Source organism: Phaseolus vulgaris, chromosome 2 (assembly GCF_051622355.1).
Source record: "Phaseolus vulgaris cultivar YP4 chromosome 2, ASM5162235v1, whole genome shotgun sequence".
Taxonomy (NCBI): domain Eukaryota; kingdom Viridiplantae; phylum Streptophyta; class Magnoliopsida; order Fabales; family Fabaceae; genus Phaseolus; species Phaseolus vulgaris.
The window spans coordinates 48095201-48237535 of NC_143499.1; the positions used below are offsets into that span (position 1 = coordinate 48095201).

A 142335-nucleotide genomic window follows, 5' to 3' on the forward strand; every position below is an offset into this window, starting at 1 on the left:
GGTGAGGAGGTCGGGGAGGGAAAAGATGAGGTAGGTGTGTGCCATGCGGGTGATGTTAGGGTCCTGGTGCAAGGGTAGAAGGATGTTTGACATGTTGAGCCAGAGTAGCGATATTGGGATGGAGCAGAGTAGCAGAAACATTACGCAGCGGTGGAGGGTCAACGACAGCACGTTCATGCGTTTTGCCCCGAAGGCTTGGGAGCATAGCGGTTCCATCCCAAGTGCTAGACCCGACAGCACCGAATAACCTGTGATGTTCGCAAAGGCCATTCCTAAGGACCCCGCCGCCAGTTCCATTTCTCCTAGGTGTCCCAGGAACAACATCGATATCATCGAACGCGCGTAGAATATGAGTCCCGTCATCGCTATGGGAAACGCTAGTTCCATCAGCGCTTTCACTTCTCTCCTTATGCTCCAACACTGCTTTTCTTTTTCCGCTGCTGCTCCTCCCTCCATCATCGTGTAATCTCCTCCCTCTGCTTTTGATCCCATACTAACTTGCACTTCACAGTTCCTCACTCTCTGCTACTCTCTGCTATCTCCTATCTGGGATTTCACTCCCACAGAGTTACTGTGAATGAGAGTGTGTGAGCAGATACATAGATTGATAGATGCACCAAACCAATAATTACCCCGTTTGAATGAGAAGCCCAGGAAGGTGAGTCTTGTATAAATAGACATTTCAAGTGTTTTACCTCCTCCCAAAATTTTTACATCTCTTTCTTTTCTTATAATTAATAATAATAATAAGACGAGGGTTGATGTCAACATACATGCTTATGCTTCTGCAACAGTCATTCATGACGCACCTCTCTTCTTTCTCCTTATAACCTAAAATCTTACAATTTTTCAATCTCTTTGGTAAAAAATGTATATTTATATTACGTGTACTCAGGTTTGATGCCATATAAGAATTGTGGAGATGAAAATTACTCAAATACGTGGGAATGTCAGTGTATTCTGAGGGGAACAATTTCCAATAACGGAATACCTATTTGCTTTTGTGATATTGTGATTATGCTACTTTCTTGGCCTTCTTAGGTAACTGCGATCTCAAATTACAAAAACTTCTATAATTCATTACTTCTAGCTTCTGCTGCAATGCAATTACTTCAATTAATCCAAGAATTCTTCAAAAAGCATTAAAGCACTGCATTACTGACAAAGGTGTCATGCATCATTAAAGCATAATGCATGTACGGCTTATATATTGCTCTACCAAAACCATTTGACTTTGCTCCACTAATTATATTCTTAATGTATCCATCGCACCTAAGAATGTTATTGACTTTCATTAATAATTTCAATTGCTAACAATAAATATAATTAATTCACAAACTCTGCTTTCCTGCAATATACTATTATACTAAAGTAAAGAAACTATTTTCTCCAAACTCCATTATAAGAAAAAGAATAAAACTTAAATACAAACAAATTGTAATTATTTTACTTCTTATTGATTAACAGTTTTTTTAATTGTAATTTAGAGAGTAAAAAAATCATGTTTATAAAGAGTAAAAAGCATATGACCAAACATTGATTAGTGTTTGACCAGTAAGAACATTCTCTACTGAGACAAACTTACCACAAAAGTAGTCAGCCTTATTATGCTCTCTACTGTTAATGTGTTCATATTAAATTATATCTCAGCTGTTTCAAGATTTTATTCAATGTTTTTATGTTTATAATAAGGCGTATAATATTTACTTATTTCTTTTTAAAAACTGGCAGTGGTAATTAAATAAACTATCTATCTCCCTCCCTCGCAATTAGTCCACTCTTAATTAGACGTATGGTTTATTTAATATATATTTGTTTAAAATTAATTATGATAAAGCGTGGTTCTTTGTTTAATGATGATGTTAAATTTGATTTTGAGGTCAAAAGTTGATTCGAGGAGGCACTAAAAGTTAGAAGTTTAGTCGGTAATAAGATATTGGTTGACTGCTTCAGAAATTGTATTTGTTTCATTTGATAAAGGAAAGGGCCACACGTGGAGTTTCAGACCAAAGACTTTAATTTTCATGGCATCTGCAACTCAAGTACTTGTTGGGTCCTGAACGTGAAGCAGTTCAAATGGGCTTTCAATGGAGGTAGCAAAAGGGTTTTAAAGTGGAAACAATTAGAAAAAGGTTTAGCTGAGAGAAGTTTAGTGTAATGTTCTAGCAATCACAGGAAATTTTACACTAATTATGTATACAGAATTCTTTTATGGATGACCATAGAAGTTGTTGTTATATATGAACTCAAAATACAAATCATATTTGCAAAGAGTGGTTTTTGATTTGAAAATGATTTTGACATGGTGGAGTTAGTTAATTATGTAATTTTGGGTGATGGATGGATATAGTATAGGGAAAGAGGAGTATAAAAGAAAGGTAGATGAAAGAAGAAAGAAGCAGAAGGGAAATGATATGAGTATGTGGTGGATTGGACATAATGGATCACATGGGTGCGTGCGAAATTGCCGGAGGCTGCACAGCACTCAGCTCCCATTTTCACAAACAGATGGTTGGAGGGAAACATCCCTCATAACAATAGGCCATACAGTACTATTTAGCATTTACTACTTTCTACTTTGCAGCATTCTCTTTCTATCTATCTCTGTCTTGTTGAGTTGTTGGTATTAAGTGTTGTTGTCCCATCCAAATGTGCATGTTTTGCCTCTGTCCCTTGTGAGTGTTGTGTTGTGTTGTATTGTGTGTGTGTGAAAATATATAGAGGAGAAGAGATGAGAGTGTGGTGGTAAAAAAGTGTGTTAAATGTCCAAGAGATGAGAATATGCAGTCCCCATCTGACAGCTCTGAGAGTCTCACATTTGGGAGGCAGTGGCACCACTTCTTCTTTTTGTTTTCTGTGATTGGGGGTAGCAGCCTTCATAATGCAGTGTTGTTGTGTTCTGCTTCATTACTTTCTTCTCTCACTGCCCCAAAATCCCTTTAGACCATATAATGCCACGTAAAATATTCAACATCTTCAATTCAAACATTCTTGCATGTCTCTCTTCTCCTTCTTTCTTTCTTTCTTTCTTTTGCATGACATGATGTCAACCCACCTTTGCTTTCACATTCCCACAACTTTCCCACAATGCCTACATATGTTATCTGCAATTCCCACCACTTTCATCTGCAAATCTACATATACCTCATAACAGTAATTCTACAAACCTATACTTACATATATATATATTCACTCACCTCCCTTTACTTTATATAAGTTTTATCCAATTTCATGTGTTATATATACACACAGACAAAGGAAATCTTTTACTAATTACTGTTACATTGAAATCTTTTATATTGTATTGAAAATGGGATTTTCTTTATTGATTTTTCCACTGCACTTTGTTTGACACATTACTGTACTACTGATGTTTGAAACACTGATTTTTAAAAATATTAAATGGTGAATAGTTAAAATGTAAATTCATTTTAATCACTCACTTTAGTGTTCGAGAGAAGAAAAGTTATAAAGATGTAAGAAAGAAAAATAAAATAAAAAATCTCTTTTTTTATTTAATAGGGTAAAAGCAATGAAAAGACAAAAGGTACGTATTAGTTAATAGAGTTATATAAGAGACAAATATACTAGTGACTATATTAAGAGTAATTTTAGAAGTAGACATGTTTTTTTTTTTTATGTTCTCTAAAAAATAAAGAAATATATAGTGGTTTATTCAAATAAATAATTTCATAGACATTTTTGCATAAATAAAATATGTAATTTTGGTATGAAGTGCATGCTGACAATTTAATTCATGCAACAATATATTCCTCTTAAATTATTTTAAAGTTATTAAATTGTTTGAAAATTAGAAATATAGAATATTATTTAAAAAATTACTTCAATTCGTAATTTTTTCACATCCAAAAAATTAAGTTGTGTAAAACAAATATAATTTAATGGAATGGTTAAAAAAAAAAGAAATTGTTAGTGTGAATTATATTGATGTGACAGTGGTGTAGGTTTGCATCAGGTGGGAAGTGAGTTTTGATGGTTGGTTTAAAGGGAACATGGTGGTTGATTGGGGTGGGACCTTGCTTCTCAATTCAGCATCTTTCTTGGGGCACCACCAAATTGACATGGATCAACCACATCACATGATCAATTCTAAAACATCTCACCTTCTATGAATGCCTTTAATTTATTCTATGGAAGGAAATAATCAAATATATTTCTACAACATATAAATTATCTTAGTAAAGATCATCTATATATTTATTTTGATTAATTATAATATAATTAAAAATTCATTAGTAGCAATTTAATTATTTTTTTCATTGCTAGTGTGAAAATATAATTTTACAACATATATATTACATCCAATTTTCTAGAGTACATTGTGTGGCAGCTTCAGTTTTATAATTATGATAGCATATTCTATATAAGTTTTTTTATGATGAATTTAGTATACCTCTATTTTTATAAATGTTTTTATATTTATCATTTTACACCAAAAAATGCTTAGAATTGGAGGATAGTTGTTCACGATAGACTATATTTATAGCATTTGTAAATCACTCTTAGATCATATTTAATTTTATGAAAATAGCATCACAATTGGACATAAATAATATTTTTTTATATAATAAATTGTCGTCTATAAACTTTTTTTTAATGTTTATTATAGATTTTTATATTGGTTTTGGAATCAACATAAAAAAAATTATCATTTTGTATGTTACCTAAAATAAAATTTAGTGTTATAAAATGATTATAAAAATAATTTTTTTTATTATCATTTATAGACTTAACTTTCATGCAAAGGAACATTTCTAATGTAAAAAATAATCGGGTGGTTATTGTGTTTATGTTTCTTAGAGAATAGAAAATCTCAAATTCCATTCTCTTTCAAAAAAAATCTCATATTCCTTTTTCGTTGAACTTTACAATTTTTAAGGTTACAGAAGTATGAATGTTGAATTCGTGTGACATTATGCTAAAATAAAGCACTAATTTAAAATTTTACCAAATTCAAGATTAGCCAGTCATCTAGTCTAAATTCAAACTTGAACTTAGGATTCTTTTTTAGTAAACTTTTTCATCACTATTGCATTTTGCAAAAATTCAAAGAGTATATGAAAATCACTACGATTTTTGGTCCAATGAACAAAACAAAAAAAGTTAAGACAAAATCAAATATCTAACGATAATGAAGTTGAAGCCACACCACATATGTATTCAGTTTTTGGTTAAATAAAACAAATATGTTCTCTGCCTAAAGAAGGCCACACACAACTCAGATTATACTTCAGCACAAATTTGAATATGAGCTTAACGCGCTTTCAACGCATTATTTCCACGCTGGAAACTTTACTAATTCCTTACATACACCTTTGAATTTTAACTTCTTTTTTTTGTTAAGAAAGAGTCTATAAATTTGATCTGTTTTGAAACTTTAATTTCTCAACTTCGATTTCTTGGGGGTTGGGGGCATGTGGAATGCAATTTTTATATTTCATATATCGAAACAAAACAGAATTAAATATCTATTTCTAGTACACTTGGCACCACCCCCATAAATAGTAAATAGCAAAAAACAGAAGCTTTGCTCACCAGATTCCCCTTTTTCCTCCCATCACAAAGTTTAAACTTTAGCCAAAAAGGTAAACATTATATGAATTCAACACAACAAAGACTACATATACAATCGTAGCTTGATTTCTCCCAGTTATTATATATTTGAAAAAAAATCAATTTTTTTTTTAATTTTATTTGTATCCAACAAATTTTAGTTATCTATATGGATAAACAGTGGTTTTAATAGTTACTAAATCTGGTTCTAATAGTTTTATTCTTTTCTTCAAATATTTTTTTTTTTGGTGTTCGATTTAAATAGATCTTTAACGTTTAAGTAAATACTCTGTTAATGTTAAAAAGTGTATATTGTAAAACTGATCAAAATGTATCTTACATCTTTTTATATTATAGGTATTCATCTTCCTCTTTACATTAAAAAAAAAATATGAAAAGAAGGGTGGAGATCTAGAGAAATTGTCTAAGCAGCAGGGTTTATAGAGCCAGCTGCTTGCTACATACTCACAGCTCATCTTGGGATTCAGGAAAAGGAATATCTCATAATTCTCATCAACATGGGAAATCTATGCCTGAAATAAACCTTCCTTAATTACTGCTTCATCACCAAACCTTGCAATTAACTAATATAAGATCTATGTACTTTTTCATTCAACATTACTTGCATCATCTTTTCTCTCTGAATAAGGCTGATTTTCATTCCTCACTTTGGAAGTTTTGCTATCCAAGAAGATTGCATCTTGCCAAAACTATGAAACAAAAGAGTAGCACTTGGAATTAGAGACCCACACGCTTGTCATAACCCACGTGGGGGCGCTTTGCTGCACATGCTCATTAGACATTGTTTGCATCACTCACAAGATTCATCATTTTTCTCAACTTTCTAGACTACCCAAATCAATAAGTTCTTTCCTCACTAAGTTCTTTGCTCGTTTCATGATCGAAATCTCAAACACAAACGAAAAAAATATGATTAAATTATAATATATTGGTCATGTTTAGATCTGACTTCAATTCTATGGAATCAATGAATAGAATAGACAATATTTCTTACTTATACGTTTAATTTGTCCATGAAAACCTTAGATTTTACCTTATATTTCATGTTTTTGGCTTCTAATAATTGACCCCCTACTGTGTATGTATAGTGTAGAGTACTTTTCATATACAGTACCATTTATGATCAAACCAACTGTATATTAATGTGAGTGCCCTTTTCCATTTCATCCTATCAGCATTTCCCAGCTTGATCACTGATTTTGATAATTTTGACTGTGACCTGATTAGTTAGAGGTGTTAATTAGTGATTGATTTATACCTTGCCCCGGAGAAAAAGTCAGAAGCAAACAAAACCGTGGATTCCATGTAGCAATGTATGGTGGTTTTTGCTTAAAAGAGATTTAGGTGTTGTACAAAATCCAATGCTACAGGGTTAAGCATATATTCCATAAACTTTATTAGATAATTATCTCTTAATTAAGTTTTGTGGTTAAGAGAATTTGATCCCCACCCTACAAACTAACTGGTGGTCTTGCAACTTGCAAATCAATGTTTTTCTGGGACCAAATTATCCATGATGTAGAAATATGCAGTAAAGTTTATAGTTGTTCAAAGCTGAGCAGGTCCTTTTAAATTAATATTTATAGTGGTGGTGGCGTCAAATGATAGAAAGAGTGAAGCAATCAGCATCCATTACAACAATGGAGCATTGCAAACATTATCTCTAATGTTGTCCTTTAGTGTTGTCAAACTAGATATATTAATGCAGGAACTAGGGAGCATTTTCACAAGGGGTGTATAGAAATTCAACCGCAATACAATATGGGAAATGATTATAGCTAGATATGGTTGGATTCTTGGGGGTTAATTTTTTTTGCATTGTTCTGTGCTAGACACATTAGCTGATATGGATTGCATGTTTGAATATGGAAATCAATCGTAAGAGTCATTAAAAAATCATTATTGCTGAATACCATGAGACCATAAAAAACTCATAATCACTTCCTCCACCAAAATAAAGACACAGACCAAAAATCAGCTTCCAATGCACAAATTAATCACTTTCGTTAGTGATTCTTGCTTGTCATTTAAAAGCTCTGACATGTTCCTGCAGAATCCCATTAATGCCGGAACTGAATATATATTGTCCATTTTCACGTCCATTTTCATTTCACAATGATAAGGTTAGAAAAGCTATCTAAATGTTTTAAACCGTGACACAATTACACAGATTCATCAATCTGCTATATCAGATTGAGTTATTACGAGATTCAGACATCCCTCTTAAATAATTTGTCTGTATTAGACACATGTACTGCAACACCATATTTATAAAACACTCGTAAATCACGTATCAGTTCCCGTATCAATATTTATGTTACATATTAAAATTTGGATGGCTGCAGAATTCTATATTTCTATTGATGAAAACTACATAATGATTAATAATTAGTGTTGAGACTATAGCTTGAAAAAGAGTTGTGAATTGAAAAGTAATATTGTGGTGGCATGATGCTCTCACCAAGTTGTTTATCTGCAGTCCCCACTTGCATTAACTACAAGTATGGCCAACATGCCCTGAAATCAACAATTGTATAACGTGATCCACTTCAATTTGAAAATCAAATTAGCACTTAACACAAGCTAAACCAATGGTGCAATATATAATATCAAGTATCACATATTCACAATACATGGTATAATAATACATGAAGCTCACTTTTCTTTCATATGTAACCTCCACTCATGAAATGTCTACAATGCTCAAGCTGGGTGCTTCATTTTCTTCTTTCTAATTTACTCATTAAACTGCTGTTATAAATATTCAAAAGATATAATAATATACAACTGTATCTATCTTTAAACTTGAACCATTTTTTTATTATAGAACAACTTTTCGAACCATCAATGCTGTTAAATTTGCTAGAAGCCCGAAACCCTGAAATCTGCCACAGATCGCTCTGTTGTTCAGATCTCGTTTTTTAGCAAGATTCTTGTTGAAGAGCAAGTGTGAATTTGAAGTTTATATTTATTAGATTTGACAAATTGGACAGTGTATAAATTAAAAAATTACAAATTTAGTACTTTAGATTTTGTTAGTCTAGTGTAATATTAAATTCATCTGTGTAATTTATTCAAAACTCATTAGTACAAATCATTCAGTATTTCACCTGCTTTGTATTTCCAACGTTAATAACTCTAGCTTATTTATTAGCATGTTTATTTTTTAAACCTCTATTTTTTATATTTAGGAAATTCAAATAAATATATATATATATATATATATATATATGTGTGTGTGTGTATATTCTAGATTGTGATTTTAGAATGTGTCTAAATTCAGAAAAAATATTCTAGAATACATAATACAGAATATATTTATTAATTTTAAAAAAAAAATATTTATTATTTTGTTATTATTGTAGGCAGAGATATAATCGCTAAACATATATCGATGACGTCAGGGATAGGGAACATGCCAAATTTGAAATAAATTAACTGTTAAAATCTTAAATAAACACACTTAAATTTGTAATGATTTTTGTATCTCTCCCTCATTCAAGATCAAATCACCTTTGAAATAAAGAAAAATATATGAAATTTGAACACATTGCCAAATGGCCCAAATCCAATCCACCAGCCCAGTACTGTACTAAAAAATGAGGATCCAATTCAGACTGCTTCTTCCTACACCTTTATACATTCTTTAGCCGGCTGCTTCTTCCTGCACCTCCATACCTTCTTGTACCACCCCCATAAATTTTTCTTATTCCAAAAATACCCTTTTCAATATTTCGGATTATATAATCTGGAAGTCATTTTTTAGATTCAAAATTAGCTTCCGGATTATGTAATCTGGAAGTCTTTTGTGATTAGCTTCCGGATTACATAATCCAGAAGTCTTTTCTATACATAAGATTAGCTTCCGGATTATGTAATCCGGAAGTCTTTTTTTTCGATGTGTTATTAGCTTTCGGATTACATAATCCGGAAGTCTTTTCTAAATATGAAATTGACTTCCGAATTATGTAATCTGGAATTTATCCGGATTACATAATCCATAGGCTTATTATTTCAAATCCAAGGGGGTGAAAAAAAAGGATAAAATGGTATTTTCATATTTAGTATGGGGTGGCACAAGAAGGTATGGAGGTGTAGGAAGAAAGAGTCTCTTTAGCCACCTCCATACTAAATACTAAAATATTTTTTTATTCTTCTCTAAAAAATATATTAACCTTTAAAATCTCAAGTTCTTTATATTTTGGATTTCATAATGCAAAAGATTCTTCTGACAAAACTGTCCGCTGAATTTATAGAATCCAGAATTTTATTTTTTTTAATTACATAATTCAAAAATTAATTTTAAATTTGAAAATAGTTTTTTTAAAAAATGGTTTTCTGGATTACATAATATAAAAAAAATATTTTGGATTTGAGAGTAATTATGTAATCCGAATATATTATGGATTATTAGAAATTAATCTTATATTAAAAAATATTTTCAGATTATGTAATTCAGAAATTAAATATAAATTTTTTTAAAAAAACTTTTGAATTATATAATTCATAAGCTGATTATGAATATAAAAAAAAACTTTAATATTACATGAATTCTGAAATATAAACTACACTTTAATTATTTTCTTTTACAAAAGAACGTCTTTAAAATACAAAAATTTATGGAAATGACAAAAAACTGGAGGTGCAAATGAAGAAAAACTGGAAGTGTAGGAAGAAGCATACTCCAATTCACAACAAAATATTCCCCTTAGCCCAACTCACCAATAATTAGCCTCCAACATGTTTTAATATTTTCGTGAAATAAAAACCATAATTGCTATACGTTTAAACCCAACTTCTACCAAAAGATTTCTAAAAGAGATAAATAATATTAAAGCTAAAATTTATTTGCACACAAACTAATTTATATAAATTCTTAAAAGGTGATTTATGATGCACCTGGTATTAATTCCAAAAGCTTTAGATATGTACCTTAGACCTTGAAGAAATTTTTTAGCCATTGTTAAAAGAGATTCCATGGGCATTTATTTTGAGATCTTTTGTTTTCGTTTCAAAGAAAAATAAAATAAAATTGAAAAGGCGTTTGGTTGAATACTATAAAATAATTTATTTCTAATTTTAAAGTTTTTTTTTTTTCACATTGCACAGGAATATGACAACAAGACTCATCCTAAATAAAGTTAAATAATTGTAGACATAGATATGAAACACTGGTGATGGAGAACGTAAGAGAGTTTTAAAATTGAAACAAATAAAAACCAAACAAAATTTCCAAAATTTAACAAATAAAAATGAAAACTATTAATATAAAAAAAGCATAATTATAATTTGTCTTCCAATACACATATAATAAAATATTAAAGGAAATTATTACAACAAATAATTTTATCATAGAACATCATCAGACATAGTTAGATCAAACGAACGTGTTGCCTTGTCTCTCCACTTTCGGCACAAAATTGGTGGTATTATTCTGTTACTTTTTTTTATTGTTCTTTTCTTGTTTAAACACAATATTTCTTTTGCTTTATATTTTCTTTCACGGATTGGTTTTATTAATTTTTCCAAAATAGAAAAATACGCATATATTTATTTAATGCTAATATTTGTAATTTTTGCATTTAGAGATGATAGGCTGTGGACAAACTACTTCGAAAAATAAAATATTTTATCCAATTAGTTTCTATATAAATTAATTTTAACCTGTAAATGAATGAATATTTCTTTATCAACACAATTTAAATTTTGAGTTACATAGGTTACGAGTCGTTATCATTTATAAGAATTAATTCAAATTTAATCATAATATTTCTTTTTTTAACTTAAGTAAACAAATAGATATTATAATCTAAAATATAAGTAAATTTTAATTAATTTTTTGTTGTTATTAAATATTTATAATAGAATTTTCTTAATTTATATTAATATTTTTTATTGACATGACGTGAATCACATTAAAATAGGACAAAGTATTTTAATTTAAAATAAATTTTATAACAGATGGAAAGTAAGCACTAATACTGATGGGAATAGAATATAAGGTATTTTAGCTTTTTCGTACCACCAAACTGCCACCTACGTCCCTGTCTCATTGTTATGCCATCAAAATAATAACAATAAATTCATATCTTCACTTAAAAGAAAAAGTACAAAAATTATATATCTCTTTAAATAAATTTTGATAATAAATTATTATTAGTGTTCATAAGTTGTGATAAATCCATGAATAATAGACATAAATGCTAAAAGAATATATGTTTGAATTTAGAAAAAAAGAATGAAAGAGATAGAATATTTGGTTTGGCATGGTGGACTCAAATGATTTGGTTACACTTCCAATCAAAACCTGATCGCACCCAACATGCCTACAATAAAGCCTAACCATAGATAACTACTAAACAACACCAATCTTTTCAATTACTATTCATTTTTTCCTCTCTTGTCTCCACGTTTCATCAATAATAAATAATAATAATAATTATTATTATTATTATTTATGGTATTTTAAAAAGAATTAATATTATTTATATTAATATAACAATATAACATTTCCCTATAAACAGAACTTAGAATCAATCAAATAAACTTCTTTCGGAACCAAGAAAGTCCATAACTCTAATGTGAAATGCTACATTAATGTGGATGAGAGTCTTAGCCACACCTCAAAAGGAATGAGGCTGAATTATTGTGATTGGAGGAAAATGTGGTAACACGTGCCATTTAGGAATTAGTGAGGTGTGCTGTTTGGATGGTTAAGGGGATAACATGTATGGTGACATGACAAGGAGGGGTGACACATAAGCAATAGGGGTGACTTTTGTGAAGATTTAAGTAATATTATATAACTTTTTAATTTTTTTTTTAGTTTCTTATTTTAAGAAAACAAAGATAACATAGCCTCAAACATTTTTATACCAAATTTTACATATAAAATAAAATAACATCAACTTTCAATCACTCTTTGCACTCCATTTTTTCTCTTTTAAATTTCAAATTTTATATGTATGTTTGTATATTACATTTCTATCATCCTAAAGATTGAGTAAAAGAGGAAAATATAGATAAACTGTCACATATGTGTTTTCACTAATAATAACATAATAAGAATGAAATGCCTGAATTATTCGAATGTTTATTGGTTAAATTAATTCACTTTATAGTATAATGATGATAATAATAATATTTTTATTTATATAAATTACATTCTTTAATTTAAGTTTATTGTTTGTAAATTGATGAATAAAGTATCCTATACATTTACTTAATTAATTATTGTTATAATTTTTATAAAAAACTTACATGAATTATTGTTATAATTTAATAATAAATATATTTATTAATAAAACTTTACTTTTATTTGAATAATAGAAAAAATAAACACATCACAGATATCGATTTTATTTAGTGTCTAAAAATCTATTACTTTAAATATATATTATAATTTTATATGAGATTTATAAATTTATCATATATAAATTTACTTTTACATAATTTATGTGCACATTGCATTAAATTTTTTGTTATTTGAAATGTATGTACAAACAATACCACAATCATAAAATATGAACATCCCCTCTATCAAAGGTAATTATTGTATCTTACTTGTCTTTTGTGAATTTACTAAAATTAATCAATTATAATAGTACATGAGGGATGAGACCAATACATGTGTCCCTTATTTATGAAACTATCAAGCTACAAATATTGCAAAACTATTTAGGTAACATAATCAACTATTGCTTCAACCTTAGTATTATTAAAAAGCAAACGATGAATCAAAATTAATAAGTTGTTACAATATTACATAACATTTCCATTGAAATGCATCATATGCTCGAGTTAAAAAAATTTAAGAACCAACAATAAACCTTTAAATATACACATGTAAAGAAAGAAAAATGATGCTTAAAAGAAACACACCTTCAATGCTCTCTCACATGTTTATTCTGATACATTTATCTTGTGGACCTAATATATCTCATATTCAAATCTCTTTATCCATTGGGATTTTATTTATTTTATATTTTGATCTCTATCTTTTAGAACTAGTCCTTAAAATATGTATCTTATATATTCTAACATCTTTAACTTTTTCCCACCTAATTTATCTCATATTCTAATATTTTCATTTATCTTGTATTTTTTTTCTTAATTGACTGTTATTATTTTAATTAATCATTAAAAATATTTGGAGGGTCAATCTCTATAAGAAAAATTTGAGAGACACAACTTTCCTTCGGTCCATGTAAGGTTCGCTATATGAATGTAAGTCACAATAATGATGTTCACATTCACATGCAAAGTGGACATTAGGAGAAAGTAAAAAATAACAAATATATATTGAATGAGATAATTTTTAATTGAAAATTTAGAAATGATGAATGTAAATTAACACATAACAGCATTATAGTTTGAAATTTTAATGCCAGTAAACTGGATAAAGAAGAGAACAAGATAAAAAAAAGTTAAAAGTTAAAAATTAATTAAACATAAATATAAATATGATTTTATTTGTTATTGTTTTTTTATTTATCATTAAAAAAAACATAATCAATTGCGAATAGAAAAACACTTAAAAACACGTTTTTTAACAGCATAAGGGATTGTGTGGTCTATGTAATGAATTATACATTATTTACACATTTGTTAGGACACATGGACAAAAGTCTCTCATTGCCTTCTTTCTTTGGCATATTTACTTATTGATACCACCATTCATCTCCCTTTTTCTATGCAAATTGGAACCACCCTTTTCCATACTTTCAAGCATACCAAAAGTAAACATAAACCTACCCTTATATTACTCTTTGAAGCTTAGGGTGATTTCTAATTAGTGAAAACAAAAATCTTTGGATTAATAACAGTGTCTAAGGAGATTTTGTCCCTCTTTGTTCCTCTTTGTCCTTATTTAAAAATTATAAAAATTTAACTTTTAAAAACTACTTATATTATTAATCAATGAACTAGATTCCAAAGTTTGTTTATAAAAAAAGTAAAGCTTTACACCAAATCTGTAGGATTGGGGCCAAATTTGGTATTTTCACTCAACCCTAATGAAATTAATTTATTTGTTGGTTTATTTAACCATTATATTATCTAATCTAATCTTGTATTTGAAGCTGAGAGACAGATCTAGAATAATTTTTGTGTTGTTTTTTATTTTTTACTGTGTTTAATAGTATTTGATGTATATGTATGTGTAGCTGTTGTGTGTGTCTGTCTGATTTCATTTCACCTCTCTTTCCTAACCCCCCAAGGCCACGCTAGTGTCACTTTCCCACAATGTGCACCAATAACAACAATCTCTCACTTCCCCACTAAAATCTAATCTGGGTTTCATTCTTCAGAGGACAAAGTTTCCGACTTTGCGGGATTCGGCTTGTTCCACTGCTGTCATGGGCAAGGTCGCGGTGGGAGCTGCAGTTGTCTGCGCCGCCGCCGTTTGCGCCGCGGCGGCGCTGGTGGTGCGCCACCGCATGATTAGTTCCCGCAAGTGGAGTCGCGCCATAGCGATATTGAAGGAGTTCGAGGAAAAGAGTGGGACCCCACTTGCAAAGCTTAGACAAGTGGCTGATGCCATGGATGTCGAGATGCACGCAGGTCTCGCATCTGAAGGTGGTAGCAAGCTTAACATGTTGATCAGTTTCGTCGATAATCTCCCTACTGGGTTCGTAGATTTATCCTTTCTCTTTTCCTTTTTCCCATCTGTTAGCACTTTGATACTGATATTAATAAAATATGTATTTTTGTCTCTTTCTCTAATTTTTTTTTTTTCAAAATAAAGTTTTTAATAGAAAGAGTTTGAGGCACTTGAGGATCAGGATGTCCCGGATTTGTTGACTGTCTATTTGTCTTGCTCTCTGGAACATTGATCTTGTTGTTTTATTTGACTTTTTAAATGGATTTTTGGTTAATCAATCTATTTCCTTTTCCCTTTTTTTTATGTTTTTTTTATCTGCTTGTTGTTTATTTTACGTTCTGAATTCTGATATGGTGAACTGGCAAATTTGGATCAGTGGTGTATTAGTTCATTCATTATATACCTTTTTGCCCCTTTTTTAACCTTTTTTTTTATGTAATTCAGTAGGTGTTATATGCATTATCTCCGTTATGATCGTATTTTGGTATTATTGGAATGTTAAGAGAAAATATTAGAGCTTTTTTGTTTATTGTAAATCCGGGGTTTTGAAACTCGAACGTGATTTGTCATAATGGTTCAGAATGATACTGCTTTTTAGCAGTTCAGAATTTACGCGATTAAATTGGAGGAGCTTACCAAGATATCATTCATGGTAGTAAGATAAACCATTAACAATTGGATAGCACTTACTAAGTACTATCCAATTGTTAATGGTTTATTACTAAACCATTTGATTGTTTATATTCCGGTTTGAAGAATCTGCATTCATGATGCTGAGAGAGAAATATGAACCAGTTATTCTTAAAGATTTCTTCTGAGTTGATTCATTGTCCACTATATCCATTATTTACAGGGATGAGGAAGGACTCTATTATGCACTGGACCTTGGTGGCACAAACTTCCGCGTCCTTCGTGTACATCTGGGTGGGAAAGACAAAGGTGTTATTGGCCAGGAGTTTGCAGAAGTTTCAATTCCTCCACAATTGATGACTGGTACTTCAGAGGTAAGTGTGTTATGGGAAAATCTATTAGAGTATTAAGCCTTGCTACACTTTGATACATGCTCATTATGTTGTTACAGGCATTATTTGATTTTATAGCATCAGCTCTTGCCAAGTTTGTTGCTGCAGAACCAGAAGGTTTTCATCCTCCCCCTGGCAGACAAAGAGAACTGGGTTTTACATTCTCATTCCCAGTGAGGCAAACATCAATTTCATCTGGGACTCTAATTAAGTGGACTAAAGGTTTTAATATTGAAGATACGGTAATTCTTGTTGCCTTCATTGTATTCAAGTAGTACAATATTTACCTCATGATAGTGAACTCTTTTAATAGATTTCTTGTTGTTTCTCTGATATTCTCTGACTGAGCATGGTAATCTGACAGTCTCTCCTTCATGGTTTGTTTGTAGGTTGGTGAAGATGTGGTAGGAGAACTAACCAAGTCCATGGAAAAAATTGGGCTGGATATGCGAATTGCTGCTCTAGTCAGTCTCACTCTTCTCTCTTTAGTATTATTTTTATGGCTAGGATTTGAGCATGACGATTTCCAGTTTGTGTCTGATGGAGTTTTTGAGTTATAAAATTTTATTATGTCAGTTTTTATTTATTTCAAGTCATTCTTGGTGGTTTGATATATTAAACTGGAAATGAAACTTAACTTGCTGATTTGATCTAGGTTAATGATACCATTGGAACATTAGCTGGAGGCAGATTCTACAATCAGGATGTAATTGCTGCTGTGATTCTTGGTACTGGGACAAATGCAGCATATGTAGAACGTGCACATGCTATTCCAAAATGGCACGGCCTTATACCAAAATCAGGAGATATGGTAAGTAGGTTATGAATGTGTGAGATTTAATTTCTTGTGAAAGAGTTGTCTTTACCTGTTTACTATCTGGTGCCAAAGCATGCTCTGATTATTTCTAAATGTTATAGGTTATAAACATGGAGTGGGGCAATTTCCGATCATCATATCTTTCCCTTACAGAATATGATCTAGCTCTTGATGCTGAGAGTTTAAACCCTGGAGAACAGGTAACAATCTTCTACAGTGTCCATTTTTATAATTAACTAGTGCATCTCTAACATTATTCCACTATTATTCACAGATTTTTGAGAAATTGATTTCGGGCATGTATTTGGGGGAGATTGTTAGGAGAGCTTTGCTGAAGATGGCCGAAGAAGCTGACTTTTTTGGAGATACTGTTCCACCCAAATTGAAAGTTCCTTTCATACTTAGGTATGATAATTTATACCAGCAATCGTAGTTGTTAATAGTGCACTGGTGTAGCAGTGGCCACAGGCTGCTATTTTAGACTCAAGCATTTTTGTGTTGTGGGAGTCATGGCTGTGAATATGGATTGCGGTCTCTCTCTATTTTTGGGTCACTGGTTCTATTTTTGGGTCTGTGTGTGTGTATTTCAGTCTTATTTCGAGAGATAGAGAGAGACCCACTATGTTGCTGTCACGAGAAGTTCAGAATGAGATCAATCAGCAATGCTAGCAAAGTGCACCTTTGTTTCTGTCAAATCAACCATACTAGTCAGTTCTGGTGTTGTTTCCAACTTTCCAGTGAACCCTTATCTTGTTCTTTCCTTCTGCTCTGTACTCTCCTATGGAGCTCCCTGTGTTCTGTCTAACAGACCAACATAGGTCCTTCATTTCACTTCTCTGTCCCTTCTTTCCTCTGGTCTTCTTAGTGCTGTTTGTGTAACATGATAGGATATGGAATGATAGGATAAGAGTGTGTGAATTACTTATTAAGCACTTACTGAATGATTTGCTTATGTCTAAGTTATTTTGATAACCAAAGGGAAAAAAATAAGGTTAAATTGTTTTCATATTAGTAAGTTATTTTGAAGAGCTTATTGAAATAAACCAAAAATAGCTTATGGACAGACCATAAACCATTTTCATCTGCTCTTCCAAACACTTACATAAGTGCTTATGTCATAAGACAAATAGAAAGAAGTTGTAAATAAGCTTTTTCAAAAACACCATGATCTGAATCCAATAAGCTCTTGTCCTATCCTGTCTTTGGTAGACACAGAATAACAATTAAATAGTATTATCATCTCTTTGGTAACACAAAATAACAATTAAACAGTATTATCATCTCTTTGGTAGACACAGAATAACAATTAAATAGTATTAGCACCAAATAGTGGCATGTGATAGAAGTCATAATAAATGACAAAATTACCCTTGTGATACAATTGCATATCATTTTTTAGAAGTTAACTTTGATAGTTTTATGTAATATTTAAATTATAAAAAACATACGAGCAACAAAAAAATTACATACTTTTAATTAAGTTATTTCTCTCTATACATATATAGTTTTAATAAGGAGGCATTGAATTGTAAAACTATTATTTTTAAATCATGTATTGAATTTGAAGTTATAAATAAATTATGTAAAGTAGCAAAATAATTTTAACTAAAAGAGTATAACACGTAATGTAAATATTTTATACCCTTGGAAATTTCATTCCCATTTTAAAATGACAAGGGGAATATGGATGTGATGATAACTTGATTCGTGAACTGCCACTGATTAAAGGAGCACAAGTGATGCAGTGAGAGAGTGCAAAGAAAACACAGTAAGGGGACAAGTGTGCGGAGCGAACTTAAGTGGAAAATATTTTAATCTTATCCTGTTAGCTTCCAACATAGCATTCATCACAAGATAAACTTCAACTGTTGAAAAAAATGGGATAGGATAAGGTGATAAGGTTGTCTTATCATATCTAAGTGTCTCACAAAACAAATGGATTAAGATAGGATGTACTTTGCTTATTTTATCATATCTTCCTTACCATGGTCACCACCTATCCCTTACTGTTAATTAGTTTCGTCTCCATCACTGTTCTGTCTCTTTTTTTTTGTTCTTTGACTTGTGTGCTTAGCTTAAAACTACAATTTTTTACAACTTAATTATTGGTATATATTTTTTAATGTTCAAGTATATGACTAGTATAAATTATATAACTTATATTTATAACCTTCAAAATTGTGGTCATTCCATTATGTGCTATCCAGCCATTTCGGTTATAGGGTCTGGCTGGCTGCTTCGCCCCACTATCTGGAATGGATTACTGCCACCAAGCAGTCACTTTTTTTTTTGTCTTGGATGATACCTGTCAATATTGGTCCATGTTTATTTGGAGTATTTTTTTTACTGCATATCTACATGCCAATAATGATTCTGATGCTTAGCCTAGTTGTTTAATTGCATGAATTACACAGAAACCTGAGCAAATTAAGATGCATGCTCTGTTTAGACTTTTTGTGTGGACCACTTTTGATAAAGTGTTGTTCCCCCACTTTTCTACTTAAACCTCATTTCTCAAGATTGCTTTATAGTTGTTCTGTTGTTAATCTATGGCCAAGGTCACTCCATTAACTAACCTGTGCATCAATTCTTTTTGGAACTTGTAAATGAAGTCAAGAATGCTGCCATACAAGATTGCGTTGTCATTGCCTCTTTTGGGGTTTGCTTGGTAGTTGGTAGGAGATATGGGGATAAGAGAAAAGGTGAAAGTGGTGGGGAAAGATTTAGTACTGTTTCTTTATGCCGTGTAAATGGGGATAAGAGAATATTAAAACACTTTCATTTATTCTGTTAAAAGCGTGGATGTAGATGAAAATATCTTTTACTGATAAATGATAATATTGTTCACTATGTATAAGCTTAAGATAGAAGAACCAGTAAGAATTTTTTTGTGGCATTATTGGCATTACCCTTTTCATCCAAAAGTGTGACGAAAGATTTTGCTGAGTGGAGTGGAAATGATAGTCTGTTCATTTTCAACTGTTTCTCTGTGTGCTCATACCAATCAATCTTCATAAACTGTATTCACTTCTCATATTCGCTTTCATTCCCTTGAGTACACTGCTTAGACTACCTGTTTCCCCTTGTTGAATTGCAACATATATTCACTTTTGGAGTTTTGACATCATTTTAATCAGGACACCTGACATGTCAGCCATGCACCACGACACAACTTCTGATCTGAAAGTGGTTGGAAACAAATTAAAGGATATATTAGAGGTATGCAAGCTCTTCTGCTCACGTTGAAATACTGCTATATGTCTCACATCATTCTATAAATTGTTTTTCTTGGATGTGAGGGGCCAGAACTTAGAATGATGATAAGATAAACTAAACTACCTATTCGTTGTGACCTGTCTTTCAAAATAAAAAGCATTCTGAATATGTTTAAGGGCTATAAAAGTTGGTGCTTCTAATACCCCTCATTTTGTCAGATCTCGAACACATCTCTAAAAATGAGGAAGATTGTTGTGGCACTATGTGACATTGTTGCTACTCGCGGGGCCCGCCTTGCTGCCGCTGGTATTTTGGGCATCCTCAAGAAACTAGGAAGAGACACAGTTAAGGTTGGGGAGAAGCAAAAGTCGGTGATTGCATTGGATGGAGGATTGTTTGAACACTATGCTAAATTCAGAGAATGCCTGGAGAGTACACTGAAGGAATTGCTGGGAGAGGAGGCTGCTGAGACCATTGTCATTGAGCATGCTAATGATGGCTCAGGCATTGGTGCAGCCCTTCTGGCAGCTTCTCACTCCCAGTATTTGGGAGTGGAGGAGTCTTAAATTATTGCCAAGGGAATGTAATACTAGTTTCATTTTTTGCCTAGGTAAAATAGATCAACACATTGAAGAAATGATGCCTTGGAGATCATATCCATAGGAGGGCTTTCTCTTCTTACTGGGGCATTCATTATTTTGGTTCCGGGTTTGTTTCTCCTTCGTTAAGGAATAATATCAAAGATATAAACTTAATCTTGAGTGACTAGTCTCACCTTTTGCGGAATGTAGCCAACGAGAATAAATCAGGACTTCATGCATTCACAAGCCTAAATGCTTTTTTATTCAAAGCATTCTGAGTTATCAGTGAAGACTCAGGAGTTGTTGCTGTTGCTGTTACTATTGTTATACTATTTTATCATCATCTTGTATGAAACACGCGAGGTATTACAATTTTATTATCAGTGATTTACCTTCCTTGGATTTGTTTTTCTCTTTTTCTTGTTCATGAGAAAAGTAAACATGTTTCTATCAGGCCATTTATGAAAATACATAAATATCAGACTTCAAACTTAGTTTTGAAAAATTATACAAAGTATGCTAAGTATATCAATTTAGTATATACAATGGTTGACACGACACTGGCTGGTTGTCTATCATATCTATAAATTAATTTTCCTGGTGTCTCTGAAATTAGATCAATTTTTAGGAAATTGTTTTGCACCCTTGTAATTTGAAGCTGCAACACATATGTATTGAAATTCTAATTTTACCTTTTGAAGATTATATTTTGGATTTTTACAATTTGGAATATATCATTTATGATTTTTTAATCTTTTTTATTCTTTGTAAGTTACTTAATAAAAAATATATTTTTTAGACAAATATAATTTCTTTTAACACAAAAACATTAAAAGTAACAATATTCACATAAATAAAAAAAAAGTGAGAATATCATGTATTGATTATTAGAATTTGTTGTAGGATATATTTTTCAATTTTAAAATGTAAAACCTAAATACACAAGAAAACTATATAAAAACTATGCTGGTATTGCCTGTCCCATACAACATGTGCACGTTTAATATAAACGCTCCGCTTGAAATGTCATTGATTAATTGCAATGCAGTCTAGGTTTTGTTCCATAGAGTACCTTTTACACTTTTGTAAATGGTATTAGGTCCAATAGGGAGTAAAAATATTTTTTTATCCTTTTTCTTGCCACCCCATCTAGATACATATTTAAAGAAAAAATACTTTTGATTATATAATCTAAAAACTAAAAAAAACTTTTGAATCATGTAATGTAATCTCAAAGTTAATTATAAATTTGAAAAAAAACATATAAAAATTAAAAAAAACTTTGGAATCATGTAATTCCGAAGTTAATTATAAATTTGAAAAAATACTTCTAAATTATAGAATATTAGAAAATGACAATTTTAGAAATATGAAAATTTATGGAGGAGGTGAGAGAAGAACATGTAGGCAGAATAATTTCAATTTTGGAAGGGTGTGTGATTATTTTTTTAACTAATGAATTGACACAGGGCTGGTGAAAATTGTTTCTTAAATGCTTTATTGACAGGAAATAAGTAAGCACCCCCATTATTATTTCATTTTTTACAGAAATAGATACAACTACTACAGTTTTAAATCCGCCTCATGTAACACATTTTGCGGACAAGTGAAGTGAGTATAAGTGTTTCAACTCATTCAAACCAAAAACTCTTTCTTGAAGAAATATGACTCGCCAAAACACATTAGTTTCATATCGGTAACTGTACCACCTTATTGTGAAATCAAAGACAAATACTAAATCCCAATAACAAATTCTCAAGTTAAAAAATCATTCCTGTCGAATCTCATTTCACAACCAAAGACAGTGGATTTAGAAAACACAATCAAAATAGAAGAAAAATGAGAACCACAGGAAGAGTGCATACGAATGTGGAATAAGGAAAAGCAAAAGCAAAAACCTAACATCAACCTCATTTTCTTCATAGCCATTGTTTTTCTATGCCATCCACTTGGAAAACTCGAATAAAGCGAAATGCCATTGCTGGCACCCCAATTTGGTATCAGCCTCCTTCTATGCATTCTGCAATTTACACTTCCATGCCATGATGTGAAACATTAATGGAAAATAGAATAAGTTGTTCATAAGTAACTGATACAGCAGGTAGGAAACATTTTCATTAGCTCAAGACATAAACCCCAACATTGTTCACACCAAACTTTATTATGCCATAGAGTTGTGTTCTGAGATTTCAGGCATTGGAGGGAGGAAGAGAAGCGTTGTTGAGTCGCTCGAGGACCAAAATAAGAGCCTGAGTACCCAAAAGACCTTCACCATGAGCCTTAAGCGACAAATAAAGCTGTTGAGCCAGAGCCAAACCAGGCAAAGCAATGCCCATATTCTCACACTCCTTCAGACAAATCCCCAAATCTTTAACAAAGTGGTTCACGAAAAACCCCGCTTCAAAATCCCTCTTCAAGATCCTCTTTCCGTACAATTCCAGCGACTTCGAACCGGCGGCGCCGCTGGAAATCGCCTCCAGGTACAACCCCACATCCAACCCCGCCTTGTGCGCGTACACCATGCCCTCCACCAGCCCTACCATCGTCGACGCTATCGTCACCTGATTCGCCAATTTCGCGAATTGCCCCTTCCCACTCCCCCCCATGTAGTTCACTTTCCCCAGCACTGAAAACAAGGGTTCCAGATTCTTCACCGTTGATTCCTCCCCGCCAGCGAAGATCGCTAGGGTTCCGTTCTTCGCGCCGCGGTCGCCGCCGGACACAGGGGCGTCCACGGAGTGGCAGCCTTTAGCCGCGGCTGCCGCCGCGATTTCGGCGGCGAGGGAGGGCTCCGAGGTGGTCATGTCAACGAGGACACCGCCTGGGCGGAGGGCGGCGAGCGCGCCGGAGGTTGGGTGGAGGAGGACGGAGCGGACGTCGGAGGGGTAGCCGACGATGGAGAATACGACGTCGGAGCGGGCGGCGACGGCGTGGGGGGAAGAAGCGAAGTGGGCCCCGAGGTCGACGAGAGGTTGGGCCTTGGAAGCAGTGCGGTTGAAGACGGTGAGGGTGTAGCCGGCCCGGATGAGGTGGGCGCACATGGAGTGGCCCATGACGCCCGTGCCGATCCAGCCCACACGCGTGTTCGATGGGCTTACGGGCGCGGCGGCCATGAAGTGTCGGACGGTGAAAGAGTGGTGGTGGTGGATACGACGGTGGAGGAAGCGGAGATTTAGCTGCAGAGAGGGGAGTGGCATGTCTTTTGTTTTGCTTGCCACATATATATCGGTAATATTTTCGGGTCCGATTATCCTGTTGAGTAACTTGTGTTGTTAACCTTAGGAATTTTTTTTATTTTTATTTCTTTTTTCAATTAAAGGAGAACTTGGCTTTAGTTTGAGTTTGACTCATCACGTGAAGTATTATTTGTAATTAAAGTCGAATATTCTTGTTTTATTTTTTATTTTCAATGTGTATTGGTAAGTTCGTATAATCGATACTCTGACTTGTTACTTGATCCGATTTCGATCTAAATTGATCGACATAACTAACAATGAAGTTGGTTAATAATCGAACGTTTATTAATCTACTTTTATTAGGTTCATTAGCAACAATAAATCCACAATGATTATATCAATAAATACTACGAATCTAAAAAAATCAAGCATGTAATTATCTAATACTAAATACTGAATACCAAGTGTCAAAGTGAACTTGAATGTCAAAGTGTCTTTTATCGATATCATTCGAGATCAAAATTAACTAAAAGAAAGAGTGAAAAAATAAAAACGTATAAGTCTAACTGAAAAGAATGAGTAAGATGCAGAGGGTTAGAATCATTATGTTAGTTTAATCCCATTTGGAAACGCAATGTTTTTAATATATGTTAATAGTTTTATTGTTATGGATGTAATGTGAAATAAATTAATATTAAATTTTTTAATTGAATTATAGATATATGGAAATTTGATTTCAGATTAGATTATAGAACTTCTTCGCTTTATATATGTAATCGATATAGATGTGATTGTTTAATAAGGGAAATTTTATTTTATTATATTTCTTTATCGAACCAAATAGATAAATTTATATTTAAAATTATAATTTAACAAATTCCTTAACTTTGAATTTATTATTCACTTCTAAGAGAAAAAACAAAAAAATGTTAGTTCGTGGATAACTTTAGAAATGTGATTATATGTAAAAGTACAATGAGTTAAAATTAATTGCTATAGTTTTTATTAATGATGATATTATTATTCATTGGCTATCTTTATCATTGACTTCACTACTTGCTTTGAAGTTTATTGTTAATAAGTTCAATTCTTTTGTGTGATGGAGATGGTGAATTATAAAACACCTACCTCCTCTTTTCATATATACTTTGTGTTATTTCATTAGTGTTTAATATTTTATTTATTTAGAATAAGACGTGACAAATAATAAAATTATAATAAATCATTAAAGTAGATAAAACGTTAAACATAAAGTAAAAGTTTAAATTTTGTTGTGACAGTCTTCTCTTTATTTGTGCACATTTTCTTTTTCAATGGAAGAACATTATAATGGAAGAACATTATAATGAAATTTCAATCCATACATTAAGATAAAAAAAGACGTGTATCATTTTCTCTATTTATTGCCACAACAATATTAAATTAGGATTATTTTCCTTCTACCTCATAACAATTAATTGGCAAAACATATGATAAAAACGCTTGTTTCAGATTTTTTTTTTAAAGTTAAAAATTTAAATATGATGATAATATTAGTTGATAAATTAATACAAAACATAAAAAAAATACTTATTTCCTCGTCTTCCCTCCTTGCCTAAAAACAAACCGAGTATGAGAGTGGATGGAGTGAAAATGGAAGTATTTTTTAATTATTCACTTAAATAAAGAGATTTGTGTTAATTGTATGTAAAATTATTGTTTTTATCAAATACCTTTGTGTATATGTTATTATAATATACAAAATTAAATATTACATAAATTTATTTAACAATTTTAAAAATATTTAATTATACCATTAATAACAACATATAATTATAAATAATAAAATAAAATTATAACAATAAAAAATATATAATTATATAAAATTAAAAAATATAGAAAATAATAAATATTATTTTCATTATTTTTAATAAATTGTAATACATTTATTGCAATTTAACACAATTTTTTTTATTAAAAAATATCAATAATTATGGATATTATATATTAGAAAAATTAAATTAACTCAAAAAAAAAAATCATAATATTTAAATATTTTTTAATAACAAAAATAAATTTGTAAACTTATATTTTACATATTTAAATAATTTCTAAATTTTCTTATAACTATCACTTCGCTCCCAAATTTCAATAAATCATTATCACAAATCTATTATATAATCTCTCAATTTAAATAACTTTCCATATCCTTTTTAGTTTTTACAAATTCACTTCTCTACTCCCTTTTCAATCCAAACACAACATCAAAATAACTTCTGAAATAAACACAAGAAATAGTTGGATTCTCTTATCTCCTTATTGTACATACCTAAAAACAACACAATATAAATAATCTCAATTTAACATATGATATAATTTTAAAAATATAAATAAATATTAATTCTATGATGTTTAAAAAAAATAAAATGTAAATATAAAAATAATTTATGTAAAATTTAACTCGATTTTTTTATTACAATAGTTATACAACAAGTTTTGTTAATTTTCTGTTCATACACAATAAATTATTAAAAGAAATAATTTTATCAATTATGAGAATAATTCGATGTTATTGTAACATATATTACTAGTTATATAGCAATAAGAATTTTAAACTGATCATAATTTACACACGAATAAAAAATAATACTAAATAACACGTTATTATGATTAAAAAACTTTTTTTTTTTACCTACCATCATGTATAAAACTTCCATAATTAACTTTAAATTCAAACATTTGTTTATAAATATATAAAGAGGACATATTATCTTAGTGTATATATCTATGTCTTATTTATTTTTATAATCATTACTGCTATTTTTTTTATAAACTTATTATTTGTATCTTGTAAATCACTCATATATTTTAATAACATAAGATACCATAAGTTATTTATCAGTTGTTCTGTAATCACTATTTTATTTTTGAAGAATCATTAAAAAATATACAACAATATATATATTATTAAAAAATCCAACCTCCAACTATTAGAATACACCATTGCATGCATCAGGTACTAAAATAATTCGTATAGCAGAGAATAAAACGATGTCGTTTAACTGTCCATCAGAAATCGGCGCTTGTATGTAGTCTCTGTCTGCCCTAATTTCCTAATGCACGTCAATGTAAAGGAAACAAAGATAAGGCATTTTCATTTTGAAAACTTCACTGAAATTTTTCTTTAATTCACATGGTTGTTCCTTCCTCAATCCATTCTATCAACAATTGAGATTCTTCTCTGGGTTTTCACTTTGAAGACTTCATAGTTATTCTAGTGCTACCTCAATGTACACTAGCATCTCCAAAGCCCAGGCATTTCCTTTCGCCGCTAAATTCTCTTCGCAACCCAAATGCTTCACTTCACCCCACGCTTTAATGTCCCTATCTTTACCGCTTGCTTATCATCAAAACCCCATCTTAAAGATCCCGACTTCACATAACTTTGGAACCTCGGAAATGGGGAAGTTAGCAAATCCATATGGGTTGATGCTTCAAATTGCTAGAAGATATTATAGGGCAAGAAGTGGCGAAAAACAACTTCCTTGGTTAGAAGTGGCTAATGAGGTTCAGGGAGAAGGTAAGGTGGTGGAGAAAGCAAAGATGACTAGGATTAGAGGCTCTATTCAGGAGGGTTCAGCAAAGAAGATGAGTAGTAAGTCCTCTTGGGAACAATCCATTGAAAGGTTGGATAAAAGTCATAAAACAACAGTTCCCGAAATTAAGCCGAGATCAGCAGCAGCTGCAACATTTTCCAGGAAGGGTGGTGCATCAGCTGCTGCTAGTAAGGAAATGAAGAGGGGATTGGTTGAGAAGGCTGGAGAGCACAGGAGTGATTATGGTAAGAGGTATGTGAAGTATGATGATAATGACGAGGAAGAAGTTGATGATGAAATGGGGGAGGAGATTGATGATCCAAGGTGGGATAACATAAAGAATAGGTTCAAAGGGACGGTGGGGGCTAAAGTTGGAATGGAGAGACCCGAGTTTCGAAGATGGAATAAGCAGGAGGACTGGGGTAGAAAGACATGGAAAGAGGCCACTGAATCCACTGTTCCTAAGATTGTTGGTGAAGGGATCTATGGGGTTGGTCCAGTTTTGGCTGCATTGTCAGCTGATCGAAGGGAATTCTATGCATTATATGTTCAAGAAGGATTGGATTTGAGTAGCAATAATAGGAAGAAGAAGGACAAGAAAGGGTTTGAGAGAGTTCTAAAGATTGCTGAGAAGCTTGATTTGAGTGTAAAAGAAGCATCAAAACATGATCTGAATATGGTGGTTGATAACCGTCCTCATCAGGGTTTGGTTTTAGATGCTTCACCACTAGAGATGGTGAAAATAAAGGAATTGGACCCTGTTTCTGTAGATGAAGGGAAGGGTTCCCTTTGGATAGCCTTGGATGAGGTAACTGATCCACAGAATTTAGGGGCAATAATTAGGTCTTCATACTTTTTTGGAGCTTCTGGGATAGTATTATGTGCCAAGAATTCAGCCCCATTGAGTGGTGTTGTGAGCAAAGCAAGCGCAGGCTCTCTTGAGTTAATGGAACTTAGATATTGCAAGAATATGATGCAATTCTTGGTATCTTCAGCTGAAAATGGTTGGCGAGTTCTTGGGGGCTCTGTGTCCTCCAAAGCTATTTCTCTGGATGAGGTTGTGCCTGGTCCGCCAACTATTCTTGTTTTGGGCAGCGAGGGCACTGGTTTGAGACCACTGGTGGAGAGATCATGCACTCATTTAGTTAGGATTCCTGGGAACATTCCTCATGACCCAAATACTAGTGAATTGGATGGTGAAAGTAATGGTTTGAATGCTCAGAGCTCTGGTAAAGAGTTTCTATCATTTTTGGCCGTGGAAAGCTTAAATGTTAGTGTTGCAGCAGGTGTGCTTGTTCACCACTTAATTGGGAAAAATTTAGTGGATTCATTGCCAGAGGACAATAAACAGATTGATGTGTCTGAGTGAGACTGCATTGCCTCAATTTATTTAGTTCTATCTCACCTAGTGTTTCCCCATGGAGCACAGCTTTTATTTCTTTGAATGCATTGTAGTTTCTCCTTCTTCATAATTTGATTATGTATTCATATTACAATCATCTAAGAAAGTTGGTCTGTCCGGCCGTGGAGTCGGTCCACAATTTTGACTACAATATAACTTTAAGGCTAAATATATTTTACATCATTATTCAAATGAAAGAGAATTGATCAATTAAATTAAAAGTTGAGGCTTCTTTTTGCTTACCACATTGAACTTGTATTAGTTTATAGTTGTGTTATTTTTAACTTGAATTGTGTTGTTTTAAGTTTCAGATGTGATTTTTCATTATAACTCAAATAGGCTGTTTCTTTTCCTGTATTTTGCTCATTGCCTCCATATAACATGAAGTCGGTGGCCTGCTTATTGTCTTTACTTTAGCTGAATCTCTATGACTCCACGACAGGCGACAACATCTAACGGGTGCTAATTATTTTTACCTGTTCAGTTTTCTTTCGGGTTCTAGTTGAAGATCTGAATGACTTTTGGTTTATACATGTTATTACTTTCTGCATTCGATGTTATTGTCATATTGTTTGCAAAATGTATCTTACCCATTCTTACAGAGTAAAGTTTCAGGCTCAACAACACCCACTGTTAGGCTCCTGAGATCTTTTCAAACTGAAATTATCAAGAACAAATATAGAGAGTAGGAAAGATATAGTTTTTCTGTGATAAAATCAGTAGAGGACTGTCCTCAAGAGCAATCCCCTTCTGCACCAAACACCACTTCTCAAGGTTCAACTCAACAGATGTCTGACTAACTTCTATTGCAGCTCTTTGTCTTGAATAGACCCTTGGGCTTTAGTTACAGACTGGGCCCTAACACCCACCTTTAATTCTTCACTGCTTCTAGTGGTTTCTGAGCTCAATCCATCCAGCATGACAGCCATGTGGCATCAAGATCTTTTTTTGGCATATTTTAGGACTGTGGGAAAGGGGTAGTTAATTTTGCATAGTTAGAATATTGTTAGGTAAAGGGAGTTAGTGATATAAATAAATAGGAAGATTGGAGGGAAAGGAATTGATTCATATTTGTTATCATTTGTAAATTGAGTACTACCCCTTTGGAAAAGGAGAGTAATAGTTGTGAAGTGGAAACCTTTGAAAGAGTGTTCTCTCTCCTGTGTTCTGTTCTGTTGAAATCAATCTATCTTTTCTTTTCTCTATTTTTACAGTTCCAGGTTGTGAACAGTCTCATTGATGAACTAGGTTCTGAATATGGTGATTGATAACTGTTGCCATGCAGTTGCAGTTCCAGCAGATCGAGCTTTATGATATACACTAGGCCTTGCATTATAAGGTTCTGCACGTGATGGTTTATCCTGAATTCTCTAAAGAAAATACTTTTTTTTTTTGTATTTATACACAGTGTATTTTAATCTTCCCTTGTATGATTGGAAACATTTTCTTTGTTATTAAATTTGATAAATTAATCACCGATTCTTAATATTAAGTATAATCTGAAGATGGAACTTAGCTTCATTTTAGATATTTGTATTTTGGCAACCAATAATTAATTTATTCATTTCATACTTCACTCACTTGCAAGGTTTGTATTACCAGAAACACTATGGAAAGACATTATATAACATATAGGACTAATATCAGAATATAACTGGAGCATTACCAATTTTCATTCCTGACCCTTATCATGCAAACATCTTCTGCATGTCTTGAGCAGGACAAGACATGCCTTAGTTTACACTAATAAATGTTAGAATATACAAAAGTGTCTTATCATATTCTATCACATTTTAAATTATCTTTTTGGTTTAATTTCTCTATTCCTCAATTTTATGAATATATAAAAAGTATTCAGACATTATGATATATTTCTAGGAATATTAATTCAGTGAGTATTTTCTTTCATGTCTTTTCTTTCCTCCACATATGTGGAGCAGTCTGCAGTGTCATCCTCTTTGTCCAACTGTTTACAATTTCATTCTTTTTTAAAAAAATGAAATTAATTTGTTTTCTACAACTTTATCCTGAAAATATTTTACTTTCTGACTTTTTGCTCAATTGTTATGTACCTTGATTTCTGAAAGTTCAGATCTCCTTTTTTGTCTCCATTGTTGTACTCCCTTGCCTTTGTTCAAATATGTGCTAGCTTTGGACCTCATGTTGACTTGAGTGTGTCTCCTTCAATAATATGTTTTTTTTTTTGTCTTTATTTTTACCCTAACTATGTCCCATGGAGTTTTGTCAGTGTCCCTACTCTTTACTTCTTCGGCTGACCCTAGTTTTTTACTGACTTTGTTTGTCTTCCAATATTTTATATCTTATTTAGTATTTGGATCTCTCTTTTGAATGCTTTGTGTTGTTTGTTTGCTGGCTTAGTCAGCATCCTTTCATTACAGAAAGGGTAATCTGGAAAGTAGAACTACATTTCAAATGATCTTTTCAAAATAGATGTTTGAAAGGGGAGTGTTGCTTGAGCTTCTATTGGGTGCATGAGGAAGTGGCTGTCCTTAATTTGTGATTGCTATGTCCTCGTTTGATTGTTTGGTAGCTGCACTTGTCTTCACACACCCTTGTTATTTGGAGGTTGCACTTGGTTTGCTATGACCCTGTACTTGTTTGCCTGCTGCTGCACACTTAATTCACCTCATCCCTCTTCTTGTTTGACACACATGTTTAGTTTGTTGTGTCCCTCTAGTTGTTAGGTGGTTGTTCAGAATTTTTGTTTAGGTTGTTCTTTCCCTGACATTTTTATGTTTAGGACTTGTTTGTTTTCCATTAAAAGAGGAGAATTTTTATAATGAGCTTGAAAATGTCTTTAGACAGATGATCCTCCAGGATTTTTTTCTTTCTTTATATACAATAACTCATTACATACCACTTCATCTTATCATGATCTGTTCCTATGATTAGCTCAGATTAAGTTTGATATTAACAAGGATTACATGTTTTATGAATACATCAACACATTGTGGTACATCTCAATTAATAGCAACTAGCAAGAATTCAACAACCATAGAGTACTGTCATCTAATTATAGATCACCGCACAATAAACAATTGTTAACTTCAATTGAGGAAAAACATATTGTTCAGATAGGATCAGAGTTGATCAAAACCATAAGGAAATTTTATCTTTCTGTCTCTCTCTCTTCCTGGTATATATGCAGGCCCACAAAAAACTATGGGGATAAGAGGATAGAGTAGGGACAAGAGAACAGAGCTCCCTGTGCAAGAGCCTCATCATTCAAAAATATATGGACACAGCAACAACACAGTGAAAAATCACTCTCCTAGATGACCCTTAAGATAAGGAGATGTTTTTGTTTCTTTCCTTAGAATTCATTTGGTCCTTATGTTTTCATAGTTTTTATTATCGTACATCAGCATTGCAATTTTAAGAGTTCAATGAATATCAGTTTGTTCCTTGATACATATTATTTTTGGAAGTTGAAGTGAATGTGCTCTTAACTTGTCACAATCCCAACAGAAAGTAGCAAAGAGACATCATTTCTTCTAAATACATGGAGGTCACATGATTTTTGAGTTAGCCCAAACTCGTTGTACGGCCAATTATTTTTCCAACTTGTATATTTAATGTGAACTCCCTTCATCCATTAGAATTCAAAGTTTGCTTTACTCATCTTCTTTTGAAGGACTGAACCACAAATGAACATAATGATAAATTATCAAATACTCATTTTTCTCTTTTCTTTTTCACATTCCAATCACTATTTTCGGATAAGATTAATCCTGTTTCACTATTTGCTAATTTTTCATTGGAAGTAGTTCTTCAAATAGATCACTTGAAGAGATTAATGTTTATTTTCTGAATATAAATAATTAAGGATAGCAAAGAAGTAATTGTGCTTTGCAAATCATACCATAGATAATGTTGTGAACAAAATTGCAATGGGCCAGTTGATGAGTGGGATTCCATCAGAACATCGAAAGCAATAGCTGGCAATGCCATGTGAATAAGGTGGGGACACTTACACATGCATACCAAATCCCATCTCTTTCTTCTTCATTATTCTTCTTCACTTCTTACTTCACTTTTTTACAAAATTCTTACATATAACATTATATACACAAGTCACAATTCCATTCAATGTTGTTTTCTTTTAATTATTACCCTGCAACCTTCTACTTGCTTCTCTGTTCAATCTTGAATAGAAGAGCATGCATGTTTCACGGATTTCTCACATGGGACACTATTGTTTACTTCTCTATTTGATATTAAACTTCATTCACCACATTATCAAATTGTCTTATTGAAGGAACCAAGAGGAAACTGCGACCATTTTTTAAAACTTGAGGAACATCAACATCTGAACACAGTACATGTTAATGCTTACCAGAAATATACCTTATAAAATATTGATCTTTTCATGTAAGTGTAATAATGACCAAAAAGTGATAGGAGAAGGCATGTACTGTGAAGTGATTAAGTGACAAAGAAAAAAAAGGTTGTGTTGTGTGTACTAAAAGCGACAGATGAAAAAATATTCGGATCCTAAGAAAGGCACCTTCCTTCATTCTCTCTTTCTTTTTTGGCTTATAAATGAAAGCACATCAATCTTTGCAAGCTGCCATTCTTCTCTGAACCTTTCAGTAACCACCAATCCAACGGTGTGTTCCTCTTTCCCCTCACAGTTTAACACTCAAAGCAACAAAAATTCAAATTAAAAAAAAAAATCATTTTCTTTATACAGATCAGCACAAACATATATAAAACAAAGTAGTGTTTTTTTAATCAAAGAATATTCTTATTAAATGCTCTGTCAGATGGGTTTGGTGGAGATAACTATGAGTTTAAATTTAAATTTATTTTTATGCTATTTACTACTTGGATTCATTCTAAAAACTTCATTTGATGCTTATATATTTTTAGGATGTGAGGTTTTTTCTCCTCAAAATACATTGTGATAATACCTTAAATTAACATAGTGTTTTCATGGTAAAATTATATCATTTTTTTTTTCTGAAAAAAACATGACTTTAAATTAAAATTTTAAAAGTATATATAGATTTCCAACTTGAAGGTTGGACCTAATTTACTTGTTTTTAATTTAGAGTTTGTGGTTTCTTTTAAAAATCAAAATCAAATAAACACAAACTAATTTCAATTGGTGTTTTTTTTTTTTCAAATCCAAACTCAAATTGAACTGACCCGTAGCATTTCAAGTTTTCTATTTGGTATTTTGTTTTAAAAAGTTATTTATTTTTATAATTTAACACTTTTTATTAAAAAAAATTACTAGTTAGATATCATTTTTCTATTTCTAAAAACATAGTGCATTTTTTTTAAAATTCAATCCTTCCTATTTAAAAGTTTTGTTTTTTAGGGTGAAATCGAGAAAGCGAAAATATTCAAAGAATTGAAAAAAGGTTGAAAAGCGGTATACAAAGCAACATAATTAGATGAAAAGGGAATATTTTTAAGAAAAGTAGAATACGATTTTTTAAACTAAATTAAATTGTAATGTTTTTTTTTTAATTATACATTCTACCATTCCTTATTAAATCCTAAAAAAATATATTTTTATACATATATAATTTTTTTTCTTGTTTCTTTTATAAATAATGATTAAATCAATAAATGTGATATTTATAAGATATTAAATATATTCCAACAAAAGATAAAGAAGAAAATATAGCAACAATGGTGCTAAAAATACCAGGTTGTATTGAATAAAGATGATGATGAAATTTTGAATTTAAAAAATCCTTAATTACGCAATAAGTGTTTAAATTGAATTGGAGCTTTCTATGAGAGAGTTACCATAACTCTGTTCTCAGCTTCTGTTTCTCTGTGCGTTCATGTCCGTTTGAGGTAGAGAGAGACACTGTGAACGTTTCCGTTCAGACACAGACAGAACAAAAAGTGTTCAGAGAGAGAGAAAGAGAAGAGAGCGCAACAATGTCTTCCTTGGATTTGTTACTGTTTTCTCTGAGTAGGGTCTTTTGTAGTCCCATCGCAGTTTTCTTTCAGATCCAGGTTTTTTTCACTTCTTTTACTTTTTGATCCATCTCTGTCTAAAACTCTTGATTTTGGGGGTAACCAATTTCGTCCCAATTATTGTTCAACTAATTCAGCATTAGTCTCTTGTTTTTGGTTAGATATTGTTTCTTCCTAGCATTTCTTGGCTTGCAGGTTTTTGTGTGGCACCAATATGAACTTGTTGCTCTTTATTCAGTATCTCTATGCCAGGGTTTTTCAGCTTGGTTATGATTGTTTTTGGCTACAGGAGAGAATTATACTTTTTTTATGTTTTATCTGTTTGTGGTTACAATTTGGGGAGGGGAAAGTGGGTATGTCTGGATGATGTGCTTCCCAATGGTAGTTGGCGAAACTTGAGATAAAGCTCTTGTGCGGGTAATGATGCTTTTGATTTAACGAATTGGGGGAATTGGCTAGTTCTTGAATTAAATTGAAGTTTCTTTCTGCTCTGGATTGTTGTTGAAACCAATTGCCGCCTCAGGAAGAAGATTGAAGATTTGGTTTTGGCTTGAGAAAGTAACCTAGTTTAGCCTGGTAGGATTTAGATGGAATTCAGCTATACTTCCGGTATTTGTATTTTATCCGTGGAATCTTTTTCACAGATTTTATTCTCGCCCCGAAATTTTGACAGTTGAGGTATCAACTTGTGTCATTTTTATAGATTTAACATCCAGAATCCCTTTAGTTGGGATCTCTAGTATAGACTTTAAATTAACATTTAGAAACAGAAGAAAGATTATAGAGAATTGAGATAGAAAGTTATACATTGTTGAATGGGATTTTCCCTTGAACTGCATTTCAAGCTCAGGTTGTGAAATTGCATGTTTGTTGAATGAAATGGAAATAATAAAGGAGGTAGTGGAACCTTAAGTGTCGGAATACGGGCTATGTGTATTTGTGACAGTCTTAAGTATGGCAATATAACTCTTGCATTTCAATATTGCATGATAATTATTTTATGTTTCCTTAAAAAGAAAAGTCACTTTGTTTTCTCCTCCTTTTTAATTTTATGTTTGCTTGCAGGGGTGTCTAATTTGCTTAACACTTGCTCTTGGGTGGGCCTGTGCTGCTTATGTGAGGTAGTCATTGATATAAAGCAAGTAGGAAACACTTTACTGGCATTTCAATGAGAAATTTACAGCTTTCCCCCCTTCACAGGAACAGAGAGATCAAACAAATGAAGGATTGTATGAAGAATGGCAATAGCTTTGCTTTCCTTTCTCATGACATTAACGAACTTGAGCACTCCTATCAGCTCAATCTTCCAAGAGTAACCGTGATTATGCCGCTAAAAGGGTTTGGAGAACATAATCTCCATAACTGGAGGAGTCAGGTGATAACTTACATGACACATGCCCCTATAATTTATTTGAGGTTTCCTAGTTTTTGGTTTCTGTGCAGTGCCTTTTTGGTTCTTTCACAAGTAATAGTAATTAATACCCTATAACTAGGAAAGTTGAAATATAATTCGATCTTGTATGATTTATGTATTTCACACACTTTCTCTTGCATTTTCCTAAATTTGTAATTTAAATGGTATGGTCTATTGTCATTGTCGGCATACTATTACTTATTCATTTTTGTTGCATAGTATATAATAATTGGTTGTAATTTTGAATATCTTTTCAGTAATGCTTGAAGTTTGTTTGTGAACAACTGTTGTCCACTTCTTTTTAATATATGATTCTGTTCTTTTTAAACACAGATAACATGTCTTTATGGTGGCCCTATAGAATTTCTTTTTGTGGTAGAAAGTACAGAGGATCCTGCTTACCATGCTGTATCACGACTAATAGCAGAATTTGAGGTATAAATAAGCTCACAAGTTTTTCTCTCTCATGTTTTTCTTTTCATTTCCACTTTCATGTCTGTCATTATTTGTGTTTGAATTTTGTGTTCGTACACTCCTTAGTCCTTGCAATTAGTTTCTTTGCCCTGTTGGAGCTAGTTGTTTTCTGTTTTGGGCTGTATCCGTAACTGTAGTCTGTGTCTCATTAACGCTAAATTTGATGCCTATTTGATGTATGCAGGATCATGTTGAAGCTAAGGTTGTTGTAGCTGGTTTGTCAACAACTTGTAGTCAAAAAATTCACAATCAATTGGTAAGGAGTTTTGTTGACATATATTTTGATAGTTTTTTCAAATACAAAGTGTTGCCTTGGGGCCATGCTATATTCAGAACTTAATCTTATATTCCTTGTATTTTTTGGAAGTCAATCTAAATCTATGTTGAAAATGATGAGCTTAGATGTTAGAAAGCATTTTATCTGTATATAACACTAACTAGGCAAATACATATGTGAAAGACCCGTGTTAACTTATAGAGATCCCACATTGAAATTTGGTTCATTTGCATCCTTGTTGACTTTCTAGATTGTCCTTGCTAGATGTATTTTACCAATTACACAAGTATTGTGTGGTATTAACACCTGGGCAGGTTGGCGTGGAGACAATGCATAAAGATAGCAAGTATGTATTGTTTTTGGATGATGATGTTAGATTACATCCTGGATCAATTGGAGCACTTACTCGTGAGATGGAGAAGAACCCTGAGGTCTTACTTAAATTTGTATATTGTTGTTCTTTTCTAAGGGATTAATTATAATTATTATGTTTTCACTTCCCTGAATTAATTTATTATGATCTTAACTGCTTTGATGCTTTGCAGATATTTATTCAAACGGGATACCCTCTTGATCTGCCATCTGGAAGCCTGGGGAGTTACTGCATCTATGAATACCATATGGTACACAACTTCCTCTGGATTTATATCTCCAATCTCTGCAGCACGTGTCCGTGGTGTATAAGATTGTGTTTTCTGTTATTTTCCATTTGTTATAAAATGCACAAGACCTACAGATGAAACTTAGCGGATTGAATTTTACTCAAGTTTCAGGATTTATTTGATAACTTTTAATTTGGATTTTTCATAAATCCTAATATTTGACAAGATTTAGTTATAATAATTCCACTCTTTTGCTCCTAATGTTCTTTTATTTTATTTCACAGCCTTGTTCAATGGGCTTTGCCACTGGTGGGAAAACATTCTTTTTGTGGGGAGGGTGCATGATGGCAAGTAGCTTTTACCATTCTTTTTTTACTCAGTTCATGCTTTGAAGAAACGTATGTATTATTTAGTTTTTTTTTCCAGATGCATGCTGATGACTTTAGGCAAGATCGCTATGGTGTAGTCTCAGGACTTAAAGATGGTGGATATTCTGATGATATGACTCTTGCAGCCATATCCGGTTAATCTTTGGTTCTCTTATCTTTTTGTTTATGTACACTTTGTGATTGTATACATCTACTTTTTCTGTATCAGTCATTGAAAATAATGATTACTTGAAGATTGATCCATGAAGAAGCTAATTCCTTGTAGTGAGATTTGACAATCCTTTGAGCATTTTCTTGTACTTGTTTATGCACAACTTGCAGAAAAATGAGATTGAGTGATAGTAGTTTTCTTTTGGGTAATGTTCTTTTCATTAAACTCATTATTGTGCTAGAGACTGCTCCACACACATACATATATGACATCATTTTTTCAGGCAATGCAATAGGCTCCTACTCATTCAATTAGGATAGACTGATGAGCTTTTTTAGTATACACTTAATGTTTTTTCCCTATCATTTCATTCCTATTTATTGAGTTAGTTCATTGTTATTGAATTTATATAGGTAAGTTGGAAAATAATGAGAAAAGAGAACATGTTTGTGTGTATTTCATTTATAGGTGTTAATGTTTCTAACCACTAATACTCATATTTATACTAATAATATAGGCCAAAATAGTACCTTTGTGAATTTTGTTGCTACCCTACATAATAAGTCTACTGAACAAGGAGTCTTCTAAAAGAAGAAGAATCTTAATATTCTAACCATTATTACAATGTATCGTACAGGTGCTCACAAAAGGCTCATTACTTCTCCTCCTGTTGCCGTCTTTCCTCATCCCCTAGCAAGTGATCTTAATTTTGGAAGGTTTGTGATTATTTCTCATCTTAAATAAAGTTTCTTTGCATATTTTGATGATTTACTTTCTTTTTAACGTGTGTAGATATTGGAATTACTTGAGGAAGCAAACATTCGTTTTGGAGTCCTATACAACAAATGTTAACTGGATAATGAATCGTGCATTGTTTACTACTCACTGTTATTTATCATGGGGATTTGTAGCACCATATGTTATGGCGATGATTCATGTTGCCGCAGCCTTAAGATTTTACAATAAAGAGTTCTTTCCTGAAGAAATTACCTACAATTCTGGTGGTGAGCACACTACTTTTCCTTTCTAGGTATGTTGTTAGTGTGTGGATTCATGGATAAAAATTGGCAGAATTCTGATGCTGAATCAGGATTATTGTTCAACTTATCTGCAGTTTTTGAAACTCTATTCATGACCATTTGTGTGGGATTTTTCTGTGTTATATGGACTTTGTAAATACTTGTTATTATATAAGAACGTTATTGGACTTTTATTTATGTTATGGGTCATTACCTTCTGTGGTATATTATATAAACTGTTAAATATGGTTTGGATTATCTTTTTTAATAACGCAACAGAATGACATATGAAATTCAATCCAGCCATAACATTCTATACCCATTGTTATATGTTGCATTTCCACTGGTGACATTTCTGTATTTGCCATGAATAGATTAAGTTTATAGGAAAACAAAAATGGGTGCACTGCATTATTGTGAGATGAACTTTCCCATGAAACTTTACATTTTCAGTTCTTGCATTTTTATAAGTACCTTCTTCCCAGGTTTGTTATTGGTGACCATCTTAGCCATATGCACTCTTGTTGAACTTCTTTCAATGTGGAACTTGACACGGATAGAAGTCCAGCTGTGCAACATGTTGTCCCCAGAGGCACCACAACTCTCCCTCGCATCCTATAATTGGTGTCTTGTAAGTATTTTTCGTTTTGCCTGTTTTTTATGTGGACAGATTTGACAGGTATTGTTTATCATAGATGTCTTGTACATTTTTGCTGTAAAGTTGAGTTTTTCTGTGTAAATCTTTGTCTATAAGCCTTGTATTCCACTTTTATAGTTAATGATGATAATTCAAGGGGAGGAGAACAATGTAGTATTTTATGACTCCTCATATTCTAAAATTTGATAGAACAACAAACATAATTTTGAGTCGAATCAAATACTGCAAGCACAAAGAATTGAAGTGGGTCAGCCACTGGCATAAACACGTTGAACTATAGTATAAAATAGAGGAAGTAATGCATTGACTCGTGAGTATATATTGAAAAAATTTATATTTGGGGATGATTATGAATGTAGTATTATGATACACAAAGGGTGTGAAATATCAAACAAGCCTGCTACGATCTGGTAAAGCTAGAAAGTAACTTCTTTTGAACAGGTGTTCATCGCAATGCTGGTGGATAACTTTCTATATCCCGTATCTGCCTTCCGCTCTCATCTTTCTCAATCTATCAATTGGTCTGGTATTCGGTACTATTTGAAAGATGGGAAAATTAGCAAGGTAAGTTGGTTGATGTTTTATGTGATCTCTGATTTCCTTTTAAGACTAGGTGCAGGGGTCTCTTGATTTTACATGTAAGACAAGATGACACTGTTTTCTTAATCAGAATATATTATCTTTTTGGTATGTTCTGCAGATTGAAAGAACTCAAAGAAGCAAGGATATGGGTCCAGTATTTACAGATTTGGGAGGAAAACATTTATACGGAAAGAAAGGGATGCCTACTAGAGGATCATTCCTCAGTTCATTGTCGAGAAGTTTGGCACAATGGCATCAACCCAAGAAATTTGATAACTAGGAACAAGCTTCTCTTCTCTCTCTCCTTGCCTCACTCGGGAAGCATAGGTGTTGGTAGATCACATTGGTCTTAATTATTGTTTGGTGCATTCATGATTGATTGTTTTAGTATGGTAGGAATTCCAGTTCCATTTTTTCATTGCCCATTCAATCCATATGATTTTTTTATAGCCCAGGCCTTTCCCCTTAGGGTTGATTTTGTAATTGTAACTGTTCAGTGATTGATTTATGTAATACAGTGATCAAGAATTGCCCAATTTATATAGGTATTCACATCCACATCCAGACAATGGATGAGAAAAACAGCTTACTTTTAATTCCTATGTAAGTGTGTAATTCTTTTTATTGATTCATTAATTTAAATATTATTTTTACTGTGGAATGATCACATGAAGTGTTTCAAAATTAGTAAATAACTCAACAAGACAAGAGTAGGAGAAAATTAAATTAAAAGATTTAAATCTCTTTTTACATATATAAATTTGAATTTAGTCTTTAAATAAATACATTTTTAACATGATTTTTTAGTCTTCTAATATATAAATAATTTAATTTAGTTCATTGAGATCCCATTGTTAAAAGTTTATAAGGTGACTAATAATATATTTTTGGACAATTTTAGAAATATTTCAAAACTTAAATTATTGAATAATATTTTAAGATAAGATTTATAATTTTAAACCTCCAAAATAGTAAAAAAAAAAATATCAACAATTAATTATAAATTATATTTTAAAACTAAACACAGCACTATTTATGTCAACAAATCTTTCATGCCAACTTTGAAAACAAAAAACAATTAGTTTCAAATCATACGATTAAAATTTTAAAACTATGAAATAACTTTTAAATGAATTGGACTAAAACTTAAGAGACTACTAAACAGATGAAGTAGTTACAAAATTTAAAAAGTAATTCTTCATATTATTATTTTAATTCTATGTCATTACTGCATACATTATTATCTAGTAATGATTGTAACGCCTAACAATAATATTTTCTAATATTTAAAACTAAAAAAAGTATTTTTTTTAAATTTGAAAGAATAAAAAATAAACTGAATTAAAAGAATCTCAAAAACATTTTGCAAAGTTGAAATGTAAGAAAAAGAAGAAGCTAGAAACTGTCTAATTTTCCTAAAAAACAGACAATGCATCTCTTCAATTTTAAAAAAATCAATAGTAATTATCTGTACAGAAAATTACTAGTAAAATATTATATTTAATTATATGATTTTGTAATTTGAATCTTCTAACTTCAATTTGTTGTATTTTACTCCACTGATATGGAAACAAGATTTTTTTTTTTGAATCAGTAACATGCAAAAGAAAAGAAGAAAGAAAAAAATTGCAGGGGTGAAATTTTTAGAAAAATTCTCAAGAGACAGTATTAAAAAAATTATATATAAATTATTATAGGATATAATATATGTGACTTAAAATTATTAATAAAATTATATACTAATTATTATATGATATAATTAATTAATTGAATAGATATAATTAGGTTTTAGAGAAAATGAGATCAATTTTTTTTATATATATTACACTCCTTCAGAGATTTCATCCAATTTGAAATTAAACTCTTTATTCTTGTGAGACAGAGAATGAACATGCTACGAAAAAAGTTTTGGATTCAACACTGGGAGTAATCTGTAATGTTATTGCACATTTTTTCAATAAGGTAAACATGAGAGGTACCATTAAATTTTCCTAAACATATAGTTAGATAAAATTTTATTAGTTTTTAATATTTGAAAGATAGAATAAGAAAAGTGATATTTTGTGAAGAGAAAAAAGCATGAACTACATGATGAAGAAGGTGAGGCAGATTGTAGCAACAAAGCAGTGTAACCAAACATGGCCTTCACTCAAACCCTAACTCTACCCATCTTTTCCACTCCTAATCCTATCCTTCACTCCTCAACTTCCTCCATGCGCTCTTCCTTCCGCTCTCTCACGCTCTTTCTTTCGCATCACCTGCCCCGCCCCTTCCTATTCTCACCACGGCCGCGTCAGTTCCGGCGACTCGCCGTGACGGCGCCGGAGCAAGAAGCTCTGCGGTCGGCGGAGTCGGAGTCGAGGCGGCTGCGGGGCCCGGAGGTGGAGGTGGGGGAGCTGAGCGCCATGCCGGAGGAGTGGCGCAGGGCGAGAGTGGCGTGGCTGTGCAAGGAGCTGCCCGCGCACAAGGCGGGGATGCTGGTGAAAATACTAAACGCTCAGAAGAAGTGGATGACGCAGGAAGACGCCACCTACCTCATCGTCCACTGCTTGCGCATTCGCGAGAACGAAACCGCCTTCAAGGTAAGTCTTCTTCTTCTTCTTCTTCTTCTTCTCTCATGACCATGACTTCTGAGTTGATTTGTAATCTCATGACCATGGATGTTTGGAAAAATATCTGTCTTCAACTAATCACCTTTTATTTTCATTTATTTCTCTTATCTATTTCCACTCTAGCAACTTTTTTCCATCTGACCTGTTTTTCTCCACTCTTGGTAAAGCGCCTAAATGAATGAATTCCAGTATTTAGAGAGGAATTAGTCGTTGGCTTCTGACAGGAGATACTTCGGGTTCAAAATATAAATAAATAACTTGTGTTATTACTCAGGTTTCTGAAAGTTTTTGTGTACAAACTAATGTCGCTTCACCTGTGAGAATTTTAAGGTAGTATTAGTGGTCGGTTTTGAGATGGAATTGTAAATTAAGTTGTAGGGATTGATGATAACCATAGACTTTAAACAAGATGATACTTAAGGGTGAGTGTAATTTATATGTACTGTGAGTGTGAAACATTTGTACATTGACATCCAATAGGAGTTCACGTTGTTGTTATATTATATCAATGAGCATATAAATACCGATTTGCTATTTTACGTTTGCATCAAATGGTTTTAGTGAGGATGGAGAAAGGGAAGGCAGTATTGAGAGAATAGGGTAAATTATTCGGTGTTGAAAATGTTGTTTTAGCAATTTATGAAATTGACGCCTAGATGTAATTCCATTAAGTGCTTTGAACTGGGTGTTGGCCATAATTTATCATATACTTGGAGAATGTTTTTGTGGATATTGGTTGATTATCAGTAGATGGTGGTGTGCCTAGATTTCTGATGCTTGATTCGCAGAGGCATAAGCATGAGAAGCCATTGTGTTCGAGTTGACTTTGCAAATTTGAACCTTGGAATATTGTTTTATCAAATTAAATCTGTCTTTCCTTCATGTGAATTGGTTGTTTATTCTTTGTTTCTTTTACTTCTTGGAATTGGTATTTGGCTATAAATATTATTTGCTTTATTACTTGCCCAGAACAATTTACAAATTCTCATCATAAGCTGTTATGTTTGTTCACAAGTTTGATTACTTTCTTTCCCTCATAAAGGTATACAAGTGGATGATGCAACGAAATTGGTATCGATTTGATTTTGCTCTTGCTACCAAGCTAGCAGATTATATGGGTAAAGAGCGGAAGTTTTCAAAGTGTCGTGAAGTATTTGATGATATTATCAATCAAGGCCGTGTTCCTAGTGAGTCAACATTCCATATATTGGTCGTTGCATATCTCAGTGCTCCTGTTCAAGGCTGTTTAGATGAAGCATGTGGCATTTATAATCGTATGATTCAGTTGGGTGGTTACCAACCCCGTCTTAGCTTACATAATTCCCTCTTCAAAGCTCTCGTAAGCAATCAAGGGAACTTGTCCAAGCATTACCTTAAGCAAGCTGAGTATATATATCATCATTTGGTTACAACTAGACTTGATGTGCAGAAAGATATTTACGCGGGCCTAATTTGGCTGCATAGCTATCAGGATTCCATAGATAAAGAAAGGATAGCAGAATTGACGGAAGCAATGCTATGTGCTGGATATGAGGAGGATAGAGAGGTGCTACTATCAATCTTGAGGATCTGTGCAAGGGAAGGGGAGGTGGAGGAAGCAGAGAAAACTTGGGTCAAACTTCTCATGTTTGAAAGTGATCCCCCAGCTTTGGCTTTTGTGTATAAAATGGAAGTATACTCAAAGGTTGGCATGCCTATGAAGTCATTGGAAATATTTAGGGAAATGCAGTCAAAACTGGGTAAAGCAGATGTTGCAGCATATAATAAAATAATGGAGATATTATGCAAAGCACAAGAATCAGAATTGGCAGAATCAATAATGGCAGATTTTGTCAAGGGTGGTCTGAAGCCCCTTACAGCATCATACGTGTATTTACTAAACATGTACTACAATTTGGAGTTATATGATAAATTAGAAGAGGCATTCTCCCAGTGTCTGGAGAAATGTCGTTCTAATTGTACTATATACAGTATATATCTGGATTATTTGGTGAAAACAGGTAATATTGACAAGGCTGAGGATATATTTAACCGAATGAACAGTGATACGATTATTGGTGTTAATGCCCGTTCATGTAACACCATCCTAAGTGGATACCTGTCATCAGGAAATCACTTAAAGGCTGAGAAGATCTACGACTTTATGTGTCTAAAAAAGTATGAAATTGAATCCCCATTAATGGAAAAGCTTGATTATATTCTTAGCTTGAAAAGGAAAGTTGTTAAAAGACCAATAAACCTGAAGTTGAGCAAAGAGCAGAGAGAAATCTTGATTGGGTTGCTTTTAGGTGGTTTGCAGATTGATTCTGATGATCAAAGGAGGAATCACATTATTCGCTTTGATTTTGATGGCAATTCAAACAGTCATTATGCCCTCAAGAGTCATATATATCGTCAGTTTTATGAGTGGCTGCATCCTACTTGTAAGTCAAGTGATGACAGTGAGAATGCACCAGATAAGTTTTGTACCATTGCAAGCTCTCATTTTGGCTTTTATGCAGATCAGTTTTGGGCAAAAGGTGAACCTACGATTCCAAAACTAGTCCATAGGTGGTTGTCACCATGTGTTCTTGCATACTGGTATATGTTTGGTGGTCATCGAAATTCATCAGGGGATATTTTGCTGAAAATAAAGGGAAGCCGGGAAGGTGTAGAGAACATTGTCAAAAAGTTTAAAGCCATGTCCATGGATTGTAAAGTCAAGAGGAAAGGAAGGGTATTTTGGATTGGTATTTTAGGAAGCAATTCAACTTGGTTCTGGAAATTGGTTGAGCCATATATGATAGAAGATAGAGATTTTCCTGAAGCACTTGATGAAACAGAGAAAGAGGATGCAATGGAAGCTGAAGACATTAACATGAATAGTGATTCAGGTGAATAAAAAAAGATGATACAACATTAATGGTCGTGGTTTGGCGAAAGTTTGAGGAGCTTTCCTGGTCAGACTGTTAACTCGAACTCGTATGATCTCTGTACTTCAACCAATTTATTTATTTTTTTACTGAAAAGTCAGGATTGCTATGGTTGCAAAATGAAGGCTTTCGGGAATATTTTGGTATTCATCCTTTGTAATATTGTAGGAGTATATTATGATGCATAGAAAATTACAGAGTAGTGACTTCGCCGAAATATCTGCCAAAGGAATTGAAAATTGTCACTCGTCGTATTAATTTTATTTAGCATGGTTGTGGCTGTACTAGGAATGTACATAATTCTTCTCAATATTGTTAATAATAACTACAAGTGATGATTAATGATGTCGCTCTGTTTTTTTTTTCCTGTTATGTGTAATATTAGTTGAATTTGTTTTAAGCTTAAAAATAAAGTGCTTTCAAAAAGTGATTATTAACAAGTGGTTCTTATAAAAACAACAGTTATTTGTGTCCATCGACGTGTATATCTTTACAAACTAATTTGATGTGTGTCTCTGTTAAGTTGTAGTGATAGATTCTGTGCAATCATTTTGAATTTGACGTGATTTTGTTCTCATACATGTAGGTGTATTGGACGTTCTTTCAAACACCCACAATAAATGAGCATGTTCTTTTACAGCTAAAAGCTGAAGAATATGGTGTGATGGATGACAACACTGGAGAGTTAAGGGTTAAAAGACTTGGAGTGATCTGAGAGTCCACATGATTTTAGCCTTGTATATTGGAGTCTAATGTTTTGTTTCTATATCAGATTGATAATTAGCAAGTTAAGGAAATGAGAATTTGTATGATTTTATGTTTTATTTATGATTCATTTATTATATCCTAATTTCACTAAGAAGTAATATTTTTTTACCCAATAAAGACTTAAATAAAAAAAAAGGATGAATATTCAAAAAAAACTATTTAAGTGCATTTAATTTTACTACTTATGTTGATTTATATTAAAAGTTTCACTGACAAAGAAAGTTAGATACATAGAAAGAAAAAAAAAATTAGCGATATATCAGTGCTCCTCAATCTTTTATAAAATACTTACTAGTTCTTTTTATAGAATATATTCCACCGAAAGTCATTTCACCTTAACACCAGGGATTAGGACTTTTTGGCCAATACATGGTGCCACTTTTCAAAATTTCAAAATTTACATACAATTTTGGGGGAGTGTGATTGTGTTGCTCTTCAGTTAAAATTGAATGTTTATTTCAATTTCAATAATATACATAATAAGGTCTCATCGAAGTAAGACAATAATTAAAATACAACATAAGCAACTGTGTAAATCTTGTCAATATCTAAACTAGTTTAATGATTATAAACTGTCACAAATATTTGTCTAAAATAAAGACATTATCAATTGATAAAACTGAGTTAATTTGATGATTGAGGGAATTGCTGAAAAAGTCATCAAGAACAGAATAAAGCAAGGAGAAAAGGAATCCACCGCAACAAAGAGTTTCCCCATTGCCTTTTTCTCCATTAACATGGCTTCCAAGAGAGAGAAAGCAGTGATGGGGTGTTGCTTCCGTGGCTCCATGGCTATACCACCACCCATGGAAACCTCCATACCTGCAACTGCAAGTGTTGGAGAATACTCAGGACTCAAACAAGAAGTTCTCATACAAGTACCAGCGTGTAAAGTTCATCTGATGGATGAAGGAGAAGCTCTTGAACTGGCTCAAGGGCACTTCATGATCGTCAAAAACTTCGAAGAGAATGTGTCTCTGGCTACAGTCATAAAAGTGGGACATGATCTTCAGTGGCCTTTGACAAAAGATGAGCCAGTAGTTAAGCTGGATGCTCTCCATTACTTGTTTTCCTTGGTGGTGAAAGATGGTGAGCCTCTTAGCTATGGTGTGACCTTTTCAGAAACTACTTTGGGAAGTTTGAGTTTGCTGGACTCGTTTCTGAAGGACCACTCTTGCTTTTCTGGCTTGAATTTGAACAATAAGAACAATCTAGATTGGAGGGAGTTTGCTCCAAAGGTTGATAATTACAATCATTTTCTGGCCAAGGTAATTGCAGGAGGGACTGGTCAGATTGTGAAGGGAATCTTCATCTGTAGCAATGCTTACACCAATAAGGTTCTGTTCTCTTGTTGACTTACTAGAGTGTTATTCGATGCTTTCCCTTTGCTTTTAACTTTTTATTTTATGATGCTTGACCCTTGTAATTTCTTGAGGCTAGAAAATTGTGTGACTGTGACTGAAACACTGATAATGTTGAACAGAATAAAATGTTAAACTATTCTCTTTATTCATATACTTTGTCTTCATTGTAAGTTTTAAGCCCAGAAAATCAAGTTTTGAACTTTCCCTGTAAATGCAGTGAAAGGTTAAATTGTTACAAAAATTCCTGGTGGTGTAAAGCCACTGCAGAAAGTTTTCCATGTTACACATTCTTTGGAAGTTTTACACCTCTTGTTATAAATTTTTGTAGCAGTTATATATTATCAGAATGTTTTTATCAGTAACACCATTAAAGAGTGTTGAGAACAGAAAGAATAAAAAGTACCATTTAGGTGTGATTTTTGAGACTAAAACTTATAATTTTCTCTTATAGGAACTGAAATTAATTATAAACATCAGGTGAATGGTTTGTCTAAAGAAAAAAAAAGGAAAGACTATCAAAATGCTATTTGTACCACTAAATATCTATAACTTGCCGGGTGGAAAATCACCAGGTCCAGAAAGGAGGAGAGACGATCCTAAATAGTTCTGCAGATGAGAAAAATGGTGTTGTGGTCAGGGAAAGCATGAACAACAAGACTATCAGTGCCTCAAAGAAGAACAAGATTAATAAAAACCTCAAACGGTATGCAGGGAATGACATTGGACACAAATCTCTATGTTTAGTGCACATGTGAATGAGTTACATTAATTGTCTTTTGTATTTGAATTATAGTGTGAGAAAGCTGTCCAAGATGACAGAAAAGTTAAGCAAATCTCTGCTTAATGGTGTTGGTATAGTCAGTGGATCCGTGATGGCTCCTGTTCTTAAATCCCAACCAGGAAAGGCATTCCTAAAGATGCTTCCTGGGGAGGTTCTGTTGGCTTCCCTTGATGCAGTGAGTGAGTAAAACCATGTGAAACACTTCATAACACTACTTTTCTTTCAAATAAGCACCACCAACATGACTTCTTTAATTTATGACACTCCTAATGCTGCAGACAAGGTTCTAGATGCAGCTGAAGCTGCTGAAAAACAAACTCTTTCTGCCACTTCCAAAGCTGCATCCAGAGCGGTTTCTAACAGGTAAAGGACTTTGCACAGAACAGTGAACAGTTTAGCAGATATTTATAGTTGAATCTCATTCCCATGTAGCCAAAACAAGGGTCAAGAAGAATATTTTTTTTCAATGGAATTCTTAGTTGTTAATTACTAATTTGCACTGTGTATTACTCCCTTCAATTTATAAAACTACTGATATTTTAGTCTTTTTTTAAATAAAAACTTATTGATGTGTAAGTAATATGCATATGCTTTTTGTTTGAAGTTGAATTTGATAGATGGGATTTGGGCAACAGGTTTGGGGAAAGTGCAGGGGAGGCTACAGAACATGTATTTGCAACTGCTGGACATGCTGCCAACACTGCTTGGAATGTCTTTAAGATACGAAAAGCTTTTACTCCAGCTTCTTCAGCAACCAATGGAGTACTAAAAAATGCTGCCAAGATTCCAACTTTCAAATAAAAAATCGAATTAAGTTGCTTTCTTCTTGCTTCTCAAAGGTGTGATGAGGATACACACCATGTGGTGGAACAATTAGTACCTATTTTAATCACTTCAAGTTTTCACATTTTAATTGGTAACCCCTTTTAGAAGGAGTATCAAGATTTCACCAAAAAAGGAGTACCACTAAACAGAAGAAGTCAAATAAAAAATGTTATAATTACTGTAGATAGCAGTATTATCTGTTTCTAAAAAAGTTTAACTTTTTACAGTGATTAATTTATGATTATGATTATGATGTGAGTTCTTTCTTACATTCTTTGATATTTTGCATAGGAAAAGAAATGATATGGACTGACCTAGGTTACAAATTTGTTTTTCTGATTTCTATCCTCTCTAATTTAGCTTCATTTACTTTCTTTCATCCTCTTCCCCTCTCTTTAAGTTGTTGACAAACAGATCTTAAAATTATAAATTTAAATTTTCAATCTTTCAAAATATTTTCATTGTAGGACATCTGTTGCAAAAATTATATTCATGATCATAAATTTAATACTTGAATTTTATAAAAAAAGAAATATTGGTCCATAGTAGCTAGATATAAAATTGAAGACACAATATCTTAAATAGAGTTCTTCATCGTAATAATATAAAAAAATAATTTTCTATCTAAAAACATTTTCTTTTACCAAAGTTATTATATGATTTTTCTTTTAACTTTTACTTCAACAAAAGAGTATTATAAAATCAACCTTTTGATTAGTATTTTAGTTAATGAATATATATATATATTAATGTACGTTTATACTGTGGTCTTAAATTTTATATTATAATAAAAATAAATAAAACAACTTAAAGTTTATAAATAACTTTTGCCATAAATATGAGATTTAATAACTAGCTCACTTAATAAATTAAGTTATTGGTTAAGTTGTATTTCTTTCTAGATCTCTGGAAATTATTGGGCTTTTCACATTTTGAAATAAACAATTTTTGGGGACTCTTTCTTCCTACACCTCTATACCTTCTTGTGTCACCTCATATTAAATGTGAAAATACCGTTTTATCCTCTTTTTTTGTCCACTCCCTCATACTTGAAATAAGCCTATGAATTATGTAATCCGGAAGTCAATCTCATTTAGAAAAGACTTCCGAATTATATAATCCGGAAGGTAATCACACATCTAAAAAAAGGCTTACAAATTACATAATTCAAAAGTTAATCATATGTATAGAAAAGACTTTCGGATTATATAATCCGAAAGCTAATCATAAAAGCTTTCAGATTACATAATTCAGAAATTAATTTTATGTATAGAAAAGACTTCTGGATTATGTAATCCAGAAGCTAATCACAAAAGACTTCCAGATTACATAATCAAGAAGTTAATTTTGGATCTAGAAGCAACCATTTTTTTGGATGGAAAAAGAAAAAACCGGAACTGAACCACACTTTACTCCTTCCCATTGTGAAAAAGATTTATTTGATACCATATAAAGTGAAAACATATATTTGATAACATATTATAATAATATTTTAAATTGAAATAATTAAAATATTATTTTGCTGGTTTATAAATATATGTTTGTTGCAAATTATTTTATTAGTTTGTAAAATATATGTTTGTTAGTATTTATGGTGTTAACCCTTTCTATATATTTGGATTGATGCGAAAACAAATAGGAGGAGAAGAAATTTGTGGGATCCCAAAAGTAAGTGCCCATTTACCATCTAAGAAATTAAAGAACACGTTTTTGTTTTATTTGAACAGAAGAAAGAGAAAGAGAAAGAAAAATAGAGGTATGGAAGCAGAAGAAGAAGGTGCAAAGCTTAGCATTTACAAGGCGGCGAGAAGAATCAAGAGAAGAGACAACAGTTTATACAACGCTCTGAGATCCATCTACCAAGACTCCATTTTTGTCTCTGAAATCTCTCTGCTATGGCCTCAGCTCCCTCTCCTCGCCAACCTCCGCTGCGGCCTCTGGTATTCTCGCGCCTTCCACTCCACCTGTTATTTCAAATCCACCGACGGCCACACCAACAACTGCTCCTTCAGCACCGCTCGCCTCAACCTTCACGTCGCCCAACTCGCCGGTACTCTTTTTTATCATTCGCAATTGTCAAAGACGTAACCTTTCTGCCTTAATTCTCATCATTTTTCATCTGGGTAGGTAGGACAGAAGGGAGGCTGCATTATCGTTGATTCCACTCGAAGAGGAAAGCGCTTCCCTGATAGCATGTCCAAAACTATACCCATTTGGACCTGCGTTTTCAATCGGGCCATCAGGGACTTTCGTGTGAGAATTTTTTCATTTCATCACTCAAATACATTTTTGGTTATTCATCTTGTTTTTGGGTTGCACTTTGGTTCTTGGTTTAATACGATTCGCTTTGAGTATTTCTGATAGACTAAATTGGTTCTTACGTCAGTTAATGGTGTTAAATTTATGGCTGTCTTTGCAAAATGTCCATTCAAGCTGACCTAGTTAGTTTAGTAAACTGACAAAGGAACTAACTTGATCTTCTGCCTGCCTTTTCATTCATTGCTGAGATATTATTGGTAAAATTACACTTTGGTTGTTTCAGTTTGGTCCTTATGTTAAAAATGTTTCACCTTTGGCCTTAGAGTGTGTGATAGACCAAACGGTCCTCTATGTGTTTATTGGACCTATCATTTCCTCCGTCAATCTTTTGCTTTAACAGTTCTGTGTTTTGATTGATGTGGTAAATGTTCACATGTTGTTTGTCATGTATCACCAAGTTGATCACGTTAATGTGGTAAACTGACTGAAGAACCAATCTATTATATTCCAACAAAAACAATTGAATTCAAGGGATCAAACTGAAACCAAGGGACGAGGGACTGTAGAGTACTTTAGCGAATATTATTGCTTATGATAATGTTCCAGTTATGTGATTGATTGCGTTGTCTTCATAAAATAGGACTCTAATGGTTGTCATGAAAGTGTTCATCAATGGGATTGCTCCTTGCACCTTCCCCTGTGGGTTTCCCAAACAGAAAGAGCTTCCATTGAGAAGCGGTTAGAGGAATGGACTCTGTTACTGAAAGCAAGTGGGGCTGATATTGCTTCCCTTGCTGCCTGCTTGAAGAAACCCTTGCGCCCTCTCTGGATTTCGCAGAAAACTGTCATCTGGTTAAATGAAGTGCCTCACCATGAATCTTGGGATTTCACACCCATCATTCTTGTGTCGGCATCTTCATCAGTTGGTATGAGCCAGCATGGTACTACCTCCGAGTTCAGCTGGAATTACATACCCGGTGCTGGAGATGATGAAGAAAGCTGGGCCAGGGGTTTATCGCCTGGCCTTTTCTGGAAACACGTTTATGATCTTATAAACTCAGGTCCTGATGTGTGTAACCAGAAGGTTGCAGATATGGTTGAAAAGAGCCGAGTAAACCGTGCTTATAGAGGAGAAAGTGCACCACAGATTACAGTTAAACCCCTTAAGTCAGACTCTCCTGCACAGGAAGAACCATTTGTGACTTATGATGCTTCAATTGTTAAAACTGATACCGAGTCTTCCGAAGATCCTGGATTATCTTTGTTGGGATCAACTAATTTGGCAGTTGGCACATCTCGAATTGGTATGCTTTAGTTAATTAATTAAGGTCCACTTTTAATCCTCTGGTGCATTTCTTTTGATGATGACCGGTCCTGTTGAGTTTATGATCACAATTTTTAAAAGCAAAGGTCTGTAAAATGTTTATATGGCTGAATGTTCAGTGTCCATGTATGGTGCAGCTGCAGACGCTGCCAATGTAGATGATTGCATACTGAATTGTGATCAGGAGTCCATCTCTGTCTGTCTTCCCAGTGCTGAATCATATATGCATCTTCCAATAATGGTTAGTACGTAGTTGAAGGAATTTTTTTTCTTTGTTTTTATTTTTGTGGAACCCTACTTATTTTGATCTTTTATGGTCAGACTTCAAAGTTTGATCGATTTTCTTTATTGACCAATCTTCCTAAAGCGGTGAGCTTTGCAAAGTTCAATCTCAGCCAGGGAAAAAGACTTCTAGTTTGTTGTAATAATGGTAATGGCTCTGAAGTACCCTCTGTCTACTTTATGTATTTTATTAATTAGACTAAGATTTGTTTGAAACCAAATGACATGTATTCATTTCTTGTTTGGTTTCTATGATTTTTAAAACAGTTCAATTGTCATTGATATAGCATTGTCTCAAGTTGATTTTTGTTTCTTTTTGCAGTACTACTAGATAAATGAATACCTGCACTCCCATTTCACTCTTCCACTGATTTGTTTTGCTTACTGATCACCCTCAATTCTGTATCCTTGTAGTCAAGCCTCACCCCTTTCACTCCTAAATATTACCAACTCTCGTTAGAAAAAACAAGTTTTACCATTGTCACATCTTCATCTAGGATTCTTGGTATCTTGAATCTTCATTATTCAAAATTCCTTTAAGGCCTATCATTACAACACTCATAGTATCTCATACTTAAGAAAATGTGGGAATCTGAATTCATGCTTTTACAAACTTTCATAAATTACCACGTGTATCCTTTATATCTTTCAATTTTATACCTATTACCAAACATACAAATCTTGAACACCCGTGTACCTTTATACTTGTGTATCTAAGTTATTTTCCTGTGAACCAAGTTCCTTCATATGTACTTGTCAAGTATTTGGTGTATGTTCAGAGTTACATTCACAGCCCTTTGAACTTGTATTACTGTATCCATTTTTTTTCTGTATAACTTCTATCATTTTGAATCTCTAAGGTGCCTTTCCTTAATCCTTCTAAATCATCCTGGTAGACCTGTGGAAAAGCAAAATATGAAGTGCTGTACCAAACAAATAATATATCAAATTTCTTTGCTTTTCAGGGGAAGATATCAGTGTATGTGTTTGCTTAGCAATCTTAATGTCATTATTTGATGAAAAAGGTACGTATCTATATATCTTTCACATTGTTAGAATAAACCTTAAACCCTAAACACATATGTCACTTACTATAGAATCAACGCATCAACATTGTTGTTGCATATTCATCATATCCTTTTTCAAGGATACTTGTTATACTTCATGTAAAATTTATGTTTCTAAAGACTAGAGAGAGAGAGAGAGAGAGAGAGAGAGAGAGTTAAAATCAAAGTCAGTGATCTCACCATAATTGTACACCTACAATAGCCTTTCCATTTTTTTGACATTTATCTCAAGATAAAAGTATTCATGTAGTTAGAAACGCAATAGGCTTCTAACTTTGAACGCATATAACACATCTTTACTTGTCTGTGCTGCTATTGCATGCCCATATCACTGTGTGTGAATCACTTAAATTGGTTGTAGGATGAGTAAGTTGGCATGAAGGTCTAAGCAATGGATGATAAGAGAGTAGATTTAATATGAGTTAGATCTATGTTTGCAAATCCAGGTCTAGTTAATAGCTCAAAATAAGTTTTCTGGGTTTAATATGAATTTTGATGATTTATAATGAATGTATCACTATTAATCATTCGTCCCTGTGTTTACATTTCTTTTTTTAAGGTACGTTTGATGATGGGAAATCCTTCGATGCTGCTCAAGTCACCAAATGGGATATGAGGCGACGGCTTGTATATTTATGCAAGTTTGCAACAGATGCTCGACCATCCAGAGGAAATTTGAGACAAGTTTTCAACTTTCTGATTGGTGGAAAATGCGTTCATGATTTGGACTCGGGAAGAGATGAGTAATTGGAATTGGAATTGCATGGGCACGTGAATGATTAGGCTTTGGTCATTCCTTTAACTTTTTAAATAATACCTTTGATTACCAGTTCGCAGAGAATTGTTGTATGCCTAAGTTTATACGAAATTTGATATCTGACTATCTTAATTTCTTTAGTTTCAGGCTCTGATCTGAATTCACAAATTCTGAGATGACTGATTGGGTGATAGACCCTGAAGACATGGGCTAGACATTCAATTTTACACTATAAACTTATAATTAAGCTTAATTGTTATTCAACACATACCACAATTGAAATATTTTAAAATTAAAATCAGCTTAATTGTTAACAGATTTATATCAATCAATTCAATATTTGCTTATGAAATTTGCATTCCAGAACATAAATATGAATATAGTTTATGCAAAATTTAATCTCTTCAGTTTGAAATTGTATGTAGACGGTATACATAAATATTGTGAAAATATTGATAGAATGAGCAACATAACGTCTGAATTTAATGACATTTAAAAACGATAATATTGGAGAAGGCCTTATTATTATTCGAACCACAAACCTCTGCGTATGATCACGATGAAGTGGCGTCAAATCAAGTCCTCGGGGAATGATGTTTTCTTTTGGGCCACGCATGCTAACATGTCATTTTCGACGTTTAAACAATAATTATGTAATTAAAATGAGACATTCTTCCATCCTACTACAAACCATAAAAATCGTATCAAGAAATCTCTTGTAAAATTTGAGTATGATAAATCTTGTCAAATTTATGCTCTTTTTCTTAACAAACATTAAATAAATGATTTGATATGAAACTTTATTGCATTGGATATATAAGGCATGCGTATCATTTATATTATTATTAAAGATTTCAAAGTCTGTGTATAAGTTTCAATAGGAGCATAAACACAAGCTAAATAGACATTTTTCTTACTACAAGCTTTCCTTCAACTACATTTTAATATTTAATGACATGTGAACAAAAAAAGTAGAACATAGACTAAAATTAAATTATGATCTCTTATTATTATAGTAATTTTTGTTTCACTGATTGAAGATTAGACATGGTAGCAAGAGTTATTACTTCGTAGGTCTAATTTCATCCTATATTTTCAAATAAAATAAAGGAAATATTTTCAAATATTGAATGCAATGAAATGGAATAAAGTTCATCATCTTTATTCCATTCCTTCCAATAAAAGAAATTCAAACAATACAATTGATGGCATTTGATTGTGTTATCAACATAACCGTTCAGGAATGAAGACCAAATGGAGAAGAAAAAGTAGTACTTACTGAACGATATACTTCATTACAACAAGCCAGCCCTAGGTAGTTGTCGCTCGTCACGAAGCAGTTTCTTTTTTCCCAATCAACTCTGTACAGAAGGTTAGGAGATACAAGGTGAAGTGATACCAAGTACCAATGGGGTCGTATGAAAAATAGAAAAAAAAAGGTTTGTTTATAGAGCAACTCTACAACTTCATTACCGTCTCTTTCTCCTTTTCAATTCAAGATTGAAAAAGATTAAAGAGAATTAGATTCTTAGGAAATTAAAGGAGGCCTTTGCTGACGTTTTCTCTTGGATTTCAGATCAACAACTATGATTGAAATGTTATCTTTACTATTTCTACCATATGCAATTTCAGTCAGGCTGTCGGCAACAACTTGTGCAGGAGATGTTTCCTCCCCTGACAAGGATCTGCGGCGTCTTCTAAGAATGTGGCGTGCCACTTCTCCAACCTCTTCATTGCTCATTACATCCCAGAGTCCATCACTTGCCAAAACTAAGCACTCATCCTCGTCTGTTCTTGCTGTGAAAGTTATCTCGGGCACCGGAATAATCCATGGTCTCAAGTACCGATCACCTGAAACATCATCGTTAAGCAGGTCAATACAGGACTAGTCATAGACTTGCTTTCGGGATGTCCATATGCTAGCTCAATTTGGAAGACTGTCCATATAGTTTCTGTAACTGAATAGCCCCAAAAGAAAAGAATAAACGCAAACTCTGCTAAACACATGTAGCCTTGAAAATCCAGTGCTATACATACCAAAATACCTTTCTTGCAGATAATCTGAATCTTAGTATGTACTACCAAGTTTTCAAAGTAAATGCAGATGTGATTGGTGGAATATTTGTAATTTATAATTAAGATAATACGAAACAGAGCTATAATAAAACAGAGATGTATATAGACAATCAGGCATAAAAACTATGTTTAGTTGTTATTGTTGAAGACTTTTCTTGAATTTACAGATTAAAGGAAAAAAACTTTATTATGCTTTGAGAACTCCAAGATTTCTATACAATTCTTAATGTGATGGTTTTAGAAAAAAATATATATAATAAAAAATAAATTTATAATTAAATAATATAAAAAATATTAAAATTATAATATTGTTAGTTATAAAGTGGGTGTAATCAACCTATCAAGTTCCTTCTTTAAATACTTGCATCTCATCTCCATTATTTGGCAAACTCTTTACATCTATTTTCTCCTCTATCTTTTGTTTTGTTTCTTTTAGTAGCTTATTTATGGTGACACCAGCAAGAAAATGACCATTGTAGGAGTATAGATAATTATCATAATCCCTAATTACTAGACGATTAAAATCAAAATACTAGACAACTATAGCCGTTTGCATCCTTTATTTTCTCATAGCAGAGACATAATTGGCCATATTAATGTTGAAAGTAACTCTGCCTTTATTAATAGTTGAAAAAGTATGAAAATAAATCAAGGTACCTATGGCCCTGGACATGGCAAGAACACCAAACACCCTAGCTCCATTCCAGTTTATGACTTTTCCTCCTTCTCCTTCAATTCTCAAGAATTCATCTTGTCTATCCGGCTGTACAAACAAGGACAATGGTATCTCAATTCCGTCAATGACATAAGCATAGGGGAGAAAAAAATACCTTTACTAACATAATTAAATCAATGAATTAAAATATTATATAGTTATATAAATAAAATTAAAGTATATAACTTTTGAAGTTTCTTTTAGAGAGTAACCCTCCTTACATCCAACCCTGATTACGTTTTGAGTACATGGCTGCATGGGCGAGTTTTCTCGTTTTGATATTTAGTAATCCCTTCCCACGAGTTAAAATTATTTAAAAATTTCAAAAGCACAGTGATTTTATCTTTTTTATTATTGTAATTGTTGACGATAAATTTCTGGTCTTTACATACACATGGAAACTAAAGAACGACTGAGAAAATATCCGGCCTACTTTAATAAACTGGCAGTACATGTAGTTTTCCATTCAAGAAACCTAAAACGGAACGCATGATCACACGATTGGAGATATATCATCAAGATAAGTGGGTTATGACTAGAACTGACCTTTTGATCCACTGACAAGGGGATAGTTTGTGTCCTGCGGCAGAGAACTACCCTTGAGTCGCCGCAGTTGGATGCAATAATTTGGCAACCAGATAGAACAACCACAGAGGCAGTAGATCCTACCATTTCAGGTGCAACTGCGTCTGATAGGATTTCATTGTCAGTCCTCTCAAAACTGTTAGCAAATACGGTTTCCCATCTTCTCTGCCACTCAGCTCCATCTGCCATTTCTCGGTTCCACTCCTCTGCTATAACATCGTGCATCCGCTTAGCACAGAACTTAGCCACCTAGGATTATTAAATTACCACAACAGTTAGGAGAATGGTAAACTTTTCATGATGTACTCCCATCCTGTTTATACGGTGTTTATTTAACCAAATACGAATCAAGAAAGGTAAAATTAGATAAAGTACCGTTTTTTGAAAAATTTATGACAACATTCCAAGTTTATCTTTATTTAAAATATCAGAATTTACCGTTAATTGTAGAGAAATTAGTAAATTAAAGTCACGAAGGGAAAAAAAGGTGACGAATTCAACAATTTGTGAGGAGTCTTGTATTAAGGACTATCAAATATTTTCTTGAACGGATCTTATAGCATTAACTTCATCAGGACGGCCAGATACATTCTAGGTAGCTCTTTGTGTTGCGAAGACCAAGTTGGATGAATGCATTTGACTAGCATCAAAGATTAGTACAGTTTAGGTAAAAAAATATAGAAACAATGGCCATCAAGGGGAAATTTTCGACGAGTTTTAACACCAAAATATTATCCATCTATAATGAGCTCCATGCTTCGCATTTTTGGACAGGTATTATTCCTCCCTTGTACAAGGAGAATGACGTTCAGAGTTCATTTGCCCTTCTTAGTCCATCTTTAATATCATAATTCTGAAATAGATAGTTGTAGTCAAAGAAATATACTCACTTTAATACGCAAAATAATAAGTGTTAATGTCATAATTAATATCTACAATGAATTTTATACAATGCAAAATAATCATCCAATCTACATGGTACGCTGCCAATAGAAAATTAAAATAGCCTCGTTTTTTTGCTGATACAAAAAAAGTAAAATTAAAAAAACTCTCATTTAAGCATCTGAACAAATACTGAGACTAATCAAGCATCTTCATATGAGATCTTCATTCACCCATAGACCTATTTTTGCTTAAATGTAAGAGAACGAGAACGACACGACTTACCACTAAAAGTTTTTCTCATTTTCTGGTGAATTAAACTCTTGCACCAACGGTTTGCGCTCCACATTTTTTTTCCACACAACTCACCTTGAAATTCTGTTGCACATACACTTCAAATGCAAATCAACGATATAGCTATCGCGCATAATAACATAGAATGACACTCGGAAACGCTTTCCGTGACTCAGTTGGAAAGACATAAAAATTGGTACCGTTAAATAACCATTTGTTGACAGTTCCATAGTTGATGTTTACTTAAAGTTCTAATGAAATTGTGGAAATTTATCAGGTATCCTTACTAAAAGTTTCGGACCCAAACATTTTCGACGTCTGAATTGTATATACAAATTTGTTTTCGTCCGATGGGTGAAATAGATTGATATTCTAATGGAAACCAAACTTCTGAGGTTTATCTAGAAGGATGATACTTTTTCATACCTTTTGTTTACGCAAATTTTCACTCCACTTGCTTATTCAAAAGTAATTCTGAAATAACAATATTCTACTGAAAAAGAATCCCTAAAATTTTAAACGCAAAATTGTTAAACAAGGCATGAATCATATCTGTTGTGAAGTGTGAAGAGCATAATATTCCTACGAAGAGAAGAGAAAGTTCCACATAAACTTTAGGTGTTGTTTCGGAACCCAATACAGGGATAATCGTTTTATATATAGAATAATGTTTGTAACAGTTGAGATTTAATCCAGTGGCATAGACATAAGCAACTATGTTATTCAATTTATTATAATTTATTGGAAATTGGTATTCAAAAGTACATACGAGAACTTTTCCAGAATGAAGCAGACTAACCACGACGATCATCAGTCAGCCCCACAATATAACATGCCAAAAGTATCTTTCATCCACGTGGCCACCCAACAGTAACACTTCCTAATCATTATATTTCTTTCTTTTCCCAGGAAATAAATAATAAACATATAATCGTATGCCAGAGTTTTTAAATGCAACCTTTGAAATAAAGGTACCCAACAACCATAATTAAGTATTGTAAACATATACCTGTTAAATTAAAAAACAACACAAACAAATAATGTCATAACCTAATTTTAAATTGTGATTTTTATAATAATCATCTTAAGAATTATGTAAAAAATAATTCCTTATTAGTTCGCAAAATTGAATCTATATAAATAAACTTCTCCAAAAGTATTTATAAAGATAATAAAAAATGGAAAACTCATAAACTCATAAACTAAAATAATATAAAATCTTTTAGAAATCAATTTAATTTTTGAAAAAGTCTTGTAAACACATAAAAATCAGGTTTGTGCAGAAATACTTTCTGATTTATTTCAAAATCGGCTATTTTTCTTCAAGCTAGACTCGTCTGTGAAACCTTTTGGCATGCCACAACCTGATGATTTGTCTCTGATAGAAACCACGTCAGAATCACGCTAATCAATCCCCATTCCTAATTAGTACAAGTATCCATCCTAGAAAAGAAAAGAAAAGGCCCACGCCCCTATCATGCACGATCGCATTTACACGTGTCACAGCAAAATGAAAAGCACCGTGAATTGATCTCTCTCTGTAAGGACAACTCTGCCTATGAACCCACAACACGTGGCCTCTCTGAGCAACACACCCACCAACCACATTCCCAGTTTAAACTTAGCGAGCACAATAATTCCCATATCATTTTTTATTCATTTACAGAGGAAATAATTAGTGGTAGAATAAACATCGATACTAATCGACCAGATAAATAACAATTAAAAAGTGAATAAGTAAATATTAGTCAGAACGCCACACTCCCTCCCTACGCAATCACCATAAACACCAACACCTCTTTCAAACTTCAATATATATAAAAATGAAAACATATTTTTTGCGAAAATTAAATAATTATTAGAAAATGGACGAAGGCGAAGTAAAAGGAGGTGTAAAGAACCTGTGAGCCACCATGGCCGTCGTAAACGCCGAAGAAATGAACGGGAGCGATCTCGCCGGAGGATCTGGAGCCGGGAGCGGTACAGCCGCCGACGTGATCGCACGTGCAAGACATGAATCCCGGAATAACTGCCACGGCGTCCTCCATCTCTTTCCTCCTCCCAATCACCGAAGTGCGTCCCCAACTCACTCCCTTGGTACTCCTTCCGATGCACTTCTCCCTCACCGCCGGCGTCTCGCAGTCATTAAGCCCTGCGCGGTGCAGCGGCGGCGGCGGCGAGAGTACCGTCTCGGTGATTGCGACCGGAGGAATCTCACCGGGGCCGCTGCTGATGGAGGAAATGTCGGCGGAGCTGTTGAGGTTCCGGAAATCTTCGATGCTGAGTGTGGAGGAAATGACGGAGCCGGATATGGTGGACGCGAACTCCGAGTGGAATCGTTGGAGTAGGTCATCATCCTCCATAGCTAAACGGTGTCGTAGTTTAGAGAGGGAACGGGAAGAAAAGGAAGCGAGGAGGCGATAAAAGGAGGTGAAAGGAGAATTGAGAAAGCGACACGTGTGAAGAAAATGTAAGTTTTGTTGATGGCACACGCATCTATTGTGAATTGTGAATTGTGAGTGAGTGGGGAAAGAAAGGAAAAGGAAGAGAGACACCAACTGTTTGTAATCTGTTGTAGTCGTACTCACCTGCCTTATGCTGTGTCTCCACCTGTCCCTCCATTCATCTTCCTTCCACACGTTTCTTTTCCTTTTCACGTCTCTTTCTAATCCCCTGCTTCACACCACCCTGCACCCGCTTTCACCCTATTCTCTCTGCTCCCTTCTCGTGGATTTCCCCGCACTGGATTGCAGCCTTGTGTGTGTGACGTGTGAGGAACCTATGTACGTAAGCAACGGTACTCTGTCTTTGATTAGAGTAACGCCAGGTGGCACCAAGATTACTTTAGGGACCTACTCGTTTGGTAGAATTTGACGTGTGAGTTAATTGAACTTGAATGACTAAATAATTATTTCTTTTTTCTTTTTTTCAATTCTCCTTTTCTTCATTAATGAATGAGTATCTTTTCAAAAGAAGTACAATAAAGTCTGGAAGAGTAATTTTTATATGATTTGACTGCGATGGAGGAATTGGTCGTTTCTAAGCTACAACTCTATTACTATACTTCCAGGTGTTCACTCCTCTGAAATTTAACCCATCCTGCTGTGGACTTCAACCAAACCCCAACAACGTCCTCATTTCTAATTCCTTCAACAAGGTACAAAGAGATTAGACAAATGCCAAATTCAAGAATCATTCATCTAGGTAACTCTTTTTATTCATAAATTATCATTTTAAATAAAACAATATAATAGTATAACTACAATCCTCTGCATAATATTATATTAAGAAAATAATATTTAAGTAACTAATTCGTCAAGACATCTAATAAATCAGCAACAAACTATTTTTTTAATTTGTTGAATGGATTAAAAGGTGGAATGACAACTCGCACATCCATGTGTGTGCAGTTGAGAAAAAGAAAAAGGAAACAAAGCAATAAAAAATAGAAATAAGTGATAAATATAATAAAAATAAGAGTATTGATAGTTTTTGTTCTCACCAACTTCTCTTGTATAAAGTATAATAATATATTTTGAGCATTATTTTGTTATTTAATTCCTACGAAATACAGCATGGATGAATGAGTTAAATATCTTGATCCACCGAGTTTGTAACATTCCTAAGTGACATTGCGTGAGAAGCAATGCAGACTGCGCAGAAGGACAGAAGTGATCATGAATCAGTGAGTGCTTGAAATTCAATTATAGGATGGTAACAGTCCGTACAAAAAGAAATATAAATTTAAAAATGCAAAAAAAAAAAAGAAAGAATAAAGTCTGAGTCATGAAAGACCTTTAAAATTGTGTAGTCGAGTGTAGAAAGTTGAAAGAGGTACGTGTGAAAGAGGAGGGTGTGTGTGGAATTTGAAGGCAGCATGTTTTTGGAGTTTCTATTTGGATTAAGAAAAAAAATTGTATATAAATTTATTTGAGATTATATTAATTTTTTTTGGGTATTATTTGTTTTGAAGTTTTTAACTTTATCATAATTTTATGATGAATTGATATTGAAAAAAATATATATATATATATTATCTTTATTTTTTACTTTTGTGAAACTATATTAATCGTAGAATAGTTTTTCACTATAGTCGTTAATTGTTTTTATTAAAGAGATAGGACTTAGAGAACTATTGAAGGTTTCATCTTCTTCCTTCCTTCATGTATGTTGCTAAAGCTTTACTGCGATATTTTTGGTCTTTGTGTTACTTTTTCGGTTCTCAATCTCGGGTGAATGCCAAATGGGAGAGATACTGCAGAAAGCACCCGACGCTCAAATCAGTAAAAAAGGTATTCAACACTCGGATGTATACAGTAATAATGACGTACCTTTCTTATTGAAATATGCAGTATTTATATTATTTTAATAAACTTATCTTATTATACCAGATTAATAAAGTAGATCACACTTAAAAATATATTACTTAATTTTTAATCACGATTCGTCGTTCAGTCCATACGAGTACTTCTTATACGCTTTGAAGGATTAAACATTGGTGCTTTCCACTCCAATTACCGCTATACCCCTCACTTGTTATCATTCTCTTTTTCAAATTATAATGCTGCATCATCAAATCATGGCACGACACACACTTTCCATCTTTTCTCTAAGTTCTATAAAGAACCCAATCAAAATCTTTTCCGTTTAGGGACCAACCTAAAAAATTATAAATAGTTTAGGAACAAGTCAGTAATGAGTAATGAAATATTTTCACTTTTTTAATTAGGTTCTGGGAGCTCAATTTCAGCAAAATGCTGCCAATAACTAACAACAAAAATGCAATTACAAAAAATCTGCCACCAACAACGACCAACAGAGATTTAATTAAAAATAATTTGTGTCATCAGATATCCAATTAAAAAAAATCATCACTTGCTAAAAAAATCAACACTTGCTAAAAAAATCAACCAATTTTTTCCTCTGTATCAATAATTAATCTATAAAAGACTTTATTTACTATCATTAATAATATCTCCTCCTATTTTGTTAGCTTAGTATCAAATGAATAATTCATTTTTTTTCTCCTTCCTTAATAGAGGTACCAACGAATAATTTAAATAATTAATTTTCCTTAAAGGGGGTTAATCTAATCATGACCACGTGTTTAAAAATACATGGTAGTAATTTTAAGATCGTTTTGAATTCTTATGTTTGGATTAGAGTCGATGTTTAAACTTAATCTCTAATCAAGTTATTATAAGAAAATTTTTAAATAAAAATTAATTTTAAAGATTAAAATAATTAGTTATTATTTAATTAAATTAAAGGTTATTTTATAAATAAAACAATTATTGGTGTTTAAAGTAATTTTTATTATTAATAAAAATTTATAAAATAATTTTTAAATTAGTATGTATTCTTAGTTACTTAGTTACGAAGGTTTTAACTTTTCACTATTTTATATTCTAAATTAGTCTTTATTAATTTTTTAAAAATTAATTTAAAATTAAAATATTAATAACTAAAATTTAGGTAACTAATTTAGATACTAATTTAGAAACTATTTTATAAAATTTTGTTAATATTAGAAACCACTTTGGATACCAATAATATTTTAGTCTCTAAATTAATATCTAATTTATTTAATAATAACTAATTATTTTTTATCTTTAAATTTAGTTGCTATTTAACGCGCAAATATCTAAAACAACATATTATTTTATGCTATAAATGTATTTAAATAAATTATATTATATATAGACAATGATAAATTTTACCTTAAATGACAATTAATACTCATTAATTATGTGTAAAAAAGGACTAATGTTTGTAGTTTTAGAAAACTAAATAGGTTATTTCTTAAAAAAAATAGAGTAAAATAGGTATTTATTCGAAGCAAAATCAGGGAAGATATTAAAATACTTGCGTACAGGTGTGAGAATAATTGGGAATTGCGAATTCAATATTAGAAACGTTGAAGAGTTTCAAATAAAGTTTTATAAATAAAGAGTTGTGGGAATATCATAGCATCTTCATCTTAATCAAAACCTCTCTCTCTTTCTAGTCTCTTGTATTGTTGTGTTGTTTTTAGTAATTATTAGTGTGAAGGAATGAGATAGTGTTCAAAAGTAGATTCAAGAGAATTTTTTTGACTGGTTAAGTGGATTCGTGAGTTCGGTTAAAAAATAAGGTTACAAGGATGTTTTTTTTTTGACTCGATTCAATGTTCAATTATTTATGTTGATGTGATAACGAATCGTTGATATTTGTGTGGTTAAAGAGGTCGATCATTGAACACTTATCTGAACACCTCTCTGTGTGAAGAATGGGTCGTCGCAAAATTGAAATGACTGCAGTGAAGGATCCTAATACGAGGCAAGTGACGTTTTCTAAGCGTCGAGCAGGTTTATTCAAAAAGGCGAATGAATTATCTATACTGTGTGGGGCAGAAATTGCCATTGTTGTGTTCTCAATTGGAAACAGACCTTACTCTTTTGGGCACCCTGCTGTTGATCTTGTTGCAGCCAAATTTCTTGAACAAGAAATCAAATCAAATGATGTCAAACAAAACAGTGTTGAAGTTGGGGACATGGATAGGTTGAATCAACAATTGCTAGAGATTCAAAGCCAACTACTTGTGGAGGAAAAGAAGGGCTTAGAGCATGATCAGATACTAAAACAACACTCATTTAAACAATTACAAGATGCATATTCAGAATTGCAAATTAGGGTGAAAGATTATATTGATGCGATTGAGGTATCAGAATGTTTGATTCTACTTGCACAAGAACCCGTAGTCCAAACAACAAAACAGGTGAAGAAAAGAAGAAAGAATTGATGTTGTGCAGCGCGTAATTTGTAATTAAATTTTAAGTTCCCTTTATCATATAACCTTGTTGCTCTATGCAGAGTGAAATGAGAAAAAAAATAGCAATAGTATTATTGAGTATGTGTTTTCGTGGACTGCATTTAGAAAAATATGATCGACTGGAAATAACTTTTTTTTAATTCTTGTAAGAATTTTTATTTTTTTTTTGCATTGGATGTGAATTTTAAAAAATAATATATTGTATATGGTTGAAATCATCTCACGTTATATAAACGAAATAATTTAAATTCTAAATCCAAAACCTTAAAAATTATCAGAAACATTAATCACATAATTAAATACCAAATTAATTCTTAATTAAGTGTTAATATGATAGCAATGACATTATTCATACTTATCTACAACTTATTCATACAAATACGTGTGGGAGAGAAAAAAATAAAACAAAGAACTAAACAATTAAAAAGGGGTGTAATAATAAAAAGAGGGGGGGTTATACAGCATCATACCTTTTTTGGCTAAAGGGCTCAAAAGACTTAATACAAGCTAACAAAAAAAATCTTGGAGTAATATTGATCCAATAGGCGGACTAGTAAAAGAAACATTTCGACTTCTTTTTATATAAATTTTGATTTTTAAATAAATTGAAAATATTTTAATTTAAATTAAGAAATAGTCTTAATATAAAGAAAAACATATATTTGAATAAATTAAAAGTACTATTTCAAGTTAATATCAATATAAAAAAGAAAATATTTAAATAATATTAATTTAAATTATTCATATTATAGTATAAATTAGTAATAAAAAAAATGGCGTTCACACTCAATACACTACCATTACTAGTAAAAAAAACCACAACATTAATTAGGTCAATGTTGATCACCAAGTACCTATTGATGGTTGAATCACTAGGGATTGAATCTACATCCATATTCATTCTATAAACCATTAATATTTGATGATTTAATATAAAAATTCTCAGAAAATATCTGGCAAGAAAAATTAAATGATAAGAAATTGATTAGTTTCTTTAATAAAGTTATAAGAGCTAACCAATTAAGTTAAGCAAAAAATAGAAGTACGCCAAACTGTCTAATCGTAGGACCTAACAGTGCAGCAAGATTCTTGCTATTTCATTCACAGTTCTAAATTCTCTGAATTATGCCATTGGCATTACGTCTTGAGTCTTATTATTATTTTAAATTATCATATGAAGATGGATTACACAAAGGGATTAACAAAGTAAATTGGACAAATTATCAAATCTTATATTATTTATTTATGTAAGCATAAAATATGAATGACTTAAAAAATATATTTATTATTGTACCTTCGTGGATGTTAGGCTGAGTAATGTTGATCCACAATTTGTTGTCGTGCTGGTAGTCTCTGAATTCTTCAAAGTTCTTTCTCTCCTACGCGCGTGCTCCGCCGGTCGATGAGGTATCTGTGATTACAGTCTAACGCTCAAGTCAATGCTAGCGATTAGTCTTTTATCTTAGGATATGAAAAACGTACATTTTCTTCCTTCAGAAGTCTTATTTATAAGTTTACTCAGGACTCCATTAGTGTGGGTCAGATAACCAATTCACCAAGATGTGTGTAGTGATTCTCGGAGCGTGGTGGTTTCCTAATATCACGGAAATGTATTCGAAGTGTATATTTGACCCATTCAACGCCAATTATAATTTATCCCTTCCACGTATTTATAATGGTGTATTATATTAATACATGTTTTCGATCGATAGTTATGAAGAAAGAGGAAAACGTAAAATGGATAATATCTTATCCAAAATGGGAAAAAATTCAGTAAAAAAAAAAAAGTATAAAGAAAGGATAGAATATTATAAAGAAGTTGGAATAAACGAGTGATAATGAGATGTTCAAAGCCCCCATTAGTCAACAAACAGCCATAGATATGAGATAAGAAAAGTAATGGTATATATATAGGATTGAGTGTATATTATTGTTATTATGTTTGTGCAATGGATAACAACAACGCTAACCATAGGAATTCAGAGAACAGCGATGATATTGCGGTGTCAATACTGAACAATTTCATAGATTTGGGTGGTTTTGATCTGGACGAGGCTCTTGCGGTGGTGGAGGGAGAATCACGGCGTGTAGTCGCAGCGTGCAAGAGCTACGTCTCCAAGTTGCCCACAGTTAACGACGTGAGGAGGGATGAGGTTTGCTCCGTTTGCATGGAGGGGTTCACCCGCCACAACAGGGATGGGGAAAACAAGCGAGTACCGTGCGGCCACGTGTACCACTCCAACTGCATCACCCTGTGGTTGGAGCACTGCAGCTCTTGCCCCCTTTGCCGCCGCCATATCTCATTCTAAGTCCAATTTTTCTTTTCTTTTTCCTATTTTTTATTTAACCTTTTTCTTCAGATATAATGTAATAATTAAATAATATATTCTCGATCTTACTGCTTCACAATTTGGATTAGTTTGAACATTCAAATACAAATTGAAATTGATGTTTATTGAATGTCGTCTACATTGTTTATACACTATTTTTGAAGCCGTTCGACTTACGCTATTTTTTACATCAACTTTAATATTTCTTAACAATTTTTTTTATAGCATATAGCAAAAAAACTAATTTATATAACTTATTTGAATTAGAATAATAATAATAACATCTTTAATCCGAATTACATGTAAAATAATTTGATATGATGTTTAAAATTTGGAGTAAATTGTACAAATAAATATAGGTATATTAATGTATATTGACTTTTTTTTATAAAAAATTTTATATCATATATTATTATGTAACTTAATATACATGAAAAAAAAAATATTATTATTAAAAAAATACAAAATTATATTAATGAATATTGACTTTGAATAAAACTAATCTATTAAAATTCAAGAAAGAGTTGTTGACTTTGTAATATACACCATTCACATTATTTCAATAATGTTTGTTCATAAGTACACAATGATTAATGTAGAATAAGTGTCTTTCATAAAATAACAACAAAAAATAAACAACACATACTCTCGCATTTTGTGGATTCAAGTATGACTAACGTACTAATATTTGAATGTCTAATAGAAAGATAAAAAATAAATCAGAACAAATGAATCAAAATAATAGCATAGTATTCCATGAAAATTGTAAGTTGAATATATTCATTAATTGATATATTATATATTATAAAAAATTTATTTCTAATAAAAAAAATTAAAAATACATGTTCAATTAGTTTGAAAAAATTAATTTTTGAATACAAATAAAATTTAGAAAATAAAAAAATAAAACAATTTTTTTCTCAATTAATGAAAATGAAGAGGAAATAAAAAAATTATTAATTAAAAAAATTAAAAATTAAAAAAAACAATAATAACCAATGTTTAATTTTTTTATCTTTAATTTTCGTTTTTTTAAAAGAAGAAGAGGATAACAAAAAATGTTTTGGGCCCAGCCCAATAGGTTTTACAAAAATAAAAATAAACACGATAAAACAGATAGGGCCCGCAATATAATACTAAAAGAGGCAATAGAATAAAGGCAAATTCTTCCTGCACCATATCAATTTTAACCTCCACCATATCAACTTTTTAAATTTCCAAAACTACCCTCCTGCACCATATCAATTTTAACCTCCACCATATCAATTTTTTAAATTTCCAAAACTACCCTCCTGCACCATATCAATTTTAACCTCCAACATATCAATTTTTTAAATTTTCAAAACTACCCTCCTGCACCATATCAATTTTTTAAATTTCCAAAACTACCCTTATTTCAAATTAAAAAATCCAAAATAATAATTATAATTGAGAAATAAAAAAATACATGCTGGAAAAAAAAATCTGATCACAAAACTAAAAATACATTTTGGATAAAAAATTTCCGAAAATTGAAATCCAAAATATTTCAGATAAAAGTTTCAAAAATAATTTTTCCATTTTTGTGTAAGATTATTTAAGTCATTTAAGAGGGGTATTTTTGTCATTTTTTAGAGCTGATTGGGTGCATGTTGAAATTGATATGGTGGAGGGAGAAATTGCCTAGAACAAAAAGGTGGGGGCCCACAGAAATAGAAAATCAGAACAGGAAGACACGTGGACGCACAGTTTATTAAACGAAAAACACTGGAAAAAAACTACAGCAATGATGTAATTTGGCACCCAAATATTAAGATGTAGTCGTTCTATAGTAACTCACCAAAAATCTATAGGTAAATTAACTAAGAATATCTATTCATAGATAAATTTACTACAGATATATATGTAGGTAATATTAATAATAATAATAATATTAATAAAAAATATCAATAATAATAATATTAACAAATTCAAATAGTTAAAATTCAACTACAAAGCATACATACATATATAATTATTATGTTGAATTTAACTATATATTTAAAAAAAATTATTTTTCTTACTAGTATTATTCATACAGCATATATTTAAAATAAACAAGATTAATCAAGACTTTATTGACTACACATTAGTATGTTTTTTTTTTCGCTTTTGACAAATGATAAAATTTATTAAAATAATTCACTAAAAAAAATTATCAAATAAAAATCAATTTTAGAGACAAAAACAATTAGTGGTTATAGTGACTAAATTATATACCATTTTAAAGACTAAATTTTTTTTAATTTCTAAATTAATTTCTATTATTATTAAATAGTTTTTAAATTAGTATCTAATTAGCTATCAATTTTTTTTTAAAAAATAGTCTTTAATTTAATAAATAAACAACTAATTATTGTTTTTCTGTATAATTAATTTTTATTTGATGATTTTTTTTAAGTAATTTTTAAAGTAATTAGTATAAAAGTCAACAAGTTATTATATATACTATTTCATTCAATGATGAATTGATATTGTAAAACTGGTGTATATGGTTAGTGTAAAACCCATTTTCTTATTAGTTAAAATAAAAGGACTTTAATTATATATATATATATAGTGCTTTTTAAATTAATTTAGCATCTCTATAGTATAATACTTTAAACTTTGTCACCACAAATAATTAATAAAATTAAAAAAATGTCTTCATATGCTCTTAATTATTCAGTATGATATATAATTATCTGAAATAATGTTATAAAATATATTATATTTATTAAATTTAACAAATACATTGTATTGAATTTTTTTTTTATTAATTATGATTTTACTTAAAACTATTATTGAATAATAGTAAATAATGAATTTTATTAAAAACACACGAGTGCATTTAATGTATAATACAATATTAATTATTAAATTTAATATAATATTAAATTTATTTAATAATATGCTGTTAATATTTTTAAGAGATATAACATATTTATTAAATTAAAAAATAGAATTAACTGCAGTCATTGTATTTTTTAAATTTAATATACAATTTAATTTAATATTTTTTTATGAAATATAATGTATTTATTAAATTTACAAAGATAATATAACAAACTGGACATTTATGGTTTTAATTATTGTTTTATAATAATTATAATTAAGTAGTTCTAATTAATTAATTTATTACAAGATGTATTATTAATACATTTCTACATCAAATATATTAAATATATGTATCATTTAATTATTACATTTAATTTATTATTGAATTCATGACATAGTATTATTTAATAAATTCAAGAATATATTAAATGCAATAGTTAAATTCAACAATATATTTATTGTATTCAATGCAGAAATGTATCAACACTATTACTTAATAAATTCATTAATTACTCTTATTTTTGTAATGAATTAGTCCTAAATTTTGCTCATTGTTTCCTTAAAGTTTCAAATTGTTTTGAACGCTTAGATTTAACTTCTTTTAACATGGGCAGTAGGATTAGAGGAAGATTTTCATTATTTGAATTACTAGTAGAATCATTATAATACATTTTCTTTTCTACTTGAAACTTTAATATTTATTTAAAATTATAGCTTATTTATTTTTTCCAAAGTCCTTGTTGATTTACTAGTCTATTTTATTTATCTCATGCAAATTGCATAAAAGGTTTTAATTGATTTGTAGCAGGTGAAAATTAACATAACATATAAAAATAAAACGCAAATATACATAAGGATTGAAATTTTTGAACCAGTTATATTCACACAGGGCATATTATATCTCCTATCACTTAAAATAATGCCACCACCTGGTTACATGTTAAGAATTTAGAGAAATTATGATAATGTATATTCATATAGGGAAATTATATATAAAAAAATTATATCTGGTTGTGCAAGAATTTTTAAATTGATATACAAAAGATAAAATAAATAGCAGAGAAATGCTATATATATATAAAAAATTGAGATAAATGTTATTTGGGACAAATAAGCATTCAAAAAAGGTAAAGAAAGAAGACAAATTTTAAGGATTTGATGAGAAGACAGACAAAAATTGTGATAAGAACATGTCATGAATAATTTGATAAACTAATTAGTAAAAAAACTTTTAAATTAAGAATCATATACGTAACTCTATTTAAAAAGTTTTTATTAATTTGCTATTATTTTCTAAAATTTTGAATTAACAATAATCTTAGATATAATGTAATGTTACTTGATATATACCTTTCCAATATAGACATTCATCTTGATATCTTATTATTGTTTAGCTATCTCAGGATTTGTCAACACCTTTTTATTCTTATCTAAAGAAACAAAAATAAATCACCCCCTTAGATGATGAATAATGCTTTGATAAAAAATGAATTATATCTGGCTGATTTTCATGATATTCTCAACATCAAAATCATTACTATTTTTTTTTATCGATTATTAATAAACTAAATAAAAAAGAAATACAGAAAGTATTTCAATCTTTTTAAAAAAAATATCAAACAACTGTAAGAATTCTACAACAAATACCACCATATCTAAATAAATGTTTGATACAAATGTTCGATCTACCATACTGAAATCAAAACCATTTAGATTGCAACAAGGTAAAATTTAGTAATCATAAAAACATAAGATTATTGAAATACTCAATCTTAATATAGATTCTGCAAATATAATAACAACCATTTCACACACAAACTATTTATTTTTTTTAACCAACACACTGGGGACAACAAGATTTAGGGTTAAGGAAACTCAAATGTGAACTTAATTTTCATGCTACGACGCATCAATTCCTTCTTCTTTTGATAGTTACTTGTTTTGTTACTCCAATTACAGGTTCTTTTGCAAGGAGCAACATATACTCTGACACTTCAATGGCATCAAGATAATCCTCCACCTTACGCTGAACCCTTATGTATGAACGTTGCAATTGTTTGTTGTGGGTAAGTTTAGTCACGTCTTGTTGCTTCTTTCTCCTGTCAAGTTCACTAGCCTTCTTATGTTCATCATTTATTTGAGTCTGAACACCACACAGTTGTTGATTCAGTGCATCTATGTTGTCAGCATTGGAAGAACTGCTTCCTTCGTCAACATTTGGTGTCACGACAACATTTGACGCACTTTCTTGTTGCAGAAACTTGTCTGCAACAACATCAACACTTGGGTGCCCAAAAGAGTAAGGCTTGTTCCCAGGTGAAAACACAACAATAGCAACTTCAGCACCACACAAAATTGATAATTCGTTTGCTTTTTTGAACAAACCTGTTCGACGCTTGGAAAATGTAACTTGCTTGGTGTTGGGGTCCTTCACTTCCGTAATCTCAATCTTACGACGACCCATGGCTCAAGAACAAAAGCTTTAAAAAAAGAAAGAAAAGTTATTGGAGAGGCATAAGAAGAACAAGAGGGTTCAAAAGAGAGGTTATTAGAAAGGTTTAGGTATATGATATGACTCCCACACTTCTTTATTTATACACATTTTCTGAAAATTATCAATATTTTTAATATTATTTTTTTTACGTTTTTTTATTTTTTTTATGGAGCATAAGGAAAGTGTTTTGATATGTTTATAATTTCTAATTTTATAAATTTGATGCTATCAACAATTTTGGCTTTGAACTTCCTTATTAAATCCTACAGGTATTAAATAGGTATGTTGAAAAAAATAAATATAATTTCTATATTTGCTAGATATTAGTGTAAGTTTTAAAAGAATATTTTATTGTTTTGTCATAGTTGGCAACTACTCTTTTATTTGCTAATATCCTCTCAAATAGTGAGCTGTGATATGTATTTTATGGATAACATCTGTGTTTCATTTATTTTGTGAAAATAGGACCTATAGTAAGGATGATTGATATTATATAATTTTTTTTTTATCAAACAAGAAGTAACTAAATTAAATCGATGACTTAAGTAACTAAATTAAATCGATGACTTAAGGGATGATCCAACCCTTATACAAAAGAACATATAATATTTTTTCTTATATAACAAAAGATCAAGAATCAACTCTTAAATAGACATTAAATTGAGTACATACATATACCAAGGGTTCTAGACAACCAGTCAATATGATTAACCACTTCATCTTTAATTCGTGAAGAAAATGTGTGCTGATAAGTTGGCTAATTTAAGATTTATTCATAGAGAATTTTTTCATTGGTATAATAGGCTACCATCTAGTCTGTTCTTAGAATTCTTTATGAATAGGTATAGTCTACCTATGTATCATTTTTGTTAATATATGGGTTTTGGTCTAGTCCCTCCATATTTTAGTATTTTCTTTATTTATTTATTTTTTAATAATACTTTTTTCATGCGATGATAAATGATTGTTGTTATTTGAGGTGTCAGCATGAGATGTCAAGTTGTATAGTGATGTCTAACATGAAAATTTTTATTTAAAATTAAATTAATTTTTTAAATTTTTGTGGAGCAAAATCATTTTATTAAGTACTTTTTAAAAAAGAAGAGAAAACAAGTTATATAATAATAGTGTAAGATAATTTTAGATTATGATCCAATTATAAATAACGGTGGTGTATGATAAGTTTGTTTACTTTATATAATAGTTAACTTATGGCATATCAATTATGATGGTATATACGCTAAAGTAATGAACAACTAAAAATACAATCAAGAAAAAGTGAATTGATTTAAAAAAAGTTTTTAATTTTTTTAGGGAAAATTATATGTAGTAGTCATGAATACTAAGAATGATAAAGAATTCAAGATAATGAGAGAAAGATGAAATATAAATACTCACAAAATTTTATATTAATTCAATTCCTTCTGAATGTAGAATCAGTAACATTAGTTGAATAATTTGTTTGTATTTTGTCAATGTGAAGATTAAATTGTAATATATCTCATTGTGTAGGATGTAAGAAATCAAATTATGTCTCGCAAATCTGTTATAGATGTGTTGGAATTCAATCATTACACCACATGAATTTAATGCAACATTTTTCAACAATTCCATTTATTTGAATCAAATGCAAAACAAAATAAAATATGGAAAGGGATGTGGGCAGTTATAGTATGGATGACTTGGAAGCATAAGAATAATTTTATATTTAAGAACATTAAGGTTGATGTTGAAGAATTATTATGTATTGGCACAACTCTATGTCTGAGTATGGATGACCCATAAAATTCCTATGACTACATTACCTTACTTGAATTGGATACATTGTCCAAAGGTTTGCTTAAAATCTATGTGATTATACAATGTCATTAATGTATTGGGGTATGTAGGTGTCATGGTATATTCATGTTAGATGTGTTTATTATTGCAGGTGAAATATATAAGACAGAGGCTTCAATACACATTAGATGACTGATATTTATGCTACTTTGTCAGTTTTTTTTAATTTTTATTGTAAAGTCACCATCACCGCGTGTAACAAAGACTTATGTTGGTGGGGGAGAAACTTGTAAATTAGATGGGAGATATTTTGACCGTGTCTGATGGTTTATCTTTGTAAAACTACTATGTGCATAAGAGTTTAAATTGAGGGAGAGAAACTCCATAAAATTGAAGAAAGGGGTTTTGACTATTATCTTATCTTTGTAATTTGAGACCTTTGATTGATCAAAATTGTGTTGTAACTTTGTGGAACTAATGCAGGAAATTAAAAGGACTTATTTTATGCAAGGATTAGAACATCACTTAAATGCTCTATTTTAATATTATCATTCTTTGTCGATAAAAGAAATCTAAATTAACACATATATAATATCTTACCTTAAACAATAACATCTTATAAAGGAGTTAAAGACCATAAGTGAGATATTCCATTATGTTGAAATATCCTAAAAGCATCTCTTAACAGTAATGAACATTCAGGATGTTTTATAAGGCCACCATCACCGCATATGAATGTTTAAAAAAGATAACATATAACCATTTTAGTGGTGACAAACACAACACTATTAGCTTCAAATTATTTAGGAGAAATCGAGTATATGTTACATTATCTAAAATTTCTATTTTATGTTCTCATCGTTTTTTTTTTCTTTTACTTTATTGATAATAATATATGTTGTGTTTTCTCTTATTTGTTTATCAAAACATGTCTTATCAATTTTGTGTATACTTTTGAATATCACTGCTTATTTTAAAACTTGATGCATGTGTATCATGTATTGACGGCTATTTTATAATCATAGATCTCTATATAATATCTTTTAACCGCTTTAAACGTTTTAATCTATTGTTTGGGAGGCGATTTGGGTTGGTGTTGTGAGTGGAATTTGGAGACATAGGAACTCGGTGACCTTCGACAGGGGCGTGGTAGATGCGCTTGAGGTATTTGTTAATATATTTAATTTTCTATTTTAAATTATTGGGCTTTGTTTGTTTGACCCAACTTTCCTTTTCTGTTTCAGCTAGGTCTTAATCTTTTTCTTATATATACACCATGTATTTTACTCTCTAATATACAAGTGAATAAAAGTTTCTTTTATATGTATTTTTCTCTACAAGTAGGGTTCATCAAAATCTCTCTTTCTTCATTACGATTACGTGCGATTATGTACGCTACATTAAAGCATCACATCAGACAAGGAATATTCATCTTCATTTACTGTAATAGTATTTGCACTAGTTCAGGTAAATGTTTGGTTTTGGATTTTTGCAAAGTCATGTTGTAATTCCTTTACGTATCCCAACTGGATTTTGAACCCAGTGGATTGTATGAGGCTAGTTGTTTAATGCTTTCTTGAGTTGCTTTGGTTGTTCCTTATTTAGTTGGAAGGTGTTCTTTAGTTGGAGGTTGGTAAGACGATAGCTATTTATGTATAAGAGTTGGACCACCCCTGAAGTGGTTCCCATTTATTTATTTTTTATTGCTGATAAAAAAAAAACCGCTTTAAACGTTAAAATAAAATAAAAATAGAAATGAGGGTGTTAGATAAAAATCTTTAATAACAAGAACAATAATATAAATAAACATGTTTTAATCTATTGTTTGACTTTACAATAGGTAAAATATCTATTTATTTAGATATAACACAATATAACTAAATTTACGTGTTTATTATTTTTTATTGTAGTATTTTATGTTGTCTTCTCAGCATTTATGAAAGAAGAGTATGTTTGCAAAAGTTAAGATATGATATTAGATTGAGAACTATCTTAAAATGTTATGCGAACAAACTTATCATAAAGAAAAATAAATCGTCTTTTGATAATCATAAATATGTTATACAAAGTTAGTGATAGCATATAAGCTACAATAAGATAAGCATATAAAAAAAAATAGTAGTTGGTGAAAGATATTAAATATCATTTAATGCCTTCTATGTCCTTTTAAATCTTAGATGATACCTTGAAGTTCTTAGCAATCACGAAAGTTTCGTATACAAGCATTTACAAAAAAGAAGACAAAAACAACAATTCATAAGTTCTTTTAAAACATATGGTCTTGTTAAAAATGTCTTATTCAGTTTTTAACATGCGTTTTTTTTTGTAAGTTTGTATTTTAGCAAAACTTCTTTTCAAGAACTGCAAGTAGTCTTAGTGGTTAACATGGATCAATATAAAATGTTTTGAGTGTGAATTTTTTTTTATAATATATATTTTATCACCAGTAGAAAGGATCTTTATGAAAGAAGAAAAAGTTATTGAGATGAAATAGTTTTAGAAAACACAAGTCAAATTTCTTGAGTACTTTTTTAATCTAACAATTTGATATCATAGCTCTTCAAATGGAGAATGTGTTTTTGAGATTAAAAGGATTTTTCCTAATCCTTTGAGTTATGATATGAATCCTATGAGTAATGAAGTTTTTATCTATTTTTTCAAAAAGAACATTTTTCTCCAATAATGAAATCATGGCGTCAAATCTTCAACCCAAGAAGATTTGTTCCTTTTAGTATTTGATATAACTCGATTGAATACCTCTTCTTGGTATACTACCTAAACTTTGCTTACAACACAATTTTATTGGACGTATGAAGCTTTAAAAGATCAACATTGATCTATTCACATATGTCAACTCTAATAGACAGAGAGATTGATTGGATTGCTATGAAAAATATTGATTTAGCATCTAAAGACACATTTAGATATGTAGCTCACACTAAATACAATGTTAGGAATAAATTTTTGTGCTCTTAACTTCAAGCTAGTTATCATTTTTTTTATTAGCAAAAAGAATAAATAAATAAAAAATAGAGCATTTTAGGGACAATTTCGCCATAATCTAAAAAAAAAACTACATCCATCCAAATGGAACTACTACCCATTCCCCTAGATACATCCACCCTACCCGGCAAAAAAGATTACACATGGTTATGCAAAGTTAAACAAAGTTGTAAATACAAGTTGTCTCTACTGCAAACAAAACTGGCTACCGTGGTTTCTACTCTCTAGATGGTGATGTGATCATGAATGTTTTTTTTTATTAGCAACCCGCCCCGCGTTTTTTTCAGCGGGTTGTGGGCCGGCCCGTACGGCCTGCCCCACTTTGCCACCCCTAGCAATGAATTAATAAAATAAAATGGAACACTTTAGGAGTGTCCCAACCCATGTGATCATGAATGTAGAGAAGCAATCCAAGAAGATTACGAGAGTTAGAAACCTCAAAGAGTCTTACAAAGAGTGAGATTAAGAAAAAAAATGAAATATTATTTTTGTAAAAATTAAAAATTCTTTGTTTCTAAACATGTTGTGATTTGTTTTTCAAAATATATTAAACATCTGAATATTATAGAAGGAGATGAAAAAATGTATGCACTAACTTAACTACCAAGATGGTTAAGCTAGTTTATGAGTGTAATCATCTTATTTATGAAATCATGTAGAATGTCAACCAAGGTGGGGTCTATTACCCTTTTGTTAAGTTTGTTTTGCTTTCTTACCATTTTTAAGAAGCTTATGAACCTTTTATCACCTTATGAACCTTTTATCATCCAATCTTAATTTTTCTTAGTTTGTGATCTCATCGTGATAAATTATCTTTAAAGTATCTATTCAACTATATTTGGATCGGAGGTATCTTGTGTGTCCTGAAAAAAAGAGAGTATAATTTGGCGTGAAAAACACTTATAACACCATTTCACCAGCATCATCTATACATATGGATATTAGATCTAAATTAACCTATAAACTAGTTAGATCTGAATTAACTTATACACTATTTTATAAAAACGTTTATATAATTTCTCTCAATTCTTATCTCAAACATCGATATAAGTTAATTTTATCTTCAAAAAATAATTTCATTATTTTTTTTATTTTAAAAAAATTATAAAAAGGTTTTTCTGAATTAATAGTAATTAAACTATAATTGGACATTAACAATATGCTTCCAGGCCTTTAATTGATAGTATAATAAGTAAGTTATATGAAACAAAATAAATTTATTCTCTCCTATAATTTAAAATTGATACACTTTTAGAACATAGTATCATCAACTTTTTATTACAAGTTAAGAAAAATCTCATGATAATATTTATTGAAATGTAAGTGTAAACATGAGTTTCACATTAGATAAAAATAAACAACATAAAAAAAACTTTAAATTTAATGTTTAATGATTTTGAGTTAATTAAGTATAATTTTAAATTCACTTATATAATTTATTTATGTTTCATTATAAATATATTAACAAATTTCATATTAGCAATAACATTTGTAATCATGACAATTATAATTTTAGAAGACATCAGAACCTATTAATAAACATGATTACTTGTCAATCATACCAATCTTTACCAGCCCTATATTTTGAATCAATAACAGCATATTCTAATTAAAAAGTTATATTATTTAATATTTTATTAATTAACTTCTACTTTTATAATGTTTAATTTAAAATATCTTAAATGTAATAAATGAGCTGGCGTTAGTAAGATTATTCAATTTAGACATTTATCTCTACCAAAACAATGTTCAAAGATAGCAATAACACAGTAAGAAAAACTTACTTATCTCAGAAAGAAAAAAAGTCACATCAAAATTTGACATTTGGTTGTTCCACTGGTTTTTAACAATTGATATTTTCTATAAAATTTTGATTATATTCTCTGCATCAAAATTAACACTGTATTCTTTCATTACTAATTCAATGCGAGTTATCAATTCATAACAAGATCTTAAAAAATAAAACATTAATCGATCTCAACAAATCTAAACCAAGTGAATTTATGGAAAAGGATCAAATTCTTCGATACTTTCAATACTTTAAATAGAAACAATTTTAAAAATAAAATTAATTAATTGTTATATTGACTAAATTAAATATTATTTTAGAGATTAAAAGAATTATTGATTTCTAGATTAGTTTATATTATTGATAAATAGTTTCTAAATTGGTATCTAATTAGTTAACAAGATTTTAACTACTAATTATTTAGATTCTAAATTTGGTAGTATAAACTTTGATAGCTAATTAAATACCAATTTAAAAACTTTTTATCAATAATATAAACTAATTTAAAAATTAATAATTTTTTTAATCTCTAAAATAGTATTTTTTTTATCAGCAATAAAAAATCAATAAATGGGAACCACTTAACCCTTATATATAAATAACATTACCATTCTCCTAGCTAGAACCGCCTACCAGAATGCAAAAAAAAATATTAACGGATCATTTTCATACTGTCCAAAGGATTCAGAATCTAATTTGAGGAAAGAAAGGGATCATAACTAGACTTTGCGTAAATCCAAAACCAAATCTTTAAAATAGTATCTAATTTAGTCAATATAACAACTAATTATTTTTTATCTCTAAAATTAGTTTTTATTTAGTAATTTTCTTGTAGTGTTAAAAGGATTGCAATCCATAAACTTAATTAAAACTAATTGATCCTTAACACTAACACAATAATTAAAGAGAGTTTATTTGTTAATTTTTGATATACAAGAAAAATTATTTTCTCAACAAACACTCTTTCATAAGAGAATTGGGAAAAACAACGATTAACCAAACCTAGATGCAAGATAATTTGGATGGTATTGAGTATCAATTCCTTCTTCTCCTTTTGGTAATTGGTCGATTTGGTACTCCAATTACAGCTTCTTTTGCGAGAAGCAACATACACTCTGAGACCTCCATGGCATCCACATAATCTTTCACCATACGCTGAAGGGCTGGTGAACTCTGCAACAATTCTTTGTTTTGGGAGAATTGTGAAGCTTCTTGTTCTTTCTCTCGCATTTCAAGTTCCGTAGCCTTCTTGTGTTCCTCCTCTGTAAGAACTTCAACAGCAGATAACTCCTGACATAGCCTCTCACCAACTTCATTCGATGCGTTATTTTCTCGTACATTTGCTCCGACAACATTTGACCTGCGCTTCCTCCGAAGATATTTGTCTGCAACAACGTCAACACTTGGATGCGCATAAGAGTAAGGCTTTTGCCCAGGAGAGAACATAACAATAGCAACTTCTGCACCGCACAAAACAGACAATTCGTTTGCTTTTTTGAACAAACCTGTGCGGCGCTTGGAAAACGTTACTAGCTTGGTGTTGGGATTCTTCACCTCTGCAATTTCAATCCTACGACGACCCATGATTCCAGAACAAGATCGCTGAAAGAGAAGGGTTTCTGTGATGATTCATTTCCCCACACTTCTTTCTTTATATACTCCCTCAAAATGTTACACATCTTTCTAATATTGAAATTACAGTTCCTAACTTTTTTTTTGTACGCGTATTGGAAATGTTTTAATTTATTAAATTGGTGCTATCAATAGTTTTGGCTTCATCTCTTCACATTTTTTAATTTAATTTTAAATATGTAGCCATCTTTCAATTTTTTTAAAACAAAAATACAACTTCTATATTCGTTAGATATATATTATTGCAGGAAATACCAATAATTCTTTTATTTATTAACGTTGTTTTCTCAAATATTTATTTGAGTTGTTACAAAGACGGTGTAGATGAAAAAATATCGTATATATACATTCTTACGAAAATTATTAGATATATATTTCGGACCAATAATATAATTACAAAAATATGAGATGAAAAGAAGAAGGTTGCTAAAATATATATCTATTGTGTATTGTCTTTCATTTTGTAAAAGGTAACACATTTAGTAAGTAAGAGGTACCTTTGAATTTAAGAGTGATATTAATCAGATGAAGTCAATGACACAAGTATTAAATAAAATATTAATTATATGTAATGGTATCATTAAATGTTATAGTTACTAATTATAATATATATTAAAATAAAGAAATGCAATAAATGATAATTTAATGTGTCATTAATATTTTTTGGGGCAAATATGGCATTTATATATATATATATTATTCTAAATTCAACTAAATATTTAACAAAATTCTTAATTTTTTTAATGAAAATTTTCATGTTAGGCATCACTATGCAACTTGACATCTCAGCTAGGCTGACATCTCAAGTAACAACAATCATCTGCCATCACATGAAAAAGTATTATTAAAAAAAGGAAAAAGAAAGAAAATACAAAAATATGGGGGGACTAGACCAAAACCCACATGTTAACAAAAACGATACATAAGTAGACTATACCTATTCATAAAGAATTCTAAGAACAGACTAGATGGAAGTCTATTATACCAATGAAATGATTGTCTATGAATGAACCCTAAATTAGCCAACTTATCAGCACATGCATTTCCCTCACGAAAAATATGAGTAACCCTAAACCTGATTGTCCTACAGAAATTAAGACAAGTATTCCATCGATTACGAAGCATCCACGGAACAGTAGTCCTAGCAATAAACGCAGCACAAACCAAGACAGAATCACATTCAAGCCAAACATTAGTAAGTCCCATCTTTTGAGTTTCCTCCATAGCATGTATAACTCCATAAAACTCAGCAACCAAAGCAGTTTGAACTTCAAGAAACCCTGAAAAAGCACCAATAAATTCTCCCATACTCCCACGAAAAATACCTCCACAAGTAGCAAGACCAGGATACCCCCTAGCAGCCCCATCAGTGTTAATTTTAACCCAGCCTGGTGAAGGAAATTCCCATCTAACTGGAAGAGGATGAAGAACTTTCCCACTACGAGTCTTAATACCAAAAAACTTAATCACGTTGAAATCCAACATATCATTCTTCATTGAAGCTTTAGACGAATTTCCCACTAGACGAGTTAAATCTTTAATTACCGAAATAGCCTTAGAAACCTCAATCTTATCCTGAAATCTAGCATAATTCCTCATACGCCATATCATCCATATAGAAAAGGTTGTCACAGCAAGTTTAATCAATTTAACCAAAGGACTACCATCACTCTTAATAAAAGAAAGAAGATCATCCTTATTAGAGAAATGAGAAGTAAGAAAAATCTGTCGAACCCAACTCCAAATATGTAATGCATTAGAACATTCAAAAAATAGATGTTGAATAGATTCTTCATGCTTTTCACAAAGCGTACACATAGAACATATATGCAAACCCTTATTCTGAATATGCAGATCTGTAGGAAGTCTTCCATGAAAAATTTTCCAGAGTACTAAAGTTTTGGAAGGTGGAATAGATGAAGACCAAATGAACTTACCCCAACCACCTGGAACTCCTGGTTCCAAGAAAAAAGTCCTAGCCGATTTAAGAGTGAAACGACCAGACTCATCTAGAATCCAATTAGGAATATCTTGTTCCTCTCTAACCATGATATGATTAAAAAAATGCGGCATCTGCTGTAAAGATAAAGGAATATTCCAATCATAACCTGACCAAAATTGAGAGACTGTATCCGGAATGTTAGCCCCATCAGATAACCCTGCAATATTTGCTAAAGAAGTAGTAGAACACCATTTATCATTCCAGAAATTAATAAAAGAACATGTACCAACAGTCCAAGAAGTATAATCAAGTATGATAGAATAAAATTGTTTAATTCCAAGCCAAAGAGAGGAGGATCTATAAACCATTCTAAACTCGTATTTTGATTTAAGAACTCTGGCTTTCAAGAGTAAAGACCAAGGTTTGTTGCTATAAGCGAAGTTCCAAGCAAGCTTAAGAAGATATGAATTATTTTCATGATGAAGATTAATAATATTCAAGCCTCCATCCTCAAGAGGTGAACAAATTTTCGCCCAATTAACAGTAGCGATACCTTTTTTCATAATATCACCAGTCCAAATAAAATTCCGGCACCACTGCTCAACTTGCTTAATAAGAGAAACTGGCCATTTATACATATTAAAACTATAAGCTAGAAATCCAGTAATCACTGTATTGACCAGCTGGATCCGACCCATCATGCTAAGAGATTTACCTTTCCAAGATGCTAGCTTCAATTTGACTTTATCAGCCAAAGGTTGAAGAAATCGACACTTTGGAGCACCAACAAAGATATGCACTCCTAAATAATTGAAAGGCAAACAACCATGACTACAAGAAAGAATATTTTGAATTTTGGTGACAAATCTTGGAGAATTATCCATGGTGAAGAAACTACTTTTAGAGTTATTAATATATTGACCAGAAAAATCACCATATGTTTTAAGAAAAGTACTCAAATTTCGAAGAGACTTAATATCCCCCCTACAGAAAATAAAAATGTCATTAGCATACAAAATATGAGAGGGAGTGAGATAACCTTTCGGACTAGCCATATTTAAAATCTTCTTATCATTCACAAGTTTAGAAATACCTCTACTAAGAACTTCCTCTGCAAGACAAAAAAGTAAAGGAGACAATGGATCACCTTGTCTTACACCTCGACTGCAGGGAAAAAAACCCACCAAACTACCACTTATTCTGATAGAAAGCATAGCTGAACGGAGAATTGTACTAATCCAACTGACAAACGAGGGGTGAAAACCAAAGCGTTTCAAAACTAATAATAAGAACTTCCAACTCAGAGTGTCAAAAGCTTTATGAATATCAACTTTGTAAGCCACATTACCTCCTCTAACCTTTTTAGAAAGCATATTAATAGCCTCAGAAGCAATACCAATGCAATCCTGAATCTGTCTACCCTGCACAAACCCATATTGATTAGGAGAAATGATTCTAGCAGCCACAAGAGCAAGCCTATCCGCCAGTATCTTGGAAATAATTTTAAATTTGAAATTAGCAACAGCAATTGGCCTGTAATCTTTAATGGAATCAACACCCTGAATCTTAGGAATAAGAGATACCACATTACTGTTCATTCCAGGGAGAACCCAATTTTGTTTAAAAATTTGTTGAACAGCATTACAAACATCTGTCCCAATAATTTCCCAGCAAGAATGATAGAAAACACCACCAAAACCATCAGGACCAGGAGCACTATTACCGTTAAGATGAAAAACCGCATTCTTGATTTCAGAAAAATCAGGACATTTAATCAACATCATATTTTCCTCAGAGGAAACCATCGGAGGAATATAAGTACCAATAAAATCTTCCATATTATCAGCATTCAGAACATTAGAAATAGACTCAGCATAAAGATTTTTATAAAAGTCCAAAATATGATCCTCAATGATTTTAGAATCCTCCGTAACCTCATTATCAATCCGTAGACGATGAATCCCACTAGAATTATTTCTCCTTTTGACCACAGCATGGAAAAAAGCTGTATTTCGATCTCCATCCTTGAACCATAACATCTTAGCCCTTTCTTTCCAAAACAAATATTGACAGTGAAGAGCATGATCAAACTCCTCCTTAGCAATCTTTTCTTGACAAAGAAGCCCATCACTATCAGACAAACTAGCAGTCTCTAAGTTTTTTTGAATACCAAGGAGGATACCCTGCTTAAGAAGAACTGCATTGTGAACATTACCAAAAGAATTTTTATTCCAGTCCCGGAGCACAAGTTTCAACCTTTTTAACTTATGTTGCAAGATAAACATAGGACAACCAACAACCTTATTAGCCCAAGAATCATGAATAAGCTTCATACACGAAGTGTCCTGAAGCCACATAGAAAAGAAACGAAAATTGCTAACCTTCCGCAAAGAATTACTAGCAAGACTAGCAAGAATAGGGGAATGATCAGAACAATTTTTAACAAGAACTTGATAAGTACAAGAATCCCATTCATCCAGACACACTCCATTACATAAAGCCCTATCCAGTCTTCTGTGAATTCTATGCAACCCTCTCCTTCCGTTACACCAAGTATAACAAGATCTAGTAAAAGGCATACAAGTCATCCGCCGAGAGCACAACATTAAAATCTCCCAGAATACACCAAGGCCCTGTGAAGAAACTAAGATCCCTCCACAAAAATCGTCTAGACAAGTATGTGTTAGCACCATAAACACCTGCAAAGCTAAAACTTTTATCCTGCCAAAGACAAGTTACAGAGATAAATTGATCATTAACCAAGAAATTTTGGACAAGATTAGGAACCGACAAACACCAAAGCTTAGCAACTTTATTAACAATAGGAGACGTAGCCACCAAATGCATATTGACAAATTTGAAAAGGACGTCAAAAGCAGTAGTGTACGGCATCATGGGTTCAGCAAGAAAAACCAGGAGAGGTTTATGTAGGTTAAGTAAACTAAGCAACATCTCCACAGTTTTGTGGTTTCCCAATCCTCTGACATTCCAAAAAAAAGAAGAGACCTTCATTGCGACGTTGTAGAGAGAACTGCCTTAGCAATTTTCCTGGATTTACCAGTCCCCTTAGGTGGTCTCCCTGGTTTTCTTTTAGTGCGAATTGTTTCTTCCCCATTATCACTATCATCCTCCTCCATCTCAGTAGAGTCAACCCAAAATTTTGAAACAACCTGATTTTCAATATGATCAGAATTAATTCCAACAATGGTAGGCGGAATAGTTGATGCTCCAATATGAGAATTACCTCCCACATCTGTAGTTTCCAAACCATCAAGAGAGGAAAAGTGATTTTGAAGGACCAACGATATTGCTTTAACATCCCCAATATATTTAGCCTTCCGAGGGGAGGTATGAGGCGACTGAGATGGTACAGTCACAATAGCAGAGACCTCCACATTAGGATTAGTATCTGCATGTGATTTAGCCCTCCGAGGAGAGGTAGTACGCAATGGAGATGGTACAATCACAGGAGCAGAGGCCTCCACATGATGATCATCAATAAGAATCGTTGAGTGTGACTCTGAGTCCTTAGCTTGAATAACAACAAGTGAATCCAAAGTGGGAGAGGACAACCCCTGCTTGGGTGAGGACCTATCATGATCTGAAGCATCCTCAAGAGGAGGCATATCTGCAAAATCATCCTCTCCTCCATCTGTTTTATCAGCAAGGTGCCCCAGGGGTGACCCTACATTAACCCCACTAGTAGCATCAACTCTCAAATTATCCATGGGACCTTCTAAGAGCTTCGTCTGCAGATTTTTTTTCCGATATTCTTTACGTTGGGTTGGAATCGTGGTCCTCCCTTGTTCCTGTTCATCAGAAGGTGTCTTCTGAGAAGGTTTATGTAGAGGCCCAGGAACACGACCCTGGTCATGGATCACTCGGCACTGAGCAAGCTCGTGCCCAATCATCTTACAATGAGAGCAAAATGGAGGGAGCCATTCATATTCCACACCAGCTACAAAAGCAAAGTCTGGACGTTCAACCAAGAGCTGATCAGAAAGGGGGGACAACAGATCAATATCCACCAGCACTCTAGCAAACATAGCCCTATTCTTTCTCATAGTATGCTCATCCAAAGACAAAGGAGTACCAAGGCCTCTGACGATGGAAAATATTGTCCTTGGTTTCCAATACTCCAAAGGCAAATGGTAAATTCTAACCCAGGTCTGAGCTTTGGTACTCCTCATGGTAGATGGGACAAAGTCTTTTGTCCAGGCAAACAGTCTCAATAAACCAGGAGATAACTTCAGGGAACCCATCCCGAGGGCCCATCGCATGTCTTCTATAGAAGCGAACTCAAACTCATAGAAACCCTTTCCAAGAGGAATTACTTTCCATGGTCCAAGAGCTTTCCACACCGGCTGCAACTTTTTAGTTAAATCCAGGTGTGTGAGAGGTTTATCCCCCTTAGATAGAATAACCCGACCATGGAGATGGGTTTTGCAATCCTCAAGACCAGCCAAGTAATCTGCCTCATCAATCTGGACAGCAATCATGTCACCCTTAATACAAGGGGTAGGTAGTTGGGACAAAGGAATGTCACATGTATTTCCCAAAGCCTGAGCAAAAGTCTTCCTTTGACCGGTCATAGAATATACTTTATTATCAGGACAAACTTTTCGATCCATCAAACAAGTCCATGGAATGAGGAAACCCGCAGAGCTCTCCGCCATTTTAAAACCTTTAGTAGGAAACCCTAAAACCCCCAAATCTTCAATAGGGTTTCGGTTTCGTTAATTTACGTAACCTGGACCTGCTGCTATTGGGGTTCGTCGTCGTCTTTCTCACAGTACTTGCTTCGTTGTCGCCTTTACCTGCAACTGCTGCTGCACCGCAACGGCGACTGCTGGCTTGGCGTTGGAGGAACCAGGCTTCGCAGAGAGATAGAAACAAAAACCCTAGCGATGCTGTGAGGGAGGGCGGTTGCGACGGTGGAGAAACCGGTCAAACCCTAACCTAGCGAATCTTGCGATCGCTTTGGGGGCGCTTGAACCTCTTCACAATTATTATTTTTCATAAAATATATTTTTGAGTAATTAATTAATAAATAAATAAATATAATTTATCGATATTTATTACATATTTTTGATAAGGTAGTTATTACATTTAATAAATCGTATATATATATACATATAACACTTATTTTTTATAAGAATGTATATATATACGATATTTTAAAATGATTTTTTAAAAATATAATATTAAAGTATTATTTAAATTTCAAACATTTTTAAAAAAGTAGTTGAAAATCATACATTTAAAAAAATTTTAAGCCTTGATATTTTAAGTAGATTTGATAAAATAGTGGAATCGAAATTTTCAATTAAACTTGCTTGTATTATTGAAAAACATAATAAATACACAACTAAAAGCTAATTTTCAATTAAAAATAATAAATTTAATTTACACTACAAGAAAATCATTAAATATAAACTAATTTTAAAGAAAAAAAAATTAGTTCCTAAATTAGTTTATATTATTGTTAAATAGTTTCTAAATTAGTATCTAATTAGCTACCAATATTTTTGCTACCAATTTTAGAATCTAAATAATTGGTAGTTAAAATCTTAATAGCTAATTAGATACCAATTTAGAAACTGTTTAACAATAGTAAAAACTAATTTAGAAACCAAAAATTATTTTAATCTTTAATTTAGTCACTATAACATATAATTATTTTTTGTCTCTAAAATTGATTTATATTCCATCATTTTCTTGTAGTGTTTAATGAGATGAAAAAATTATATATTGGTTTAGTATTGATATTATTTTTAACTAATATTTTTATTTTATTATTAATGTATTATTTTGTCCCTTATTAATACGATTTTCTATTAATTATAATTATAATATTTACTGGTATTATTATTATTATTTTATTATTATTATTATTATTATTATTGTCATAAATAAATTAATACGAGAGGAAAGGGAAAAGTGGTTAATACGCGTGAAGAATTTAATAAATACATTAAAAAACAAAAATTGTCTAATCAATTTTGTTTGTTTTGATAATCAATGAAGAGAATAATAGTTTCTATGCAAATATGTGTTATCTGGCAAAAACAATTTATCAGTATTTTTTGTCAGCTTTTTATCAGTCACGTAACAACAATACTTTCTGTACAAATGTGAGTTAAAAAGAGTTTTTTACATATCTCTTTATCCTTTCAAACAATTCACATTCTTTTCTCTCGTTTTCTTTATTTGCTTTCTACCAAACAAATTATATGTGTGTGTTTGTTCATATTTCTTCATACTAAAATTCAGTATTCATTATAAAGCTAAATGAATAAAAAAATTTCAGGTTCCTAGGAGTGATGCAAAAGTAAAAAACTATTCTTTTGTTGAAGCTTTTGAAGGCTCTTTTTCTTTCTTATGCAGTAGACGGTACAAGTTATGTTCTTTATTTTTCAATTTCTTCACTGATAATATGGAGTATGTTAGATTAACCTTTTCTCAAATGAATTTGATGGATTTAACTGACATGGATATGGTCAGCTCAAGTACTAAAGTATTAGGGAGTGGAAAAACACTTTTTACAAGATTATACTTTTAAATTATAAATGATTTCTTGTTAATATCTCTGACTATTTGTGTGCTTGATGCGAGGTCTGCTAGTGTTGAATGCAAGAAATAATGCTGAAGGTGCTTGTGTTATCTGGGTTTTGATTTGTGATAAAGTAAAGAAAAGTAACATGTGAGGTGCATGTGATTGTTGCAGTAAAAATTGAAAAAATAGGAGAATGTTGGTGTTTTGAGAGGTAGGAGAAAATTGAGGGTGAGTAATGTATTGAGTGAAAGTGTGGTTGTGGGTGAAAGGAAAAAAGAGAGAAGGAATCTGTGTATTCTGTTAATGATTGTACCTGTATGGATATTGGGGACTGAGTAATGTTGATCCACGTCGATACAAGGTGTCTTCTTCACTCTTGGTTGTCCTATTCTTCAAGTCTTCTTTCTCTTCGCGTGCTTCGGTCGGCCGGCGGGGGTACCTGCAATTGCACTCCGACGCTCAAGTCAGCGATGGTGCTCAAGTGAGAATTCTCTGATAGTATGGAAAACGTACCTTTCCCCCCTTTTCAGAAGTCCCTTTAGTAGGTTGACCTGGGCCTTGGCCATGTGGGCCAATCAGTTGATGGTTAGAGACATGCTTAGTGGTCTTTTGGTCGTGCCTGGTGGTTTCCTGAAAACCAGGGGAGTGGTCTAGAGGACGTGTTTTTACTTCGTCAATGGTTGTTATAACTGCTCTTTTCTACACGTGTAACCACGTTCTGGATTAAATTAGATTTATTCGACATAAACCACTCGTTCGTCCGGCTAGAGGTCATGGAAGGACGAAGAGTCGTATAAGACGCAGGGTTTTGTGATGATTTTACCATGAGTATCCTGCGGTCGTCCGGTGCGGACCGGTACACTTGCCCCCCAGGCTCGAGGTCATGGAAGGACGAAGAGTCGTATGAGACGCAGGGGTTTTTGTGATAATTTTACCATGAGTATCCTGCGGTCGTCCGGTGCGGACCGGTACAGAAAGCCATAGAAAGTTTCATATCATATTGATCAGCAACATGCTGCAATGAGATGCAATTCCAGTTTTTTGTGAGTGAAATCACCATTGAGCAACTTTTGCCTCAAAATACTTGATGTAGCTTGCCTAAAACATACCAAGCAAGAATAGTATGGCACTTTGGCTGTAGATGAGGTAAATATTTTCAATATGAGGGTCAACTTTCAAATTTGGATCTTGATTCTTGAATACAGAATAAGCATATGCAAATACTTTATCAAACCATGAACCAACATTCTTCCTGCTTTTCAATGAAAAATACAGGCTAAAAAAACTTTCATGTGACAAGATTATGTTTAGATTAATATCAGCGTATTTCAATGAAAAGCAATCAAGACCAAAGGGCATTTACAAGTTGTGATAAGATATAGAGAGAGAGAGAGTAGAAGGAAGTTACAGGCACTGATTCTTGTTTGATTTATCATATCAAACCACTAAAAAACTAGATTGTGGACTTAAGAAATCATCACTGTGCTTTTCTGATAGGCCTTAAGGTGAGGCCATGAGTAGGGGAGAGAAGGAGAGAGCAAGATTATATAATGGATGGGGGGTAGCTGAAGATGGGTTACTTGTTACTTATTTATTCATCTAGTAACTTAGATTTATAACTTTGATTTCATTCCAATTCAGCATCAATATTACTTTTATTTTATGATTCCTATTTGGTTTTATATCTTTTTTATAAAATTGTTATAAACATCACAACAAGGCTTTCAATGAATTCATGTGATCTGACATTAAAAGGAAGAACATCTTTCATTTGCCGTATAGTAATAATTAAGTAGAGTTTCCAAGTTGGTTTCTACATTAGAATAAATCCGCAGTTAGTCCCATTTAATTGATTGAAGTAAATTAGCACATGTCAATTGCCACATGATAGAGCAAGGAATAGATTTGATAGAATATGGACTTTGCAGAACTATATAAATTGCAGAAGCTTATTTTAATTTTATTCAACTAAAGTGTTTATATAATTATATAAAATCAACTACATATTTGATATATGCTAACTTATTAAAAGTCATTTGAGTAGGTAGAGCAGTGATTATATAAAGGTAGTACATGGTACAATAGGATTGAAACAAGCCAAGCTCGATTACATAGTAGAAAAAACACTAGCTCATGCATGAAATTGTTTGTTCTTGAATATGCATGAAGCACAAGAAAACGTCATACACAAAACACATTCTTGTTAGAGCCAAAAGGCAAGAGTCCATAGAAGTTGTCATCATTCACCTATAGTTGCGGTATACAGGGGTATACATGCAACTCTCAGCATACTCCACAAGATTCTGTGGTCGAGGAAGACGAGTGGCCAAGCCTACAAAAACAGTAGAAACAGTTGTTTAGTTTACAAGGAAATAGATGAGGATGAAAGAGTCAAGAGAATGAGCACACACCCAGTTCGTAGGCCTTGGCAGCAACATTTGCTGCTATATTGGCTGAGATTTTTCTGATATTAGAGAATGGTGGGTAAATCAAACCATTTTTGTAGTTCTCCTCGCTAACTTGTTTAGCCAAGGCTTCAGCTGCACAATTCACAAGAAGAATGTCAATGAGTTCATTATTCCATTCTCAATTTTACATCATCCAAAAGCATTGTTTATGTGTAAGCACTGCTTATTACATGCTAATAGATTGCAATATTTGATAAAATATTGGATTTATCTTGCTAAATTTGTCACATTCACTTACAAGCTGCTAGAAGCATATCATCATGTACTCGAATAGCTCCTGAGATTACTAAACCCAAACCAAAGCCTGGGAAAATGTAAGCATTGTTTGCCTGAGTTAACAAGGAAAGCATCAGACACGATGTTCTGCTGTTTAACAAACGAAAATATAGAAACAACAATGAATTTGGAGAAGACTTTTAGACCTGGCCAGAAGCATAAACCTTGCCCTTGTATTCAACAGGATCAAATGGACTCCCACTAGCGAAAATTGTACGACCCTTTTTTGGAAAACAAGCAGATAAATTAATATTCTTGCAAAAATGTACGAGTGTTGAGCATAATTTGCATCAAAGAATATTAACCAGACTAGAGAAAGATGTGATTATCAGTCTCTTTACCTCACTCCACTGATAAGCCTCTTCAGCAGTACACTCAGACTGTGAGGTAGGATTGGAGAGAGCCAAAATGAGAGGTTTCTGCAAGGGAGCATGGCAATGCAGTTCTTATGTAAAATTATATATCTAAATACTCACACAAATACTCATCCACAACAAGAGTGAGATTAGGTTTTACATCATTGTTTGAAGTCATAGCCTCAACCACTTCCTTTGTAAATGTTTTTCCCACGCCCGATGATCCAATCAAAACTGTAGGTTTGATAACCTGAAATATGCAGTAATTAAGGAGAAGGGCATATCTAAGGCAACCTATTGAAGGCCATAAGCAAACATATCAAACACCTTGACGGCCTCTAGGAGACTGTTGACTGGCTCATGTTCATGAGCCCAAGGCTTCTTGAAGTGTTGAAGTGAATTCTTCCGGGAACTAACAATTAAACCCTGCAACACAATGAAAAAATGCTTTAGAAAAAACTGAACAAAACTAAAATTTAATAAAAAAAATGAATCAGCAGAGAAGATTTTCCTGCAGAAACTTGTCAAGCTCTCTACTACCTTTGAGTCTACAAGCCATATCTTCTTGCGACTCTCTTCTATAGGTGTCTTAGTCTGGCAGAGAAACAAATAGAACGTCACCAATTGTGATTTAAAATGAACTCAAAAAACAAGTGTTCCTGAATAAACGGTTGATTCACCTGCTTTGACATCTCAAGAGCTATTAGCTCTGCTATACCGGTTCCTGCCTGAAAATGAACAAACAATGAATTAGACAAACTGATTTGTTGAGTAACAAAACGATGGGCAATTGATGCCTTGTATTGTCACCCTCAGAATAAAGATGAAATTTAGATGATGAAAAATTAAATGACATAAAATGTGTAATGCTGGATACTCCTTTACTACTTTAGTTGTTTCTCTCCACTTTGACGGCATGGAAAGAAACATAAATAACTGTTAAGAAGTGGACTTTAAGCCTAATTCAAGTTCATAAAATCGACTTATAAGGTGAGATTTGCACTCACTTCTATACTAAGAAATGTCCTTATCTCTAATCAATGTGAGATCTTCAACAATAACGTCAGAAAAAAGGGGCAAAACAGAAAATGGTCTTACTTCTCCAGCACCAAGAAAGAGGAATGTGTGCTCAGGCAAGGTACCACCAATGAGCTTCAGGGCTGCTACAACACCAGCTAGAACAACAGATGCAGTCCCCTAAAATAACACATTAATAATTAGAACATAATAGCAATATTCAAGAAATAGATGCCTGATTTTGAGAGACAAAGTACCTGTATATCGTCATTGAAAACAAGATGAGTTGTACCATACTTAGCAAGCAACTCAAAAGCATTGTGATTTGCAAAGTCTTCAAACTGCAAAAATCATTTGAAATAGAAAGAATGAGGCATAATAATTGAAGAAAATAGGTTTAGAAGCCCTATAAACCATGCATGGAAAATTTGTACCGACCTGTACAAGAACTTTTTCTCCGTAGTTTTGCTTCACAGCAGTCATGAACTCATGCAGAAGTTCATAATATTCCTAAAATGAAACCATTAAAGTTGCCTCAGATCAAAACAAGTTATTAACTGTACAATAATATGATAAAACAATTCTTAGCAAGACATATATCTTATACAAACCTGCCCAGTTGCCCTATTTTGCCTAAGCCCAATGTAAAATTCATCGTTCAGTAATTTCTCATTATTTGTCCCCACATCGATAGTGACAGGCAAACACTGACCACAAAAATAAAATCAAATGTAAGAAACAGAGGAAGAAATGAAGAGGACCAAACACAAACATCATATGTAACATGCAACAATAAATGGAAAATGCTTACAGCTGAAGGACGAACTCCTCCTAGTGCCGTGTACAAAGCCAATTTACCAACAGGAATCCCCATCCCCTGAAGAACAACCAAAGTAATTAGTTATGTGTTCATCTACTTTCACATGTCTATATTTTCTGTGTAAATTAAGAAGTTCAATTCCCCTGCATATGTACCTGACATCCAAGATCTCCAAGTCCCAAAATTCTCTCACCATCAGTTACAACAATAACTTGAATACTCCTCTCAGGCCAGTTTTTCAAAACCTCAAGGATTTTACCCCTGCAAATAGTCAACAACTTTACTACACTGCACCAAATGTGGCTGAAAGTTTCATACTAATGCAGGAAAATAAAGAATTATACTTTTCTTTCAAACTAATGTAAAGACCCTGAGGTCGCCTGAATATGCTCCCATATTTCTGGCAAGCCTCACCAACAGTAGGAGTATATACAACTGGGAGCAATTCCTCGACATTATCAATGAGAAGTTTGTAAAACAGCCTTTCATTCCTCTCCTGTATACAAGAACAAAATGCTGGTTAGTTACTTCACAGCTTTCATATCCTCATTTTATATAAAATATATCAGTTCTCATTAAAATGATATATTTTCTATGTTCTTACAAAATTCAAGGGCCTTGATTATTTGCAGGGATATAGTTCAAAGCACTACTAAGAGAAGAAAACAGACCATGAAAGAAAGAAATTACTATCAAATATTGCAATGATATACTACCATCTTTTCAGCAGGAAACTTAATATGAACAAAAACACCATGAACAATGGAACCTAAACAAGAACAAATCTCATGCAGTTTAGTCTATTTATAATGACTTGAAATTCTTGCCTGAAGGTCCATCATGGCCACGTACTTTTGCAAGGGAACCTGATATTGCCTGATGTTGTGCATCAGCTTCTTCTCCTATAGAGAGTACAAAGAAATAATGAGACCAAAGAGGGGGAGGAAAATAATACTCTCATAGATTTTACATAAAACTCCTATCAGAAGGCACGAACCTGAAGTGACTGATTGCTGACAGTGGGAGGTAGAAGCCCACGCAAATAGTGTGCATCCCTCTCTTTCTCAGTGAAAGCTAGCCCTTTGTTGTACTGTGGATCCCTTAGCAGAGAGTAACCACTGCAAGTAGCACAAATTGTAACAGAAACTCTAAATCAAATCAGAGAGGTATTTCTATCTACTAAAAGAGTAAATAGTAAATGCATGCACTCATAAAGGAAAGGATTTTTATACAACTATCTAATCACAACTTACAATATACAACAAATTCTCGATGTTACATTAATTATCTTAAAAACCATTCTAACATGAATTTTAAATGGTTTACCATGTAAATTTTTCTGTAATAACAGTACATAGAAATAAAGAGGTTACTAAAATCAACCCAGTAGTAATGGCACAAAAAAAACAAAGCTATCAGCTAACTAAAATGCACAAAATTCCATGAAAAGATGCAAAAGAAACTACATCCAACTCAACTTAGAAATACAATATTAAAGCATGAGCATATACACCACATGTGATTGAACTAATGAAGAAGTAAAACGAGTGAGAAAGTGCATGTAATGTGAGTAGGACCTGGCAACTGAGAAAGTCCATGGGGTGACAAGTTGGTCCTCGGTGGCGCGATCCTCGCCGTAGACATCCTCAACGCCGCCGCTGACGGTGGATCTGGGGCTGAGGTCCAACACTGACTCTCCATCTCTCAATGACTTCAGTGTGCTCTCCATATTCCTTCCAATCACTTTCTTCTCTTCTCCCTCTTCTTCTTCACCGGTGCTGTGGATATTATTATTTTGACTAACCTGTGAGTTTACACGCAATACAACTTTCTCTGATATTTTCCTCTTATCACCGCCACAGCAGCCAGAAAATCCAAAATATTTTGAGCACCCGTGTCCCTACTTCACAGAAGTTAAATGTCAAATACACAACAATTATGAAGAGAAGTCAAGGGAAGAGTGTGCAAGTGGGGTGCATGATGTGTTATCTGTCATTTTCTATTTGAAAAACCCTGCCAAGTCTCGTCTTCTGTGCTTAATCGTTGTTATTTTACTAAGTTTTGCAGATGGTTAACTTATGTAGACCATGTTGGAAATTTTCAAACTTTAACCAAAAACAAGTAAAAAAACGAACTATCTCTGGGTGAGAATCGTTAATTACCATTAAACTGGCTATGTTCAACGAAATCATACGAGGGATAGAGAGAAAAGATAAAGGCTTTGTCTCTGTTGGGCGATACTAGATAGAATTTGTAGATGACAACGTTATATAGGTGGCACTGTGAGGTATGAATTAGCTTGAGGAATACTTTTTGTCTTATGTCACGTATTCTTGTTGGATAAAGGGAGATTAGACAATGTTAAGAAAATTGTTAAAGCAATAATTTTCTACTTTGCTACAAAATCATTTATTTCAAAGTACACATTGTTAGTTATATTATAGTTATGGTTTGTAATATGGTTGGAGAAAGGTGTCCAAATTAGAAGGAAACGACCGCTGTTAAACACGTGCTGTGCGTTGTTTATCCTGAAGAAACTATTAACCTAGGATATTCATCATCACACGCAAAGTTAGGATATTCTTTTGTGCATTGTATAAAAAAAATACACATTGGTGTTTCTTTTTTAGAATATAGAGAGAACTTTTTCTTTAAGGAGAATATAGAGATAACTTCAAATAGTTTCTTGGCTTTTAAAATGATTCGTATAAACAATTTTTTAGTTTTGTATAGGTTTAATTAAATTTTAATTACTTTATAAATTTAAATATTTTGAATTGAGTTCTATTAAAAAAAAATTCTATTAAGTGTTTAAAATTTTTTATTTAAGTATTTTGTCATTTGATTTTGTCATTAATAATAACACGTAATTGTTATTTTTGTCTTCCCGCCTTCAATATCACTTTGTTTATACCAGTGACATTTAGAATAATTTAATAATTGGTGTAAAATACTAAAAATAATCAATATAAAAATTGATATTACAATAATTAATAAATATATATCTTATAAGACTTTCGAAAATGACTATATAAATATCATTAAAAAATTTAAAACTTATAAATTGTATGACATTTTTTACATACTTATTAAATAGGTATCAATTATTCATTATCTTTATTAATGATTAATTTTATGGAATAACTTAATTTAGAAATTCTTTTGTTTCAATTTTTCCTTGCAGATAACTCCTTATTAACCATTTGAGTCCTATTTCATTCCAATCAATAATTTGTTACTCGTTTTGATGCTACTTTTAATTATTATTTTTAAGTTTAATTAAGATTCATAATAGTAACGGTGAAAAAAAAACTATAATAAGTGATTTCACATTTTGACCTAACAATGATTGACATTGTTTCTTTATTGATTTCAGGTTGTGAAGCCCAAAAGCACCTATAAACATAATTCTTATTATGGTAATTGTTAAATGCACCTATAAACTTTATTCTTATTATGCATTGTTAAAAGCAGCCATAAGATTGTGATTCGAAAAAAAACAAAAATATGTTTAGGAAAAAAAAAAGTATCCCTTCACCTCCATAGTTTCTTCTCACACCCCATATTTTTTAGAATACTACAATTGTTCCTTTCAAAATTTAAAATTTAGAATACAAAATTTAACATTTCAGATTGTTGTATTTCGAATACTAAAATTCGAAAAGTATTTTCAAATCCAAAAAATATAATTTTGTATTTCAAATCATAAAATTTAGAAGGTATTTTGAAATTAAAAAATATCTTTTGAACTCTACAATTTGAAAGTTGGGAAGGTATTTTCAAATTTAACAAATATCTTTTAAATTCTACAATTCGAAAAGGGTAAATTAGACTTCTCACAAAAAGAATGGAGTTGCGGACAAAAGATATGGAGGTGCAGGAAGAAAACGACAACTCTCTGACAGCTGTGCCAAAATCGTGGCCCAATGTCTTTTGTGCAGTGGGAGATGAGAGGAGAGACTTTCTGTTTCTGCACCCATAGTTTCCATGTGCAGCCACGGAGGTGGTCAAAAGACGAAAATGACCATTAAAAATAGATAACAGAACAAATGTATACATGTATGGTTAAAAGTAACATGTTTTTTCCCTTTGAAATAAAAAGCAGATGAATTTGGAATGTATAGAGAAGGGGTTGGTATAATGAGAAGAATAATGCTAAAAAATGGAAATAGAGGAGAAATGAAAGTGGCTTTTTATCTCAGCATTACCTAACTAAGCAACAATGGTGTGTTTGGGTCCTTAGTGATCCCTAAAGCAGCACGTACTTTATTTTTGTCTTTGACAAAATGGCTCTAATGTTTGCCATCGCCACTGCTTTGGGAAGAAATAGACAAACTAATCCACACACCAACTAAAGTTCCCTCAAATAATACCACTGACCCACATGTAATGTATGCCCATTACTATCACCCTTTTCAATCCCATCCTTTTTTTCTTTCAACTTGCAATTTTTCATTAATTATATCATTTTTCTCTAATCATTTTATTTTTATATAACTTTTGAATAATGTTAAGAACTACACTTTAAGTATAATTCGTTAAAATATATGTTATGAATGATCCGATAACATATCGATAGCAGATGACACTATAGATCAATAAATTCTTGTTATGATAGACTTTGAATGACTCTGATATTATGTTAAGAAATAAACTTCAAGTCTAACTCAATCTCATAAAATTGACTTATATGATGAATTTACACCCATTTATAAAGAATAAAATATTCTAATTTATAATCGATGTGAAATCTCTAATAATAAACATTAAGATATTTAGTGAAAGAACATAAAATATTTAGACATGGATGTAATTTCGATTCCTTAAAAAAATAATATAAAAAAGTTGAAAGTTTTAACTTGTGAGCATTAAGACCCAGTGTTTGTACAAGGCATACAGAACAATTACTGAACATTTTTTCCTAAAACATGATATTTTCGTACTGATAAGAAGAAAATGGAAGCGAAGATACGGATCCCAAATTTAGAGATTGAATGAATTTATTTATTAATGTTTATGGTGAAAGAGGGTTAAGGAGCTTTTTTTGAGATTCAATGATGGCACACGACGACAAGTGCCAAGGCAGCCAAAGTAAATATAAAGTGTAGTGCTATCATAAAGACACACCTTTCAATTAAATAACTCATTATTTCTGTCATACGTGCTAACTTCAAAGCAGTTTCCAAAGTACATTCAAATAATAATAAAAAAGTTTAAATATTTTTTAAAAAAATAAAATAAAAAATCTTAATATATAAGTGGATGTAAAATTCAATTTAGTAAAATTCATTGTATAATATAGATATCAGTTTTTTAAATAAATATAAATTTTATAAATTGATTTTATATAATTGAGTTAAATTTAAAATTTATTTTAATATTTTTTTATACCATCATTCAAACAATGTTTTTCATATTATATAGGATAACTGTAAGGTAAAATTCTTCATCCCAAGTACTTTAAGAAATTGTATATCCAATTCTTAAATTAATGTCAAAATACCACTAAGTTTTTAATTCAAGTTCTAATAAACTCGGTCGTTTTATATAATATTTTGAGATCAAAAGAAAAATTCAATAAAAAGTAATTAGTTATGTTTTTCTATAACAAAGTAATTATAGATAAAGTCAATAAACTCCATAACAATATGATATATAAATTTTGATGCCAAAATAATGAAACTATAGTGTATATTTATATGGTTAATGAAGAGTGAATGTGAAAATAACCATTTTTAATAACATAAAATTTTCAATATATAGAAAAAAATTGGAGGCATCTTATTATAAATATATTTATGTTAAATGAAATTTAAAATCTTAAGTTTTACATCAGATTTTGGGACATAAATATATATATATATATATATATATAAATTTTGAAAAATTAAAGAATAAATAAAAAATATCTAAGTGTAGGAAAAGAAAGTTTTAAAAATATTTGACAATGATAAACTCATAAACTCATAATATCACTCTTAATTATATTTTAGATTAACTTAAGTTTATAATACAATCCCATTGATTGATACTTTAAAAATATATTTAAAATTATAAAATAAACGTTGTTTATTTAGTAAAAACATCTAAAAGCTAATATTAATTATTTAAAGTTTAGATTATTAAAAATAAAATAAAAACATAAGGATGAAAACAAAAATGTATTCATTTTATAAGAGTTAAAATCAATAATTCTAAATGAGTAATAATAGTATTTCTTCACATCTGTACAATTTCTGCCAAATTTTCCATTTTCTTTATCAATCTTCATAACCCCTGTCACTAATATTCTAAACTTACAATATTAATATTCTTTTTTATGCGCACACAGTAGAATAATTAAACTTCACTGTTTAATATGTTCACTTCAGTTTTGACCAACATTTAAATTAAAACTATGGCGAAGTTATTGTTGTTATTTCACTTTTTTTTTCTAATTTGGCAATGGGATATTAACTATTTTTTTCTATTTTTATTTTTTTTAATGAGATTTATAGTGATTTAACTTTTTAGGATTCAGTTAGTTTAAACTTAATATATTTTGACTTTTAAGTTTAAGGGATAGCATAGTGAGTTAGAGGAGGAAAGAGTTATAAATTGTTATTGGTTTTGATTCCCGAACGATGTTAAACTATATTGATATTACCAGAACAAGTCTCTAATCGAGGTCTAAAGGAAGTGATTTCCTCCAAATTGAAGGGTTAATGAACATTTTTATCCACATAGATGATGTCACTGGAAGGATCGTAAATTTTTTTCCTTAATCCTTGACTGGGAATTATTATTCTGTTACGATCAATATAATCTTACACCACTTAAGAATCGAGGTGAAAGACTCTTTAATACACCTTCTTCTCTTGATTCAGCATAATGTCTTTTAAAACAAAAATAAAAGACGAAACACCAAATTTTAAAATAAATAATTTCTCTAATGTAGTGATTTTGATCTTATCCATTCAATCTCATAAATTTGAATTCGAAACGCAATAATAGTTAAACACATGCTTCATACCAATTTGAATTAAAACACCTTACCATAAAAGACACTAAACCATTAAAACCTTTGAAATTTAATAAGGATAGATAGAACAGCAGAAATTTGGAATGATGGATGAGAGCAGCGTAACAGAGAAAGACGAACTGAGGAACAAGAGAGACATAAAGGCTCTAATAAAGCCAATTTCCAACTCACCAAACTTGAAAAGCTGTAAATTAATTTCGTGCACAAAAAAACAATAGCTGCATTAATCTCCCACTTTAATTTATTACTGTGAAAAGTTGCAGTAGGTGCATTCCTTTATTGGGAACTGAGAAATTCCAAACCACTGGAAGAAGACAGGCACAAAATAATTCACAAACAAACACATCACATTTTTCTTTTCTTTTTCCTTTCATTCTTTTCTTCCATTACACTAGTACTGTCACCAACATCCTCAAACCCCAAAGTACAGGGAGAAAGAAAAACACAGTTTCAAAACACTAATATACAGTGTAGTGTAGTGAACCGAAACAAGACAGTATAAGCAAAAACACAAAATAAGCATCAGGACAATCATCTCCCAAGAACCGATCCGAAAAAAACCAAAGCTGCTACATGGAACGAGAGCAACAAAGTCACGTGACATGTCATCCACGTGTCACGTGCAAATGATCAATCTGATCATATAACTCTCGTCACGTAGCAGCCAAAAATATGCAGAAGTAGGTTCTGTTGATGCGAGATGAGAAAGGTTCTTGTTGTTCTGAAAATTGGAAGTTAAAAATGTTGAAGATTCCAAAATACTGTTCATGTGTTCATGTTCTCCATGAAGTATGATATGGGGACTCAAGATGTGCCATTTTTTTCTGCAAGTTGAGGTCATTGTAGAACTTCTTGATGAATTCTTCCGCTGCCACGTCGACTTGGCTATCGCCGTCGTCTTTGAGAGGGAAGGGTGAGTCGGTGACTCTGAGTTGCTTGCCGATAGGGCTTTTTCCGAAGGCGGGGAAGGGGGAGTTGCTGGCGTCGTTGTTGAGGATTTCGAGAACCTTCTGAACGGCGGAGAGCGTGGAAACGTCGTGGTGTTGGGAGGGTTTGGAGAAGCGGTGATTTTTGTGGGTGCGTTTGACGGCGTGGAAGGGGATGACGGGGCTGTTGCTGCAGCTGAACTCGTAGTCGCGTGGGGAGATGAAGGTGGCGTGGTGGTTGTGGTGGGAGCGGGAGGAGGTGAAGGAGGCCATGTAGTAGTTGAGCATGAGGTTGTTGAGCAAGGCCTTCTTTCCACGTTTGAGCATGAGATGGAAATCCGCCATTATTTTGCTCTTGGCTATGCCCTTCCTCAACATGAAGAACATCACACGTACGATGTTCCATACCTTCTTCGCCACCATCTCCGTGCTTCCCTCAATCTCCATTTTTCTTCTTTTATTTTATGTATAGATGCTTAAGATTCTTTCAAGGGAGAGAGAGAGAGAGAGAAAGTGATAGAGAGAAAGAGAGAGAGAGAGAGAGAGTAATAATTGAATGATTGGATTGTGTTTTGGTATGCAGTGGGAGAGAAGGGTTGCAGAGCTATTTAAAGGATTCAGTGCACATGCAAGTGCCACACGTTCTTCTTCTTATTAATTATTATTATCATTATTTCTTTTCATTTTTTTAACAATTCATTTAAAAATTATATTTATTAATGGGATGAAAATGTTTAAACCAGACTAATCTCCACAACCATATTTATCAATTATACACCCATTTCTCTCTTTGGCACAATACATTATTATCACACTAACTTTACATATTCCAAAATTTAGTCATTATAAACAACTATGTTATACATAATCTTTTATTTTAATGTCTCATTTTATTTTTATTTATCAATTAAAAAATATTTTAAAAAGTGTATATAATTTAAATTGCTTTCTGATAAACCAGAAGCTGATATATTAAATAATACTTTTGTACTAAAGATGTTTGTTAATATTTTTTTTTCTATTATACCACGCACTTTTGATTTGAAAAGTCTTTATTATAATACATGAACCTAATAAAATATTAAATATTTATTACATATGTTAGTAACAAAAAATTGTGATTACTTCATAGGTTGATAATTTCCATCTTAAAGGCAACTCGAATTCATAAATTGAATAATCATAGAAATTCATTTATTGTATACCTATAAACATTCACATGCAACGTAGAGCTTTTCCCCATTCATCATTTATATTTTGATCAAAATTATTCTTAATTACTTTTCATCTGACTAATTAATGTAAATGATAAAAAAAAAACCTTCCCAATTTAATAGTTTATTTCGTTTTATTATTTTCAAATTTATTTAAATATTATCTTATTATTTAAAATTTATTAACTAATTTTATTAATAGATATATAGCATTATTGCCACGTTTAATTAAAGACAATTTTATGAAAACTATAATAAAATAAAATAAAAAATTAAATTAATTATTTACTTCTAAACACAACATTTGTTTTTTTTAATAATCATCTATCACTACATCATGAAAAAAATATCATTAAAAAAAATAAAATAAAAATAAAAACACTAGATAAAATACTTATTTTAACTAATGTACGAAAACTAAATTTAAAGTTTCTCACATTTTATATAAAATAAGTGAATGCCCTAATAAATTTATTAACTTAAACTTTATTTATAAAATTTATTTTAATTGATATAATAGATTTTCATAAAATATTTTCTTATAGAGATAACATTTGTTTACGCATAAAGTCTCTGTATAAACAATGTCATTTAATATCATTATTGCTGTACTTTACATAATTTCTAATAAAAAAGTAATTTATTGACCACCGCTATAGAAATGACGGATTAAACAAAACAGCAAAACAAGTTTATGTATATATTGAAGGGTGAGGGGAAATTTATATGACAATGACAATTTGGATATTTAAAATTGTGGTATTGGTGTTGGTAGGTTGGTGCATTGCAAGGAATGTACGTTGGAGTTTACTCCAACTTCTCCATCATGGAAACCCATGTTTATTTATTTAACTAAATTGCAATTTTACAGTTTAATAAATACAAATATTATCAAGAGTAGTTAGTCGATATTCAACTCATTTTTTATTAAATAAAAATTTTATGATAGTTATCATCCAACTTGATTTTTCATCTATGCTAACAACAATCATTTGCATAAAAAAAAATATTATTAAAAAAAATACAAAAATATAAAAATATAAAAAGTTAGACCAAAACTCATATATTAACAAAAACGATACATAAATAGATTATAACTATTCATAAATAATTCTAAGAACAAACTATATGGTAGTTTAATAAAAATAAATCTTCTATAAATAAATCATAAATTAACTAACTTATGAGCATACGCATTTCCTTAACGAAAAATATGAATAATCATAAACCTAATTTTTCCACAGTAATTAAGATAAGTATTCAATCGATTCCGAAGCATCAAATGAACACTGGTCCTAGTATTAACACAACACAACCCAAAGCAGAATCACATTCCAGCCAGACATTATTAAGCCCATCTTTTGAGCTTCCTCCTTAGCATGTATAACCCCCATTAAACTCAGCAACCAGAACAATTTGAGCTTCAAGAAACGCAGAGAAAGCTCCAATAAATTCTCTCATACTCCCACAAAAAATATCTTCACACGTAGCTAAATCAGGATATCCCCTAACAGCCTCATCAGTGTTAATTTTAACGGAAACTCCCATCTAACAAGTAAATAAAATTTAAATTTAAATTTATGAATATAGAAAGTATAATTAATAAAAGAATTAGTCATATTTTTCAATAAAAAATATTTACCGTAAATCCAATGAAAATTAGTTACAGGTGAATAGATTTGCATACCCAAAACTAATAATTAGCGACATTATTTGAGATTTTTAGTCAAGGATTTGCATTTGCCGTGCGGACTAAGTATTGATTAAATGTATTTCAACCGCGTAATCTCTACCGTCCATTTCCACTTATAATACTTTTTTCTGCCTCATTTTTCCCTACCTTATTATTCGAGGAAAGCGTGATATGTCAACACGTTGACTGTTTAAATTACGTTTTGGCCCATTGAAATAAGTTAACATTATTTATACACGTTTTACTTTTTAATTACTTTTTAAGATCTATGTGACTTTTCAGCAAGAAATCAATTATATTAATAACTAAGTTTCATGGAAATATGCATGAAATAAAAATCACGAAAGAAAGAATAATGTTTGATTCCTGGAAATAGATTAGATACTATTAAGGCGATTTTTACTAATTAGTTTGAGCATAAACTAATTTTAATTTATAATAAAAAATTTATTTATTTTATTAAAATGTTTGTACAATGCATGTAGAAACAAGAGATCCATGATCGTCTTGCAATCCCTTTCAAATATCATTAATGCTTCAGTCGCTGTTAAGGGCATAATTTGTAATTTTGGTAAACTTATTCATAGAAATATAAATGAGTTGAAATTTATGTTAATAATTTTTAATTAACACAATTTTTATAAATAATATTATATATATAGTTGTTTTAGCCAATCAATTACAATATTTAGTTGATGTTGATTAAATTTTGAGATGACCACCATATCATATTTTTGCATGTTTCATGAATTGGTTCAAAAGAAATAAGGAAGTTTCACCTGTCAGAAGATACACGACGTTCAAGTCAATAAAAATATAAATTCTAGTGTATATAGTAATATAACATAAGATGAGTTGAAATTACTTCCTGTGAGTTATTGTTTCTGTGAGTTATTGTTCTTGTTGTCTGAGCCGTCCTTCTTATCTTCATTCTTTCTTATCATAAGATGAGTTGAAATTACTTCCCGTGAGTTATTGTTCTTGTTGTCTGAGTCTTTCTTCTTATCTCCGTTCTGTCTTATCAGGTCATTTTTTTTCTCTTATATAGGATATAGTGTTTTCTCCATTCTCCCTGTATCTGGTATTGTTTTGAGATATATTTCCAACTTAATTACAATCTCGCATATACAGTCAATCTCCATAATTAACTTTCTTCCCTCTTTATGAAAAATAAATGAGATATTTATCATTAACTTAGAGATCGATATTAAGATTGTTTCACCACATAATTGAATTTGACCAATTATCTCAAAGATCAACAACATTAAGACCGTTTTATCACGTAATTGGATTCGACTCGTTACCTCAAAAATCTTAACCTCAAATCGAAGTGAATGAAGCTAATAATTCATAAACATTAACTCCATATATCAAATCTATTTTCACCTTTGACTCAATCCATAACCTCACAATAATATTATTATTAATTTTTATTTAATCTGTCATTAAAATATTTGACTCCACAAGTTTGAGCCTCATATATAAGGGATGTTTAGGTTACGAGGATTTTTCGGTGGGTCTCACCCTTATGAGTTATAGATATCAATATTTTTAAAATTAAAGATCCCAACAACACTGAAAAAAGCATGTACATTGTTAAGCGAGAGAGAATGATGCATCAGGTGTATAACGCTCGCTCAACTACTACCAAGTGTGTGCCTATTAATATTTCACCTCACTGCAAAATCGCACCCATCACTCATTAATAGGAACAACTACTTTGGAAACGTGGCATTCTCCTGTTCTCTTACAACACCACATAAAACATGAACCGTTCGTAATTCGTTATTATGTGTGACTAGATATTAAAATTTTAGTTTAATTTAATGATTTCAATCACAATGAGACATTGTAATAACAACACACACACATTATCCAAATATACAATGCTTACATATTACACCTAAAATTTGTCTTATGTAATATGTCTCTATCTGCCAATGTCTCGTGAGTTGAATGTTTAAGTGAAAGATCAATTCTCACATTAATTCAGAATAAATGAGTGAATAGTATGTATAATTTAAAGGAGCGACAAAAATAATTATATATATATATGCACAACCTCTGGTTATATAAAATGACTATATTTAAATATAGCTAATTTGTTAGCTGAAGAGGATAATGTGGAATTGAATGAGCAATCTAACATTTACAAAATTTTCATTAAACAATTAGACATTTTGAGTTGATTAAACGATAAATTATAGTGAATTTTATGACTGATTTTGAAATTGATGAATTTAATTAATAAACGTTATTTTCTTTAAGTACAACTGAAAAAATTGGGGTAATAATCATAATAATAATAATTTCACCCAATAATATTCATACTAAATTAATTTAATTAGACCGATTTATTTTAATGATGTTTGAATATGAAACTACACTAATTAGTTTTTTACTAGTTGAAATCGGACGAACTCTAGAAACTTTATTATTTGATTTTGGCTGACCGACATGTTTAGAATGCAATAAATTCAGAAGATGATTAATAAAGTTAAGTCGTATGGAGAATTAGGTAATACATCTTTAATCATGATCCATGCGTTAATTTCGGTCCAACAGTAACAAGACCCATTACAAACATATAAATAAGCATAACTTACAAGAAAAAAAAAACAAGTCATTATTATGCATTTATTGTACTGAATACTTGAGTGTCACAACACTTTTTGCAAGTGTCCTCCCAACCGAGAGTGAATGAAGAAAGGAAAACTTGATTGAAGGAGAGAAACGAGAGTTGAGGAAGGAAAAGTTTACCGGCCAAATCTAAGGAGTAGAAGAAGAAGCATATATCGACCGACCGAAACGAATGAGTGAATTGTTCAGCTGGTAGAAGTTCTCTCAGTCCTTATTGAATGATAACTAGTTTCAAAACTTTAATTTTACTTAATAAAAAAAATTATAATAGTTTAAGGTGATTCTCAATTTTTTGTAAAGGAAGGGATTGGAGAGTATAAATAGTTTTTTTGTTCTTTCATTGATAAGGACTTTGCAAAATATATAGAGAAGTTAAAACTACTTAAAAGATATGTCTTTTTCTGAATAACGTCATATCAGTGAATATTTCTATTATATTTTTATTTTTTTAAATTAAAAATTACGCGTACGCAGATTCCCTTTGCAACAAATTATGATGTAGGCTCTATCAGTTGAATATGCCTTAAAACAACACCCCTTTTAAAATGCAATGAAGGTTAGTGTTATAGGCAATGGTCCTAAATGATCAACCATACACTCAAGGTAAAGGTAAGTTTCATCATTTATTTTCATTACTCTTTATATTTCTCGCTTGATTATTGCTTCTCAGTTTTTTATAAGTTACATTTTACATAGATTTATATTTTCACTGCTTTCTCTCTAATGCCTTTTCATATAACTTCATTTCTAATATTAAATATTTTTTTATCCTTTTCATTTTAAAGAAATGAGTGAAGTTTACATGGTTGATACACATTTGAAGGATCAAACTTGTTTTTACAAATATTATAATAAGAATGTTTTCAATGAAATCAATGTGTTTAGTATAATTGTTTTTCTTTGATATTTAAAGTTAATTAAATACATTTAAAATGAACATTTATTTAGATTACTAGTCTAAACAAAAAAGTCCAAGTAAAATTATATTTCTTTTGATTAAAATAATTTGCTCTCATAATAAGTCTAAAAAAATAATATTCATCTGACTAAAATCTAAAATTTAGTTAAATAATTACACAGCATTAATGCACAAAATTATTTTTAAAATATTTTTATATCAATAGTTGCATAGCAGTGCTTTGACATGATGATCGAGTTTTTGTGATAAGGAATATAAACGATAATTTATTACAAAAAAAAAATCATATTATAAGAAAAAAGTTCTCACAATATTTAGTTTTCATTGAGTCTTTTTATGAAAAAGTTTTCAACTTTGTTTACATGGGAAAGTAAAGTAATGTTTTATTTTTTATGGAACAAGTAAATGTTACTGTAGAGAACAAGAATAAATTTAGGAGTTTCCTTAGCCTTGTTCTCTTCCAAGGGAAAACCTTTGACTTTGAATCTTTTCTTAGACTCAGATTTAGTGCACTTTGCTTTATAAAAGCATCGAGATAAGAGCAAGACTATTTTGAAGGGATAACCCATACTTCACTTTTCCAATGCTTTACACAATTTAAACTGTTCTAATTTAAACATTATTAGGTTGATTCACTTTAGAGTTTTGTTTATAATAAAAAATAATAAATATAAACCACTTATTATACATAAACACTTCTAGTAGACATACTCATATATACTTGTAAGAATTACTCCTAATTGAATCAGAAAAAAAACCACCTGTCAATCAAACATACACCTAAAAGAGTACATAAAAAAATCATCCTCATACAAATCAAAGGTCAATACACCAATTAAAAAAAAAGAAATACACAATATATGACTTAGATGAAACTTAAAACCAAACATTTAATTGAACTAAAACAAACACTTTCAATATATCTAATTTAGATTCACATCTAATTTAGATTCACTTTTAGAGTATAATTTTTTTTTATCAATAGAGGATCGTTAATAATTTAATGTTAATATATTACTATAACATTTTTTTTATAATATAGTTTTTTTTTTTTGCAAAAACATCAAATTTTTACCCTAAAATTAGAGTATACATGGTAATCCAATGCGACACATTTGTTATAAGTAATATAGAATTTAGAGTATTATGAAAACATATAATAGATTACCATTTTAATAACAATAGTAATGTATATAAAATATTTAAACTTGTAAATATATTTTTTCTTATTGAAAATTGTAAGTGTTAGATATACTTGTACAAGCTCGACAGTAGTATACAATGGTAAGCATTTTGAAAGTGACCATAAATCAAGAGATTAATGTGAGATTCAAACATATTATGATATATTGAATAATTCTAAATAATAAGTTTATGATATATGATTTTTAGCTTAGGTGGTGTTTTAGGTGGAAAATAGATATTTAAATTTAAAATACATATTTTTATTTTGAGTTTTTTTTAGATTGGTAATCTCTACATTTTTAGTTTTGAATAAACAAAAGTACAATAATAAATCAGATAATATCATACAAAAACAATAAATTTTAATAAACAATTAACATCATTGTTAAACTTATTTTAACAAAGATCCGTTTTTCACAAATGAACATACAAAAATAAAAAATTATATTTTTTACTTTAAATTTTGATTAAACCATTTAATTGAATAACCTATATTATAATGTGGATTTTTTAATCTATTTATGTAAATAAAACGACTAATTCAACATAAAAACGAATAACTAATTTTAAAGGTAAATTTAAGGTCAACAACAGCAACATAAAAAGAAAAAAAAATCAATTAAGAGTACATAACTCTAAATAAATAAACGCGAATAATTAAATAAATAATTATGAAAAAAATACAAAAGACTACATAAGTCATAAAAAATTATGGTGAACAAAGACCGAATGAACACAATTTTTTTAGAGTTACACCATTTTTGTGTGTGTATTATGTGGATTTTTTTGAACTTTGAAATTTTTCATAAAACTCCTAACTATAAGTTTATCTTGACAATTATTTCCTTACAATGAAAATTTAAACTTTGACGGTATGTTTTTATGTTGTTAAAGACTCACTTTTTTTTTATATATAAAGACACATGTTTATAAAGTTATTTTCTTTCTATAATTTTGTTAGATTATGAAAATTGTTCAAGAGGAAAAATATTGATAATCAATATATCATTTATTTTAATGATATTAAAACATGAGATATCTTCTAATAAATATTTTATAAAATTTGAGATAGGTCACTTATTACTTATAATTTAAAAAAAAAATCTCAAGAGTTTAAATGAAATGCAAATTTTTGATTATGAAAATCAATCCCAACTTCATTAGTATAGTGATTAAAAGTTTTATGTATACTAAGACTTGCATTCAATTTTATCTTAAAACAAAATGTTAATTAAAATTAGAAATCAATACCAACTATATGAAATAAATTGTTTCAATAAATTATTCTTGAAAAAATAGTGTATCTTTAACTTTCTTTTTTATTTGGCAATTGCTCTAGAGTTATTCTTTATTGTTTAAATGATCTATTTAATCTTTGTTGCAAGTATTCAAATAATTATTAAATACATTGATTTAAAGATATATATATATATATATATATATATATATATTAAATAACTATTAAATTTATTGATTTAAAGTTTTATGCCATGTCATATATGAGAAGAAAAAAACATAATTAATATTCTTTATTGTTTAAATGATCTATTTATTTTTTGTTTAAAGTATTTAAATAATTATTAAATGCATTGATTTAAAGATATATACATTAAATAATTATTAAATTTATTAATTTGAAGTTTTCTGTCACTGTAGATGTCATATTTGATATAAATATTTTTACATAAAATAAACTTCTAACTTTCTTTAATTGTGTATATTAATACAATTTCTATTACAATCATAACTTCTTATTGGATTGTTTCGAACACTATCTTCCTTTTTCTATTATTTCAAATATTGAGTACATCTTCAATTCTTTATAATTATATTGAATTTAAAGTATTATCCATCTTTTGCTTGACTATAGTATAATGTAAAGATTAATTAGGTAAAAATCTTATTAAGATTCCAATACTGTCTAACCTTCAAAATGTTTAATAGAATTTTAGTAAAACATACAATCTTAGTTTTTACTTATACTAGTGTAATATACATAAACTATTTTAGTAATCCTAATAGAAAACATAGTTACATGTTTCACGAAAGTTGGTTACGATAATTATATATTAAATATGGACATGTAATGACACTTTATAGTTCAGTTAGAGTTATTGTTCAATTGAAACATTATAGTAAAAGAGTAAGTTGAATGACAGCTCATCTTAAGACAAAAACTTAGTATTGTAATATTTGTGATAAATGAATTTCTTTATGTACATAAATTAAATAATACTTCAATTGAATCATGTTATTTCTACGTATTGAATCTTTCTTATTTATTTATTCTTTTAGTTCATCTTATTAATCATTCGTAACCACTTTTTCCTTATCATCTTACATTTACATTTGTGTCATACACACTTTTGAAACTTAAGTTTTTTTCTTATACTTATACTTTTCCATTTTAGGAAATTGATCAAAGTGTTTTGCACAAATATTTTACACATATGGCAATTTTGTATGATTTCTTCAATTTTCATATTTATTAACATTGACAATTTAAATTGAGTGAGTTAAATTATATGATATTTTAAGTAAAAAAATATTTGATTTACCAAAAAAAATGGTGGTATATTTAAGTTTCACTCATGATAAGATAATATTTTCAATAGAAGAATATACCAATTATAAAAAAAATTAAAAATATAAAATTATCAAACATTTCTTGTCATGAAATATTTTTTATCTCTATAAAAAATAAAATAAATGAGTTTATAAATACATATATAATTAAATATAATTTTTCCTTAATTTTTTATTCAATTTACTTTTTTTTTGGTAAACAAGAAAAAAAGATGAGATATATATATCATGGATTGAGTCTTCTTACTAAAAAAAACTAACATATTAAAAATTATTCATAAAAAGTTACTTCTACAATTTTTTTTTAAAAAAAAAAACATAACAGACACTTTTAGTTGAGTTAATTACCCATTTTTTTTCTAACCAAGGTTTTTTTAACTAAATATTTAAAGGATATTTTTGTTTTTCATTTTATTAGAGGTTTAATTAACAAGTTATAAGTGGGAATAGCAGGGCCCAAGTGTTTTAATTAAAGAGCAACACAGGAAGTTGATCCAATCTCCATGAGCTGAGCCCATGAGATCAGTGGGAATATCTTCCTGCACTCCCATAATTGATTTCTGCACTCCATATTTTCAAAAGAATTTATTTTAAATTTTACAGTTTGAAATTTGTATTATAGAACATACAATCTCAAATAAAATTGTATATTATTAATTATACAATTTAAAATATAAATTATTAATAAATTTTTTGAAAAAAATAAATTATATTTTGAATTATGTAATTTAAAATACACTATATTACAAATTCAAAATATAAATTTTATATTTTAGATTTTATAATTTAAAATAATTTTTTTATAAATTTTAATTTTAAATTGTACAATTCAAAATAAAAAATTATAAATTTTAATTTTTAAATTTTATAATACAAAAAGTCTTTAGATTTCATATTTTGAAATTAAAAAATGTTCAAAATAAAAAATATAAAAGGGTAATTTAGTTATTTTAAGAAATATGGGAGTGCAAGAAACGCATAGAGATGCATAAGCCATGAGGGTTAATAAGAAGTTTGAATTGTGAATATTTCCCCAGAATGATTTCTTTGACTTTCTCTGGTTGCGTGTTGGAGAATCCCATCCCAGGATTATTTGTGATGGCGACAAAATGTTAACTGCTACTTTTCGGCACTCTCAACTACTCTTCTAGTTTTCTGTACTTTCAAAATCATTAATTTTGATCTTCTTGTTCCAACTACAATTTAAAACTACAAACAGATTCAACAACACTAATCTCACACAACAAATAACAAGATCATTTCCTCAGACCAGAAAATAAGCCAAAAGGTAATTTCTGGATAAACTCCTCATTTTTTCTGTTGAATTTTCTATACCTCTACAATCTTTTATTCTTTCTTTCTTCAACCATCATGGTCAAACTTGTTTCTTGGATTCAGTGGTTTCTCATGAAGTTAAGTGTTCTTGGGCATCATTATTTGGGACTTTTTTTTATCAGCATCATATTTGGGGCTAGAAAGGGCCCATGAATGTGCATGTTGACTTGATGATTGGCCTGGTTTGCGATTCTAAAGCATCTGCCATGGAAGAAATACTTCTCTTCCGCCATGTTTGAATGAATTGGGTGCACTTGTTTGACTTTTTATTTCTTGGATTTTATTTCAAGTCAGGATTATTAGGCAGTTTTGGTGGTGCTTGCACATGCGTCTCTTATCTTTCTGTAGTGTAATTGTTAGTAATCAGACTTGTTTCTCCAATTGTTAGTTGGATTTGTTTATTCCCTATTGCTGGTTTAAATATTTACTAGTAATTTTACTTTTCCGGTTTTAATGCAAGAACCAAAATGTTAAAATGTTCAATTGTCTCCTCCAAATATTTATTTGAGCATTGACAAAGATTCTGAATCATATGCAGAAGAATGGAGTATCAAGCTTTTGGAAGGGCTCAGAGACCAAAAGGGGCTATCATAAAACAGACATTGAAGGTGATGCTAGTTTTGGCTGTTGGTGCCTGGATGTTATATCAGATCAAGCAATCAAGAAATGATAGAGAGAACTATAGCGATGAAAGCAACCTTGTTGGAGGGCCTGAAGTTGTATTGTTAGGGCGTAAAGGGATCCTATCACGGTTATATGAAATAGATTTTGCAGACTCAGGAAATGTAGATTCTGCAGGAGAAGCTAAAGAGTCAAGTAGTGTCAGGGATGATGGATCTGAATCATCTGATGGAGCCAAGGAAGATAAGGGTGAAGCAGAGTCTGTAGTTATCAATGAGAAATCCAGCTCAAGAGAAAGAAAAGAAGTGGAACTTGAACCACAAACTCAAGCTGAGGTGTCATCTGAAAATCAATACAAAGATTCATCCAAAACAACAGCCAGAAAGGTTGGTATAGAATCAAGGAGAAGTGAGTCAGGTCACAAAGAGCATGGTGATGAGAAATACCCAAAGGGATCAATAGTAAATGATTCTAAAAGTAATGGCAAAGAAAAAGAAGTACAACTCAGGAAACAGCTAAATGATGTGCATGCTAGACAGAATGCTACATTAGATTTCTCAGAAAAAGAGAATGATGGAGATGAAGGGCCAATAATTAGAGAAAAGAAAACCGGGATACAGAAAAATGTGGTGGAGGGTGCCACAAATGCTGAATTGACAGAAGAAATAGATGAGGTCCAAAGCTTTCATGATGAAAATGGTGTCCCACCTGATGTCAATGAAACTGAGATAGTATTTGGTCGGGCACACATCCGGCATGAAGAAAACCTGTCAAGTGTTAGTAAAGGAAGTTGGCTCAGAGGACACATATATGAAGTCACATACGTAGAAGATAACACTGTTGAAGTGAATTTGGAAGCATCAAAGAACGATGCTGATGAGGAAATGAATGCAGGAAATAGTATTACTCATGCCTATACTTCAGGCATGAAACACAGTTCAGAAATCGGTGAAGCAGATAGCTAGTTTGGTTTAATAAGATTATGTTTCTCATCTTTGTAAACTAGAGTTCATAGATGCCATTTTCATCACAAAAAAAAAATACAGAGCTGTAAGGGGTGAATTTCTAGGCTATAGAGTTTCTTTAGTTCATGACTATGTATGATGTAATTGTACATAGGGAATTGTAACATTGCAGATATTTTTCTTGAAGAGATCACTTCTGCAGCATTGTTTTCGTTGGATTTGAAAAACTGTATAGGCTAAGATAAATGTAATTGTTGTGAATGATACATTTTGTTTTCCAGCTACTTTCAGCTTTGTTTAAAGTAGTTTGGTTTTTCATTGCAAATCCGGTGACAAGCATTTCGAGTCCCATGATTTGTAATATTATACGGTCCTCAAAAGTAGTTTTCTGATATGGAGAGTATCTGAAACGAAAAAGAAGAAAAGAAATATTGGCATATATGAATGGTATAATATGATTGTAAATGGCAACTCCTAGAAATGCCATTTTTGGTAGCTGTTGAATATTAGCAGAAATGAAAAAAATAGATGAAAATGTGATATGTTGACGCAATAATAAAAGATACAGATGATAGGCTGTAAAGGGTTTAAGGAAAGAGGTGATGCCTTATTCCTAAATCCTACTATTTTTTTGGTACTTCATAATGAAAATCACATTCTGAGAGTTGCAAGAGGTAGTAATAGAAAAAGGTAATAATGCAAAAAGGCCAGAAAAAGGTAAATAGAAAGTGAGAACTTTAATTGCATTGTGTCTAAATTTGGCAGCTACTCACCCAAGCCTACCCAACAGTAGCTCATCTGTTTGTTAGACTGCTGCATTCATTGGAACCTAACTTTTGGGGGACGAGATTTCTGAAGATTTGTGTGAGAGAGAGATAAAGGATGTGTGAATATTTGAGAGTTATTTGACTTGTTAGAATAGATTTATAAGGATAATTAATTGAAGTTTGTAAGTAATATAATAGGTGAAAGAAATTTTATAAATTAGTTTAAAAGATGTAAATGTAAGTTTACAAATTTATAAAGTTTTTTAAAAATATTTAAATAATTAAATATGAAATTTTTTTGTATAGACTTGAGTTAATTAATATTTTGTTGAATAATTATTTTAAAAAAATGAATTTTTTGGAATATGTAAATTTTTTATAAATTTTTTTTGATAAGTAATATGATGAGTGTGATTGAAATTTTATTTTATTTAATTAATAAAAGATTAAGATTACATGTTTACTATTTAAAAACTAATTAAATTATTTATGTATTTATTTTTTTATAATTAATAATAATATTATTAAGTAAATATAAATTCATAGATATTTAATGTCTTATTTAAATAAAAATTTAAAAAATATTTTTTTTTTAAATATTCAAAATCTTTAATAAATACTAATACTAAATATTCAATGTCCTATTTAAATAAAAATTTAAAATATATAAATTTTTTAAAATATTCGAAATCTTAAATAAATACAAATCCTAAATATTTAAATAAAAATATGAATTAAATAAAATTCCTAAAATATTCAAAATTCTAAATAAATAAAAATTCTAAATATTTAATGTCTATTTAAATAAAAATATGAAATATATAAAATATTCAAAATCTGAAATAAATAACAATCCTAAATATTTAAAGTAATATTTAAATAAAAATCTGAAATATATAAAATTTTTAAAATATTCAAAATCTTAAATAAATATAAATCCTTTAGTTCTATTTAAATAAAAATCTAAAATATATAAAATTTCTAAAATATTCAAAATCTTAAATAAATACAAATCCTAAATATTTAAAGTTATATATTTAAAAGTCCTATTTTTTGAAATTTACCTATTTCCATAAAATCAACGTAAAATTACATCAATTTTTTAGATTTGCTGAAATTGCATATACTATATTCTTGAGTGATCCATGCAAAATCATTCATAAAGAAAAAGTTGAGAGTGAGAGAGAAATTGACACTTTATATTTTTTTGAAGAAAAATACGGGAAGTTAATTGATTCGTATGCAAACAAAAATTAATTTGAAGTGAAGTGGATGTCCAAGACAAATTACAATATCAAAAGATAAACTGATCTTATAATGAAGCTTGATTGCAAAAGAATAAAAACCAAAACAACATTCTCCCTCAAAAAATATTTGGTGACGAACAAATTTGCTATTAAATTAACTAAATATCCGATTTTTCACTTGCAGTCAAAGCACCTTGATATAAAATTTCGGGCAAATTGATAGTTTTAAAAAAGTGAAACTACTTCATCACCAAGTAATTGGTATTTTAAAAAAAAGTATTCATTTGACAGAACTGGAATGGCAAGAGCCACGCAATTGAGCTTCCATATTTTACTCCACCGCCACTATTTCTTTAGGAACTAAGTTTTTGTTTATCTTGGTTTTATTATTTTATTGTTTTCGAAAGCCTATAAAAGGTAAGAGGCAGAATGTATCAGGATCATACTAGTTTATGAATGAATTTCACCTAAAGTGCCATTTTTTCTGTGTGTCAACTTCCTTTTCTTCCTTACGTGATTGAATTTAGTTTTCAGTTTTTCCCAAAACAACATTCACTTCCTGCATCATAACGCTGAATTCTATAAGTTTAATAGTTATGTATGCAGATCAGGCAAGAATAAGATTCTCAATCCTCAGTTACAGTTACTAGATTTTAACCTTGTACTGTGAAAGCTTAAACGAAAATCAACTTATTCTGTAATTAACAGAGAATTTACAGATCAAAATTTCTCTACTCTGTAGTGATCTATCCATACCTTTACATGGGTCTTCCTCCAAACAACTTGCCCCATTAACACAAAAAATAATGGTTATGGAAACATCTTCTGTTTATGGAGTATACATTATTGAGAAATAAAAACATCAATTTGCAATGGTCAATGCAGGCAGAACTATAATTGACTGTAAATTACCAATGCTTATGTAAATTATCTTCAATCTGAATTAGTTGTCAGGCTATAAGCAGGAATCTTAGCAAGTCTTCCTTCTTCCATTACCGATCTTATCCTCTCTACCTCCTTCCACAAGCCTCTATTGGCATAGATATTAGACAACACCACGTAAACCCCATCACTCCATGGTTCCAATTCTTGCAAATGCTTAGCTACCCACTCCGCCATGTCCACATTCCCATATTTCTCACACGCACCCATCAAACACCCCCACACTACCGAGTTTGGCTTCATAGGCATCTCCTCCACCATTCTTCTGGCATCCTCAAGCAATCCAGCTCGACCCAGAAGGTCCACCATGCATCCATAATGCTGCAATTGGGGTGCTATGCCATAAACATTCTTCATCATATCAAAATAAATTCTCCCTTCTCGAACTGCCCCACCGTGCACACAGGCACTAAGCACTCCAATAAAAGTCACATAATTTGGCCTCACCCCAGCCTCCCTCATATGACAGAAACATTCAAGCGCTTCCTTCACATGTCCATGCATCCCATACACCACGATCATGGACGTCCACGACGACACACTTCGTTCCTCCATTGTTGCAAAAACCTTGTAAGCCAGGTCCAGCCGTCCACACTTCCCATACATATCAATCAGCGAATTCAACATCAAAACATCAGTCCTCTCACCAGCTTCAACCTGGAAAACACATTTATGCAACTGGAGAGCCAGGTTGAGGTCACCAATCTTCCCGCAAGCCGAAGTCACATTAACCATGGTCAACCCATCCGGCGCAAATCCCCGCCTCCTCATATCAAGGAACACGCTGATCGCATCTCGGACAAGGCCAGATTGGGAAAGCCCACCTATTACAGCATTCCAAGAACCAAGCTTTGGGTCAGGATTTTCATCAAACACCATTCGGGCACTTCCAAACTCGCCAGCTTTAAAATACAAACTCAAAAACCCAGTTTCACAGAACTCGTTACATTGCAGTCCAACCTTGATACCAACGGAGTGAACCTGTTTCCCGAGCTTAACATCATAAGTTTGGGAGACGGCCTTGAGAACAATGGGAAGAGTGTAACAATCGGGCAAAACCCCATTCCGCAACATTAAAACGTGGATGCGAAGTGCATTGCGTGGAGCCTCTAGCCTGGTGTATGATCTTATGATATTGTTCCAATTAAACGGCGCAGGATTGGAGATAAAAAAATGCGTCCTTAAAACGTGCGCATACACTCGATTCAGTTCCCGCACAGTAGCACAATTACACAAATGAGCAGCTACCAACGCCACAAGGTCGCTCCCAGAATAATCCAGAAGAGATCGAAGCACAGAGTTTTGGGTAGAGAAACAACGATGACGAAGAGGGAATGCGAGTTGGAACAACCTGCGCATAGACATAATAATAACAAGGCCTTTTCTTTTCGGGTTCAGCGAGGTTTTCTAAAATAGAATAAGGGCATTTTAGGTAGTACGAAATTACAAAGAGAGTGTAGGGAAAGGCCCTTAAAAGGAAGTTTCTTCCTGCACCTTTACGTTTCTTCCTGTACCCCATAATTTTAAAATTCCGAAACTAGTCTTGATCTTTTATTTGAAAATGGTACCTGTATTTTTTAATTACGGATTTATAAATTTGGAATGCATTTTTTGCATTACGGATTCTGAAATCGGGAAACATACTATGGATTCGCAAATATGAAAGATTACCAGACTCACTAATTCAAAAGATTTATGGATGCACCAATATTTTTTGGAAGGCAAAAAAAAATGTGAATTTTAATCTAACAGACTGCACTGTCTAAAATCGCAACATATGTATTGCGAAAATGAAAGTCTGCAATAAAAACAAAACTATAAATCCGAATTCCAAAATTTTTTTACTTACCTTCTTTTTTCAAGAACTGCTAAGAGAAACCACCGAACTACCACCAAGTGGTCGGAGACCCCACCAATTACCACCAAGAGAAACTGATTCTTGTGCCAAGAGATGGAGCATCATCGTTGTTGTGAGAGCAATGTAGTCTATGTGCAAAGGAAGAAGAAAGAGTAGAGTGTGAGTTTTGTGTGCATTTTAGGGTTTTTAAAAATTATTAGGTATAAGTTTGTCTTTGCATAACATTATGGGCGTGCAGGAAGAAAAACGTAGGGGTGCAGAAAGAAACTGCCCCTTAAAAAATAGCAGGCCTCATCTCAGGCCCAACTCAGATGGCCCGACAGGTATAAAAAAATAAACAAACAGTTTGAGTTGCAATTTGCAGGGCAAGACAATGTAAGCTTTTGGTTGAAGCAGAAAGTGAATTTGGAAGGTTCTTTAATTGAAAGATGGAGGAGTCAGTAGAATCAATAGCGGTTCTGGATCACGACGAAGACGATCCTTCATCCACGATATTGGATCTCACCAGTTACCAGCTTCACGACCTTGACTCGGTCGAGTTGCCTCCCACCCTCACCGAGTTGGACCTCACCGCGAATCGCTTGTCCACGCTGGACCCGCGCATAGCCAACCTCTCCCATCTCAAGAAGCTTTCGCTGCGCCAGAACCTCGTCACCGACGCCACCGTTCTCCCTCTCTCTTCCTGGAACGCCCTCGCCTCCCTCGACGTATATCGTTTAAGCCTCTGTTTGGAAGGATTAACAACATTTTTTCAAACGCATTTGTTTTATTCTTTTCTTTTTTACATGCAGGAGCTTGTTCTGCGGGATAATCAATTGCGGAACATTCCTGACGTCAGCATATTCCAGAAGCTTCTGGTATTCGATGTTTCGTTCAACCAGATTAGTTCGCTACACGGCTGTGCCAAGGTCTCCGATACGCTCAAGGAACTCTACGTGTCAAAGAATGAAGTTGCAAAGATCGAGGAGATCGACCACTTCCATCAGCTGCAGATTCTTGAACTCGGCTCCAATAAATTGCGGGTGTGTTGAGGTTAACGGGGTTTAGTTGCTGGGTCCGTGCTATGTTTGTTTCCGATGTTTTGATTTTTTTTGTTTGTGATTCAGGTGATGGAGAATTTGCAGAGCCTCGCGAATTTGCAGGAGTTGTGGCTTGGACGGAATCGAATTAAAGTTGTGAATCTGTGTGGTCTCAATTGCATCAAGAAGATTAGTTTGCAAAGCAATCGTCTCACTTCAATGACGGGATTTGAGGTATGCTCTCTACCGAGGGGGTTGTCGTCAATTTGAATTCACAAATTTGAACTTGCTGATGAATGTGGGTTCCTTTTAGGGTAAAATATTCATTTTTTCTCTCTAGTTCTGATTTCAAGCTTTAGTCTCCATACGAAAAAACATATCAAGTTTTAGTTCTAATATAGTTTTTTGTATAATTTATCACCAGCAGAATTAAATTATATGCATGTATAGGAACTAAACCTTATTTATCGTGTAGGAATTAAAACATAAAATGAAGATAAATACATGGATTACGTGAATAGGTTAACGCCCCCACCACGCACACACCCTTTTCTTCGGGAAAAAAAGTATGCATTGATTATGTAAAATAGTTTTACACTTTTAAACAATCACAAAACCACGATGTTTGGTAAGTTTGTTGATTTTTAAAATAATCTTAAAAGTCACGCCATTGGTAATTTGTGATTTGGATGTAAGTGTAAAACTGTTTTAAATCTATGCATAACCATTTCTTTTTTATTATTAATTGAGAATTTTATAGTTAACCTTGATTCTGGGATGCAGGGCTGCATAGCTCTAGAAGAACTATACTTGAGCCATAATGGTATTGCAAAAATGGAAGGGTTGTCGACATTAGTCAATCTCCGGATTTTAGATGTATCGTCAAATAAGTTAACTTCAGTGGATGACATTGTGAACCTGACGCAGTATGTCTGCTTCTCCGTTAGTCCATCCATTTCCCTCCCCACTAATAACTTTTTGAAGTCTCACATCGGTAAATTCATTGCCTTGTTTAATTTACTGCAGATTGGAAGATTTGTGGCTTAACGACAACCAAATAGCATCACTTGAAGGAGTGACTGAGGCTGTTTGTTCTAGAGAGAAGCTTACTACCATCTACCTAGAGAATAACCCATGTGTACGGTTCCTTTTTAGTGTAACAAGTTTGAATATTTTTGTTCTTGAAACCTTGATATTTGGCAACTGGGCCATATGTTGTTTTTTGCATTATACTACAAGTTTTACTCTTTTGGTATGTCTTTAATTAGTTTCAACTGTCATTTGATCTTGTTATGGAGTTGTATTGTAGATTATGAAGTGTGGATAATCTTACCTAGTTTCATTTAGAACATATAAGCTCCCATTGCCACTATTCCATGTGTGGCTTTGACTGGATAAATAAATGAAGTCTCTGTAAAAGTGTAATTTATATGTTGGACTGTTTATATATTTTCAGCTTTGAGCCTTTCATACCTGTTGATTTTGTTATTTCCGAAGTACTGGGTTTCTAGGAGGAAGCTTAATTTGACATTTATATTTATCCTTGTGTGACAGATTCCATGTTATTCCTTGTCTGATCTTTCTTCTTCAGGACTTCTTAGTATATGATGCATTTCTTTAGGAACTAATCCTGCTTGTTTCTTTCAGGCTAAGTCACCCAACTATACTGCATTCCTTAGGGAAATATTTCCCAACATCCAACAAATTGATTCTCATGTATTTTCGTAGAAGTTTCTTGGCTTCAGTCTCTTTGATATCAGTTGCTTTGAAGCTTTATCCTAGCAGATCCATTTGTAAGTTTTGTAAGTTCTTTGTATGATTTGTCATTCCTAATAATCGTGTTATAGGTTGCACTTTGATAATTTCTGTAATGTATGCAGGTTCCGCTTTGAAAGATTGATGATTTGGCTTTATCCACCTGATGAAGAGAATATATATGCTTATCAACCATTGGACAATATTGTGGCCTGACCATTTGTTACCTGTCGAATGAATATGCTTGTTATATTTCCTTGTTTTGCAGACCACATTTCTTTTTATTTGTTTATTTTACAACCAATTTTTGAGAAGCATTGTAACGCTTTATTTATGTTGTTTATTACATTTCCAGCTACAGCTTGTGGTATACAGAGGTGTAGATTAATGATCGTCCAGAGATCCATTGAAATTTGTTTTACTAATTTATTTTCCATAACAAGTTAATATTTATTGTCATTCTTCAAGACTCTTTTCCTCTCTGGTATTCTTCAGCTGGATGATTATTTTTTGCCCAGTAATGGATATTAGAACTGACAGTCAAAATTTCTGCCCATCCAGAATGGCGGTCTAATGTAATGCAGGACAACTATGATGAATGGGGTTACCCAATGCAGGCAGAACCAACTGCTATTACAAACGTGTTTCTTTTAGACCGTCCTTATCCATAACAAAGAAATGACTACTTGCTGTTTCAAAGGTTATAGTTTTACCACTTTAGTCTTACAAACTTCCATTGTTATCATGTTAAACTTTATTGAGTTGTCTATGAACAGCACTGTATAAATCACTTTAGGATGTGTTTACCTTGCAAAATGGGAGACGCCCCGAAAACAACGATGTGAGCATACATATATGTTAAATCCCACTTAGGAGAGATCATCTGAAGGTTGTACAACCTATCCAAAAATTTTATCACATTTTCTTATCAAATGTGTACTGTATTACTTTAGAATTAAGTGTTGTTTTAGGTGTTTCTATATGATATATGAGAAAATTTATTGTCTTTCCTTAGCATTGATTCAATTTTCATCAGTTATATTTTTATCACGTCATACTAGTATTTATATAGTTTATCTTTTATCTCTCATTATAGTACTATTTCCCCCCCTTTTTCTCCCTAACTGTTTTCTCGTGTCTAAAACTCATTTTCGAATGAAGAAATTTCATTTAGGTAATGAATCCAAGTCATCTGGAGGGAAAGAAAATTTGAAAAGCCTTTAGCAAAGAAAAATACCAAATCAAACAATTAATAATTACAATTTACAAACACTAATTTTTGGATAATCTAGGTTGTCACTAAAAGCATCCTGGCACAACAGCACCAGCAACTGAACAAATTGGTTTTCCCCTGAGGTTATTTTTATTAGCGCTTAGACTTCTTAGGCAAGTTGTAGTTCTTTTTAAGGAACTTAGCAGCCGTTTCATCATTTCTATGACATAAAACTCGCAGAAGAGTGTTTGGTTCTCTTGGACTCCATTGACCAGATGTCGTGGGCAATGGGAAGTGTGATTTGTTTGAAGAATTATTATACATTTCCATAATAAGCTGAGTGAATATCTTAGTCAAGTCCTCAGTATCCTTGCGAAACAGGGGAAGCACTTCTTTAACAGATGTAGAATGCTTTTCTATCAAATCAGCTGGTAAACCCTTTCCATTGGACCAGAATAAATCAGTGAGAAGCTTAAAGTCCTCATCTATTATAACATGGTCTTGAAGAGAGAAAGCTCGTGCTGGACCCCCAGCTAACAAAACCAACAAGAGCCCATCAAAAGAAGCCTTCATTACATCAGTTATTACATGCGTTATTACTCTGTCATGCACAGTGGACAATATTATCTTCAAGCATTGGTTAAGCTCCTCAAGAAAAGGCTCAATTCTAGTGGATGAAACTTCACCAACATATAGGCCATCCCAAAGAACATGACCGAGATCCTGGAAAATCACTTTGTATGCCATGGCCTCAGAGAGTTGACGGATACCTTCCACAAAAGCAGCTTTAGAAAGCTTGAACTTCAACCTCTTCTCCATACCATCCTCTTTTGCGGATTTATAATTTCCAAGACGGGCAATGGTCCTCTTTTCTAAAACCTTTACTCCCATGCCAATGCGCTGCATGGTATTTATGCGAACACAAAACTGGGGCAACCCAAACGAGTTATCTACGTTTGTAGTTCCAAGATGGAATATCATTCTCTGAGTCACTTGTGACTTTTCTTTTTTTCTGAATACACCATGAAATTTTGATCCTGCCGAACACCGAGTCAAGGCTGGCATGATTGGGATGAAGGTATTACGGTTTCCTGCAGATGATCATATCAAATGAAAGCCTGGTCATCAAGAGGATTGCTGAGAAACTCTTTACGTATACGATTATCAAATGGTATGCAGTAAATATATACCACAGCCAGCTTTGGCCTTCAAAATGTATTGTTGGAGAGATTTGTCAAGAGCAAACATCAATTCAGGAAGCAAAACTGCGTGCATGGGTATTGGCAACAGAAAGAACGCTTCCAGGGAGTCATCTATGATTCCTAGAATTTCAAGAGCGGAAGGAGCAAAACACTCTTTATTTGCACGTGGAATCCACACCTGCACCAAAAAAAATTAACTGAGCAGCCCTATTAAAATGAGTTCTGGCTGGACAAACCGTACAAGTATGACTTGTGAGTTAGGTTACACAATGATTTCTTGTGGTGTTAAAATGTCACCACCCATCTCGAAAAGAGTCATCTAAAAAAGTAAGTTTTCTTTTGTCTAACTTGTTTCGCTCTATGCAAAAAAATACATATAGGCCTAACCTAGATCAGACTGCTGGTAAAAAATTGTGGTCAATTGTCATTTTTTTTAACTTGGGAGAGTTAGGAGGGTATCACTGTGTGTTTTAACAACCTAAGAGTGAGGAAATCTATCATGAGAAAAAAATTTGTGAAGTTTTTTAAAGCAAGATATCAAGTGTAAGAAGCTTTATTGAACTTCAAAATCAAGTTTGTAGAGGAGAACAAACTTGATACCCCAGCATCCGCAAAAAAATATAGAGAAGAAAAGATGCATTTTATGTCACACTAATTACACAATATAAATATTCCAGATTTCAAGTGTTTGATTGACAATAACCTCGTATTAACAAATATTTTAGCTTATAATTCTTTCGCAAGATGTCAAGTTTCTTTATCACAAGCATTAGCAGAAGAAAATGCCAAAAAGACAAATATGCTTGGTAATCATGCATTGATATATATATATATTTTTTTTAATTTCAGGCTTTTGCTAATTTGCTCCATCTTAGTTTGCCTGTTATCTTGTATTTCAAAAAATTCTCTTCACAAAGGTAAAGGAAGATAAACTAACATATTTTTAGAGAAAATATTACATTGATTAGATTGTTAGCAACAAACCTCTTCTTGTAGATTTCTGTCAACACATTCCTCCAGTCTGTCCACTCTGTTCTTGATCCATGACTTTACCAGATTGATAATTACAGCTTCAGCCTCGTAAGGGCACATCTCCCTTATAATGGATTTCCCACCATCGTCACTGTCAATCGAATCTTCCACTGCTATATGTACCAGATCTTTCTCCAATTTATCAGCAGCTATCAGCGTTTCTACAGTATCAGGAGTCAACTCCGTAACACTCTTCACATATTGCTTCAACTCATGACCATAACATACATGAAGGGTAGCAACAGCAACACCAGCCGCAAGTGGATGCCATCTCTTCAGTATTGGACTAAACATTGCTTTCTCATCAAAAGCCAGTTCGCTGATGTCTCGTGCAAGAACTGAGAGACTTGGAAAGACTTTATCCTGTTGTCCAGGTACATGCTTGCTGTTGCGGGGATCCAGTTTCTGCTTGAAAGAAAGATTAAAAGGAGTTAAGTCAGGCTTTTGCCACCAAATTTAGGTAACAAGGTTTAAAAAGATACACTTAACATAATTAGTCTAAAAATCTTTAATACTCCATGAAAATTAGCCTCAAGAAAGGAAACGAGTGTTCTGTGCTTAGGGAAGGGAGTTTGAAGGGTTGAACTTGCCTGAATAAAAACAGTATGCAATGATGATGTAATGTAATTTTCAACTCTGGTGCAGGATATATCAGCTTCTTTCCTCACCCTACTACACTCTAGAGAGATATCTCCTGCCAATATCTTTGCTGACGATACTGCAAGACACACAACACTTTGCATTGACTCAATATTATCGTCATGGAAAGTATCATGGTAGGCAAGGAGCCTTTCTTCTGCCCAAGTTAACATCAAATTCAATGCGTAGCTCAAGGATTCTGAGTAAAATGGATCCTTCATCGCCTTGGCATCTTTGGCAGCTTCTGCCAGCAGATTACTTGATGCTAACAGCAGATCATTTTCCACTTGACCAGTGGCAACATAACGTTGAAACAAGGTCCAAGAAAAACAAACATTATGCAGCATCTCATTCATTCCAAGAATAACCCAGGTTGTCTTGATGAGCTCTAGGACCTCGTCAACCTCTTCTATCACATTGGTTTCTTCATGATTATCAAAACATGCTTCTAACAGAGTTTGGTAGATCCTAAGGTTTAGCGGAAACCCATCAGCCCAATGGCATGTATCGGGAACAGACCCCTCAAATGACCTACAAGCAAGAGACATAACAACTTTGCGAAGTGCATGCATTGATTCATTGTCTTTTCCAATATCCATGGGCTTCTCAAGGCCTCCATGGATTATTTCCTGCAGGCTCAGTGCGTTAATATCTGCCTTATCTAACGGCAGGCGAGGATGCAAGAGAAGTCCTGCTTCAAGAACCTTCAAATTCCTCCTTAACCAAGCCTCGTACTCTTGTTCACTAGGAAAATCTGGACACTTGAGCTGTTGCATTAGCTCTAGCGGCAGAACCATCGATTCTATTCGTCTTCCAAGCTATTTCAAGAACAAAGACCCAGTAAGCTTGCTACCATTAAATGAATAAACGAGATGAAATTTCGGAATTTGGTCCACACATAGATAAATGAACAAAAAATTTCTCATTTATCTGTTCACTTTTTAAAATCAGAAAAATAATATTGAGTAGACAAAATAGTACTTTTCAACCACAGATCAACTTCTATGCGTTGCACCATCTAGTGTGAAATTTTATTGTATACCATTGTCATCTTAAATGGTATAAGATTCGTTTTTAACTTCTGATTGAATATATATATTTTTAGCCATGTTCTGGTTGATCAGCGGAGTCTTAAATTACGTTTTTTCATTCATATATATGATTCTTTCTTTTCAATTACATTTTTTTCATTCATATTATTCTAACTTGAGTTTATTCTAACTTGAGTGATTCCAAATATGGAGTTTACAGTCTTTGAAAATATTAGCAATATATTTTCCAAAATTTGATTTCGAACAACCTTTTTCCAGATGAACAAGATTCACATGAGTCTCACTAATCATTCCTGAATTAGTAGGAACTAAATAAATATCAAGCAGTAACAGTAATGTAAATGTGTTATAAAGAGTATATATCACTAACATTGTTCCAATTTTTTCTCATTGAAGAGATACGAGATACGAGGTGAATTGGTGTTCCAAGTGTAAGTTCATCAGCTTTTTGTCCCATCTTTACTTAAATAGTTAATCACTTCATCAATATTAGTCACATGCATTAACATTAATGAAGTTTAAACTCAAGGATTTTATTTTAGAGCAAAATAAAAAAAATAGAAATAAATAAAATTTTGGAGCAGAATGAGACCTGGCCAGCAGCTACTCTGAGGAAGGCACGTCTGACACGAGTGTCAGTGACTTCCGTCACTCTCATCTGCACTCTCATCAACTCCCCCGTCGTCGCCGCCCTTCTATTCCTCCACGACGATGTCGTTTTCAGTCCCAGCTTCTTCTTCACCTCGCTCGACGCCGTCACAGTCAGCGACCTGTACAAGGACGGCGAAGGATTCCGTTTATCTCCTCTGTTGGAGTCAGAGTGCAAGACGAACGTCAACGGCTTCGGCCCCGAACTCCGGCAAGCTCCGACGAGGATCTCGTAGGCCGTTTCCCGGAGCTCCGGTTCTGATAAGTTGGGAGCCGCGTGGGCGAAAGCGGAAGGAGGAAGGTCGTGGAAGTGGTGCATGGTGTTTGGAAACGCAACGAGTGTTGTCGATTAGCATTGGTCTGGTTTGTTTGGTTAGCTGAGATAATGAATGGAAAATTGCGATGTTGAGTGTGTGCGAGAGTGAGTTTGTGTGAAGATTGGGTTTGTTATTGTTGCTTCACTTACAAGCCATCTTCCTCTCCCAGCTATTCTTATTTAGAATTTAAAGGGAAGAAACACTCGTTTAAAAAATAAACAAAGGAAGAAACACTACTTCAAAGTTAACTCTTTTCTGCAAATCTCCCAAACACTTTCTCTAAACATTTTTGTTACATCTCCTTTTCTTCATCTCATTTAAGAGGATATTAATAACATACAATTTAAAATTTAAAATATCTAATCTACTTGTATATATTGGTATAGCCTAAATATTAATTGAGTGTAACAATTGTTTTTTATTCTTTTGTCGTTCCTCCTTCGTTCTTTTCGTACTTGCTCCTTAGTGTCCGGTCGGGAATTAACCTGTAAAAGGTTTTTCGACGATCAAGGAAGTACTTTGTATAAGAATATAAGATATATTTGATAAAAACATATCTTACTTACTCCTATGTAGAGGGATTATAATATTTGGTCATGGACCATCTGTTATGATGAACTGAATCTATAAAATATCAGTGTTAACTTATTTTTAAGAAGGTTTCCTGATTTTTCACTTTGGTGAAATGTGAGTCTCTGCAACTGCCTTAACTGTTATTTATTATAATTACTTTAAATGTATTCTAACTTGGTAGATCGGTCACCGAGATCAAATGACATGGTTTGTCCGGTTCCTACCGGTATATTTGTTTTAATTATGTTTTTTCTAACCTTTCTTTTGTTTCTTAACACCTCATCAGTTTTCGTTTATATTTCACATCATTGACGGAAGTACATGTTTGTTCTCATTTTTTTATATTTAATAATTGATCAGTGATCAACTAATATATAATTCTGTTCCCTGGTATTGGTATTAATGTTTATAAGATTACTCTGTTGTCCTAGCTATCTCAATATAATAAAAATATATCAGTTTTATTTTACAATATTCTGTTGTGTTAAGATATACAGTGAAGTTCATATCTCTAGGATCAGCTTTTTTAAGCAGTGGAGTGCTTTAACCTTCAGTTTAGCTGCATATTGGAAGTTCCTTTATTGCGAGAGTATGCTTACATTTTGAGATAATATTAGGTATGTGAATGTTAATTTAGTAGTTTATTAATTACTACAACACGTTACGAAATTCATTGGGAGAAGGAAAGATATCAAAACGCCATCTCCTGGCCTACTTGTTAAAGGGCTTTAAATTAATATGAACCAAGTTTTTGGGCCCTATATATGGCTTCTGTTAATATGAGGATAATTTCTTCCTCCACCTCCATAACTTCTTTACTCACCTCCACAGAGGAACTGAAATTACAATTTTATCTTCTTCTTCATTGAACACCCCACTTCCAACTTTCACCGCCAGAGCAACCTCATATTTTTACCGTCTAAACAAAAGAAATTGTATTTTAGATTCTAAAATTTGAAAACAAAAATTGTATTTCGAATTTTAGAATTTAGAATACATTCAAATTCTATAAGTTAAAATACATTGTATTCCAAATCCTGAATTGTATAATTCGTTGTATTTCGATTTCTAAAATTTGAAATATAAATATTTTATTTTAAATTATAAAATTCAGAATGAATAATTTCAGTTTTTGAAAATATGGGTGTGAGAAAAAATTATAGAGGTGCATAAAGAATTTGGCTAATTTGATTTTTTTTTTCTTAGTATTGAATCCAAGAATACTTGAGCCCCACGTTTTCTCTATCTCTCTCTACCCAACTTGCCATGTTACTTATCATAATTAATATTTCTATATATGCATTCTAATAACATTAAAAGTGTTGAACCAAAAATATTTAGGACAATTCATAGTTATATTAATATCAATTATGTTCAATTAATTGGTAAAGTCGAATTATGGCTACTCAAATCCCATTTTAGGTCTTGGAGAAAGAGATCTTCTCTATAACTCTTGTTTATTTATCTTTATAGTATTAAATAAATGAGATTTTATCAATATTTGTAAATATTTTTGTAGAAAATAATTAATTTTCATATTACGTGACATTCTAAATTTAGGGAGTGAGATGTTTATTGATGGACATGATTTTATTCCCACTTTAAAGCTGTAATAATAAATTTTTAGATTGTAATCATGTATAAATCTAGTGCTTATTTTTTATTCATCTAATTGAGTTTATTCTGGTCTTAGTTGTTATTTATGTTAATTTTGTATTTTTAATTAGAGTACATGTCTAATTTGTGAAAGTTCAAGTTGCTTATTTGAATTAAAATGAAAAACGATTTAGGAAGATTTTCATACCTATGAGATGTGATATTTTGTGAACTATGTTTTCATTTAAACTTATAATAACTAGGATACAAAATAGTTCACATGAAAATATTTTACAACCTTTACTTGAAATTTCACACAATGACATTAACGAAAACACACAAACCTCTCTTGAAAACCTATAAGAAAATGAGAATACTGAAATTAATAGAAACCATGTTTCAGGACATGTAGAGCACCAACCTTTTTCAAAGATTATCATCATCATGTTAAGCTATGCATTACAATTCCTAAGTCAATTTCTACAATTGTAAACCATTCATCATCATCAAGTCGTATCATAAGATATTAAAAGGTTTTCTTGCACATGGCATTTTTTTCCCATAGACTCCATTATTCAATTGAAAGGTTTCAATGTTTCTAACTAGGTCTTGTGCCTCAACATGTGATGATCAACTACTTGATATTGCATCTATATGATGATCCTTAATATCTTGAAAATCAAAAAATAAAATATTATCTCTATATCATCCTCAAAAATTGAATACTGGACTCTAGTCATTACTATGTAAATTATTTTAGTTAATTTATCTCTTCTATGATATCCATATTGTTGTGGATTCCTCGACAAGCCTCCATTGTAATGTAATAGTGAAGTCATTAAATACGTTGTCATGAATTTAAACTTTCATTAACAAATAAAACACATTGATAAAGATGGTTATGATGTTTGTGAAAAGTTTCGAACTCAAATTTTCCATCCTTTTCTTATAAACATGCTAGTGACATCTTCACCAAGGTTTTTTATCAAGGAAAATTCAGTACTCTAGCTTAGAGAGATGAATATTCATTCTCAAGCTTGAGGAGGCTATATCTTATTAAGCCTTCTACATTTCCGTTTGAGCTTTTATTAGTTTCTATTTTCCCTAAGTGATATATACAGAAGTAATGTAAAGCACTTGTATTTTTTGATTGAAAAAATCTTGTTGTTTTGATGTTTGGTTTCTTATTTATTTATGTTCCATGTGGCAATAATAGATGAAAAAGAAACAGCAGTTGTACCCACCTGAATAAGATGTGTTAAATAAGGCGAGATGCAGAAAAGGAATTTTGATGTGAGAATTTAGAATGTAGAAAAAAGAAGGGAAAAAGGGTGAAGAAAAATGATACACGTGCATGAAATCTTTCCCTGGTCCTTGTCTTTCCCAACGTCAACGCTCAACTGTACAGACAGCGTCCTACCATCTGCTCCCATTCACTGTTCCAGTCCCACTTTTCTTCATCTCCATCACAGTCGGCACATTTCAATTGGTTCTTCAAAATCCCACCTTTTCTGTCTCTTTCTTCTAACACTACCCATTCATTTTCCTTATCTTTTCTTACAAACATAATCTTTTCCGGATCATATTAAGCTGCTTATTATATATGAATTCTAAAGTTCTAATTGTAGCTATGCATTCAAGAGTATAAAAACATTTATTACCTCTTCTTTTCATGGGATGATGGAAGGGGAAATCATCACATGCCTATTAAACCTTTTACCTGTGCTTCTTTTCATGTTGGTTGATTTTTCATATTCGGATAGGTGGTTATAAAATCTATAAGAAATTTGAGAAATTGATGTTTGATGGTTTATAATTAACGATTTGTTCAGGTTTGGAGGTTTTGATGTGTTTCAATGTAGATTTTTCGAAGGTTTTGTTTGATAATTATGACTCTTGGGTGGTTGACTTACTTTTTCTTGTTGACAAAGTTCGTGTTAAGCGGTTAGAGAAATGTGTGAGTGTTATTTATTTTGTATTCTTGAGAACATAACTTTTTGGAGGGATGATGTATTTATATTATACCGTGATCATATTTTTATTATGCTTTTATCAATTTTGACAAGTTTGTGTCACTATGGTTAAAGTTTTGTAAAGTGAGTTGAATCTCTAATTGGTTGGCTATCAAAGAAGATTGGTTTGAGGTTTTGTTGTATAAATTAGTCTCAAATATCTTATTTTATTTTATTTATACTTTCTTAATTAAAAATATGATTTTAATTGATGGAAATTGGCATTTTGTTGGATGGAGTCTTTATCTCTGATTGTTGTCAAGTGTAAATTGGAAAAATCTTTTGTCATCAATCAAATTTGGGAGAAAGCGGAAAGGATACCAAAAGCAGAAATTCTAAAAGGAAGATAAAGACGACCCTGTGGCTCCACAATCACAATATGAAAAAGGAAACCAATGAGAGGGGAATAATCGTTTAAACAGCTTTTCTAAATCATATATTTTAAATTATTATTTTACCCGTAATTATTTTAAACTTTTATTACGAATGCTTTGTTTGAATGTTTGAAATTTTCCATTATATCAGTCTTCAACCCAAAAATAGCAAATACCATATATAATAAAATGTCTATTTATTTTTTTTGGAAAAAAGTAGTTAAGTTGTGAATAAAGGTGTGGATAGAAAGGATTGCGATGCTCAAGTTAGTTCCATTATTTGCAACTTGCTTGATTTGAAATTAGGAAAAGTGTAATGAATATAATTGAATAATGAATATGTCAGTCAGTTCATGAAAGCTATAAGTTTAAATGATATCCACAAAACATAGAAACCTTTTTATCAAAAGAAAATGTCTTGCATTTTTTTTCTTTGTTTTCAAGTAAAAATTAACATAATTTATGCTGCCTATGTACGAGTTGTTCTCATCATGTTAGTTGGTCACCGCCATTCATTACAACAAGTGATTTGTACAATTTAAATTTAAAGTTTGGTCATTAAAATTTAAAAACAAAAAAAATGGATCAAATCAGTTTTTTTCTAAAATAGTTGCTTCTAAAAAAATTGTATATGAACATGTTGATTGAAAAGCAACACATACAAAAAAATTAAATTATTTGATCCAATTTAAATGGTGAAGACTAAAATATGCATATACATTGTTGATAAGTAGTATAACCTTTAATGGGGAACAAATATTTTACGGTAAAGGAAATATTGTTATTTCGATTGATGTTTAAAATCTTTATGTTGTATGACGTATTTGAAAAATTGATGTTTAGTGATAACTTTATATTTATGTTTGAAAGTTGTGGTGTGTTTATGTGCAAGTTTTTTGGCTTTCGTATCTCTCTTGGGGCTTGGGTGTTTAACTTACCTCTACTTGCTAACAAAGAACATGTTTAGTTGTTGGAATATTTTGTCTTCTTTTGTGAAAATGTGTTTTCTTTAAGGGGTTGATGTAATTGTTTTCTGTTGTATTCATGCCTCTTCCCTATCTATGTCAATCTGGTTCATGTATTATAGTGTCTGTTGGATGTCCAACTAGTCGGATATTAAGAAGTTTGATCTGGTTCTTTTTTTATAAAGCTTGAAACATCCTAAAATGTCTCATTTTATTTTATTTATTTTTGTGTTGATAAAAAAAAAATACCACTTTGATTCCCGAAAATGTATGGAAATTTTATGTTATCTGTTTAATTAATTGCAATAAAAGAAATCTCGAGTGAAAAAAACAGAGACATGGTAAAGTACTTCTTCTCCAAAGCATATGAAACAGTACTTTTGTTAGATACATCTGGCTCCCTCTGCAACTATTCCATGCATTTTTGTTTGGTGAAGCAAATACATTAATCCTACAAGATTGGTGATGAAATTCGCAAGAACTTCGTTGAAAACTCAGAATTTGAGTTGGCATGCACGCCATTTTCTTTTTTTCGTCGGCAGTGAAGGATGATTGATATCTTGAGAGATAGATTTTGTCCAAGTTGACATTCTAGTAGTTTCATATCATGCAATTATTTTGAGCCACCACCACCACCACACCCATTCATAGAACATATATATTATTGTTATTATTATGGTTGGTACCCCACTTCATGTCCCCTCCTACCTCGTCGTTTCAATCAATTTCCATGCCATATGTGCTTTAGATCGGACTTTAGGGCACACACCAAATTTTGCACAGAACTGAGTTTTCAGAAATATGCAATGTTAGTTCCACCGTCAACATTGGCATTTGAATAATAAAGTTAGTGATCGATGAAGCGGAAGAAGGAGGAGGAAGTTGAGAAGATGACGGTGTGGTATCTGAGGGGGGCAATTAGGTCCAGTTTCTTTCTTATGGACGTGCATGTTCTTCTCATCAGCCGCAGAATTTGAACCGGCGATGAGGGGACCATGTATAAAAGAGAAAGCGATATTTCTAAAAGTGGCCGTTGTTTTTGGGACCACAGGTGTGGATAGTAGCAAACAGGTACAGAAAGAAGAAGAGGAGAAGGAAGAGGAAGAAGGGCTGAGTTGAATGAGTGAGGAAGTGAAGCCATGTTTTTGAGATGAGGAGAAGAACACGTGCTGTGACTCAAACAGTGCCGACACCCACTGTTCATTGCTGACAGGTAGACTTTCTTCCTGTCATAATAAATAATTTCAAAACCACAAGTGGTACATTTCAACCCCTTTCTATGCATGAGGCATTTAAGAGGAAAACATGAGTGGATAAAACTTAACGAAAGTTACAATTCAAACCAAATGTTCTACCCTTCCTTCACAAGATCGTAGGCTCCAAAATATACTATAGGAAGGATAGAAACTTTTTAAGGGACTTTACAAAGGAGGGGGTGAGAATAATTTAATTTCTTATTTGTTATCTATTTTAGTTTATAAGAAGAAGAATATAGTTTATTCCAAATTACTAAGGGCACACCTTCCTTTCCTAGTTTCACCCTGTGCCTATTTGTTTTCTTTTTTATTCTTAATTACTCTTGGCTATAAAAAATGGAAAAGCCAACAATTCAAAGTCGAAACCCTCTTTTACTAACTACACCTTCCCCTGAAACACACCCTGTATAAAACATATAATCAAATAAGTTAACGTTTCAATGTAATCAAAATATTTAATTATCACTTATCAATTGATTAAAAGTCATCAACTAAATGTTGAACAAAAATGTTAGACAAAATAAAAAGAAATTTAACCTTGTAATTAACTACATTAGATCAACCTATAATTGGTAAATACAATAAAATTTGTTCATTATACAAATTGACTCATCTACATAATTATATTTACAAATTTCAAGCTTAAAGGACTAATGTACCCACTCATACCCGAAATATTTAGAGATATAATCATCATGGTTGACAAAATATTTAACTATGTCCAACTAGCTTAAATAAACTAATAAACCATACATTTTACATACTTATAGTAACACAAAAACATGTTACATTTAGAAAATAAAATCCTATTTCATAAGTTTTAGAGAGTGAAAAATTAAAATTGATGAAAAATAAATATTTTAAATTAAGTTTATACAATTAAGTCTCCCCATAAAAACATTGTGTCATTATGTATCTTTTTATACATGAATTGTATAGCATTTACTAGGATTAATATATAACATATTAACCTACTTGTGATGTGTGATAATTGGCACCATTAATTTGTATGTTTATTAACACGGTATCAGAATTTTCTCTAAAGGTAGTAGGGACGGAAAAGATTCTAAGGATTGTCTATGTTGTTGTTACAATGGAAGCAAACGGAGTTTCAACTCGCTTTAATATCATATTACAAATTTTCTATACTAGTTGTGTCAAATGCACAATGTGATTCAACTACTTGTGTTTACAAAAGTGTAAAGAAAAAATATATATATTAGAGAGTACACATACATAAAAAAAAAACAAAAAAAAAACAAAAAAAACTAAGTAGTTAAAGAAAGAAACACTCGGTAAGAGAGATATATAAAAAGAATTATTTAAAATATTATAAAAAAATAATACAAAACTTATTAAATAATCAACAATGAATCTTAAACCCTAAATCGTACATAAAATCAATGAAAAAAAACAACTTAAAAAAAAGCACAATGTGATTTAACTATTTTTTCCACAAACAAAATTCAGAAAAATAAATATTTTATTTAAAATACTAAGAAATACAAAATTTATTAAATAGACAATACTAAATCATAAACTAAATCGTACAAAAATTCCACTAAGGAAAAAAAAAATAAAAAAAATAAAAATTGCAGAAACATTTAATGAGAAATGATATGTTACATGGCTAGACAATTCTTTTTATATTATTAAATGCAATTCAATAAAATATATTTTATAAAATTCAATAAATTATATTTAGTATTTCTATTATTTTATTTATTATAATCTTTTGCGTATTGATTGTATTGCGTCGTACTTCAATATATTTTATAAAATTCAATAAATTATATTTAGATATTTAGTAATTTTTATATTTGACCATATCACAATAATATATACACAACAGAAGGACAATGAGAAACACATACCTCCATCCAATAAATATCTATTATAAATACTTATTTATTTATTATTTTCATCATATCATATATTTCTTTTTCTCTCTTTACATGTGTATGAAGTGTAGCTGAATATTTTTCTTCAATCTCATCAAACATTTTCCTAAAAGGAACTATTTTATCGTTGGATAAAAATATATTAATAATTTTAATTTTTTATATAATCATATTATAACTTCTAATATTATTATTTTAACATATTTTCATATCATTTAATTATTATTTATTATATATTTTTTAAAATCATCATATAAAATGTTGTATACAACTTAAAAAAAATTTCAAAGTATCATTTTTCTTTATCCTTTGAAAAGTAACGTACGGAAAAGGAGTGTGATTCAAAAAGGTGTGCAGCACATTGAGTGGTTGCATTGCATTCGACAGTACTGAAAAACAATCTGAAAAACATTTCCCGAAAGATGCACAAGGTGAAAGAAAAAGTTAAATAAAATATGCACTTAGAACCACAATTTTCACAACTTTTTCTTAACTTTTAGTCCCATTAACAGGGAATAATCTGCTTTACTCCATCACCCACTTTAATAACAAGGTTATTGTTAATAATTAATAATCTACAACATACTTTTTAATATTTTTTCCTCAATTTCTTGAAAACATGTGGACTTACTTTTAATGTATATAACACATTATATTTATTTTTCGACTTTACTATTTTTTATGCATTATATCTTCTTACATTATAAGCTAATCACAATTCATAGTAGATCTTCTTTTATGATATGTATGTTAATAAAATTCTAAAACTTTTTATATCAGAAAATTTACAAGACACATTCGTATGTTTCTTTCTCTCTCTTTGTTTTCTTTTTCTCTTTTTTTTTTAAATTTTTATATAATTTTCTTTCAATAAAAATTAAGATTGCAATTCAATTTTTGATTTGATCAAATTTTCATTCAAATAATCAAATATAGCTTAAGTGAAAATATTTTAGAATGAAATATTTTCACTTTATGATTGGATTTGTGTTAGTTATCAAAGATATTATATGAGATTTAACCTGTTGAATAAATATATAAGTCTCTTAAAAATATTATTTAAAATAATAAATAATAAGAATGATAAAAGAGTAAGGAAAATTTGTATTTTTCAACTAGACTAAAATCAAGATAATGATTGTATTTTTTATTGATTGGTCTATTTTTTTTTCTTTTTTCTAAAATGATGTTCGTGCTCTCTTACTACTTCACCACTCGGTCTTGTGAACTTCAAGTTTGAATGAAACTTACAAAAAGACATTTCGATATTTAAATGAGAATTCGATATTTAACACCCTATGCTATTAATACTAAATAATGACACAACTGATTCTTAAAATTTATGTTTATTTATATGATTATCATGAATTTTTTATTATGGATCGAATTAAAATTTTAAATTATGATTAAAACTATATTACTTAATATTTAATTAAAGTATCCTATTTTCCCGATGAGTACATGTTTTATTTAGATGTGTTTAATGCAGTTGGCAGTGAGTATTGAGTAATTGTGTCTGCTGAAACGTTGTTTTACTTTGATAAAGTTGCACTACTAGATAGATAGTGTAGCATGGACTATGACGTTATCCTCCTACATCTTTGACACGTGTTTGGTTCAAGATTCGACTCAAACGTACTTTTTTCACTTTCATCCTCCACCATGTTTAAAAGATTTCATGCTTTTTTCAAAGAAGATAAAAACAAACCTCTTTCTGCCTAATGCTTTACTACAAGATACAATTATTGTTATGTTCATAATTTTAACTATATTTTATATTTATAAAAAATATGAAAATTAAATATAAATTTATTATATATTTTTATAGATGTAAATGTATTACAAATAAAATACATTTGAATTTAAAACAATTTAAATATTTGGAATGTGAAGCAATTTAAAACAATTTAAATATTCTTGAACTTTATCCTAATGAATTTGAATGTGAAACAAAATAATATTTAGAAGAATATTTGGGTATTAATTGTGCACATGATTATCTTCAAGTGAGAAAAAGTAGATGGTTTAGAAGTGTTTGGTATGACATAATTGAATGCATGAGTTTGGATATCAAATAAATTCATAATGCTAATTTTTTCTATTCGGATTGAGTCTTGTATCCAAATGAATGTCTGAGAACTTTGTAATTAGGGGGAGATAGCATTATATCACGGTTACTTGTTTCTATATGTGTTTCTTATTTATGCAATGCTAACACTTTTCAGAGTGTGTAGGAAGTTTTGTTGTCTTGCAGGTCTAAGAGAGAAGTTGTTTGTTGTGAATGCAGAAAGTGAGATACTTAAAGCTCGTCTTGGACTGGGTGCAAGTGACTTGTGCTACTGGGACGATTTATTTATCATATACATATACAAGTTCTTTCTGGTTAGTAGGATTCAATTGGATCATATGTTACTAATTGTCAGGGGTTGGAAAGTGACAAAATGACTGTCACCTTCACATAATTCTATTGTAAAACTATTGTTGTAACTGTTGCACGAATCTAAATTTGGTTTTGTGTTTTAGTTGGATAAGAGGTGTGTAAAATCATATACATTTGGTTCTTATGAAATGAAATCTTTTTATGTTCTATGCTACTATTTTGGGTATGACATTATTTTTTGGTAGTCACGTTATCCTTGTAGAAGACAAGTGCTTGATATTTTTGTTGAGAGATGTATATAAGATTGAAGCATATCTTAAATATAACAAATGATTTATTTATTATTAACTGATAAAAAT

At 31.6% G+C, this 142335-nt stretch overlaps 18 protein-coding genes across 29 annotated transcripts in view; 9 read left to right on the plus strand and 9 right to left on the minus strand.

The window, feature by feature from the left end:
• Window positions 1-681, minus strand: part of ADS1 (MATE efflux family protein) — a 1871-nt gene extending 1190 nt beyond the window's left edge. Inside the window, exon 1 of the mRNA XM_068615045.2 lies at window positions 1-681. This exon is cut by the window's left edge and continues 1190 nt beyond it. Coding sequence (XP_068471146.1) covers window positions 1-492 — 492 coding nt within the window. The 5' untranslated portion in view covers window positions 493-681.
• Window positions 682-14658: 13977 nt separating this feature from the next.
• On the plus strand, window positions 14659-21228 carry LOC137812829 (hexokinase-1). The gene is made up of 9 exons (XM_068615051.2): window positions 14659-15223; window positions 16050-16200; window positions 16278-16460; window positions 16608-16682; window positions 16874-17029; window positions 17137-17235; window positions 17310-17440; window positions 20173-20254; window positions 20470-21228. Exons 1-9 carry the CDS (start codon window positions 14952-14954, stop codon window positions 20815-20817), a joined length of 1497 nt encoding a protein of 498 aa, XP_068471152.1. The 5' UTR covers window positions 14659-14951; the 3' UTR covers window positions 20818-21228.
• A 1364-nt stretch (window positions 21229-22592) lies between these two features.
• On the minus strand, window positions 22593-24292 carry LOC137812830 (6-phosphogluconate dehydrogenase family protein). The gene has a single exon (XM_068615052.2). The coding sequence runs from the start codon at window positions 24027-24029 to the stop codon at window positions 23022-23024; it is 1008 nt and encodes a 335-aa protein (XP_068471153.2). The 5' UTR covers window positions 24030-24292; the 3' UTR covers window positions 22593-23021.
• A 2791-nt stretch (window positions 24293-27083) lies between these two features.
• Window positions 27084-30460, plus strand: LOC137812831 (tRNA/rRNA methyltransferase (SpoU) family protein). The gene is made up of 2 exons (XM_090299175.1): window positions 27084-28940; window positions 29588-30460. Exons 1-2 carry the CDS (start codon window positions 27276-27278, stop codon window positions 29672-29674), a joined length of 1752 nt encoding a protein of 583 aa, XP_090155301.1. The 5' UTR covers window positions 27084-27275; the 3' UTR covers window positions 29675-30460.
• Window positions 30461-34628: 4168 nt separating this feature from the next.
• LOC137812832 (Nucleotide-diphospho-sugar transferases superfamily protein) lies at window positions 34629-41179 on the plus strand. Of its 3 annotated transcripts, XM_068615056.2 has the most exons (15): window positions 34768-35363; window positions 35470-35522; window positions 36012-36067; window positions 36147-36321; window positions 36694-36795; window positions 37019-37090; window positions 37426-37542; window positions 37657-37734; window positions 37998-38060; window positions 38140-38236; window positions 38891-38969; window positions 39046-39257; window positions 39758-39903; window positions 40372-40494; window positions 40631-41179. In XM_068615056.2, exons 4-15 carry the CDS (start codon window positions 36166-36168, stop codon window positions 40790-40792), a joined length of 1407 nt encoding a protein of 468 aa, XP_068471157.1. In that variant the 5' UTR covers window positions 34768-35363; window positions 35470-35522; window positions 36012-36067; window positions 36147-36165; the 3' UTR covers window positions 40793-41179. The 3 variants fall into 3 exon arrangements, 2 of the variants coding, with proteins under 2 accessions (XP_068471155.1, XP_068471157.1); XM_068615054.2 differs by lacking the exon at window positions 35470-35522 and having other exon boundaries at window positions 34629-34985; XR_016518899.1 differs by lacking the exon at window positions 35470-35522 and having other exon boundaries at window positions 34667-34985; window positions 39046-39283.
• A 1180-nt stretch (window positions 41180-42359) lies between these two features.
• OTP51 (endonuclease) lies at window positions 42360-46860 on the plus strand. 2 transcript variants are annotated; one of them, XR_011081284.1, is made up of 3 exons: window positions 42360-43094; window positions 44167-46085; window positions 46623-46860. XR_011081284.1 is itself a non-coding variant. In XM_068615057.2 (2 exons), exons 1-2 carry the CDS (start codon window positions 42651-42653, stop codon window positions 46003-46005), a joined length of 2283 nt encoding a protein of 760 aa, XP_068471158.1. In that variant the 5' UTR covers window positions 42545-42650; the 3' UTR covers window positions 46006-46375. The 2 variants fall into 2 exon arrangements, 1 of the variants encoding a protein (XP_068471158.1); XM_068615057.2 differs by lacking the exon at window positions 46623-46860 and having other exon boundaries at window positions 42545-43094; window positions 44167-46375.
• A 490-nt stretch (window positions 46861-47350) lies between these two features.
• On the plus strand, window positions 47351-50032 carry LOC137812837 (senescence/dehydration-associated protein At4g35985, chloroplastic). Of its 2 annotated transcripts, none has more exons than XM_068615060.2 (5): window positions 47351-48141; window positions 48741-48871; window positions 48962-49128; window positions 49228-49312; window positions 49585-50032. In XM_068615060.2, exons 1-5 carry the CDS (start codon window positions 47437-47439, stop codon window positions 49748-49750), a joined length of 1254 nt encoding a protein of 417 aa, XP_068471161.1. In that variant the 5' UTR covers window positions 47351-47436; the 3' UTR covers window positions 49751-50032. The 2 variants fall into 2 exon arrangements, 1 of the variants encoding a protein (XP_068471161.1); XR_011081285.2 differs by having other exon boundaries at window positions 47421-48141; window positions 48962-49124.
• A 1359-nt stretch (window positions 50033-51391) lies between these two features.
• LOC137812835 (initiator tRNA phosphoribosyl transferase family protein) lies at window positions 51392-55729 on the plus strand. Of its 2 annotated transcripts, none has more exons than XM_090299178.1 (7): window positions 51392-51824; window positions 51902-52027; window positions 52674-53337; window positions 53495-53598; window positions 53679-53787; window positions 54605-54664; window positions 55266-55729. In XM_090299178.1, the coding sequence occupies exons 2-7, from the start codon at window positions 51968-51970 to the stop codon at window positions 55451-55453; spliced, it is 1185 nt and encodes a 394-aa protein (XP_090155304.1). In that variant the 5' UTR covers window positions 51392-51824; window positions 51902-51967; the 3' UTR covers window positions 55454-55729. The 2 variants fall into 2 exon arrangements, with proteins under 2 accessions (XP_090155304.1, XP_068471159.2); XM_068615058.2 differs by having other exon boundaries at window positions 51397-51824; window positions 51906-52027.
• Window positions 55730-56589: 860 nt separating this feature from the next.
• On the minus strand, window positions 56590-62772 carry LOC137812836 (putative protein phosphatase 2C 6). 4 transcript variants are annotated; one of them, XM_090299180.1, is made up of 5 exons: window positions 61917-62526; window positions 60007-60099; window positions 58801-59692; window positions 58197-58302; window positions 56590-57314 (listed from the first exon to the last, which is right to left on the minus strand). In XM_090299180.1, exons 3-5 carry the CDS (start codon window positions 59062-59064, stop codon window positions 56992-56994), a joined length of 693 nt encoding a protein of 230 aa, XP_090155306.1. In that variant the 5' UTR covers window positions 59065-59692; window positions 60007-60099; window positions 61917-62526; the 3' UTR covers window positions 56590-56991. The 4 variants fall into 4 exon arrangements, with proteins under 4 accessions (XP_090155306.1, XP_090155307.1, XP_068471160.1 ...); XM_090299181.1 differs by having other exon boundaries at window positions 58801-59088; window positions 61917-62525; XM_068615059.2 differs by lacking the exon at window positions 60007-60099 and having other exon boundaries at window positions 58801-59088; window positions 61917-62772.
• Window positions 62773-66029: 3257 nt separating this feature from the next.
• On the plus strand, window positions 66030-66918 carry LOC137809827 (agamous-like MADS-box protein AGL29). The gene has a single exon (XM_068610897.2). It carries the CDS (start codon window positions 66284-66286, stop codon window positions 66794-66796), a length of 513 nt encoding a protein of 170 aa, XP_068466998.1. The 5' UTR covers window positions 66030-66283; the 3' UTR covers window positions 66797-66918.
• A 6982-nt stretch (window positions 66919-73900) lies between these two features.
• On the minus strand, window positions 73901-74526 carry LOC137809828 (agamous-like MADS-box protein AGL61). The gene has a single exon (XM_068610898.2). The coding sequence runs from the start codon at window positions 74453-74455 to the stop codon at window positions 73901-73903; it is 555 nt and encodes a 184-aa protein (XP_068466999.1). The 5' UTR covers window positions 74456-74526.
• A 7419-nt stretch (window positions 74527-81945) lies between these two features.
• On the minus strand, window positions 81946-82725 carry LOC137809829 (agamous-like MADS-box protein AGL62). Its single transcript, XM_068610899.2, has one exon. The coding sequence runs from the start codon at window positions 82638-82640 to the stop codon at window positions 82092-82094; it is 549 nt and encodes a 182-aa protein (XP_068467000.1). The 5' UTR covers window positions 82641-82725; the 3' UTR covers window positions 81946-82091.
• Window positions 82726-93221: 10496 nt separating this feature from the next.
• Window positions 93222-98424, minus strand: NADP-ME1 (NADP-malic enzyme 1). Of its 4 annotated transcripts, none has more exons than XM_068615064.2 (20): window positions 98286-98424; window positions 97701-98023; window positions 97121-97241; window positions 96951-97025; window positions 96468-96619; window positions 96279-96384; window positions 96115-96180; window positions 95915-96010; window positions 95742-95813; window positions 95561-95644; window positions 95385-95483; window positions 94967-95014; window positions 94827-94880; window positions 94614-94712; window positions 94447-94536; window positions 94272-94349; window positions 94077-94151; window positions 93893-93983; window positions 93598-93726; window positions 93222-93518 (listed from the first exon to the last, which is right to left on the minus strand). In XM_068615064.2, exons 1-20 carry the CDS (start codon window positions 98313-98315, stop codon window positions 93430-93432), a joined length of 1977 nt encoding a protein of 658 aa, XP_068471165.1. In that variant the 5' UTR covers window positions 98316-98424; the 3' UTR covers window positions 93222-93429. The 4 variants fall into 4 exon arrangements, with proteins under 4 accessions (XP_068471165.1, XP_068471166.1, XP_068471164.1 ...); XM_068615065.2 differs by having other exon boundaries at window positions 97701-98026; window positions 98286-98366; XM_068615063.2 differs by having other exon boundaries at window positions 94614-94880; window positions 98286-98400.
• A 5049-nt stretch (window positions 98425-103473) lies between these two features.
• LOC137812841 (uncharacterized) lies at window positions 103474-104662 on the minus strand. Its single transcript, XM_068615068.1, has one exon. It carries the CDS (start codon window positions 104515-104517, stop codon window positions 103918-103920), a length of 600 nt encoding a protein of 199 aa, XP_068471169.1. The 5' UTR covers window positions 104518-104662; the 3' UTR covers window positions 103474-103917.
• Window positions 104663-115328: 10666 nt separating this feature from the next.
• Window positions 115329-117553, plus strand: LOC137812839 (uncharacterized). Its single transcript, XM_068615066.2, has 2 exons — window positions 115329-115595; window positions 116181-117553. Exon 2 carries the CDS (start codon window positions 116185-116187, stop codon window positions 117226-117228), a length of 1044 nt encoding a protein of 347 aa, XP_068471167.1. The 5' UTR covers window positions 115329-115595; window positions 116181-116184; the 3' UTR covers window positions 117229-117553.
• Window positions 117554-119916: 2363 nt separating this feature from the next.
• Window positions 119917-121589, minus strand: LOC137812840 (Tetratricopeptide repeat (TPR)-like superfamily protein). Its single transcript, XM_068615067.2, has one exon. The coding sequence runs from the start codon at window positions 121547-121549 to the stop codon at window positions 120176-120178; it is 1374 nt and encodes a 457-aa protein (XP_068471168.1). The 5' UTR covers window positions 121550-121589; the 3' UTR covers window positions 119917-120175.
• An 805-nt stretch (window positions 121590-122394) lies between these two features.
• On the plus strand, window positions 122395-125283 carry LOC137812843 (Leucine-rich repeat (LRR) family protein). The gene is made up of 7 exons (XM_068615069.2): window positions 122395-122749; window positions 122834-123064; window positions 123149-123295; window positions 123845-123987; window positions 124088-124199; window positions 124709-124854; window positions 124942-125283. The coding sequence occupies exons 1-6, from the start codon at window positions 122471-122473 to the stop codon at window positions 124787-124789; spliced, it is 993 nt and encodes a 330-aa protein (XP_068471170.1). The 5' UTR covers window positions 122395-122470; the 3' UTR covers window positions 124790-124854; window positions 124942-125283.
• A 685-nt stretch (window positions 125284-125968) lies between these two features.
• On the minus strand, window positions 125969-131080 carry LOC137812844 (protein unc-13 homolog). The gene is made up of 5 exons (XM_068615071.2): window positions 130547-131080; window positions 128854-129720; window positions 128216-128668; window positions 127220-127409; window positions 125969-127120 (listed from the first exon to the last, which is right to left on the minus strand). The coding sequence occupies exons 1-5, from the start codon at window positions 130919-130921 to the stop codon at window positions 126183-126185; spliced, it is 2823 nt and encodes a 940-aa protein (XP_068471172.2). The 5' UTR covers window positions 130922-131080; the 3' UTR covers window positions 125969-126182.
• Window positions 131081-142335: the final 11255 nt, after the last annotated feature.

What these genes read in the sequence shown, in the direction of transcription:
- LOC137812832 (XM_068615054.2), top strand. Translation starts at nt 34,908, where the DNA reads ATGTCTTCCTTGGATTTGTTACTGTTTTCTCTGAGTAGGGTCTTTTGT. An exon ending in GCCTGTGCTGCTTATGTGAG is followed by an intron (nt 36,068 to 36,146) that starts GTAGTCATTGAT and finishes CCCCCTTCACAG; the next exon opens with GAACAGAGAGATCAAACAAA. An exon ending in AGATGGAGAAGAACCCTGAG is followed by an intron (nt 37,543 to 37,656) that starts GTCTTACTTAAA and finishes GATGCTTTGCAG; the next exon opens with ATATTTATTCAAACGGGATA.
- LOC137812835 (XM_068615058.2), top strand. Translation starts at nt 51,398, where the DNA reads ATGCGAAAACAAATAGGAGGAGAAGAAATTTGTGGGATCCCAAAAGTA. An exon ending in TCTAGTTTGTTGTAATAATG is followed by an intron (nt 53,788 to 54,604) that starts GTAATGGCTCTG and finishes TTTGCTTTTCAG; the next exon opens with GGGAAGATATCAGTGTATGT. An exon ending in GTCATTATTTGATGAAAAAG is followed by an intron (nt 54,665 to 55,265) that starts GTACGTATCTAT and finishes TCTTTTTTTAAG; the next exon opens with GTACGTTTGATGATGGGAAA.
- LOC137812837 (XM_068615060.2), top strand. Translation starts at nt 47,437, where the DNA reads ATGATTGAGGGAATTGCTGAAAAAGTCATCAAGAACAGAATAAAGCAA. An exon ending in GCAATGCTTACACCAATAAG is followed by an intron (nt 48,142 to 48,740) that starts GTTCTGTTCTCT and finishes GAAAATCACCAG; the next exon opens with GTCCAGAAAGGAGGAGAGAC. An exon ending in ATTAATAAAAACCTCAAACG is followed by an intron (nt 48,872 to 48,961) that starts GTATGCAGGGAA and finishes TTTGAATTATAG; the next exon opens with TGTGAGAAAGCTGTCCAAGA.
- LOC137812840 (XM_068615067.2), bottom strand. Translation starts at nt 121,549, where the DNA reads ATGTCTATGCGCAGGTTGTTCCAACTCGCATTCCCTCTTCGTCATCGT.
- LOC137812831 (XM_090299175.1), top strand. Translation starts at nt 27,276, where the DNA reads ATGTACACTAGCATCTCCAAAGCCCAGGCATTTCCTTTCGCCGCTAAA. An exon ending in AGGACAATAAACAGATTGAT is followed by an intron (nt 28,941 to 29,587) that starts GTGTCTGAGTGA and finishes CCATTCTTACAG; the next exon opens with AGTAAAGTTTCAGGCTCAAC.
- LOC137809829 (XM_068610899.2), bottom strand. Translation starts at nt 82,640, where the DNA reads ATGGGTCGTCGTAGGATTGAAATTGCAGAGGTGAAGAATCCCAACACC.
- LOC137809828 (XM_068610898.2), bottom strand. Translation starts at nt 74,455, where the DNA reads ATGGGTCGTCGTAAGATTGAGATTACGGAAGTGAAGGACCCCAACACC.
- OTP51 (XM_068615057.2), top strand. Translation starts at nt 42,651, where the DNA reads ATGGCCTTCACTCAAACCCTAACTCTACCCATCTTTTCCACTCCTAAT. An exon ending in AGAACGAAACCGCCTTCAAG is followed by an intron (nt 43,095 to 44,166) that starts GTAAGTCTTCTT and finishes TCCCTCATAAAG; the next exon opens with GTATACAAGTGGATGATGCA.
- LOC137812836 (XM_068615059.2), bottom strand. Translation starts at nt 62,378, where the DNA reads ATGGAGGATGATGACCTACTCCAACGATTCCACTCGGAGTTCGCGTCC. An exon ending in ACGGCCATGGTGGCTCACAG is followed by an intron (nt 59,089 to 61,916) that starts GTTCTTTACACC and finishes TAATAATCCTAG; the next exon opens with GTGGCTAAGTTCTGTGCTAA. An exon ending in CCTTGTCAGTGGATCAAAAG is followed by an intron (nt 58,303 to 58,800) that starts GTCAGTTCTAGT and finishes TTGTTTGTACAG; the next exon opens with CCGGATAGACAAGATGAATT.
- LOC137812839 (XM_068615066.2), top strand. Translation starts at nt 116,185, where the DNA reads ATGGAGTATCAAGCTTTTGGAAGGGCTCAGAGACCAAAAGGGGCTATC.
- LOC137812830 (XM_068615052.2), bottom strand. Translation starts at nt 24,029, where the DNA reads ATGCCACTCCCCTCTCTGCAGCTAAATCTCCGCTTCCTCCACCGTCGT.
- LOC137812829 (XM_068615051.2), top strand. Translation starts at nt 14,952, where the DNA reads ATGGGCAAGGTCGCGGTGGGAGCTGCAGTTGTCTGCGCCGCCGCCGTT. An exon ending in GTCGATAATCTCCCTACTGG is followed by an intron (nt 15,224 to 16,049) that starts GTTCGTAGATTT and finishes CATTATTTACAG; the next exon opens with GGATGAGGAAGGACTCTATT. An exon ending in TACCAAAATCAGGAGATATG is followed by an intron (nt 17,030 to 17,136) that starts GTAAGTAGGTTA and finishes TAAATGTTATAG; the next exon opens with GTTATAAACATGGAGTGGGG.
- LOC137809827 (XM_068610897.2), top strand. Translation starts at nt 66,284, where the DNA reads ATGGGTCGTCGCAAAATTGAAATGACTGCAGTGAAGGATCCTAATACG.
- LOC137812843 (XM_068615069.2), top strand. Translation starts at nt 122,471, where the DNA reads ATGGAGGAGTCAGTAGAATCAATAGCGGTTCTGGATCACGACGAAGAC. An exon ending in ACGCCCTCGCCTCCCTCGAC is followed by an intron (nt 122,750 to 122,833) that starts GTATATCGTTTA and finishes TTTTACATGCAG; the next exon opens with GAGCTTGTTCTGCGGGATAA. An exon ending in TCGGCTCCAATAAATTGCGG is followed by an intron (nt 123,065 to 123,148) that starts GTGTGTTGAGGT and finishes TTTGTGATTCAG; the next exon opens with GTGATGGAGAATTTGCAGAG.
- LOC137812841 (XM_068615068.1), bottom strand. Translation starts at nt 104,517, where the DNA reads ATGGAGATTGAGGGAAGCACGGAGATGGTGGCGAAGAAGGTATGGAAC.
- NADP-ME1 (XM_068615063.2), bottom strand. Translation starts at nt 98,315, where the DNA reads ATGATTTCGTTGAACATAGCCAGTTTAATG. An exon ending in TCTTTCTTGGTGCTGGAGAA is followed by an intron (nt 95,015 to 95,384) that starts GTAAGACCATTT and finishes GTTCATTTTCAG; the next exon opens with GCAGGAACCGGTATAGCAGA. An exon ending in AGGCTTATCAGTGGAGTGAG is followed by an intron (nt 94,152 to 94,271) that starts GTAAAGAGACTG and finishes TTTCCAAAAAAG; the next exon opens with GGTCGTACAATTTTCGCTAG.
- LOC137812844 (XM_068615071.2), bottom strand. Translation starts at nt 130,921, where the DNA reads ATGCACCACTTCCACGACCTTCCTCCTTCCGCTTTCGCCCACGCGGCT. An exon ending in TCAGAGTAGCTGCTGGCCAG is followed by an intron (nt 129,721 to 130,546) that starts GTCTCATTCTGC and finishes TTCTTGAAATAG; the next exon opens with CTTGGAAGACGAATAGAATC. An exon ending in TGCATACTGTTTTTATTCAG is followed by an intron (nt 128,669 to 128,853) that starts GCAAGTTCAACC and finishes TCTTTCAAGCAG; the next exon opens with AAACTGGATCCCCGCAACAG.